Source organism: Diadema antillarum, unplaced genomic scaffold, assembly GCF_040938485.1.
Source record: "Diadema antillarum isolate AM-2024a unplaced genomic scaffold, OU_Dant_1.0 scf00000135, whole genome shotgun sequence".
In the NCBI taxonomy this organism is placed as follows: Eukaryota; Metazoa; Echinodermata; class Echinoidea; order Diadematoida; family Diadematidae; genus Diadema; species Diadema antillarum.
In genome coordinates, this window is record NW_027271024.1 from 40833 (window position 1) to 174453 (window position 133621).

Consider the following 133621-nt stretch of genomic DNA (forward strand, 5'->3'; position numbering starts at 1 on the left):
TAAATGTATGGAAGTTGAGGACTGGCGGGGATGGAAGGGGTATAGCCCCCTCCCACACGACGGAGCTTTTATATTTTTAGAATTGAAATACAATGTACAGCGATCCGATGCAAAATCTAGGTGGAATATCCTGGAATTTGTATCAGACAAGTGTAGTAAGTAATCTTTGGAGGGAGACCAAGCTGGGGAAGGAAATGGGAGGATGTATCCCCCTCCTACATGAGAGAGCTTTTGCATCTTTATGATTGTGATTCAAAGAATGATGTGGAATTTCTGGCGCACACTTTTGATTTAATATGTAATGTAATGTAATGTAATGTAATGTAATGTAATGTAATGTAGTAGCCATAATCAATGCAAGGGGTGGAGGCTAATACAGCAAGGGGGGAGGGTTTGGGAAGGGGGTGCCCCCTAACCCCTCCCATTCGAGAGAGCGTTTGTATCTTAAGGATTGAAATGAAAATCATATTGTCTAGAGCTACACAATACATAATAGTCATTTAAGATGGAGTATTTGAAAAAAAAAATCAAACAAAGAAGCATAAGCCTACTAAATGTTGTAGGGGAATAAAGGTAAACTGAAAGAGAATATCCCCTTCCCACATTATGGAACTTTTGGATATGTTTGAATTGAAGTAACAGTTATCTGGTGGGCACTTTTTGATGAAATATTCAGAGAGCGTCAATCTCAAAAGTCTACTAAGTGTACGGAAGTTGGCCTAACGGGGGAGGATGTGAGAGGGAGTATCCCTCCCACACTATAAGGGCATTTTCCAATTTCAAAATAGAAATTAAACGATCTTGTGCACTTTTGGTGAAATATCTGGACAGTTTCTATAAAAAAGCAAGAAAATTGTCTGCATCGTGAGGATATTTTTTCTTTTTTTTTTGGGGGGGGGGATAGGGAGGGTGGGGGCAAAGTGATGTGTTTGTATAGCTCCCACCCAATATCTTTTATTCCAGGATTGATGCTATTTAATACGAGGACAGTGGCATTTTTAGAATCCAATTGACATTATCTCGCAAACACATTTTGGTGGAATTTGGGAAATTATCAATCAAAGACGTGTACTACTACTACGTCTATGGAGGTTAACTAAGCGGGGAAATGGTTAGGGCCTAAATGAAAGGAGTATATTATATTCCCACATGAGGGAACTTCTGCATTTTTAAACTGAAATGACAGATCATTTTAATGAAAGAATCATTCGGAGATATGTCAATCTTATGGGAAAGAACCAAAGGGGGAGGATGTGGAAGGGGGTATAAACCCAATACATTACCCATACATACAGAATTGAACTCAAAAAAGCAAGAAAATCTCCGACATCCCAAAAATCATAGGGAGGGGGTAATATCACGGCAACTGCCCCGCACCCCGGCCTGCATACGAGGAAGCTTTTGCATTATACTCTCTTAAAAAAATCGAGCGAAAATATTCACTCTTAACGGAGTGAATACAAAAAAAGATTGAAATTGGAATGAAATTGGAGTGAATTTTGAGCGAAAATTTTCATTTTTACTCGTTTTAGAGTGACGTCAGGGATCACTCCAAAATCTTCGAGTGATCCTTGAGGTCACTCCAAAATGAGTGAAAATGAACATTTTCACTCGAAATTCATTCCAATTACACTCTAATTTCACTCTTTTTTGTATTTGATACACTCCTTTAAGAGTCAATATTTTCTCTCGATTTTCTTTAGAGAGTAGAATAGAAAGGAAAATATCGTGAGAGGGGGTATTTCCCTCCAATACGAGGGAGATTTTGCATTTCAGAATTGACTGGTGCACATTATATTTGTGTGAAATATTGGGATAGTGTCGAATAAAAAAAAAATCCACATCTTGGAAATTACGGGGGGGGGGGGGAGCAAAATGATATGCTGCCCCTCCATCGATGCTCTCCTGAAGGGGGTACCCTCCCCCTAAATGAGGGAAGTTCTGCATTTTCAGAATTGAAATTCAGCAATCTATGAGTCCTTCAGGTAGTATATAAAAAAAAATCAATATAGAAAAGTAGGAAAAGTAAAATATCCTGGGACTATGGGAATGCTTTAATAGTGCCCTCTGCACTTGTAAGCTTGTTCTGTGTCGGAGGGGGATACCCCTCCCACGCTTTGGAGATTTCACATTTTCAGAAGTGAAATTCAGCAATTTGATGCACATTTTGCGTGGGATATTTGAACAATTTTCTATTTTGAAAAAAACAATTTTCCCTGTAAACAGATAAAATATGGGGGTGCAGAAGCACCCCAACTTTTATTTTTCACAGGGGTGCTATGCCCCCCTGCTCAAAAAGTCAGGGGTGCTGCAGCACCCCCGGCTCCCAGGGGCTTGTATCTGACAATATCAATGGAAAGAGATTGTTACATTCAATGCAAAATAATGAAATGGATGCTTTCCAAAATGCCAATGGAAGGATAATTCTAGTCACCTGTTCTACGCAAGTTCATCCTTTGTTTGAACATGACTGATGAATTCCATAAATTGTTACATTGGGCAAGCTTATATCTTCTGTCGCCTTGAAAACTAGTGGAGTGCCTAATGAACTGATAAAGAAGAAAGGTCATTTGTACCCATGTGCCCATTAGCTAACCCCGAACTGGCTAATAGCCAGGGTTTTAATACTTTATTATTTATTCACGATGAATTTAACTATCACAGCTAGTTTTTATTCATCCTTAAATGTAGTGTAGGATGCAAGCGTATGGAAACAGGTGCTTGTTCGTGTGCATGCATTTTACCCTTTACCATGAATACATACTAGCAGTGCCTAGGGCAATACATCATGAATCATTCATAATTATGTACTGTACTACTACTTACTACTACTTATTCAAGGGCATGTACTTGTTTCAGCCGATGCCAACTCGGGTTCCATAAACAAAGTTGCGCCTCCAAACCTCTCTATCTAACATGACTGTCCGTAGGTCATTAATGCTATCTAGGCCTGCATCCTTCTTCAGGACACTGATTAAAGTGGCCTTACGTCTTCCTCGTTTTGCAGTTCCCTGTTTAGGTTCCCAGAGTACGAGGGAATTCGCAGATAGTTCAGGGTGTCGCGCACAGTGTCCCGCTAATCGCATCCTTCTCTCACGCACTTTGTCCGACACCTTTGGCAATGTACTATACAAGTCATCATTTCTAACGTAGTCAACGTATGTACTGTACTGTACATACTTGTACTGCATAATTCTACTGTACTGTATAATTGAGCTTATGATGGATTTTCTGATTTACCTTGTATTATGTTTTGTTGGGAGAAAAAATGAGAATGAAGTAAATGAATAGAATTGAATTGAATGAATCATTAAGCATTCATGTGCGTTGGAGCAAGAGACCAGAAGTCTAGTCAGCAGAGCTCTGAAAAAGGAATATTCACGTCCATTGTTCAGAGTCATCATAAGAACACATTCACATACACATCATAAATGTTCTTGTGTAAAGTTTAAGTTTTGTACAGAGGGTTAGAATTTGACCGAAATCTGGAACCTAACTTTAAAAGTAACCTTGAATTTAATGAAACTGATTTATGCTTTCATCATCTCCAAATAAATTGTACACTATTCAGCTATAACTCATATCAATGATAATGTTATCTGATACAACAATATGTAATCACTTGTCGAACTAGTGAGGATCAAACACAGAGCTACCAAGTCTCACGCATTCTGAGTGAGACTCAAGCATTTAGGGGTCGTCTCACGATCTCACGCATGGCACCCATTTTTCTCACGCATCGGGCAAAGTCTGAAATTTGGGCTACTAATAATGAGCATATAGCTCAAATTGAAGGTATTTTTTCCTTTTGTCTTTCAAAATAAGTAAAAAATATTCACTTAAGTACATTGTATGCACCTGACCGCACCATCAAGAGCTAAAAATCGAAAAATTTCCCTACCGTGGGAGGCCAAGGGGGGGGGGGGGGTGGAACCCTCCCACACCCTCGCTTGCGTGCACATTCGCTCGTTGAGATGCCGAGTCATGAAAATCTCACTCATAAAATCTTTTTGAACTTGGCATCCCTGCAAACATGTTAAAAATGGGAAATGTTACCTGGAGTCAAAATACCAATGTTCATTTCTTCTACACGCAGGCCTACAATATATCGTATTACAACCAAATAAATTTTCAATGACCCACGTACCTCTTCGTCTCCTTCAACAGGTTCAACTCAACGGCATCTAAAGACAAAAGAAACTGAAGTAGTTTTGTTTTTTTTTTCAACAAACTACTAGTAACTGAACTCTGAAGCAGCAGCCGTTGGTTTCATGACACTTGCTTTCCATTGGGTGCAGCTGTGTGTCTAGAGCTAGTGCAACATGAATGCGTACAGCACATTCACACAAAGTCCACGCATACATTGTACTATCGGCTGTGGAATGTGGAGGTACTTTTCAATGGTTCAAAAGTTGTCTGACGGGCTGGCGGTCGGCACAGAAACATTGAGGGCTAGCAGCGCACTAACAGTAGGCATACTCATAGCGATGTTTTGGCCGCACAGCCGACTATCACTATCAGCGCTGCTAGCCTAACATGTCAAGGCAGCACAGAACGAGTGATGTTATAACATTAATGAATGCTCACTAACAGTGTCAGGGGCACCAATCGTGACAATGTTCTTGAAAAATTTATCACATATAGAGAACTTATGGTTGTGAATGACCAAAAGTTTTTCTTATTTCCTTTATTATTCATACAGTGGCGGAATCAGGTGGGGGTGCACCGGCGCCCCCGTCACCCCCACCCCCCCCCCTTCAATTTTGCTCCCTCTCTATAGGCCCTAAGGAATTCCTGGATCCGCCCTTGCGATGTTATAAAGGCATCAAACAATAGATATCATGGACAAAAAAAAATCAACATTTTTTTAAAGATTTCCATTTCATGTTGTGTCATTTTGAGTATTTACCCAAGTTTGTGGAATGTGATTACTAATAGCCCCTCGATGTACCTATTCCCAAACAATACATAAGGTCCCATAATATTTTCTATACACTGTAATGAATACCACCCTCATGTGGTGACCTTGACATTTTTTCCATGAAAAACAATGACTTTTGACATATTTTGGTTTTAGGCGAATATATCAAAAATGATGACATATTGAATCCATTATGCTCGAGATAAATAATTTCATTGTGAAATAAAAATCATGCAATAAGCATAATTATTTCCAAGGTATTTCTTTATAGCTTTGTAAATAGTGCCCTTAATTGGGCTTTATAGAGTTTAAGGTATGAATGTTTGACGTAATGATTTGGAGAAACGAAACAGAAATTTAAGTGTCTGTGCAACTGCCTGAATCTTACTAATTCTGCTGAAAAGCTAATAAGCTTGTATGTAATAGGTCCCTAGGGAGAATTAAAATGAAAACAACAACAACAGACTGATAAAACATGAAAGCTGAACACAAAAACATACAGACGCACCTACATAGGAATACATGCATGGACACAAAACATTCCAAAAAAACAAACTATATATTTCTATGTGTGAAAAGATATTTCAGAGTCAACGACAGAATCATCAATCCTATGTGCACGCATGCATACATTATGCTCATTTACTTGTAAAAATCATAACAAAAGCATGTTGTACTCATTTTGTGTGTATAATGGCGGCGTTGAGAAGAATGGAAAAGAAAATGAATGCTGACTGAACCAATGCGGAACGACCACTGTTAAGCGGTAATGTGTCGTGAAGACGCATGTAACTGGAGGTGCATGTGTCACGGGGTGATTCCACGAGCTCTACATCCACGAGTCATACAAGCGACGAGATAGGTATTACAAAGAGTTCACGAGTCAAACAGCCCACGAGATAAACACTCAAGCTACGTTCCGACGTAGCCGAGTTGCGGTCTCGAGTCACGGCAAGCTTGTGCAAGCTTTCATAAGTAACACGTCCTTATTTAAGATGAAAAATAACTTGTATGACAATTTGGATAGTTTCTTAAAGGGCAAAGCATTTTAAACTCAATATATCTTGTAAACATAATTGTGTTTTTTAACGAAAACTTCTCGGGTATGTCGAAGGTGACTATAACCACTCTGCCGAATGAGACACGTATGAGGCAACTGGCTTCTTTTGAACACGCATTGTGTTGTACCATTGTTGTTGGTGATCCATTCGCAGGCGAATGATGTGAAAATTCCAACGTTAAAAGCATCATGACGGAAAATGCAAACAGTCGTTCCAATGCTTCAATATTTCCTAGCTGATATAAAACGTATACTAATTTCTTGCTGCGAAAAAAAGAGAGTTTTGCTTCATCGCTTCATGGAAAAAATGGTGACAATGGGGAGGGAAGATCTTGTTTTGTATCACAATGGATGTGTGAGATAGAGAAAGGTGGGAGGTACAAAGATTAAGCTCCAATGAGCAGACAAACACATTTTCTTTTATTCTCTTCTTCATGCATTCGAGATATGTGAAAAGCAACTTAATTGGTTTTCATCAGTCAACCGTGCATTCGGTAGTTGGCCGTCTGGTACCCTTGGTACATAGTCACTACCACGGACTGTCGATATGAATATCACAACATATATAGGGGTAGAATGTACCCGACCACCATCACGATCAATATATTCTATCATATCATTCCTCGGTCCTACTTGTACTTTGCTCAGTACAAGATGGCAGAGGTCATCTTACGAAAGTCTGATAAAGCCGCACTTCATTTTCTTTTCTTTCTATTTTTTTTTTCATTCATACGTGAATGTTATCAGAACGAAGGTAAAAAAAAAAGCAAAATCCGCAACATTGACCCACTTAACACGCACACATTGAAACGATGTGGAACCGACGCAACCTTGATAAAATGTCAGACTATTGTTATATCATCACATTGAATGTTCCGTTGGCCCAACGTTGATCCAAAGACACGCTACTATGATGGCACAACGTCAGAATCATGACGGTGGACCAACGTCATTTTAGCCGGCGTCGGGCTGGCAACATTGGCTCAACAGTGAAAGTTTGACGTTAGTTCGACGTTGCTGCAATATTTACCAAATGTCGAAAACATGAAATTGTCCCAGTACAATTTTGGCCGATATCAGGGTAACATTTGGCCAAGAGTGAAAGCTTGACGCTGGGCCGACAATGGTCCAATGTCAGATCAACTTCATTATAAGTCATTTTCCCCCTTTGATAAAGACGTATTTTGATATTTCTATTTTTGTCGTGCCATAACCATGTGGAATAGCTGTTGGTATATCAGCATAAAACGTCATGAACATTCATAAGACAAGAACCTACAATTCAGAAATGTGAAGTATTTAAGAGACGTTTATTTTAAAAGTATATATGTTGGTAACATATTAATGTATTAACTGTAAATGTGTGTTAGAAATTGTCATTACATTATTGTTGTGTCGTTCACAATGTCCAGCTGTGTTAGAAGCAATGATTTTTATATGAATAAGCCTAAGTGCGATAAACGTGTTATCCAGTTAGTAACCAAGTCTCGAAGCATTATCACCATGTCGTTATAAATAAAGAAGATGACATACTATTATTTCAGATACAAAATAAAACTAGGAATAGGTATAGGTTAATGGTGCAGAAACTTGGGAAAAGGGTAGGTTGCAGGAATATAAGCCCAGAAAGCAAAGCAATGGTCCGACGTCAGAAGCATGACGTTGGCCCCCAAACTCTTTTGGCCATCGGGCCAACGCTGGCTCAACAGTGGCAGAGTGACCTTGGACCAACGTTGGTACAGCGATGACACAATTAAGTGATCGATGACACAAGGGATTGCTAACACGTTGGTCCAACGTTGGGAAATTGTCATAACAAGGTCAGTGGTGATTTTTGTAACGTTGGTCTGACGTTGGGATAACGTCATTCCATGGTGAAAAAGTGGTTTTTTTATCAGTTTGTGCTGTGCTTATAGAATTTTACTTTTTTCAGACTAATCTTTATGTGGTTCGTCATTCCAATTCGACTGATAAAACAATAACTGATCTATACTGTAGAAACAAACCTTTTGTGATTCATCTCAGTTTCTCTCTTCTTGGCAGTTGTTATGAGATATTATATACCTCATAAGTGAGATTCGTATCACTGAATGGTCAAAAGTATATCACGTGACAAGGTGTAGTTCCGTCTATCTTGCCTTAGGGTTTTCATGTAAGTGATAGAAAGGCAAAACCCTCGTGATAGAATTCGTAAACCCTCCGCGACTTTTGTACACATAACAAGTACACTAGACTTCGCGCGCGCGCGCACGCGCGGTGTCCGCAACCCCTCCAATAAGGACGTTCACTAGCACTACGCGCATCGTATAACACACATGCACCCTCAATCATCGCACTATACTAGCGCACAGCTACATGGCATGGTGATCGAGCGCTCCTCCGTTTATGATTTGAAGTGAGTTGAATCAAAGATCGTACAGTTTGTCATTGGGATTTTTTAGGATCCCGTAGCAGAGATAAATCTCAGCATGTTAGAAATATCGAATTAAAACACGTGCGACGGGAAACCTGGATGTATACTGTAATCTTCTGCCAAGATTTTATGCAGGAGCTCGCCGAAGGCCGTGTGACTTACCGTGAGTATCGTGCGTACTGGGTAGTCTACGAAATGCGCGAAAACCATGCAAGCGAGCGCTGTGGCCTTATTTTAGGGCTAGACCTAACAGTTACAATTTACTTCGTATTTGCCTAGCCCTAGATCGTGGTTAAGTCTTAAACGATGAGGTATATAAAACAAATATTAACTGCTCTGTATTCGGATGGTGGTGGAAAATATCACTCCCTCGGTGCTGTTCATACCGACCCTTCCATCACCCCTCGGCTAACGCCTCGGGGTGATAGAAGGGTCGGTATGATAAGCACCTTGCTTGGGAATGATAATTTCCACCATCATCCTCATTAGCAGTCAATATTTGTATACATTAATTTCTCTCAGGCCAAACGAATTTAAGTAGGACCTAACAAGTTCCTTCTAATCTCCAATAAAATATGCAGTGGAATTCAGTAATGCGTACATAATGAAAGATTTTTTTTCTAAGAACTTCCTAAGATGGTTGATGGGTTTGTTAGCCTGAGCCGAGAGCATTAGATATTAGAACAGTTTAACACAGTGTACTAAACACAAGGAAATCACGGAGGTGAACATTTCTGCACAATCATTAAATACTCTTCAAAGTTAGCGCGGCAATCATCACGTGAGATGTTGTCACGCCAGAACCCCATCACCTAACGCTCTTTGACGGAAGTAGCTGATTATTGTGAAGAAATCTAAAATCTTGTTTCCGAAGTCGGAGGCCGTGTCAAAGAGCTCAGTGACGTCCATCGTCAGCTGCAGCAGTATCTTTGTGACGTCACATCCTCGTCTCTTTGCCTCTCTGGTAACGTCCTCGTTGGTAAAGACAATAATAAATATCTTCTCGATCAAGACTTGCGAATGCCTTCCTCAGCTTGTTAAATGCACTTTGCGCTGCGTCCTGGAGAAACGTTAAATGAGGCAAACTGGTGATGTTCTGGCAAAGTGCATTAATTCCTCTCTCCTTTCTTCTATCCTATCTCTGTGCAAGTCATCTCTCCCTCCTAGTTTTTCATCTGTTATGTTTTATGTACGAGGGCTGCATGCAAATCAAGCAATGCTTAAGCTGTAGCCCTTCTATGTTATTTATTACATGGCTGATATATGTTTTCATGTACATTGTAAAGGCAATGAAGAAACTTCCTTTGTCAACAATAAATGTGTATGTATATGTGTATGGCGCCAACAATGTATATAATGTGTATGTATCTGCATGAGCAATGATATAATGCAGGAACCAATAAATCAAATCAAATCAAATCAAATTCACAAGCATACTTTTTTTTTAGAATTCTTTATTCGAATTTCGTTGAATTTCATATCACAAAATACAAGTTCATAGAAAAAAAAATTATGCCAAAACAAACTGCATTATAATCTAACATTGTACACAGTAGTGTCAATCTTACATTATATGAAGACAAAATGCAGTATACAAAAAACACTGCGCAAAATAATGTCAATCTTACATTATGACTCTTTTTTTTTTTACCAAAGAAACGAAATCCGTAAACATGGAAGGATATACATCGATACACACACACACACACACACACACACATATATATATATATATATATATGGGTTTATTATACTACATGTACATAAGAGACATGCATGTGGTCAGACAAATATTCTATCAACGTCAAAATCACCAATCAATTTGACCGATGTGAATTAATAAAAATACCCTCTTTATGGACACCGAGAGTCGTTTCTGATTTTTGTCGAAAGTTTGAAATATGGCAATCGACTAAAAGTCGAGAAACAACATCATACATTCTCGTAGTCAGTACTGTTATTGGAAGATTCTACCAAAGTATCGCCCCCAGGTTAATGTTGTGGCTCATGGACTTTAGATCACGAGATGTCTGGTTCGATTTTTCAAGACTAGTGGACGAGTCCCTTGATTGAGTTGAACCTACTTTCGATCCAGTAGTTGCTAGCTTAAAAGCTCTCATACCACGTCAAACAAATAATGAGTCAACGGTACAGGAGACAAAATAGCCGTATAAATTTATGAATAGGTGTCAAACGTTCTTTGTAATCTGTACATGAGCCATGGAACCTTTTGGTTTGTTTGTATTTGTGTGTGTGTGGTTTTTTTTTCTTCTATTGTATTGGTGTGTGTGTTGGGGGCTGCTTTTGGTTGGGTCAAGGGTCAATGATACTCATAACCCATGTGATGCGACAACTTTTGGTTTTGGTTTTGTTGTTGTTTTTTCCGGTTTCTTGTTTGTTTGTTTGTTTATTTGTTGTTGTTTCTTTACTTTCAACATCATTTTCGGCAAACATTGTGGAGAGCAGAAGAAAGCCCAATATGACAGCGAGAGTTATAACTTTTAGCGAATATCAAGTTTCGCCTGATAAACATAGGCGTCTGTCAAAGTATTGACGAAAAGTACCGTTGACGTACTTTACATCAACAGTTAGGAGGATTGAATTCGGCTATCTGGCATGTCTGGAGATTCTCTTTGTACATCTGGAGAAGATTCACATCCGGCTCTACTGCGATGCTTGATATCATCTTGTAAAACGGCTGAAGACTTTTCATAAAGGACATTTCATGTTCCCCTGAAAAAAAAATTACAACAACAAAGATTTAAAGGGTAGTGAGTGGTGAGATGAGAGATGGGGGGGGGGTCGAGAGACTGATCACATTGAACGTTCAACTGCGGTGCTAAAATGAAAACATAATGCAAAAAAAAAAAACTTTCATCTGTGGTACAGGTAACGGAACTTGTGATTTTCAAACAGGACTTACACTCCTGCGTGATGCTGAAATTCTTGGCGAAAATGCGTTAGATGCATTGAAGCTTGTCGTCAATATACAGGAAGACTGGGGGTCCTTCCTGGCAATCTCAGAGGGGATGATGATAGTGACATCGTCCTCTGAGATAGAACTGAAAGAGTTAGGACCTGTTTACAGATAATACCTACTTTTCATTTTCAGCATTTATACGTTATAGCTTTGTTCTTCGAGAATCTTATCAATGGTATTATTAAGCGTGGTTTGAAATCTCACAGATTTTAAGAAATACATTTGAAATACTGCAGTGGCATCAGCCCCTCCGAAAATGAACATGCAGTTGAATTCCCATCGTCGTATATTCAGCAGAATACTGCATGGGGTTGTACTCTGTTGCATGTTTTGTCATGTTTCATTTTGTTTTACTTAAAACACTAACGACCAAAGTAACCTTGAAAATGTCTTTTAACAATCAAACGACGCATTCAATGCATTTCATGATTTGCGTGGGAGAGCTAGTATCGCAATGTTTTCAATGTGTATTCCGTTACACTTTTGACCTAAAGTACGAATGACATGCTGAGCTTATTCCTGATTCTGTTCCCTTTTGTGTGCACTACTTGCATGAGATCCGAGATGGTATGCAAGTGATTGTCTATAGTCAAAATTCCTGCATGAATTCGCTGCCATTGCCAGCATATAATCTTGGTAGATGTGTATATAGTAATGAGTAATTCTCTAAGTTCTCCAAGTTAAATACATGTATACATGAAGAGATCCTTTCCAAATGTTGCTAAATCCATTTTCATTCTGTGTAACAGATATAGGTATATATGATTTATAGTAACATATAGTAGGGTCGTCAAACAATGTCATAGTATTGGAATTCTTGTGATAAATTGAATAGATTAGGCAGTGAAGAAAGAGTTTTGTTCCAATCCAAAGTTGCTAAATCCTCTGTTTTGTTCCAAAAGGTGCTAACTCCTCTAGGATCCAAGCAGGAACCAATGTGCATACTCGACCGTACTGTGATCCCTGGGTAAGCTCAGGCTGTCTAGCTTTTTGCCTGTGTATAGCTTTCCAAATGACGCTCTTATCAAAATGATGGTATGCTGTGACATGTTTCATTTTCATGCTATTTTCTTAAGAGATGGATAAAACAAGAGGAAATTTTGTACAGATAGAGGAAAAAACAGAAAAATACAAAATATCACAGAAAGCAGTCACTGAAACAAGTCACAGAAATTAGTCACTTACATGACTTAAAACACAATTTATATGTGAGATGCATCACCGTTTTGGGAACATAAAGCTGTTTCATTAAAATCGTACTTAAAGCATGGGAAACAAATGTCCAAATTTTTCTTCTATATTATCAAAAGTGGATTTAGTCCCTTCTGGAAAGAAAGGTTTTCATGTCTTTATTTGTATGTTGATACCGTGGTATGATGCATGAAAAAATACCACAACGAGTAATTAAAGGGTGTGTACAGTTCTGGTCGAGGTGAGGATTTAGCTTTTAACATTTTGCGAGATATTCAGAAACCACTCTATGAGCTGTCAAAGAGCATGCAATTCTAAGGGGTATCAAAAGTTTATTTGATGAAAATCGGTTTTGAAGTGGCCGAGATATCCAAAACAAGGTGAAACAAAGAGATCCTAATTAAAGTTGTGGCCTGTCGCCTTTTATTATCACTTTTTTGGATATCTCAGCCATTTGAAACCAATTTTCATCAACACTAATAAACATTGAATCCTTCTTAAGATCACATGCTCTTTCATATTTCATAAAAGGTTTGTCATTATCTCACTTAGGAATGTAAAAAACATGAATCCCCACCTCATACTGTACAGCCCCTTTAAATTTCGATTGCTTATATCACCTGACTTGACTTTTTACACGTTGTTGGTTTTAAATGAAAAACGCATTTTCGACACACGCTTCATCCTCCGCCGAATTCTTAAGCAATTCAACTCGAACGAAACCGTTAAAAGGAAAAGGAATGCTTGTGCTGAATTCATATTCTTCTCTAGATATTTTCCAACGTGGCAAATACTTCTATACAGTCTATGCTAACATCCTAACTGCATTACAGAGCGCTGACACTTTGTCTGGAAGATTAAAATCCGGTGAGTTGAATGAACATTCTCTCTGTAAAGTGTACAGTCTTAGGTTTGGAGCTCTAAGGAATCAAACATTGGTTTATGTAGTTAAAAGAAAATAAAAGTCAATATTTGTTAAGAAGATAAATAAGAAACTTTATGTTATGAAAGAATTCAAATAATGCCAGCGTTATACTGGATAATGTCTTTCCTAATTTACTTGCATGTGTCTTCCAGGACATATTTAAACCTCCTATTCATTGACTTTTTATCAGGTCAATTTTGTTATGAATAAAAACAAAAAAATTATACTGAATACGAATTTAATGTTTTGTCGGTTTTTTTTAGTCTAACATAAAAAAAAAATGTTCTAGAAAGTCTGCTCAATGTGTCGATTTCGCTCACACACGGTCTCGGAATTCTTCTAGAATTTAGCAACTCACTTGATGACGTCATCATTTGAACGACGCATTCCGCTGGCGTAAATGCGCCAGCCGTGGCATATGAATTTGCGTGCATTTTCAGTCACGGCGAATGAAGTTCAAGCAATCTGATAGTGATACTTTTATAGACGCAAAATGGTCTAAGACAATCTCGACCTCAGGTTTGAAGTTGATGATAATGAAGAAACCAGGGCCCTGTTGCATAAAGCCTTAACCAGAGTTATTTTCATGGTTAAATCCAGAAACTCTGGTTAGGAACTTTTAACCAGAGTTTTTCTATTGCATAAAGCTTAACCATAGTTTTTTCTCAGGTTAATGTTCAAGAAACTCAGGTTATTTAACCTTAGCTCTCTGACCAAAGGTTAAATGTAAATTTCTCTGGTTAGGGGCCCCACTTAGGCTCAGAGCTACCAAGGCTGCCATTCTGGCAAACAATTCAGCTGGGAATTGGACTAGGAGAACTACTGCGCACTGTTTGTTCATTCATTTCTGGGAAGATTTTGGTGCAGCTAGAGTCGGAAACGCAGTAGAACAGCTAACTATGGTAGGTGTTCAACCCACCGACCGGGTCCATAACGACCGACCGCGCATTATAATGGCATTGCGCGTACAGAAAGAAAATGTACGCATGGGACTACGCGCAACGGTGTTCGATTCTTCACTGGGCTACGCTACCGAGTAAAATGTGGCGAAAACAACTATAAGTATTCCCTCTAAATTACCGAAATTTAGCAAAATCGAATAAGGTTTATCGTGTAACTACATATAACTAGGCCTACCTTTGCTGACCCGTTGTTAGATGTAGAGTATCCTTCCGTAATAAATTTGACGATTTTGACCGCAAAATTGTCACCGCCGCTTGTACGATCGTGCACACACGTTACACATACACATGACATAAACATTTTGTCGCCCGCTACGACCGTACGAGTTGATGCAGAAACGAGAAATGAATGTGAAAAAACAAACCGACTCATCTGATTTATTTCAATTACGATGAAAAGTTTCCTAATGAAAATCAAGTCAAATTCATCAAACAGTCCTTCAAAAGTAATATCGAAGGATTCAAAATATATTCAAATATTATTGGGGAAAAAAATTACGACTAGAAAAAAAACAGCAGCTTGTCGAAAAAACGCGTTTAAGTACGCTTTATACGTATTGTCAAAAGAGGGCGGGGTGGTCGGTCGATATGAGCCCGGCAACTGAGTGCGGAAAAAATGACACCCCACGCGTTCGAAGCCGCCATCTAGAGCGCGTACCTCAGATCGCATTTTCAGTGCGCGCTTGTGAATCCGGAGTATTTTCTCCACACGTGGGTAAAATTTCAGGCAAATTATGAGATTTTTCACGTTTCTATTGATAGAAAAACGTTAGGTGTCCGATATTATGAACACCCAACCATACTAACACTAGCAGATCTAGTGGAGTTGGGTCTACACACAGTTATTGTACTTACTGTGCCTGTAGATGTGTAGGGCGTTTGCACTTTCGTATCCATGTCGATATCTCAGCTTCCATAATGCCGTATTGCACCAGAATCACAGATAAATCCCTATAACTCATAACTTATTTCCGAAAACTTATTAGAACCAGATTGGCTATCGGGAAGCTTGTAGCAGCCTCGCTAGCGGACATACAGCTACTCGTATTACGTATGTTTGTGTGGCAGCGACAGCATGCAGCGCGATACTGTCATGTATATGTATACAGTACATTGTACATTCAGACAGCGCGTAGCGGTGATCGCTAGCTGCGCGCGGAGCGTAAAACTGAGAAAATCACTAGCACTTCCGCATTCTATCCTCGTCCAAGTTTATTTGAATAAAAGAAAGCCAAAATACCGTAACCTTAGTTTTTTTAACCAGAGAAATTGACTAACCATGAAACTCAGGTAGGCACCTGCCTCTAACCCGAGTTTTTCTCAGGTTATTTATGCAACAGGGCCCAGGAGTGATGACAGCGATAAATATGATGGAGATTTGGGGGAGTGAGGGGATGCAGAAAACGGCTTACAATCGGCAGAAGTAGGTGGTGGTGCCGCAGCCTGTTGTATCAGCATTAGCCTGCTCCCCGGCAGGCCGGGGGTTGAGGCCCACAATCGTCCAATCTCCATCAGATGGGACAGCTGGACAAGCGGGCGCTTATGCACTTTCGTATCCATGTACATATCTCAAAATTCATGGAACAAAATTACACCAAAATCACAGGATATCAAATTACTCACATGACTTTGAATGAAATCGGTTGAGGGGAAGCGCCGCTCAATACACAAATTCGATCTTTGCGACACATCGGTGGCATACGACGCTGCCTTCACAATCTAGAACTGACGTTTGCCAGTAGCTGTCTAATATATCGAACGAGAATTTACAGCGGGAGCTAACATTTATTGTGCAACGATTGTAAAAAGCTAAAATTAAGTCGGTTATTGAGAAATGTGAGTTTGTGTGTGTGTGTGTGCGTGTGTATGTGTGTGTGTGTGTCTGTCTGTCTGTCTTGTACGATCTAAGAACTGCATTTCTTATCCGACTTTATTCAACTGGCGATTTGTTTTTCCAATGAAGTTCCAATGAAGTTCACCCATGCCCGTTGGTACGGCGGCGTGAACCTGTCTGTCCCGACTGGCATCTTTGTTTCGCATTTCGCCGCCTGGCTGTCAGTACTACTGTACTTCGTTCAAACACTGGTGTCATCCAAAAGAGTTTTGAGAGCCGAAATTGTAACTGTCTCTCGCTCAGGAAAGAAAAAAAAATACAGCTTTTTGATTCCGTCTGATTATATCACAGTTAGCTTTCGGGTATCTAAACTGCTTGACATTGTTCGTGTACTTTTGATGTATGATTTGCAGTATTTCAGAAATTTCAACAGGTAGTCGGTTTAATCGTAGACTTACAATGATTAATCCAAGAAACTTGATTAACTCAACCAAAGTAGTTCTAGCCCATACTCAGGCAAAGCTCAAAGCATTTGCAAAAAAAAAAATAAAATAAATCTACTCGAAGAAATATAATAATGACAATATCAAACCGTATTTGTATAGCGCATATCACAAAATATTTACTGTCTCTATGCACATTGAAGGAAGGAACTAATAGATATTGATAATAAAATAGACATGAGAGAGAGAGAGAGGAGGCAAAACAAGATGAAAAGTGACAGAGCTGTGACAAACATTGTATTGTGTTAAACCTAGTCCACGGACATGTCAAAAAATGCCTTTTCAACAAACGCTTAAAATCATCTGTTCCTATTATACATCAATGATTTACCTAGCTCATCGAACTATTTTCAGTTCAGACTATTCGCTGACGATTCAAACATTTTTCATACATTTCCCAAAGGTACAAAAGAAATTGATATGAATGACGTAAATAGTACAGGAATGGTGTATTGTAAATAAATTAACTATTTACTTGAAGAAAACAAATTATATGATTATTAAAGGACCAAGGCAACCAATTGCAATTAAAGGTGTGTTAACAGTCTCTGAAACGGTCATAGAAAGAGTACATGTAGCATCTTTTGTAGGAATCCAAATTGATGAGACCTTGATGTGGATGGATCTGATTTAATGTATCAACAAATGCATTAGGCGCAAAATTGCATTAGGCGCAAAAAATTAAGATACTTTGTTCCAAGGCATGTTCTCATGCTTTTATATAAATTCTTTATATAATCACATATACTTTATGGAATTGAAGTATGGGAAAGTACATACAGAAGCCACTTAAATTGCATATTTTTAGCACAAAAAATGGCCGTGAGCGCAATCACATTTCCCCCCTTAAGAACAAGTTCTAAGCCATTATCATGATTATTCACCAGTCTAGGAGTGTTAGATGTTTTTGACCTGCATAAGCTTGCAGTGTCAACCTTTGTATATGATCTACACAAGGGACATCTACCACATTCTGTAACGCAACATTATGAGCCAATGAATCATGCATACAGGACTAGAGGCAAAGATCATTCCATGCTTAGACTCCCGAAATGTAAAACGACACATGGTACATTTTCTATATCTTTTGTCTGGTCAAAGTTTTGGAATAGTTTGCCCAAAATGTTCAAGAGGAAAGAACAAGATCTTCATTTCGAAGAAACCTAAAAAATCACTTGTTAAATGAAGTTTAGTAATGAAAAGAATATTCAGTGTTTAGTTTAATGTACTTTTATAGTACAGTTACTTTAAAAGAGTAGACCTTGTAATAAGCAGCTTAAATATACATGTAGCTGTAATGGGAGAACCATTCTCGACTAGCACTTGTGCTAACTTTTGGTTCCCCCTTTAACAACATTATCTTCTGTTTTTCTATTTTTTCTATTTTTTCAGAACTTTGTCTATGCGTATGTTTACATTGCATACTTATTCATACTTTTTGCCTTTTCAGTGATAAATGTATCACAACGAAACTAAATCTATTATACCACATGTATTCTTATGTTGTAAAATACTTGTTATGCTTGCATAGCTGTAAAAACCTTGTACAAAATCATTGTATTCTCATAAAAAATGTTCATGTTATTGTATCTTACCCATGGAATTTCATGTTATCATGTCATCATATTCATATGTATGTTGTTAATAAACTCAACTCAACTCAACTCATCTACTGAGTCGGTTTGCTTGAGATACGTGGGTAATTTGTTCCATAACTCTGCTGCTGCCAGTTGAAATGATCATGCGCCGTAAACTATGTAGATAAATAGCGCCTTGTTTTTTCAAAACACATAAATACCATGATTAAGATTTTGAAGTCAATCCGTTGCTTTCACTGGCAGCCAGTGCAGTTGTCTTAAGATTGAACTTATATGTTCATTGAGTCGAGCACGTGTAATCAACCTAGCGGCAGAGTTTTGTATTCTCTGCGACTTCTGTTCGGTAAACCATGCAAATGCCGTTGCACAAATCAAGACGAAACATTATGTGGGCATGAACAAGTTTCTCTGTCGACATTTTAGAAAGGAAAGGACGAATTGTTCCAATCTTGCGCAAAGCAAACGAGGCAGTTTTGCAAATTTGATTTACACGAGTTGACAATGGCATATGTTTGTCAGTTTTACACCTAGGTTCCTGGCAGAGTCAACTGTCTGTATACAAGTGCTATCGAATGAGATGCTAGCAATCCTACAATGTATTGCCTGAATTTGCTTGTGATATGCAGAACTTCAGTCTTATCCTCATTGAGTTTAAGACCATTGTGAACCAACCAATTCTTTTATGTCGACCATACAGGCTTGGAGTTGCAAAATTGCTTCAGACTGATTACCCCTCTTTCCCAAAATATATACTTGTGTGTCATCAGCATAAATCATACTATTCAGCTTGTGCGCACAGATAATGTCATACAGTGGGGCAATACAGAGCAGGGGCGTCACCAGCTTTGTTTCAAGGGGGGTTCGTTTTGACACTAAATGTACCTGTGAGATTCTTTTTTTCTTTATTTGATTTATTGGTGCCTGTTTCATCATGTACATTTACATGATACACTGTACACATGCATATATACAAAAATGTACATGCATTGTTAGTGGCACGTATACGTAAGCATAAGTTAAACATAGTGGAAAAATAACTGTAAAGGACTATGATTATAACATACGGGGGTAGTGACGGTGTGAGGTCCTCGGCGAGGGAGCGAAGCGACCGAACGGGGAGATTGTGGGAGTGGGATACCCCCTACCACGGTAGCTATACTTTTTGTAAAAACAGTATAAAAGTCGCGTTTGTAGGGCATTTTAAATCAACATTCTAGGGAATTAAATATCACTGTGAGGGACTATAATTATAACATGCGGGGGTACATTATGTGACGGTGTGAGATCCTCGGCGAGGGAGCGAAGCGAGCGAGCTTGAAAATTTTGACATTTTACGGTCCCAAAACTGCCGTTTGTAGCTATATTTTTTCGCTTTGGAAATCAAAGGGGAGGGGGACACCAGGCGCAACTGCTGGTAATTACAGGCAGTAACATCAGGAGAATGGCATTGCGATTAAATGCGAGAGAGCGAGCTTGAAAATTTTGATATTTTACAGTCCCCAAACTTCCATTTGTATATAGCTATATATTTTCGCTTTGGAAATTAAGGGGGCGCACCGGGCGCAACTGCTGGCAATTATTGGCAGCACCATCAGGAGAATGCCATAGCGATTAAATGCGAGCGAGCGAAGCGAGCGAGCTTGAAAATTGTGATATTTTACAGTCCAAAAAATGCCGTTTGTAGTTATATTTTCTTCGCTTTGGAAATTAAGAGGGGGGGGGGGCGCCCGGTGCGTCCCCCCGGATCCGCCACTGGTAGTCAAGGGTGTCTGTTTATGTTCATGATTGGAAGAGGTATGACCAGCGAGGGGGCGTCAAAGTGACCAAGTGGGGGAAAGATGCGAGAGAGCGAGCTTAAGAATTTTGACATTTTATAATTAGTCCAAAAACTGCCGTTTGTAGCTATATCTTTTCGCTTTGGAAATTAAGGGGAGGGGCGCACCGGGCGCAACTGCTGGCAATTACTGGCAGTAACATCAGGAGAATGGCATGACGATTAAATGCGAGAGAGCTAAGCGTAGCGAGCGAGCTTGAAAATTTTGACATTTTACAGTCCAAAAACTGCCGTATAGCTATACTTTTTCGCTTTGGCATCAACGTCAGGAGGATGGCATAGCGATTAAATGCGAGAGAGCGAAGCAAGCGAGCTTGAAAATTTTGACATTTTGTAGTCCCCAAACTGCCGTTTGAAGCTATATTTCTTCGCTTTGGAAATTAAGGGGGGGCGCACCGGGCGCAAGTGCTGGCAATTACTGGCATCAACGTCAGGAGAATGGTATAACAATTAAATGCGAGAGAGCGAAGCGAGCGAACTTGAAATTTTGACATTTTACAGTCCAAAAACTGCCGTTTGTAGCCATATTCTTTCGCTTTGAAAATTAAGGGGGGCGCACCGGGCGCAACTGCTGGCAATTATTGGCAGCACCACCAGGAGAATGCCATAGCGATTAAATGCGAGCGAGCGAAGCGGGCGAGCTTGAAAATTTTGATATTTTGCAGTCCAAAAATTGCCGTTTGTACTTATATTTTCTTCGCTTTGGAAATTAAGAGGGGGGTCGCCCGGTGCGTCCCCCCCCCCCCGTATCCGCCACTGATAGTCAAGGGTGTCTGTTTATGTTCATGATTGGGAGAGGTATGACCAGCGAGGGGGCGTCGAAGTGACCAAGCGGGGTGAAGATGTCCAAAATCTGCACTTTAGAGCATCCCCTAATTGTTTGTTTGTGTGTGTGTGTGTGTGTGTGTGTGTGTTTTATATACGTGGAAAATTTAGGAAATAGACCAGGTCAAGTATTATCATTAGCAATGCAAGGCAAGACTTGTCTGTATTAAAGCAAACTGCAAAATCAATGATCTATAGCTTTAACGAAGCGCTACGTATAAAGGTGTACATTCTATACATCACATTGCGCAACATTGCACAAGACTCTTTTTGCCGTTTATGTTCTGAGTACACTGCACACATCCTGCTTATATTCAGAATGCCAACCAGGAATCACGCTGAATCACAATCCTTTGTCGGCTACGGGCTTTTTGAACAATGTTACACTTATACCTCTTTAATGATGGTTAAAAAAATCTAAGAAAAATATCTTATTTCTTGATCATCCTTTCATGTCGATTTCAAAAGCAGTTTACTAAACCTTAAATTGCCATTTTGGTAAAGTTTCTTTTTTCCTTTTTTTTTTCAGCGGATGGGGGGGGGGGGCATATGCCCCCCCCCCCCCCCCCGTGTAGTTACGCCACCGGGATGAGGGAAAATATTTGAAATCAAGTGACAGATATATTATCAAACATGTTTTTTTTTATGAGTTATTCTGAAATTTGTCAGTCCCCCAAGTTTTCTAAGTGTATGTGGAGGAGGGTGTGTGAGGGGTAGCCCCTCCAACACGACAGAGATTTTGCATTTTCAGAATTGAAATTCAACAATCCGTTGCAGAATGAAATATTTGGACAGATTTCTATTAAAAAAAGGAAAAGAAATTCCTCATTTCGAGGATTTGATAAGGTGACGTTTGCCCCTTTGTCCTCCAGGGTTGATGATCCTGCATACTATACGAGAAAGCTGTTGCACGCAAACGTGAACGTGCTCCGTACCGTACGATTATGTACTGTACGGTCGATAAATAGTGAAAACTGCAAAATTAAATCAGTGCTGTCAGAGCCCGGGTGCGATTTTTTCTTCCTTGTCTTCCTGGTGCAAAATAAAAAGAAAATGATAAAAAGAAATTTAAAAAAAAGAAAAGAAAAAGAAAATCATTTAGCGTCCGGCGTTGAGGTCGCTCGCAGACAGTTTTTTTTTTTTTTTTTTTTTTGGTCTGAAGGGGGGTGCGTTCGCACCCAACGCACCCCCCTGGTGACGCCCATGCAGAGGCTGAACGCAACTATTCTTGCGGAACCCCGACAGAGGAGAACTTAAAGGGAAGATAAACCCAAAGAGCAATGTGGATTGAGTGAAAGCAGCAGCATTAGTAGAACACATCAGTGAACGTTTGAGGAAAATCGGACAATCGATGCAAAAGTTATGAATTTTTAAAGTTTTGATGTTGGAACCGCTGGATGAGGAGACTACTAGAGGTTATGACGTATGAGTGGACAACAATACCAAGAAAATCTAAAGAAAATTCTACAAGAATTCATTTTTCATGAAAATTACAAATTCCATCAACTTGATATTGACATATGTTAAGGGTCGCAATTATTCCCCCTGCTTTCTGAAAGCGGTTTGTCCATTCCTCTTTCATAATTCTAGAAAAGTGAATTTTTGTTGAATTTCCTTTATATTTTCTTTGTATTGTTGTCCACTCATACGTCATATCCTCTAGTAGTCTCCTCATCCAGCGGTTCCAACACCAAAACTTTAAAAATTCATAACTTTTGCATCGATTGTCCGATTTTCCTCAAACTTTCACTGATGTGTTCTACTAATGTTGCTGCTTTCACTCAATCCACATTGTTCTTTGGGTTTACCTTCCCTTTAACCCTAACCAGGCCGGGCTGTTTAGGTAGTTGACAGAGCCGGGGGGGGGGGGGGGGGGGGGGGGGCTCCCAGGCCCCCCCCCCCCCAGTAGTTATAGTAGTCTGTATAGACAGGGAGAATTAATTAACACCTACTAATTAGCGCTAATTGGGAGTTCCGGTGATGAGTGAAAGTGACTTCCGTTAGTAATTAGTCACTTTCCTGTTTATGACGATATGACTGAAACTCGTTTCCGGAGGGGGAAGCGTGTTGTTTACGAAATGAAATCATGAATATGCATCGGCATACTTTGTTGGTGATATATTGCTGCACTAATTGTGTAGTGCAGTTTTGCTTGATGAAAAAATGCAGTATAATGTTCAATGGTCACTTACAGGATGTGTCCAGCCGTGATAAGTGGTAATGCACAGCGATCAAAAGTGTATCCAGGCACAAGCTTGCAGTTCCAATGTACATTCCACACATGAGCAGAATGGAAGTGTACATCATTCAGGGTGGTATAAAGAGAGTTCAAATTCATAGCGATATAGCATCAACCAAAAAGCTATGTTAGTAATGAAGAGACCACACGATGAAGATATCAGCAGCGAGAGACTATCCCTCTATAATGTAAGACTGTAGAATAGCATACACAATGTATGCCTTGGGATGATGAAGCAGTGATGATGTTGAAGGAAATAGTTGTTATCCAGGTATTTCCTCTTTGATCAAAATGGTTGGCTCAGAAAATTCAAGACAGGATGGTGTGGCCTGACACAAACAACAGAGTATGGCTCAGGAGGAAATTGGTAGACAATGGAAGGGAAGGGACATGGTCAAGTCCATTCATACGGTAACGGTGCACCTATTTTTTGCGTGTTGGGATGAGTATTGCTGCACTGATTGTGAAGTGCAGTATTGCTTGATGAGGAATGCAGAATAATGGTCAATGGTCACTTACACGATGTGTCCAGCCACGATAAATGGTAATGCACATCGATCAAAAGTGTATCCAGGCACAAGCTTGAAATTTCGGATCATGTATATTCCGCACAATGAGCAGGATGGAAGTGTACATCATTCAGGATGGTATAAAGAGAGATCAAGTTCACATAGCGATAGCCTCAACCAAAAAAAGCTATGAAAGAAATGAAGAAACCACATGATGAAGATATCAGCAGCGAGTGACTATCTCTTTGTAGTGTAAGACTGTAAAATAGCATATTATACCATACCTGGATGATGATGCATGGTGATGATGCCTGAAAGAGAGGGAAATAGTTCTTATCCATGTATTTTCTCCTTGATCAAAATGGTTGGCTCAGACAATTCCAGGCAGGGTGATGAGGAATACAGTATAATGCAGTATAATGGTCAATGGTCACTTAAACGATATGTCCAGCAACGATAAATGGTAATGCACGATGGGTATCCGAACAGCGATCAAAAGTGTATCCAGGCACAAGCTTGCAATGGGCTCAATGAACAGAATGCAGTGTACATCATTCAGGATAGTATAAAGAGAATCAAGTTCATATAACGATAATCTACCAGAGAATGTTGAGGAGATCAGAAGTTCTTTGTGAGAGTTTAAAACAGGAGTCCAAGACAGGAAGGCCTTGTCAGAGAGAGAGAAAGAGAGATGATGAAGGTGTGGGTGAAGGGACAAAAGGCTATGCCTAATTTCAATGACCAGTAACGCGGCGGAAATGACGATTATGTTTGGTTGGTCGGAAGTATCACCAAGAGCTGACCAATTGGAACGAATAAAAGGTCTACTCCAACATACCCGTTACAAGATGCCACGATGTTATTGGTCAAAGGATGAGATAGTGGTCAGCCCTCTGAGGATCTCGGTGAGTTGTGATTCAAATAAATTATTATTAAATTCAATTCAATTCAAATGAGTTTATTGGGAATTATCTGCATAGAACATAGTACAAATGAAATACAGCCATTTCTTTTTGTTTTCAAGACGATAAAGCATACAGTGTGTACCTCCGAACATAACTGAGATATACATATACAGATTAAAGAAAAGAAAAGAAAAAATAAGAGAACACGTCAATTGGGAACCACCCGGGATAACGTGGATCAAATGATCTGACTGAATTATGGTGCATGCATTGGGAGTGTGAAAGCAGAAGACTGTCGTCAAAAAAGCATATAGCTTGAAGATATAGTACGACAGCCTTGAAACAGAAGGGAAAAAAGATAAAATGGGCAAAAGAAGACGGAAAAAATGTGAGTAAATATATAGCGGGCAATACAAACTTGTGGAGAAGATTGCTTTGGTTAAGGAACCTGATATACAGAGCGTATATACATGTGACAAGAGGAAGATAAAAACATCTTCAGCATTATTTCATACGATCGCTGAAGTATTGGCTCTGAGAGACGAACTCTTTGTATACGAAGAATTTCCACAATCACCCGAGTGCAGGTACGTTTACATTGTTTATTCTATCTTTTTGTAGGGTCGTTATTTTAGTTTTTTTTATTTCACGTGTATGCATATACCAAATTGTGTAGGACTGCCAAACAGTGAGTACAGGGTTGCAACACGCGAATGGCGTGTATGGTAGATGCGACTTTTCTCTTCGAAGTGAGTAAGTCATAGTGTTGATGCTAACACATGGTTGTAACATATTCCATTTCATATAAAACCTTAGTTGGGGGAATATCGAGCCTGGTCCGAGTATACGAGTCATGTTGGAGGAACGCGAGCAACTGGGAGCAGCAACGATGCCTAAAGAAGCCTCAAACATCGGGAGATGGAGGGAGTTACGTCATCCATCCCAGTCAGGAAGCGGTAAGCCGAAGAACTACGAAGCCAACTGCCAAATTTGGTTTGTATGTGAGAAAGGTCATTCAAAGACATTGTAAGAAGTATAATGCCACCATGACTGATTATATATCTTTTGTTTTTGTTTTGTTTTTTAATCCGGTCGGGAGAAACGGTCCCATGAGTGCTATGCTGCCTCGTGTGAATGGGCTATTCGACAATAAAAAATTGTAGATGACGTGGTTGAGGGTGCTCAGGACAGAGATTTCGTAAGAGTCGTCTTAAATACTTCTGAACTGCATGGATAAGCTAATCAGCATGTCTTTCGTTAGGGAGAATCATTAGGAGACGCGATGCAATCAGTACCCAATTGCAGTCAACGCTCAAATCACAAGATGAACAACTATCACTCGATGAAATTTGGACGTTTAACGTCACACAAATATCATTTTGCCCTGCCTGAGGGAAAGAAATCAAATCAATGGGTTCTTAACCTCAATTAAGAATTGCCGAAAATGCGTAGCATCATCCAAATAAAAAATCGGGGTGTGGATGAGAAGACTTGCACTAGAGCGATAGTAATGGAAATCGCTCGCATACAAAAAGAAATGACCCAGACTGGTATTCAATAAGGCAAAGTTATGGACACCAAGCGGACATCGCGAGAGATTTGCATAGAGAAGTAAATGTCCCGTATGGGAAATGCTGTCCAAAGGAGAACCAGTCTTTTGAAAACACTCCCAAAACGAGAAACTATATACAGAGTAATTGTCATTTCGAAAGCCAATTTGAGCATTATTGTATATTCTAAAGACCGAGATCGTGCCATATACTATTATTGGCATAACGAACACTTCGACTTGGTTACCTCCCTCAGTGCATTTTTTTTTCGCAGATCTTACTTCTGTTAGAAGTGTCTGAAGGGATACGATGTAAAGTTTGAGCACAAAATAATGTTAGAATGTTTGCAACTTTTGCCACGGTAAACAGTGTTTCGCACTATCGTAAGACGCAACATTGCGACATTGCAATAGGAACAGCTGAAATTTAGAGAACGATCATTGTTTTCGCACCCCAAAAGAAGTGAGAGTCTGTTAGAAATATTACGAATTTCCACTTTGTCACAGTATTATTCCGTAATTTCAATCTGCTGAGGAAATACAAAATGGTTCACGGGTGTGGTCGGATTTTGTGTATGGTTTGTAAAAAATTTGTATATCGGGGGAACAGGTGTTATATGCAGTCCTTTGACACTATACGTGGAAGTTAGATAATCTCAAGTCCGAGGAAATACAGTGTATTTTGGGAGAGGAGAAAACCGCACGTACACAGATGAGGTCGATGATGTTGGAGTTGTGAGCCATGAAATGGACCAGACTCATATACAGCACAGCAAGGAAAAGAAAATGAAAAGCATAAAGAAAAAAGAAAAGAAAGAAAAGCTGCTTCAAAAAGAAAGGTGCTTCCAAGTTTGTATTATTTGACTTTGAATGCACGGAAGAGTGTGGAATGCACATCCTAAATTACTGTGTTGCAGAGAAAGCGTGCTCCGAATTGTCTCTCCGGAGTCCTTACCCCTTGGAACGCTGTGCAACACTTGCTGAACCAAAGAAGAAGAAGGGGAAAAAAAAGAGGTATTCGCGGGAGAAGACACTGGCAACGAATTTTGCCAGTCGGTAGTGGCTGTTCGGCAAAGAAGAAAATAAAGGCAGTACAGTCCTCGCGCACAACTTCGAGGGTGTGATGGAGTTTGCATACAACGATAATTGTACGATACGACAACTGTATTGATAGGAAGTTTGTCAAACTATGTCCCGTACCTCCAAACCCCTGTGAAGCTGACTATTAGGATGTACAAACACAAAATCTGTTAGTTATTACGAGTGTGAACTTAGGAAGGTGGGAAAATGTGGTACATTGATTTTACATCAGTGTACCGTAGCATGGATTTCCACAGTTGTGTATGACGGATAATGATAAAACCTGCCACGACAGGGATTATCACAGTAATAAGGGAATTGATCCGGAACGTGAGAAAATTGTTAAAACAAAGGCATTGAATGTCCCTTCGAAAACTTTCATATTGAAAATGAATTCATTTCTAGAGCATTTAGGGATAAGGAATAATCTCCCCCAGTGTTCAGGTCATAAAGATATAGCCCAAAAGATTTGACTACAACGTTAATAGTGACAGCTTTGAATTTCCATTAATGATGAGATAGGTGTGGACTGTAATGTCCATCACGTAAGAGAAGTTTGACATCATGGAGAAATTTGTATAACACACAAAGCTCGTGTTTCGATGCATTGGGTATTAGACAGTTACTTGTTCAACGATTCTTTGGTATCTTCATGTCAGCGAACATTGCACTTTGTGCCATTCAACGGTTGTAGTTCATTTTAGCTTACCTACACATGTATGTAACTGTGTTGAATCAGTTTGTTTGATATGCTTGTTCGAAATTAAATGATGAGATGTTGGAATAATTTTATGGATGAAAAAAAAACAACAACAACAACACTCCATTAAGAATTATACTGGAAACCTTATAAAGTGTGCAGTTGATGTTTTTTTTTTCTCGAAAATCTTTTGCATTGGTTCGTACTAAAAGTCAATATCACAACCGAGAGAGAACGTGTCATGCAGTCTTTACTTACGTGTCTACTTTATTCTGAGATTTTGAGCGCAATAGCCTGTTACATCAGGAAATATCACTGTAATAAAGGAATTGAACTGGAACGTGAGGAATTTTGTGAAAACAAAGGGATTGAATGTCTCTCTGAAAACTTTCGTATTGAATTTATTTCTGGAGCGTTCAGGAATGAGGAATAATCTCCCCCCAGTGTTCAGGTCATAATAATATAGTCCAAAAGATTTGCATACAACGTCAATAGTGAAAGCTTTGAAATTTTTTATGAGATATGAGATTTATGAGATTTTTGATGAGATAGCTGAGGACTGTAATTTCCATCACGTAATAGGAGTCTGCATGACACCATGGAGAAATTAGTATAAAACACAAAGCTTGTGTTTCGATGCATTAGCTGTTAGATAGTTACTAACTTGTTCAACGATTCTTTGGTATCTTCATGTCAGCAAACATTGCACTTTGCTGCTGTTCAACGGTTGTAATCCACTTCAGCTTACTGTACATATGCATGTATGATAGTGTTGAATCCGTTTGTTTGACGACGAAATAAAATGAAGAGATGTTGAAATGATTTCATTACCGGGTGCAAGATGAAAACAAAAACACTCCAGTAAGAATGATACTGGAAACTGTATAAAGTATGACAGTTGATTTTTTTTTTTGTTCGAAAATCTTTTGCAAATGGTTTGTAATAAAAGTCAATATCACAAACAAGAGAGAAAATTTGAGCAGTCTTTGCTTACGTGTCTACTTTAATCTCAGATTGTTAGCACTATAGAGAAGAGAAAGAGAGAGATGTAGAGCGCGACGTTTGTTGTTGTTGTCTTTTATTAGAAAGGTAAGGGTGGCGCCTTTACAAGCTATGAGAGAATTATGTGGAGCGCTACGTTTGTTATCTTGGTATAGGAAGGTGAGGGTGGAGCCTTTGCATGCGCTATGACTATGAGATGGGGAGCGCTACATTTGTCGTTGTTGCTGTCGGGTTGTTGTTTTTTTCAGAAAGGGTGAGCATTGTGTGGAGCTTTGTGCACGAATATACATGTCTGTAGCGATGATTTTTTTTTTCGTGAAATTGTATCCCAACATTCCACGAAGCTGTTGCACGGAGCCTCGTATGATGTATCGTGCACCAAAGTGATCTTCATTATCGCTCGTTCATATTGTAGAATGAATAGGAAGACAATGCATATACATGAGATACATGAGAAACTATTGTATTTGCTGCAATAGTTTCACACGCATAAGATAAAAAAAAAAAACATGTTGGTCGGTAAATACAGCTATCACAAGCTCAAACTTGCTAAAGATTTATCGAAGGAAAAACCAATACTTAACAGAAAAAAAAGTGACAAAGAAAACCTCTCAGATTATTTATCGCAACACACACATCCACGTATCGCAACTAAAATTTGCTTGTGCATAAAATACAAATGAATGCGAGAAATACATGTACACTCTCATTCACAACAAGATCATTCTTAATGATATTGTGTACGGTGTAAACGTCTGCAAAATTAAATGAAGAAAACGGTCTATTGTCGAACGTGTTAAGAAGAAATATTCTTTTTTTCGTTTTCGGCGAAGTATATTACACCGACCAAACTACAAAAACACAAAACGAAATAGCCACCTCTTAACCCAAATCTTGAAAACGATTAAATGCGTCAATCCCGTGCTTTATCTGGAAATGATAACGAGAATTATCTACCTAATATCATATCTTTTTTTTTGTCCACTCCAAAGTTGATAATAACGGACGTGCATGTTCATCTGTACTGCTTATTCAGTTTGGAATGATACAATGATAAATTCCCTCAATCTCTACTCTCTTTTTTTTTCGTATTCAAGTTCAAAGGCGAATTAAATTACATATTCGCAGTAAGAATTGCTCGCTCTGAATATCTGTGGGTAATGCAAGCGATATGCTCCACAAACACAAAAGGCCGAATGAACCTGAACTCGAGTAAAGGAAGTTTAGATTTCCCGCCCCCCCCCCCCCCACTTCATGGAAGAAAGTCATTTCCTACAGGTTACGTAATACCATCGACTTTTTTCTGGCCACTGTAAAAAGATACCACTGCGTTACGCACAGGCACTTTCAAACCTTCGCCTCCATGGTTGCCAAGCTTGCACAACCAAAGTTTGATCAAAACACGCATCATTATCAGAAACTACTGGTAGTCTAGTTCACGTATGGTGTTCACATTCAATTTAGTTATGCGATTGTCATGAATAATCAAGTGAAATACTCGACAAAGTCATGGATTGACATTCAACAGCATAATATACGAACTATGGTCGAAGTAGTCTAAGATTCAAGTGATGCGTTGATGACAGTTTCATTTGAGTTGCTCAAAGAGTAAACTGTTTTTTTTTTTTTTTTGCTTCACAAACCAAATCGTATCATGAGAAAAACTGGGTCCGTTTGTAGATACTTGGTATGGCTATACACGTTTATCGCATACGTATGAATCAGTTGGTGCTGTTATTCTTTCTTTCTTCATGTACGCAGGAAAAATATAACTCAGTAGATTCGAGTCAATTAAAAATTCTGAGTATTTCGTTATTTGTTTAGGCTACATCATGATCCGTTACGCCCTCATAAATATCTCATGTATATGCATTGTCTTCCTATTCATTCTACAATATGAACGAGCGATAATGAAGATCACTTTGGTGCACGATACATCATACGAGGCTCCGTGCAACAGCTTCGTGGAATGTTGGGATACAATTTCACAAAAAAAAAAAAAATCATCGCTACAGACATGTATATTCGTGCACAAAGCTCCACACAATGCTCACCCTTTCTGAAAAAAAAACAACAACCCGACAGCAACAACGACAAATGTAGCGCTCCCCATCTCATAGTCATAGCGCATGCAAAGGCTCCACCCTCACCTTCCTATACCAAGATAACAAACGTAGCGCTCCACATAATTCTCTCATAGCTTGTAAAGGCGCCACCCTTACCTTTCTAATAAAAGACAACAACAACAAACGTCGCGCTCTACATCTCTCTCTTTCTCTTCTCTATAGTGCTAACAATCTGAGATTAAAGTAGACACGTAAGCAAAGACTGCTCAAATTTTCTCTCTTGTTTGTGATATTGACTTTTATTACAAACCATTTGCAAAAGATTTTCGAACAAAAAAAAACAATCAACTGTCATACTTTATACAGTTTCCAGTATCATTCTTACTGGAGTGTTTTTGTTTTCATCTTGCACCCGGTAATGAAATCATTTCAACATCTCTTCATTTTATTTCGTCGTCAAACAAACGGATTCAACACTATCATACATGCATATGTACAGTAAGCTGAAGTGGATTACAACCGTTGAACAGCAGCAAAGTGCAATGTTTGCTGACATGAAGATACCAAAGAATCGTTGAACAAGTTAGTAACTGTCTAACAGCTAATGCATCGAAACACAAGCTTTGTGTTTTATACTAATTTCTCCATGGTGTCATGCAGACTCCTATTACGTGATGGAAATTACAGTCCTCAGCTATCTCATCAAAAATCTCATAAATCTCATATCTCATAAAAAATTTCAAAGCTTTCACTATTGACGTTGTGTGCAAATCTTTTGGACTATATCATTATGACCTGAACACTGGGGGAGATTGTTCCTCATCCCTGAACGCTCCAGAAATAAATTCAATACGAAAGTTTTCAGAGAGACATTCAATCCCTTTGTTTTCACAAAATTCCTCACGTTCCAGTTCAATTCCTTTATTACTGTGATATTCCCTGATGTAACAGGCTATAGTGCTCAAAATCTCAGAATAAAGTAGACACGTAAGTAAAGACTGCATGACACGTTATCTCTCAGTTGTGATATTGACTTTTAGTACGAACCAATGCAAAAGATTTTCGAGAAAAAAAAACATCAACTGCACACTTTATAAGGTTTCCAGTATAATTCTTAATGGAGTGTTGTTGTTGTTGTTGTTTTTTCATCCATAAAATTATTCCAACATCTCATCATTTAATTTCGAACAAGCATATCAAACAAACTGATTCAACACAGTTACATACATGTGTAGGTAAGCTAAAATGAACTACAACCGTTGAATGGCACAAAGTGCAGTGTTTGCTGACATGAAGATACCAAAGAATCGTTGAACAAGTAACTGTCTAATAGCCAATGCATCGAAACACGAGCTTTGTGTGTTATACAAATTTCTCCATGATGTCAAACTTCTCTTACGTGATGGACATTACAGTCCTCAGCTATCTCATCATTAATGGAAATTCAAAGCTGTCACTATTAACGTTGTAGTCAAATCTTTTGGGCTATATCTTTATGACCTGAACACTGGGGGAGATTATTCCTTATCCCTAAATGCTCTAGAAATGAATTCATTTTCAATATGAAAGTTTTCGAAGGGACATTCAATGCCTTTGTTTTAACAATTTTCTCACGTTCCGGATCAATTCCCTTATTACTGTGATAATCCCTGTCGTGGCAGGTTTTATCATTATCCGTCATACACAACTGTGGAAATCCATGCTACGGTACACTGATGTAAAATCAATGTACCACATTTTCCCACCTTCCTAAGTTCACACTCGTAATATAAACTAACAGATTTTGTGTTTGTACATCCTAATAGTCAGCTTCACAGGGGTTTGGAGGTACGGGACATAGTTTGACAAACTTCCTATCAATACAGTTGTCGTATCGTACAATTATCGTTGTATGCAAACTCCATCACACCCTCGAAGTTGTGCGCGAGGACTGTACTGCCTTTCTTTTCTTCTTTGCCGAACAGCCACTACCGACTGGCAAAATTCGTTGCCAGTGTCTTCTCCCGCGAATACCTCTTTTTTTTTCCCCTTCTTCTTCTTTGGCTCAGCAAGTGTTGCACAGCGTTCCAAGGGGTAAGGACTCCAGAGAGACAATTCGGAGCACGCTTTCTCTGCAACACAGTAATTTAGGATGTGCATTCCACACTCTTCCGTGCATTCAAAGTCAAATAATACAAACTTGGAAGCACCTTTCTTTTTGAAGCAGCTTTTCTTTCTTTTCTTTTTTCTTTATGCTTTTCATTTTCTTTTCCTTGCTGTGCTGTATATATGAGTCTGGTCCATTTCATGGCTCACAACTCCAACATCATCGACCTCATCTGTGTACGTGCGGTTTTCTCCTCTCCCAAAATACACTGTATTTCCTCGGACTTGAGATTATCTAACTTCCACGTATAGTGTCAAAGGACTGCATATAACACCTGTTCCCCCGATATACATTTTTTTTTACAAACCATACACAAAATCCGACCACACCCGTGAACCATTTTCTATTTCCTCAGCAGATTGAAATTACGGAATAATACTGTGACAAAGTGGAAATTCGTAATATTTCTAACAGACTCTCACTTCTTTTGGGGTGCGAAAACAATGATCGTTCTCTAAATTTCAGCTGTTCCTATTGCAATGTCGCAATGTTGCGTCTTACGATAGTGCGGAACACTGTTTACCGTGGCAAAAGTTGCAAACATTCTAACATTATTTTGTGCTCAAACTTTACATCGTATCCCTTCAGACACTTCTAACAGAAGTAAGATCTGCGAAAAAAAAAATGCACTGAGGGAGGTAACCAAGTCGAAGTGTTCGTTATGCCAATAATAGTATATGGCACGATCTCGGTCTTTTAGAATATACAATAATGCTCAAATTGGCTTTCGAAATGACAATTACTCTGTATATAGTTTCTCGTTTTGGGAGTGTTTTCAAAAGACTGGTTCTCCTTTGGACAGCATTTCCCATACGGGACATTTACTTCTCTATGCAAATCTCTCGCGATGTCCGCTTGGTGTCCATAACTTTGCCTTATTGAATACCAGTCTGGGTCATTTCTTTTTGTATGCGAGCGATTTCCATTACTATCGCTCTAGTGCAAGTCTTCTCATCCACACCCCGATTTTTTATTTGGATGATGCTACGCATTTTCGGCAATTCTTAATTGAGGTTCAGAACCCATTGACTTGATTTCTTTCCCTCAGGCAGGGCAAAATGATATTTGTGTGACGTTAAACGTCCAAATTTCATCGAGTGATAGTTGTTCATCTTGTGATTTGAGCGTTGACTGCAATTGGGTACTGATTGCATCGCGCCTCCTAATGATTCTCCCTAACGAAAGACATGCTGATTAGCTTATCCATACAGTTCAGAAGTATTTAAGACGACTCTTACGAAATCTCTGTCCTGAGCACCCTCAACCACGTCATCTACAATTTTTTATTGTCGAATAGCCCATTCACACGACGCAGCATAGCACTCATGGGACCGTTTCTCCCGACCGGATTAAAAAAACAAACAAACAAACAAACAAAAAAAAAAGATATATAATCAGTCATGGTGGCATTATACTTCTTACAATGTCTTTGAATGACCATTCTCACATATATGCAAATTTGGCAGTTGGCTTCGTAGTTCTTCGGCTTACCGCTTCCTGACTGGGATGGATGACGTAACTCCCTCCATCTCCCGATGTTTGAGGCTTCTTTAGGCATCGTTACTGCTCCCAGTTGCTCGCGTTCCTCCAACATGACTCGTATACTCGGACCAGGCTCGATATTCCCCCAACTAAGGTTTTATATGAAATGGAATATGTTACAACCATGTGTTAGCATCAACACTATGACTTACTCACTTCGAAGAGAAAAGTCGCATCTACCATACACGCCATTTGCGTGTTGCAACCCTGTACTCACTTTTTGACAGTCCTACACAATTTGGTATATGCATACACGTGAAATAAAAAACTAAAATAACGACCCTACAAAAAGATAGAATAAACAATGTAAACGTACCTGCACTCGGGTGATTGTGGAAATTCTTCGTAGAGTTCGTCTCTCAGAGCCAATACTTCAGCGATCGTATGAAATAATGCTGAAGATGTTTTTATCTTCCTCTTGTCACATGTATATACGCTCTGTATATCAGGTTCCTTAACCAAAGCAATCTTCTCCACAAGTTTGTATTGCCCGCCATATAATATTTACTCACATTTTTTCCGTCTTCTTTTGCCCATTTTATTTTTTTCCCTTCTGTTTCAAGGCTGTCGTACTATATCTTCAAGCTATATGCTTTTTTGACGACAGTCTTCTGCTTTCACACTCCCAATACATGCACCATAATTCAGTCAGATCATTTGATCCACGTTATCCCGGGTGGTTCCCAATTGACGTGTTCTCTTATTTTTTCTTTTCTTTTCTTTAATCTGTATATGTATATCTCAGTTATGTTCGGCGGTACACACTGTATGCTTTGTCGTCTTGAAAACAAAAAGAAATGGCTGTATTTCATTTGTACTATGTTCTATGCAGATAATTCCCAATAAACTCATTTGAATTGAATTGAATTGAATAATAATTTATTTGAATCACAACTCACCGAGATCCTCAGAGGGCTGACCACTATCGCATCCTTTGACCAATAACATCGTGGCATCTTGTAACGGGTATGTTGGAGTAGACCTTTTATTCGTTCCAATTGGTCAGCTCTTGGTGATACTTCCGACCAACCAAACATAATCGTCATTTCCGCCGCGTTACTGGTCATTGAAATTAAGCATAGCCTTTGGTCCCTTCACCCACACCTTCATCATCTCTCTTTCTCTCTCTCTGACAAGGCCTTCCTGTCTTGGACTCCTGTTTTAAACTCTCACAAAGAACTTCTGATCTCCTCAACATTCTCTGGTAGATTATCGTTATATGAACTTGATTCTCTTTATACTATCCTGAATGATGTACACTGCATTCTGTTCATTGTGCCCATTGCAAGCTTGTGCCTGGATACACTTTTGATCGCTGTTCGGATACCCATCGTGCATTACCATTTATCGTTGCTGGACATATCGTTTAAGTGACCATTGACCATTATACTGCATTATACTGTATTCCTCATCACCCTGCCTGGAATTGTCTGAGCCAACCATTTTGATCAAGGAGAAAATACATGGATAAGAACTATTTCCCTCTCTTTTAGGCATCATCACCATGCATCATCATCCAGGTACATTGTATAATATGCTATTTTACAGTCTTACACTACAAAGAGATAGTCACTCGCTGCTGATATCTTCATCATGTGGTTTCTTCATTTCTTTCATAGCTTTTTTTTTTTGGTTGAGGCTATCGCTATGTGAACTTGATCTCTCTTTATACCATCCTGATTGATGTACACTTCCATCCTGCTCATTGTGCGGAATATACATGATCCGAAATTTCAAGCTTGTGCCTGGATACACTTTTGATCGATGTGCATTACCATTTATCGTGGCTGGACACATCGTGTAAGTGACCATTGACCATTATTCTGCATTCCTCATCAAGCAATACTGCACTTCACAATTAGTGCAGCATTACTCATCCCAACACGCAAAAAATAGGTGCACCGTTACCGTATGAATGGACTTGACCATGTCCCTTCCCTTCCATTGTCTACCAATTTCCTCCTGAGCCATACTCTGTTGTTTGTGTCAGGCCACACCATCCTGTCTTGAATTTTCTGAGCCAACCATTTTGATCAAAGAGGAAATACCTGGATAACAACTATTTCCTTCAACATCATCACTGCTTCATCATCCCAAGGCATACATTGTGTATGCTATTCTACAGTCTTACATTATAGAGGGATAGTCTCTCGCTGCTGATATCTTCATCGTGTGGTCTCTTCATTACTGACATAGCTTTTTGGTTGATGCTATATCGCTATGAATTTGAACTCTCTTTATACCACCCTGAATGATGTACACTTCCATTCTGCTCATGTGTGGAATGTACATTGGAACTGCAAGCTTGTGCCTGGATACACTTTTGATCGCTGTGCATTACCACTTATCACGGCTGGACACATCCTGTAAGTGACCATTGAACATTATACTGCATTTTTTCATCAAGCAAAACTGCACTACACAATTAGTGCAGCAATATATCACCAACAAAGTATGCCGATGCATATTCATGATTTCATTTCGTAAACAACACGCTTCCCCCTCCGGAAACGAGTTTCAGTCATATCGTCATAAACAGGAAAGTGACTAATTACTAACGGAAGTCACTTTCACTCATCACCGGAACTCCCAATTAGCGCTAATTAGTAGGTGTTAATTAATTCTCCCTGTCTATACAGACTACTATAACTACTCCACCCCCCCCCCCCCCCGATCTCGGCCGTCGACCGCGCGATCGCGACGAAAATTGGCACACACATTGCCTATGATGTAATCCAAAATACCATGAAGTTCATTTTTCAAAAAAAAATCATTTATGCTAAATTATGCTAATTTATGCATAATGATGCATGAAATCAAACTATTTGGTATAAATCACAAAATAAAACTCAAAACAGGCACATTTTTTGTGCGAATATCCTTTTTAGTGTCCTTAGCAAATGTAAAAAAAAATCGTGATATCAGAAAAAAGTATTTTATTGGTTTTTTTTTTATTTGTTATGCATTTCTTTGTTTTTTCGACTTTATGTTTTTCATTGTTTTTTCGATGAAATTTGTCCGCGACATCGCTCCGAACGAGAAAATATGTTATTCATTGATTTTAATCAATAAAACACCAAAATAATCATGCTTTTATGAAATTTGCCTGCAAGCACAGTTTGCATTGAAATTGTACACAAATTCACGTTTTTGAGCAATTTCGGGTCCGACATGCATGTACATATTGATCCGTAACTTCAGAACTGCGCACCCGGGCGCCGAAAATTTGGTGTCAAAAGATGCGGGAGACTCGAAAGAAAAAGTCATGAAACGTCGCGGCGATAGCTTTTTGCGATTGCAATACATCGCGCGGAACGTCGAGGGGGGGGTTGGGGCCTCGGAGCCCCCCCCCCCCCCCCGGCCTAGGTAGGGTTAACATCCAATTTACAGTTGTCAGTTATAACCACTCTATGTGTCCTGTTTTCAAAATATGACGCTAGAGTTCAAAAGCCATACCACCAATACCATATCTCTCACGCAAACGAGATAGCAACGTTTCATGTACAATCGTGTCAAATGTTGCCTTATAATCAAGTAGGAGCAACTGGGTACGAGTAAAATTGCCTCTTCACCTTTGTCGAGGCACTGAAGGATATCATTGACAACTCTAATCAATGCAGTTTCACAACTATATGGTACTGTCTATACGCAGCTTGAGTATTAACATACAAATTGTTTTTCTCAAGATAACCGTTCAATTGCTGGACCATGATTCTTAAAATCGTCTTGCCAAGGAATTTTAGATGAGCAATTGGCCTGTAGTTTTTCAAGTCCTCCGGATCCAATCCAGCTCCCTTGATGATAGGTGAGATATGAGCCTTCTTTAATGAATCCGGGAAACGACCACTTGCCAGAACCAAATTAACTACATATCCTTGTGATTATAGGAGCTTGCTCATCAATGCACCTGTTAAGCAAGTCTGTTGGGATTGGATCCAATTCACACGTGGTAGATTTTGAGCGAGAAACAGCTGTTTTCACCTGCAGCGGAGATACAGCTTGAAATTCATCAAACTTCATGTTAGTTTTATGAAACATAACATCACCAACCCCAGGACAAGATGGAGGATCAAGGGATGGAACAATCCGTTTTGTCAGCAAAGAATATACAAAACCGGTCCGCCAGAGAAGGGTCATCAACGTTATCCTTTGGCAGTGTTTTATCGGTCAGTTTCATACTTTTGTCATTCGAATTTATCAATGTGCATTCAAATTCACACAGCGTACGAAAGCGAAAATATTCGGTCACTAAGATTCAGAATCCGAGCGATCAATTTCATTTTAATGGGAGATCTATTTCGTTTTCGTCAAATCAAATTCACGTTCATTTCTATATAATATATATACAATGTATATATGTATATATATATATATATATATATATATATATATTAATATGTATATATATATATCAGTTGGGTATAGTCCCTTGGTTATAATTTGTTGAGTATTGATGAAAAGTGATCGATGATGTAAAGCAGAGCACTGTAGGCTCTCTGCCTTTCTGCCTTGATGAGAAGGTCATAATCATCTGCAACAAAAACGCGCTCAACAAGAGGTCCAAACTCATTTAAAAACCCAGACACCGGAACAAGTACGCCTATATGAGATTAAAGCCTAAGATGGCATTAAAACGCTTTAACCTGGCGAGGTTATAATCCCATTATATAAATATATACTTGTATAGGCCTACCATGGACCTACAACGTATAAACATATACACATATCGAACTTACAGTGGACAAGACTTTCAAAACATTTTATCAATCTATACTAGATGCGATATGCAGGCCCTACATGAAGAACTTTTCATTTTTATCACTTCCTATTGCTTCCTTTCATATATGATATTCGTTCTTGAAAAAAAAGAAAATGTATGTATGATCCAAACGTAACGAATATTAGCTCTGTAAATGACTATGTAAGTATTTTGTTGATTTGCTGATTTGTATTGATTTTGAGGGGATGCAGAAATAAAAACTGAACTGAACTGAACTGAACTGAACTTGAAGGTTGGGTGATCCATGGTTATTGCTATTGTGCTGTAAACAGCCTGTAAACATTTGTTTATTTGTTTGTTTATTTGCAAGGTGTCAAAAATTGATGTATACAAAATAAACTTGCTGTTGTACAACATGACAAGTTTTCGTAGTAATTTCTTCGTTGTCAAGCTCTTGCTCTTGTTTGGCCAACACGGGGAATATAAAATCCTGCACATCGACGAGTTTGTCATGAAATGGCAAATTTCTCAATATTTGGCAAAATTTAGAGTATTGCATAAAGCTTACATTACACTGTACATAGAGTCTTCTCTTTGTCGTGTTAACCCTATAAAGCTCAAGGGTTGGGGAACATTGTGCCCCCTACCAGATTTTCGTTTGCCACTCCTTCGTCCTTAATCCGATTTCAACCAAATTTGGTGACTTTTCCTAAAATCTAATTGCGAACATTTAGATATATAATTTATTTATATTTGATGTTGCTGGTTGCCATGGCAACCATAAACTGACAACCATGTCAGTCAGATTTTGCATCTTTTTTCTGTTCCCATTTCATTTAACAGCATTACAGTGTATGAAATAGGTGTTTCTTGGCTAAAATTTGTTGAAGAAGCAAAATTTGAAGTAATTATGGTGCTGGAAAGTTTTTCTTATTATTTACTTTGATTTATGTGACAAAGGCATAAAACTATAGATATAATAGAGATAACTGAAAAAAAATATTTTTTTTTCTACAGATTGCCCTTATATTTTGAGTTATTTTGATTCCTTCACCAAGTTATGACTCTAATATCATTAGTTTATCATATTATCAATTTGCAATCTCAAAATTCCACTATTATGCGAATATTTTTTTTTCTATTTTCCTCATCCGAGGTACTTTATTTTTCCACATATCTTCGCATATTTACAATCACATTATCTGCAAGTATCCAAAAGGCATTCAACATAATCATTATGACAGGAAAAAAATAATTAAAGGGTACATCAATGGTACCAACCAAAATAATTGCGTATTCTTCTTAATCCAATATCATCGAATCTCGTTTGGTTGCACTTCAAACTGATATAAAATCTTAATTCCGCTTTCAAATCTTCTACTAAATGGTGTACATTGAACAAACATTTGTTTCTTTCATTGCGTTCTCTGACATAAATCCTGTAGACAATGAATTGGGCATAATTCAAAAAAAGTTTACTAATTTCATCTTTTTGTTACCTATATCATATCCGAGAATAATGACTTTTTCATTGATATCTATTACAAGATCGAAAATATTTCGAATTAAAACCGAAACCACTTTCCAATACATTTTGATTTTTTTTTTTGCATTTCAGCAAAAAATGACAAGTGGTTTCTTTACAATTACATACAGTACACAAATTATCATTCAAAATTTCCCATTTAAACAAATTGTCTTTACTGGGCAGTATTCGATGAAAAAGCTTAAAATTAAATTGCTTTATTCTGTAATCATTAATCTGATGAAGCTTATATTGCAACACCTTTTTCCAATCAAAATCACAGGGTAAATTCAAATAACCTTGCCAGAGGTATAAACATGAAGGTTCTTGTTTTTTCTTATGCAAATTTAATCTATGATAATGTTTAGCTGACGTTTTCTGTACACTGATTTTATCACCTGTTGACAACTCAATAGCATCAAATTCTTCTGTGTGCAGCAGTCTGTATATCATTACGTAACTTGTCTAACCAAAACCTGGGGAATGCTTTTTTTTTTTTTAATTAGACAATTCAAATGAGACGAGCAGCTGCCTGTCTCGGAAGGTTTCATTTATGGATGTAACGTCTTTTCATTCCCCCATCTTCTATAAACTGTTTCACTGTGATAACATTTTCCTTTATCCAACTCTGGGAACAAAACATTTCATTGTCATATCTAATATGACTGCTATTCCAAACAACTTCTTTCCTTATATTATTAACATTAAACATATCTATTATGTAAATATGAAATGTCATAACTATACACGTGCCCATCCCAAATATTTCATCAGGTCTCATAATGTATCACTATGTTGATATGAATAGCGCCCCCATGTGGTGATCTTGAGCAATTTCAAACATAACAAATAATAAAATTCCACTTGCTTATCATTTGTGGCAAATATGAAAATGATTGGTCTGTAATAAGACATATATAATGGGGATAAAGAAATCATACCGAAAAATCACGTTTTTAGCATATTTCCTATGTATATCTTTACACTTTTGTAAATAGCGCCCTCCATGGGTGACCTTGTGAAAATTCAAATGTGCGGTCATGTAGAGTATGACTTACTCTACCTACGTGCCAAATATGACGATGATAAATGAAATAATAAAAAAAAAGTTATATGGGGGGCACAATGTACTCCCCCCCCCCCTTGGGCCTGCGAGGGGTCAAAATAGCTTGGGCTTAAAGTTTCGAAGCAAAATGCAAACAAATATGAACGAACCCATAATTCATTAACATATATTTTTTTAAATTCCAGCTGTCTTTTTTTTTCAAGAATTATGACAAAATCTTTATCATGAATCTTTCTAAGTCAAATTGGTCACTTCGCAGTAAAAACAAATTGAGGATTATCATCCAGCGACAAGCCGGGCTCCAATGCAGTACAGGTGCACGGGTCCGCAGAGCCCACACGATAAACTATACGAACAAGGAACGCTCGCGTCGCGTATTTTGATAATGACTGGATTCATGAAGTTGGGGCAAGTTTTGCCAAACCTCATGTTGTATTCAATCAATGTAACAAATACATGAATACGTACTTTTTTGAAGTTTCTGCAAGATTACAAGAAGTAGAATTCTGTCAAACGTTGTGTGGTTATAGTACCGTGCATTTCCATAAAGGTTCACTGGAATTTAATCACATTCAAATTTCACATTTCTGGGTAAATAGCGCGGGGGGGGGGGGGGGGGGATTCATAATGTTAGCTAGTGCCAGACACTCGTGATCTCTCGGACTACATGCGGAGTGTTGCAGCCTTAGAAGAAGTAAGTGATTCATTACACGGGACGTGTTACAAGTGAACTGTCGCAAAACCACACACACAAACAAGCTCACACAAGACACGCGCATCACGAATACACATAAATATCATTATTCTTGTTTCATTTGCACATTAGAAATTCTTAGCGGACAGGATGTAAGAGCAACACTATTTCTGAAGACACATTGGATGTTAGTGGTAATCGGTTTGATTTCGTCACTGAATTTCAATGTTTGGTAATACTTAATTCTCATTTATTTTGTTCATGATAGTTTTTCCTAACGTATCTCTTTTTCATGTGTCCTTTATTCGCTTTTCAGCGTCAATGTAATCACCATCGCCTATACTATAACAACAGGAATTAAAAACGGAGAAGGCTGAAGCAGGTCAATCATGGAATTATCGTCACTGGTGGAAAATCCAGCCCGTTACGAGGACGTTTACCTGACGGGATTTTCGAGAATTGCCGAGAAGGATGCGGTATTCCATCATGTCACATATCACTTCAAAAATACTGTTCTGGCAACATTAAAAAAAGATTTTGCTCCTGACGGACAATTCAACATGATGAGCGTCGGAGTTGGAATAGGTTTGTCTGCTTTTCTTTTCAATCTATCTTCTTCGCCATATATCAAACAATCTGAAAACGGCAGTCATTATACTTTGGATTACAATGCATGCCAAACCGCAACAGTTTCACTTTACCGTCCTGTAAAAGCAGATAAGAAACATTAATTTCAAAGTACATGTATGTGAATTACCTTGCTATTTCCTCCCCGTTTTTATGTAGTGACAACATAACTAAGCATGTCTCCTCTCTCTGTTTCCTTTTCTCCCTTTCCCTCAACCTCTCTGACAGGGAAACACGAAATAGCACTCGTAAAGACTCTAAGGGAATTTTACAAGAAGCTATCAAGCACCGCTATAGAGCCCAATGCGAATCTACTTCGAGCTTACAAGGAGAATGTACAGAGTGCAGAAATCACTCCACCTGTTGATGTTAAGTACTTTCATGGTACTTTTCGTCAATACTTAGACGACGGTGTAGAAGAGGACGGGAAATTTAACCTCATCAGCGGCATTCATAGCCTGTATTACCTGGGTCAAATTAGAGAGTCAATGGACCAACTCCTGGTCACTTTGAAGGAAAACGGGATTCTTCTGCTGCAGATCAACTCCAGTAAGTCTCATCCAGATCTCTAATCGAGGGATTGCGAAGTTCTTGAGAGGTGCAGATGAATGTGTTGTTAGAGTGTTTTTTTTTTTATTTGATTTGGTTTGATTTATTCACAAAGGCAGATACATATACTGTACACAAATTATAATACTTTTTAAACAGATTTTACATGAAATAATTATGTCATATGCACATACAGTGTCTCAAAGTGTACCAATGCCCTGGAAATCAAGTTTGTCTACAGCTAGAATACACAAAAAACCCCTCTTTTTTTACCTCCGATAGTCTATGAGGCTATACATATTTCGATAATCGGATCATATCTCTATCACAAATTTGGCACTTGTACACCCATTAAGCCGGTTCTAATGTGTGAGCGTTTTAGCTGTACGGCTACGATTTTACGAATAAATCGAGATTTCATTTCCTTCGGGTTTTTTTTTTTTTATATCGCTATCGTTCAAGACGTATTTGGAATAAAATCAATAGCATATAGATTTTTCGACTGTAAGAATCGGGTGAACGACTAGTCTATTTCAAGTTGTTTTTTTTTTTGTACCCTGTTAAGTTTACATTTAAATCCCAAAAAGTAAAAACGGGAGAGACAAAAAAAAAATCTATTAATTTGCAGAGGGCATGTCTCAACTATATTGTAAAAATATAGAAAAAAAACATATTACTCTGAATACTGGAAGAGAATTTGAACGATAAAGTCAATTCGATACAGCAGTTGATATTGCTCGAGGCTATTTGTCCAGCAAAAAGTATTCAGCTGTCCGGCATGATAGTATACGATTCTCTGAAACAGAAGAGGGAGGGGGAAGAAGCAGGAATATAATGTTCATTCGTATACATACGTATATATACACGTAATATACATCATTCATTTATCATAATTACACATATACATATAAATAAACACGTATATATTAGGTGTAATAGTTTAACACTATAGGATCTAGGGCAATAAGCCAGTTCGGAGTTAGCTCACGGGCACATTGGTACGAATGACCTTTTTTTTTCTCAGTTAGTTAGGGGCGCTTCACTCGTTTTCAGAGCGACATAATGCATAAGCTTTACGTAACAATTTATGGGATTCTTCAATCCCGTTCAAACAAAGAATAAACTTGCGTAGACCAGATGAGCAGAATGATCTGTCAATTCACACTTGAGAAAGCATCCATTATTTTGTATTGGATGTATTGACAATCTCTTTCTATTGATATTGCCAAATACCACTTTTGCTGTCAGGTGGATGTGCTGGCAAGCGGCATTTATAAGGATTACATGAATAATCATTACATGACAGATGCTTATCCCAGTAAATTTAAAAACCAACATGCCTGTTGGTCCGAATGACCTTGTTTCTGCTCATGCGCAAAGTGGAACTCCGAACTCGCTTATTACCCCCTGGTTAATTACCCCGGATCCTTCCCGAGGCCCTAATCTTAACCCTTACCCAAACTCCTAACCCTAAACCTAACCCTAACCCTAATCTTTACTCTAACATTACCACTTACCAGTATTTAGCCCGGGGGTAATTGCCCTCTGGGGGTAATTGCCCGGATACGCAAAAACTATACATCAGATAACACTGACATTGATGTAAGCAATAGCTGAAGAGTGTACAATCTAATTGGAGGTTTCATTTAATTCAAGATTTGTTTTTAAGTTAGGTTTCAGATTTTGCTCTTTTCCCAACCCTCTGTACGAAACTTAAAGCGACATTCCAGACGATTTTCATAATTTTACATCATGTAGTACATAAATCGACAACTCCATGTACAGATTTGTGGAATTCATTGTGGTTATTTAGCAGAGAAACAATACTTTGAAAAACCTTAAACAAATTATACTGAACAAGGATGGTGACAAAGGAGGTTCACATATTTCAGATATGTAGTAGTGTAATTCCATTACAATACCGCTTGCTTGCGAGTTCACCTGTGCATAATCTATGCATGCCTTCTTCTTTTGTTCTGTTTCCTTGAGCCCCAACTCATGCATTCTTATGGTGACTTTGCCATGTCATCATCCTTGTTCATTGCAATGTGTTCTTAATTTTGAAAATATTCTTATTCTTAATCCAAATTATCAGAAATTTTGAAACTCTGTCCTCATTATAACTAATAGTTGTTCAAATGAAAAAAAAAAAAATCTGAAAATCATCCGGAAGTCTCCTTTAAACTTTGCACAGGAGTCAAATGTGTGTATGGCAGTGTGTGGTTGGAACCCAGACAATGGTCCTGAACAATGGCCAGGGTTTGAATGCTCTATCATATTCATGAGAAATTCCACAACTACAGCTAGTCTTTATTAAATCCTGAAATGTAGTGAATGCAAGCGCCAGAAAATATGTGATTATTTTTTTTTAATGTGCGTGTATTTTACCCTTTACCATGAATTCAGACTAGCATTGCCCAGGGCAATCCATCATGAATTATTAATAAAGCATGCATGTGTCTTGGAGCGAGAGGCCGGAAGCCTAGTCAGCAGGGCTTTGAAAATGTGGTATTCGCGGTATTCATGTCTATTGTTCAGGGTCATTGCTAGCACACACTCTCACACACATCATTGGTTCCTGCGTAGAGTTCAATTTTGTACAGAGGGTTAAAATTTGATCAGAATCTGGAACCTGATTTTAAGATTAATCATGGATTTAATGAAACTGATTCATGTTTTCATATTCAAATCACGTCCAACTAAATTGTACACTATTCAGCTATTATAACAGTGTCATGACCTGTGATATAGAGTTTTCGAACTATTAAGGATTATTAGTGGGGAATGTTTTTTTGGAAGCCCTAGTATGTATGTGTAAATATAAATCATATGTTGGTGAGTGCGTGTTGATTTATTCTTACATGCATATCCATACAAACACACACACACACACACACACACTTCGAGTACATACATGTGTATGATATAGGCCTTCATGTATATAATGAGTTTGAATCCTAATTCAGCTAAACGCCATTTTCATTTTTTTTAGCAGTAATATCAACATACAGAATGTAATATCTTTACAATGCTTATACACTGTTTTGTTACATAACAAGAAATAACTTAACATATTCTAAGATTATCACATATGTTTTAATTATTGTCTTTCTTGTTCAGTAGCTTTTATTCTCACCTATCTTCCACACTATTTTGGCGGTTAAACTGTTCATGATATTATGTTAATGGAGAGCTTCTTCGCAAAATGGACTAAGAGTCATTTCGAAAATTGTGAAGTAGGGCCATCAGAGCGGAATAAACCCTTTCTAGTGTCACACGTACAACACTCCTTCCACAACAATGATTATTCTTGAAGTTTTGATTAAGAATAACTCACATTTAATTGTCAAATTATCTGTTAGCGGCTTTAATCCCATATACCTAAAATTAACTAAAATGGAATTATATCGTTTGGTGATCAAACTCTTCATTTTACTATGTAAGAATGTATAGATACATGTATGATTATGACCTATGTATTTTATTTGATCCGCGTATTGCCCGTAGGCCCTTTTATGGTAGAGGGAATGACACGATAGGAAAATGCATTACACACTGTAATTGCCATTTGGTATTTATCGAAACTCAAATTTTTGCCTTCCCCCTTTCACCAGGGATGAAAATGCTCAATTATCTTCATAGCGATATTAATGATGGTATTAGCATCCTATATACGGTATAATTGAATGTGTGACGGGTTGAAAAGTTGGTTCAACCGTTAGAATTTTTAGGAAAATAAGAATCTCCACCTTTTACCTCTTGTGTACTGGAAATATATCCATCCATGCATTCATATGCATACTTCTCCAAGAATGGAAATATTTATTCCTTTGTGTATGTGCGTGTGAATTGATGTAGTAATACAGCAATCCTAAATTTGATCTCACTTTGATTGTTTAAACCAAGAACACAGTGCGTTTGTCAAGCTAGGGAAGGCAGTACCAAGTCTTAATCGGCAGGATGTCAATATCACCTTTACGGGGGAGGATGTCACACGAGAGGCCGAGAGACGAGGGTGTGACGTCACAAAGATACCGCTGCAGCTAACGTTGGACGTCACCGAAATCTTTGACGAGACGTCCGACTTCGGAAACAAGATTTTAGATTTCTTCACGATGACCAGCTACTTCCGTCAAACAGCTCCCAAGGCGCTGGTTGAAGAGGTGATGGAGTTTTGGCGTGACAACAGCTCAAGGGATGAATCGGGTCGCTACAGCGCTAACTTTGAAGAGTATTTGATGATTGTACAGAAATATTCTCAATTGTAATTGTTCGAAATGATTTTATGATAACGTATATCACAATTATCGTATTTTTTTTTTTTTTTTTGGCTAAGGGAAAACCTTTTTTTTTTCCTCATAATCAAGACCAGGAAAACATTGCGTGTGGGTTTCGAAATTAATGGCAAATATGAGGCTGACAAAAATATTTCAAAAAATTCTTGAGACATCATTCTAAATGAGATCAATGTCAAAATCTCCCATTATAACAATACTTTTATTAACAAAAAGGTGACTTTTAAAGAATTTCTAATACAATTTTGAAGCTTTGGGATCTATAAACAATACCAATCCTTGTATAATGATTTACTTTGCGGAATGGGAGTTTCCAAGAAGACTCTGCAATATCATTCATAGTTCGTCACAAACAAACTCAAATTCATGAGTGTTCAGGAATGACACAGCGGTGAACTGTAGGAATTAAGAGGGTGAAGGGTATCAGAAGTAGATAAATGTGAAAGCGCTCACAAAGATTGTGATATTGACTTACATACAATAAAGGACAATTAACATATCAGATTATCTAAGACAACATCGAAACAATTTTATAATTTGTTATGTGAGAGTAAGAAAAGTGATCTAACTATATTGTTATATGGAAAGAGAGGTTTGATTTGAATACTGATTTTAATTGGAATACTGTTTTGAAACAAAAGTTTCGAAAACTAAGGAACAAAAAAGTTAAGCAATGCTACTTCAAGATATTACATTGTATTTTACCTAATAGATATAATCTTTTCAAATGGAAAATTGTAAGTGATGATTTATGTATAACATTTTGTTCTGAAAAAGAAACCTTTAGTCATGTTCTGGAGTGTGCCAAACGGTCTATGTTTTGGAAAAAGATCTCTGATTTTATTCAGTTCGCTTTAAAAAAAAAAACAATTTTATTTAACGAGAAATTATTGATTATTGGAGTTGACTTAAAGAGTCCAAATGTAACGATTATAAATAAAACATTGATTAATGCTTATATGCAATTTATAAACAATACATTTATGCATTTATTTAAAGGACATTCATACAATAGTTTGAAAATATGGATTACTTTTAGAAATGAAATACTGTTAGATAATGGTTCTGAGATTGTATCAAACATGCTGCGATCATTTACTTAGTAACCGAGAAGAATCTGTATTCTTTTTAGTATGTGCCCATTCAATTGTTTTGGAAATGAATGAATAAAGTACCTCTGTAGAGGGAAAAAGATCCCGCCAAATTAAGCCATTAAATGTGAACAAATCTTTACCAGACTTTTCCTTTTTAAATGCTGTAAAATAATTAGCCAGACTGTCTTCTTTTCATTCGAATATTTTGTACTTGGACTAATTAGGCAATAATAATTTTTCAACCGGAAGACTTATACACCGTTAAATTTTGTAACATTTGTTAAATTGATTTCATAACATTGATAGAAAAAGAAAAGTTGACGCAGGTATAGCAGTTGACATTTATCAGCTGAAATATATTTCTAACGTGATTTTGACTTCTATCAATATTTGGACACGATGTCAAATTACCAATATTGAAAGAGTAGAATGAATAATTCCAAAATGTCCATTTCAAGTTCTTGTTCTTGTAAGGTACATTTGAACTTCTGACTGTGTCTTATTGCATCTTATAGTTTGCATTTACCTCGATGCGTTGACAGCAAACATATATCATTTATATTGACGCGCTTTTAAGGGTTTGGGAACAGATTTTTGCTTGTTTAATTTATTTTGTAGAATATAAGTTAGATTAGGTAATGACTCTCCTGTACAACGCCTTTTGAATCTTCTTTAGTTTTAAAAACGTATGGAGGAAAGTGGGGCAATAATTCAATTCAATTCTTCAATTCACTGTTTTATTTCATTTTTGATAAGAACATAATTATACACATCACTTTTTTGTAATCGTAATTTTTTTAATTGCTATATTGTTTGAAACAGGTGGTAGACCCATTTTCTGGGTTGGCATGCACTGGTAGTGGAACCTAGAATTTTGGAAGATAACAAGACTTTTGATTTAGTAGTTTTGTTCTTTATTATAGTTTATAGTAGTTAAGATCTCAATAGTTTTGAACTATAGAGTGAATTGTTTTTATTGTACTATAACATGTAAATATGTGGGGTTAATTGGAAACTATTTTTGTAGGGTTAGAAATGTAAAGGTAGAGCGATTGCTTCAGAAGTCTGCAGTAACCTGTGAACGGGTGAGGTAGGTGGTCGGAAGCTCTGTCGCATCAGCTTGGGAGTGCCCGTACTGTTGCAACCATTGGCCTGGGCCTGCCCTTTGGCGCCATCAGTTTCCATTGAGCCTAAGGCGTGTAGAATCTGTAAAAGACGGCTGTTGAGCCCGGGACTCTTTTCCCTGCTGAATGAATAAATGAGCAACAATAACTCACCCATAATCCCTCTCTGAAGACTCCGTTTGTACCACCCACGACACAAGAAATTCTGAGAAGCATAGCTAGGAAGAGATCATGGCCTACAATCTATTCTGATATTTATGACATTGAAGAAATGATCAGCCATAGGAAGTAATGAGATGTAAATATTGTCTTTGAAAAGAATGAAGAACAATTAAATGTGCGATATTGATACCAGCCCATAAAGGGAGCATTTTTTTGTTCTAGCAGTGCCCTGGATCAGTCGTAATCACTTGCAAGCACTCATGACTTTTTGCAGTCTGGCGTCAATGGGTGCAAGTTGTAACGTGCTCTCACGAATACTGCGCTTGTATAAGTTAGGAAACCCGGAGGTAACTAGCGAATACTAGCGTTTTCTGATTTGATAAAAATGATGATGATCTGTTTGTATAGCGCATGGTACATTAGTGTCTCTATGCATTTTACAATTATTCCAGTAATCACAATGTAGTCAAACACACCAAAAATGCTACAAATGTGAAAACACCAAGAGAAGAAACACTGCAAAAGTATTGTTGAAATAGATGATTGTTGTTGGCTATTGTGCAATAAAACATGAAAATGTGATAACAGTTAGTCCCTGTTGGGACTTAATATGTTTTCTATACCCACAGGGGTTCCCACAGGGCCCCTCATAGGACTTCAAGGGCACATATCATGAATATTCATGCTATTTATGAATATTCATATGAGAAATCTAAAATTTGAAAACTAGTGGAACTAGATTCAATCAATTCAATTCAATTCAATTCAATTCAATTCAATTCAATTTATTGATTTCATAAAAGCAATACAGCCAATATTTGTACAATAATCAAACGTCGAGGAAAACTACGAAAAAGCCAGTGGCTTGAAGATTGTGATTCCCTATACAGAAGTACATTAAAAAACAGATTGGCATGAAAATACAAAATACAAAATGTTACATAATAACACTAGATCCTAGATACTCAATGATAGACACACAAAATACACATCAAAACAAACAGTACATAAATACAACCCAAAACAAAACGTCATGAATGTATAATGTTCCAATACCTTGATAAAACGTAATTAATCATAAGATTCAAAAAGATATTGTTTCAATTTCAACTTAAAATGATTTAAACTCACAATGCACTTAAGATTATATTCCAGTGAATTCCATATTTTTGCACCTTTATATTGCACCGAGTTCCTACATTTCATCTTAGATCGGCATAATGGCAAGATAAAATTTTGTTTATAACGTGTATCAAAATTATGACTCATAGAATGCGTTTTAAAATAATCATCAAAAATACACGGCAATACCAAATGTACATATTTAAACATAAAAATACTCGTTCTATAAAAGATCCTATCTTTAAGGGATAAGCAGCCTACGTCTTTGAAAAGAGGAGGAGTGTGAGCGAGATAATGAGAGTTTGTACACAATCGAATAGCTTTTTTCTGAAGAACGGTAAGACGATCTAAGTCACGCTCAGTGGCTCCAGACCAAACCAAATTACAGTAATCTACGTAAGGCAAGACAAGGGCGTTGTGTAACATTAAAAGGGTTTTCCTTGGTAATGTCACGCGTAGCTTATAAATCATTAAAATGGATACACTGATCTTGCCATGGATGTGATTGATGTGATTTTTCCAGGATAATCTCTCATCTATAATAACCCCAAGAAAATTAATTGAGTCAACTCTGGAAATAGCATTACCATCTGCGTGTATCATTATATCATCATGTGACAGCTTCATTCCGGAGGACTGAAATATCATATATTTTGTTTTACTTGCATTCATTTGTAATCTGTTAGCTTTAAACCAATCACAGACTTTTTGCAGTTCATCGTTCGTCATTTTGTTCAATATTGTTTTGTCAGAATGAGAAGCCAAAATGTTTACGTCGTCCGCATACAGTACAAAACGAAGTAGATTGGATGCATTGATGATGTCATTCACGTACACCAAAAACAAAAGTGGTCCCAATATGCTCCCTTGTGGTACTCCACATTTTATGGGTAGAATGTCTGAGTTGGTGCCCTTAAAACTAGTTTATTGACTTCGACAACTGAGATAGCTTTCGAACCAGCGAAGGATTACGCCACGAATGCCGTAGTGTTCTAATTTGTGTAGCAGAATACCATGGTCTAATGAGTCGAATGCTTTGGACAAGTCGACGTAAATGGCCAAAGGAATTTCTTTTCTCTCTAGAGCAGCTGTAATCTGCTCAACGACATGTAAAAGGGCTGTTTCAGTAGAGCAAGATGGTCGGAATCCAAACTGTTCTTTAGTCAATACGTTCTTTTCTGACAGGTACTTGTGCAATCTTTTGTGCATAATACGCTCGAGGATTCTAGAGAGAGTAGGGAGGAGTGAGATTGGTCTATAATTTTCTATGAGATGTTTTTCGTTCTTTTTAAAAAACCGGAATAACTTTAGCTAGCTTAAGGGAGTCTGGAACTATGCCTGAGTAAAGTGAAAGGTTGAAAACATGGCACAATGGCTGAGCAATGAAGTGAATAATTCTCTTAATGAATGTAGAACTTAATCCATCATGTCCACAGGAAGCTGAACTTTTCAGATTTTTTGTAATCTCAATTATTTCTGACTCGTCAGTAGGCATGAAAAAAGCAAATTCAGAAATTTTAGAGTTCAAAAAACCAGTGAAACATTTTTTTACCAGTGTCAACATTGTTACCAACAGAAACACCAATATCAGAGAAATACTTATTGAACTCATTAGCAATTTCTTTGTCATCTTCAATCTTTTTTCCGAGCACTTCAACAGAATTTGGGAGCTTGGATATATTACATCTCCCCAAAATTTCATTAACAATCTTCCAAGTCTTACACAGGTTGGTTTTATTTCTCATGATTAAGTTTGTGAAATATGTTTGCTTTAAAGCACGTTTTATACTATTTGACTTATTTCTATACCGCTGATATATCAGCTTGTTTTTACTAGAAGGCGTGTTAATATATGCACGAAATAATCTCTGTTTCCTGTTTATGGATTTCAGAATGCCTTTCGTTACCCAAGGTTTTCTTGCAATCGTTTTCTTACCTTTAACAATAAAAAAAAACGCATTAAAATCTTAAGTAATTGATATGCCGGGTTCAAGCTTTCTGTGCTAAAAATAATATTGTACATTATTTTTCGGTTATTCACAATTTGAAATTGTGTTTCGAAGATGTATTTTCATGTTTTGATTTAAGGATTTGGGTGATCTAATTTTAGTAGTCATGTCTTCACGCATTACGCTTTTTTTTTTTCAGGTATAAAAACCGTGACACAGACTGATCAGTTAGTAAATAGGAAGTAGGAGGTAGGCCGAAAGGGGTAGGATATTGGGATTAGGTTAGGGTAGGATTAGTATTACAGCATAATCCCACAGTGAGCACACACTCTCGTATAAATAGTATGCCCAAATCAATCCATACTATTCCCAAAGTGAGCTAATCTGGGCTCTACTGGATCATACATGGGTACTTCATGGCCTTTACATGGACCCCATTGCAACCAGAAAGGATTAACTATGAGGGTAAACGTATACTACCCATAAATGCCCACCAGCGTCACATCAGGCAAGCCCACGTAGGGCCATTACAGCCCCCGCGGCCAAACCATGAAAAGCCCTAATTGGGGCCAATGAAGTAGCCCAGTATTATTGGCCACATGGACCCAGTTGCTGTCAGCCCCGTTGCGGTCAGCCCACTTCAACCGGTATTTTACCCAAATTGACTCTTTCACTACGCGTTACGAGCTATTTTTACGTCCGCACAATTTGCGACGTAGGGAGCGAACTTCATACACCGATCATGCGGGGGCGCCATACGTTGCGTCTGGTTGCGTCCAAGCGTAATCTAAAGCTATACTAGTATATTTTTTCAGTACGACGCAGGGGAGAGGAGAACTACCAGCTCAGGCGCACAGTGCAGTGCTCAGGCGTCGTCTCAAGCGTCGGCGCAACAAATCTAAAGCTCCCTACTCTTGCTGGCATGACGTGTCAGTGGTACAGAAGGGTTGTGGAGATGAGTGTGAAATTTGTTTTTGTGGTATCGGTCATTTCCGGCCGTATACAATCATACTCACATAGGGAGAGCTGGGTCTATTTTCACCGTGATCCTCTTTGCAAACTGAAAGCAAACAATTTCCAATTACTGTACTTTAATGACTAGGTAAGAAAGTTGACTGCACTTTGTGCTTTACAGTGCCCATAGAGATGTATACTAAGAACACTAGAGGGCAGACTCCGTAAAATCCCTGTGACCGATAGAAGGAGGCGTTCGCCATTTTGGTCCGGGCAAATTTCGACTAGCGACCGTACCGATAACGTGTAGCGCTACGGAGCATGCAGGGAGATCGACGACGGGATGCAACGGCAGTAGGCTGGCATCTATGCCAAGGTCTCCATCGGAGTTTGGAAATCGAAAAATGTTCTTAAATTCGCAAATTCTACTTCAAGTAGCATAGATCTATGTTGCAAAATGCCTGGTTCATGTGCTGCTTTTGGATGTAGAAACAGGAGAAAAGAAGGGGAGCGGAGATTACTTTCACAAGTAACTAAAATTACATTTATAGTGTGTGTTAAACAGATTGATTCAAGGCAAAAAAAAGAAGGAAAAAGAAAAGAAAAGGTCTTGCAAAATTCGTCAGGGGCACTCCGCCCTCCCTCAGCTATTCTCGATCTATTGCTACTATAATATAGATAGCTAATACAGTACATAACTATATGCAAGGTCGGCGGAACGGGGGAGGGGACATTTGCCCCATTAAAAAAAAACAAAAACAAAAACTCCCCTTTTTAAGTTAAAAAAGTGCTCATATCTAAGTGCCCTATTTGGCCCTTGAGCCCCCCCCCCCCCCAAAAAAAAAAAAAAAAAAATCGTTCCTCCACCCTTTGCTATACCAGCAGTTAATTTCAAAGCTCAGAATACGTAATATATGCCTGGTGACAGGACATAATATGCTCCGGCATTGATATCTTTCTGAAAGTAGAATTACCATCATGGGTCTGATTGGGCTTTTGGTTCTTGTAAGAAAGGCAGGGTGAGGATTAGGATTAGGGTCACCGTGGGTGTTATGATTTGGGTTAGGGTTTATGTAAGCTTCAACATTAGCATTTCGAGCTTGAACATCAATATGTCATGGAACCAATATGCCTACACGTACTTATAAAAATGATTTATTTCATTTCCACCACCACCAGAAAAAAAAAAGAAATACAATGAAACACTCGTATACACAGATAGGACTATAGAATGCAGTCCCCTCATACAGAAAAAAAAAATATAACTGCAAAAAAAAAAAAAAAAAAAAAATTGACGCAGTATACTGTATCACAAGGGGCATCCGGCAGTCTAGAGACCAAGAGAACCCTTTGTATTGCATGGACCATGGTCGTGTTGGTCGGCTTGAAAGTATTACCTCGTTGAGAATAAAGTGATTTTTTTTTTCATTTTCTTTACCACTCATAATAAGAGATTGCTAGCAACTTAATTTTTGAGTTGTTTCCTTCTCTCATCTCCGACCCCCTCATCTTTTTGCTGAAAGGCAATACGTGTTTGAGCGCTTGTTGTATACGTGTTCACGTGTCCACCACTACTACGCTGCCCGGACCGATGCTTGTTTTTGCCCGGACAAAGATGGCGCGCGGCCTCTTCATCTCGGCACACGAGCACTGCGTACGCGCCACACGCAGTCCGCGCTCTAGTATATTATTAGTATACATCTCTATGACAGTGCCTTATATCATACAGCGCCCTCTATGGCAAAACGTCCTGGACAATACCTCATGATCACACCCTCCCCCGCCTTCCTCGTACGTAACGCCATTTTTTCGTGCCATCTCTATCTAAGACTCTATATGAAGAGTAGATGTGATCCGAGGTTGTATATTTGTTGTCCTCATCTTCCGCAAAAATTCTTTGTACAGGGCGATGTCCAGAATATGTATACGTCTACTGTGGATTTTCACCTCGCTGAGTGAGTATTGGGAGAATGACTGCGTAATGTGTGTTTTGATGTGTATTCAAAATCAAAATCAAAGCAATCAAAATTGTTCATGGTATTACGCGTTTACTAAAAAGAATAAGATTAATTTTGTCCATAATTGCCGAATTAATCATCAACACATATCTGTACAGCTCCATATATTCAACTGTTTCTGTATTTTTCAGATGCTATTATTGAATTCTCAAGCGGGCTAGCGGGACTTGCGAAATGGGGTAGGGGATTGAAGGTCAGGTTGAATAATTTAAAAAGAAGAAGTAAAGGCAAAGGGAAACGTGTCACATTGTCGGGTTGAAGAGTTGTCAATAGTTTTGATTAATCAATAGTTGCTAATATATATATATATATATATATATGTATATATATTGAAACAAGGAAGGAAAAACTGACCAGAAACAATTGTAATAATGATTAGGGAAAACTTTGAGCAAAGAAAATGGGTTTTCATCCCATTCTTTGCTCAAAGTTTTCGCTTTATATATATATATATATATATATATTATATATATATATATATATATATATTATATATATATATTTTTTTTTAGTCACAATAACATCACATCCAAGTGTCATGAATACCAGATAAATAGACTACTCCTGATGGCGGGAAAGCCTGCCCGGCATAGCCAGAGCATGCAAGGCGTGTTTTAAAAGAGCATTCCAGACGAGTTTCATAATTTCATATGATGTAGTGCATTAATAGACAGCTCCATATATAGATTTGTGGACTTTATTGTGGTCTTTGAGCAGAGAAACCTTTACTCTGAAAAATCTAAAAGAAATTGCACTGAACAGTGTTGATGACATGGAGCCTCAGAAATGTATAGCGGTTTAATTCCATTACAATACCTCTTGCTTAACAAGTTCACCTGTGTGAAATCTATGCATGCCTTCTTCTTTTGGTCGACTTCCTTGGGCCCCAACTCATGCATTCTTATGGTGAGGCTGCCATGTCACCATCCTCGTTCAGTGCCATTTGTTACAAATTTTGAAAACATTTTTTTTCCTCACCCCAGTCGTTATAAATTCGGAAACTCTGTACTTAGTTTAACTGATTAATACTGTAGTTGTTCAAATGTAAAAGTCTGAAAATCATCCGGAGGTCTCCTTTAAGTGTTTGGGTGTACTAATAAGCCAGTTAGTAATTAGCTCAAGAACACATTGATACGAATTACCTTTCCTTTTCTCAGTTGGTTCGGCACTTCACTCGTTTTTAAAGTGGCGTAATGCATGAGCTTGCCCGACGTAATATGGAACTCATTCTCAAACAAAGAATGAACTTGTGTTTATACCAGATAACCAGAATAGTCCATCAGTTGATATTTTAGCAGGCATGCATCCATTTCATGGTTTTTTTTTTTCTATTTTAATATTGCGAAATACCATTCTTGTTGTCAGGTGGATGCCATGGCAATCATCATTTCGATAAAGATCACGTGAATAATCATCGCAGACGCTTATCTATAGTGAATTAAAAAAAAAAAATGCCTGTTGGTACAAATGATCTTTTTCTGCTCATGCGCAAAGTGGAATTACGAACTGGGGGTGTTTCATAAAGCTGTTCGTAAAGTTACGAACGACTTACGAGCGACTGGTAATCAGTTCTTGTGCTGAATTATTGAAATTCTGATAAGTATAGCACTTCAGAACTGATCACCAGTCGCTCGTAAGTTGTTCGTAACTTTACGAACAGCTTTATGAAACAGGGCCCTGGTCTACTTTGGAACCTGAACATGAAAGTGCACGTCAATAGGTCCCCTTGAAAAGAAAAAAAAATTAATTTGAAACTGTCCCATCCCGGCAAAAGGAAGCAAAATAATAATGTCATATTGCTTGTATGAACAGATTGTGCTGTGGATTCCAGTGATCTCATTATACAAACGCCACAATTCTAATGTCCTCACACTATAGGCATGGTCACATTCATTGTCGCTGGCCATATTTTGTGGTTCACGAATCCACATGAGGAAAGTCACTGGAGTGCCTGGTTGGACATTCGCCAGTTCACACCGCCGGGAAATATAATTCGGGAAAAACAGCATCAACTTGCATCGACCACACAGTTCTTACTGTGCACGAAATCAGGTTTGCAAGACTAGTGTGTGACCTATTCTACAGTATATTATGGTCTTGATGGAAGACATGTCCGATGAGTTAGATCATAATAGCGAGTTCATCTGCACATTTGTACAATTAATTTTTTTTCCTCAGTTGGTTAGGCACTTTACTCACCTTTAAAACATAAAACATAATGCAGAAGCTTCTACAGTGAAACTATTTAGGGAACTAATCAATGATGTTCATTCCATCAAAGAACTTGCGTGGACCAGGAGCCCAAAATGTTTCGTCACAAAAGATTTGGGGGAAGCATCCGCTTGTATATTTTGAAAGAAATGTGTCAAGAAACGTTTGGTATGAATGTTGTCAAATTTGCTGGACGTTCTGGCAAGCGCCATTTACAAGGATTATATACATGAATAATCAGTATGTCACGGATGCTTATTTTAGTGAATTAAACACCCAAATTGCCTGTGGGTACAAAAGGTCCTTTCTATTTATTTCTTTTTTTTTTTTTTTTTTTGCTAAAGCGCAAACATCGTAGTTCTACGTTGTGCTTAAGCAAAAAAAAAAAGTCATTTGTACTGTCACTGGTGTCATTGAGTCATTTCCTATTGAAACCTATTATGGTCGTAAAGGTCAATGGGGTAAAACGACATGCTTTTTCGGTGTCATTTTTTCCCCACCATGATGGATTACTTGTCACTGCATAGGACCTGCAGCCTGTTCATACCGAGGAGATATTTCCGAACAGTTCCACCAACCCTCGTGTAACTGTACATGGCCATACACTGGATCAACATGTCAATGTAAGTCTTTGTATGAAGTCACACTGTGACAAATAATATTAAAAACAAATACATATGTGAATATATTGTATTATATATATATATATATATATATATATATATATATTTATATAATTATATATACATGTATATATATGCAATAAAAACAAGTATACATAACGTGATTCATCATCATAGATACAAAGCAAATAAAAACTACATAAAACTACACAAATCCATTAACATAATATCGTAGGCAAGACACAAAACAGGCAAGACTATCAAATTACAAAATAAAATAACATTTCATTACAATCATAAATATCTTAAAATAATTAAATAATTACTTGATCAATAAAACAATAGAATAAAATAAAACACAAAATTACCGAAATAATATCTAACACACACGAAAAACACACTCAAAACTATTGATAACAGATTGCTGTAAAACGAACACTGCACATCCCCTATAACTACCCTAACCTACGCGTACACATACACACACACACACGCACACACACAACTGCAACCCACCCGCTCCTGCATATATATTCAAAACAAACTCTTTAATAGAATAAAACATATAATCACAAATATTATCTGAACACTAAAAATTCCTTTGCTCTAGCTAAAACACTTTCATCCTCATTTACTCGCCTTTTAAACTCACCCCAATTTGCTACCTTAATATCATCTCTCAAATTATTCCACAGTTTTGTCCCATAATAAGAAATACTCCTTCGTTTCAACTCCGTGCGAATCGGCGGTAATATAAAATTCTTTATCGTTTGTCTTAGACTGTAATTATAACTTTTAAAAACAAAATGCCTATGTCGTTCAATAAATACGTCTTTCCATGCTGTATCAAATGCTGTATCCGATTTGCAATCAATCCATATCATGTTACTGAAGATAAAGAATGTATATATATGATGTGTTTTTTTTTTTGTTGTTGTTGTTGACAAAATGAGTAGAAACGGTACAATGAATTAGGTTATAATTTCTTTTTCTCACAAGATCTTCAGGAACAACTGTCGAAGGGAAGAGAACATTTAGTTCCGATGTCGAACGGAACAAGGTTTGAAGTTCTGGCCCGAGGGACTCAGTGCGTGATTAGTTTCAGAGAAGCACTCTGTCAGCAAATCGTAACATTCTGTAAGTTGTAAAGCAGGTACGGTACGGTACGATAAATGGACAGACAATTTTGACCATGATTCAGTAACAATCGCCTTTACTTAAATGTTTGTTCTTTTCCTAAGCCCCATTGAGGGGAATGGACCTCTAAACGTGTAAGTGGCTTCGGAGAAAGACTAGTAAATAATAGAAAAAATGGTGTGCGGAAATTTTGAGAAGCTGTTTGATGTTATTCATCTTTAAAGACTTTATTAAATCCATGTGTCGTCTTACATTTTCTGAGTAGCATGCAGCATGCGCAACTTAATGTCATCGTAAAGACGGTTTCTGAATTTCCAGATCAAACCTTTCAAATTACGTCAGGGTTGTTGTTTTTTTTCGCGTGACTAATCCTATACAACCAAAGAAGCAAACCAAATTAACTTAGACATTGACATCGTAATGTGAAAATTTAATGAAGGTGATAAGTGAAAATAAATGTTAAGAAATGTTATAAAGATTTCGATAAGTAAGCAATGAACAGATTGTTGAACCATGTTTTGAGCGCTTTCTTTAAGGGTAGACGAGTGTTTCGACACAATGATTTTAACGCATAATAATGCACACGGTATATCATGCTTGTCTGATTATCGGATGGTTAGCGTGCAATCCTAAGCCATGATTATATCTACTTTAAAAAAAAAGTCAAGTGAATAGCAGAGTTAAGGTGTCATCAGTGTCGAACCGGAAATAGTGAAGCAAAAAGCGTTCAGTTTTTGTTTTCTTTTTAATGAAACAATGACGTTATTCGCAGGTACATTATGCAAACAAAAAGTGGTGAATGACTTTTTCATCAAGTAGTAAAATAGTATAGTATCAACTTGATAACTGATACTTGATACTATTCTACCACTGTCACTGTAAATAAGCGAGTCCTTTTGTCCTTCCATGATTTTGTTTTGTTATATTTCAGGGTTTGGGCTTTACGCGAGGGATGCCTACAGCGCTATCATCTACTCGCAGTCATCATGCACCTTTGGTCGCATAGTGACGAGGAACTCTCGACGGGTCTGCACACCACACAAGTACACTCCCATCTGGGTAACGTACGCCAACGGGGAGTTTATAGTTGGGGTCGTTGGCGAATCCGAAGTGGTTCTGCGGTGGAAGAAACCTGTTCCCTTTGAAGTCCACGAAATCAAGGTGTTCTCGTTTGCTCCCTCCGAGTGGCTCATCAAAGTACCCTGAATACTACTGAAACGCATTTGACGTCAGCTAACTTCTACTTTAGGCTTTTCTCTCTCAGCGTGACTTTGGAAGTGGCCTCGGTTGTATAGCGAACATGCCACAATAAATAGTTGAAAATCTGTAAAGAGAATATACCCATCAATCATGTCAATGTTAGTCTATAATATCTACTTCCACACTTGTCTATATCTTTTGCAATCTTAATCACATAATGCATACACGGATAGGTTGATTTTCACGACTTCGATGCCGGAACCGATTGAGAAATGTTAAGTGTTCTATTAGTACCTTTTTATGAGAATTATATTTGCCCATAAAATCGAATGACACTGCATAACACCTGATTGTACAGGATCGAACGATCGACTTGAAATGACGCACTTTCAACGTCATACATCTCTTGAGACTGACATCTTAAACACACACACACACACACACACACACACACAAACGAACAACGACAACAACAACGACAAAAATACCCAATATTCATGCCGGCAATGAGTGTAAAACTTACAACTATTTAATAGTGGTTTATATTTGGGCAGCAGAAAAAGAGGTCAGTTTTTTCCTTATTTTTCTTTTTAATCAAAATTCACTTATTTCGTTCGCGACGAAAGCTTTTTAGAAGAAGAAAATGAGGCTGTGATTATATACAAATACAATATGTATGTGTATATATTTATCATGCATTCGCCCAAGGAGTCTTTCTGTGGGAAATAGAGAGAGAGAGAGAGAGAGAGAGAGAGAGAGAAAGCTATATAAAACGATGATTAGTATAGATTGTAAAAACATGAATAATCTTTATGAGGAGCGGATTAGCACCAAGGTTTCTGTGTTATATCTAAATGCAGGCTCCTATCTTGTATAAGAAACAAATCTGTTTAGGCATACACATGCATAGATCAGGTACGACAAGTAGGCTTATTTTATATATATATATATATATATATATATATATATATATATATATATATGTATGTATATAAACTAACAACATCAATGATTTATGAAAATATAAGTATGGTAGCAGAAAAACTCGCACTCACAAGTCATTTACACCTTGTCCACGGCAGTTTCACAATAAGTCTTACACTAAATTGAAATAGGTTTACGGGATAATTGTCGTCTATGGAGAGGCAGCCATCCTTTTCATATCTGACGTAATCCATATATAAGGCGTCATAAACCAGGACGTTGGTTTCATATCAACAAAGATAAAAGAGTTATGAAATTTCAGAGCAACACGCTGCAGAAATGAATGGACGGCGAACAAGAACACTTTGCTTGAGCGAAGAGAAGTGGTAATCGCTTTACAGTAATTTCAAGTTGAAACCATTCGAGTCCATGCAGATAGATATTACCTTATCGATGTTTATGTCCCTATCGAAGCAGGACATCAACTTTCCAATCAACGGTTCGAATACAGCCTCTTAAACCTAAATTACAAGTTATAAATTTGTTTACTAAAGCTCACTTGCCGGGCGATAATAAGGAAGAAAAGGTCATAACTCCTGACTTTATGGGTCGAGAAATTACACGTGTGAGCAACAAAAAAAAAAAGAGAAACAAAAACAAACAAATAAACAAACAAGCAAGCAAAAACAAAAAAACGAGCAAAACGGCTAACTTTAAACTGAAAGTTTCCCCTTCCTAATCAACATCACGATATAAATGTAGTATCAAATAACTTAAATGTGTGAGTATTTATCACGCAATAAAAAGGTTTGCCTTTTCTCTCTCTCTCTCTCTCTCTCTCTCTCTCTCTCTTTCTGTCTATTAAACTCAAAATAAAAGTATTCTTTCATTTTTAAGTGTATTAAGTATTTCTTGTCATGAAAGATGCAAATATAATAAAATTGGCATTGTTAGATTAAGACAACAAGCTTTCGAAAGCATGCGGGGAAACAGATCTAGCGAAAACACAAATGCGACGCACATTTATTTTAGAAACAATCTAAGGTTTTTGAATGACATACGACAAAACAAAATCTGTATAAACTCCCGACTTATGTGGAGTGCATAATGTAATCTAATGTAAGTTCAAACGTCTTTTTTTAAGACGTCTGACAAATCTTTGGTGTGAAATCAAGGATTTGTATAAACGTTACCCATCCCCAACCCCTCAAAAAAGAAATAGACAAACATGAAAATGATAATAAGAATGTTGTATAAGCTTAAAGGGACGGTATAGTATAGGTGGAGATGAAGATTGAGCTTTTAACGTTTTGCGGTATACAAAGAAACCACCTATGAAATAGTACAGAGCATACCATTCTAAGATGAATTCAAAGTCTATTTGATGACAATCGGTTTTGGAATGGGTGAGACATCCAAAAACAAAGTGAAACAAAGCGATCCCGATAAAAGGTGGATCCCGCCTTTCATTACCATCTCTCTGTCATGTCTGTTGTGAATATCTTAGCCGTTTCAAAACCAATCTTTATCAAATAAACACTGAATTCCTCGAGGAATTACGTGCTCTTTTACATTTCATAAGTTTTCTCATTATATCACCCAAAACTGTTAAACTATAAGATCCCTTTACTGGGGGGGGGGGGGGGGGCGCTGTGGTATAGTGGATAAGTCTCCTGACTTCCGATCGGAGGACCAGAGTTCGATTCCCGCCCAGTGCTTTCGTCCTTGGACAAGATGTTTTCACCCACTGTGTCCCTCTCGACCCAGGTGTATAAGTGGTGTATCAGTCATACAGCCTAAGAGTCATACAGCACAAGAGTCATATAGCCCAAAAGTCGTACAACACAAGAGTCGTACAGCCCTCGAGTAGTAGAGACCTCGAGTCACACAGCCCAAGAGTCATACAGCTCAAAAGTCATACAGCCTAAGAATCATACAGTCCAAGACTCATACAGCCCGAGAGTCATACAGTCCACGAGTCATACAACCCTGGAGTTGTATAGCCCTCTAGTCAAACAGTCAAGTGTCGGTGCATTACGAACTCATCGTCACTGACAGTGAGGCTCGTAAGCATTGAAAAAAAGCCCATGCGGTATTTGGCTGTTTGACTTAAGGGCAGTAGGGCCTTTTAAGAATTGAACAATTCAGTCTCTCAAGGCGATGCAAACCTATTGCCAAGCGATACGCCACCATCTCGGTAGACGAATAGATGCCGACGACGAGGATAGTTGACGAGTAAAGATTTAAAACATCTAACTGGACACAGAGACATCATCACGTCTTTTTTCTTTTAATCTAGAAGGGATAGACGGATAATTCGACCAATATGATATCTTGAAATATATATGAAGGCCTACCTCAACAACACGCTTACCGCTATTAGCAGTAACAGCAAATTTTACAAGCAGGATACAAACTGAAAGTACAAACACATATTATACCACACACATAATGGAATCAAATGAGTGATATTTTAAAGCACAGCATACTGTTCAAATTGGGTCAAAAGTAAATCGGAATACTGATTGAATACATGGTGAAACTGCCCCACACATATCACGAAACCCACTTAAAACACGCCTGCTTCATTTTGTTTAAAGAGACAGTCCGTTTTCAAAGAAAATAGTCCCGTTTTACCACAATCGGGTGTTGATGTCCTGAATAAGAAAATACGGAGCTTTAGATTTTAGACGCGCGGACGTTCAAAGGGAAAAAAACATTGTCTGAGCGTGCGCAGTAGCGCACGTCAAGTTACTGCGCACGCTCAGCTGGACCATGTTTTTTTTTTCCCCTTTGAACGTCTGCGCGTCTAAAATCTAAAGCTCCCTAATATCGAAAAGATAAACATTCATCAGATGGCATATACGCAAAAAGTATTGACGACTATATTTTTGTGTTTGACTGCCAACAAAAATAAATGCATGGAAATACAAATGTTTATGTCATTGGACTTTACGCATGAAAATAGCAATACTTTGTGTTATCAAATCTTTTGCTTGAACCCGTATGCATAGTGATAATTGTTTAAGTAATTGCGCACTATAAGTAATTGTGCACTATATAATGTTGAAGTATTTGCCTTTGAAAACGTGCGGAAAACATAAATTTTGATTGTTCTTGCTAAAGCATTGCTTACTCTTTTTTTCATATGTCACACCAGCGTAAGCTTTTACTCAATTGGAACGTTTTTAAGCATCATGTAAACTGTCGTAAAAGAAAATCTAAAGTTGTGCAGGAGTGGAATGAACTGAGTAGAAATTGCTCCTGGGAAGTGTCGGAAACTAATCCGCCGTTTCAACAAGGAGAACGCTCATCGTTTAGTAAGAATGGTGATGAGAAACGGGAAAGATTGTCTGACATTCGTGGGGAGCATGGAGGCCACACTTACAACCCGGCGGCGGGTCCAGCCTACCAAGCAGCAGATGGGGAAAGGATAGGAATCATAACGGTATGTAATTGTGTGTGTGTGTGTGTGTGTGTGTGTGTGTGTTTTTGTTTGTTTGTTTGTTTGTGTGTGTATGTGTGCGTGTATGTGTGTGCGCGGGCATTTATAAGTGCCATTTCGTAGTGTTTGTCAATAAATTGTTCTGCTTTGTCAGAAAAAGTTTCCCGCAGACACACATCCCCTTACAATTACCATACCAAACCCTTTTTTGTTTGTTTAAAGTGTTCACACAGGCATGACGTTGCTTTTGTTGAAACCGTGATTAATTGCTAGTTGAGGGCAAGCTAGCAAACGGTTTGAGCTCCAGGAAAATGGTATGCACATGGATTTATGCGCTTGGCAGAGCTCGATCTTTTGCTTGACAGGCTTGAGTTTCTGTTTTCTGCATAAATGGTCCACTCTGTCATCCCGATCTCTCAACGGAGTTCTCCTGTTTGGTCTATACTGGAATCTTTGCAAGCTATAGTAAACAACAGAAGGTAGGCCGTACGATGATATATCCTTTGTGCTTGAATGCGCTTTTAAATTGTTTTGAATAAGGCCCACTTTGGAAATGAACAGAACACACCATGAATGTTGAAAACATACGCATTTCATTTAACATCATTAGCGCATAATATGTTTTGAAGACGAGTTAAATTACGGTCACAGCGTTCGTACGAATGTCACTGTTCGTACGAATTTTGTGGAGTTCGTTGAGATTCGTAGATGGGGCACAGATTCTTACACGGCCTTCTTACAAATTTCGTACCAACGCTGTTTAATTTGGAAGACCAACTTAAGACCTTTTAGAGAATCGAAATGATTTATGGCCCTAGAATTCGTACGTTTTTCGTAAGAATACCTTGAGTTCTTCTTTCGCCAGACTTACGGCCATCTTACGATCTTTTTTTTTTGTCGTAACGTGGTCGTACGTGCAACTCACGGTACTCTCAAGTCATTCGTAAGAAGATTTACGATTTTTTTTTTTTTGGTATATTTTGCCGGGTTGTTAAAAAGACGCTGCCGTGTCCTGTCGAAAATTCTTTAACAGTTGAAAGTTTTATACTTCAAGATGGCAGTAGTGCCAAGGAGACTACAACTGCAGCTGCATCTACAAGAAGAGGAGGAGGAGGTTGTTGCTCCAACTCTCCCCTTCTCGCTCCTTCCTCCTCATCTCCCTCTTTTCTTTTCTTCCCCTTCCCTCTTTTCCATTTGATTGCCTTCCCTTTTGGTCCCATCTTTAATACAAATGCTTTCTAGTAGAACACCTAGAACAAAGTGAGGATCTGAACTTCGCACGTTTGGTTTTATACCCCTAAAACTAAACAGTTGCACAAATATTGTGTACCTACGCCTTACGAGTCCCTTACGAACGCCGTACGAACTCGAAGAGTTGTTCGTGTTCGTAAGAACGCCGTACGAATCTCCGTTCGTAAGGTATTCTTACGAAATACGTAAGAGCCCTCTATGAACGACTTAAGGCGTTCTTACAATCATCGTAAGAATTTAAGGCTTCTAGAATTGTCTCTCGACGCTGCAAATTCTTGCGTAGTTCTTACGATGTTACGATCTTACGAGGGTTTCGTACGAAGTTAAAAAAAAAAATCTTGGACAAGACCATCGAATAGGCTACGACCTTGCGAATGGTCTACGAACGGTCTACGAACGCTGGTTTCGTACGGCCTTCTTAAGAAGATCTTACGAAATTGTCTAAAAATTGTTCGTACGGCGTTCGTAGCAGTTCGTAAAGGCATTTGTGACCGAGCCTTCAAGGACAGTGTGTATGTAACGAGAGTTGTTTGTTGTTTTTACACTTCAACATAAGGGTAAATGCAATTGGCTATTATACATTAAGGGCGGTGAGTTGGCTCAGTCGGTAGCGCGTGTGCCTCACAATCTTATAAGGACCCGGGTTCGAACCCGAGTCTGGACTGAGCAATGTTGTGTGTAATCATACTGTCCACTCTAGCAAGATGCAAAACACTCTGTCCCTCGGATAGGACATAAAAAGAAGGCCCTGTGTTCATACACAACTCACAACTCACATCTCATGCACGTAAAAGATCCCGCTTCATTCATTCATCGCAAAGAGCAGGGTGTTTTACCCGGTGAAGTGGTTCTACCTCACATCTAACTGTACCTCATGGAAGACCAGCTAAGCGTAGCTGAATCCAGCCGTCTTCCCAGGTAGAAATGAACAAACAAACAAACATTTCACAATTCGAATCGTACCATCTGAAGCGCTTTCAACAAAAGGCGCTAAATCCTTTGATAATGATGGATTTAGTGCCTTTTGGAAGCAAGCTCTTCATATTAAGTGACGGACACTTCAATGTCCAGAGTATCCACGTACCATTCATCTTTGAATAATGATTCAATTCCAGTCCGTCGTGAAACTACAAATAATCATTGTTTGAGAGTATTCGCCCCGCCAGTGTGTCTCCTTTGTATATTATGTATGTTGTCGTGTGGATAAAGTGCGTGCTTTTAAAAACTTGTATGAAGAAACATCTGCGAAACTTTGGCGATTGACGTGATATCATGGTTCTTTGGCAAAGGCATGTTGATCTGCGAAACTTTGGCGATTGACGTGATATCATGGTTCTTTGACAAAGGCATGTTATCATTGTCAGGGTTACACTTGGTGAGATCTTTACTTCCTTATTATTGATTGCATAGGACCATGTGCCCCTTTGCTTTCCTAGCAGTGATCACCATCCGTTTTTGGTCCTCCTTGAGCTTCATGTTCATCCTCTTTCCGGGGAACGCCCATCACTGCCCATGTCACTTTCAATTCGATTTTGTTGGGCCGGGAATTGTACTAACGCCGGGATTTGTAGAAACGCCGCCGGGGAAATGTAAAAATCTCAAAAATTGCATCAACGGAAAATGTAAAAACGTCTCACCGGGAAATGTAAAAAAGTTCAGTGTTGCCGGGAAATGTTGAAATCATGTATTTCAACGGTTTTACGTAAAGACGGTATACAAATTTAGATGAACTCGATGTCTTAACACAAAAAGGAGAAAGGTTCATGAGCAGATGTGTTAGGCATCGAGTTCATCTGAATTTATATACCGTCGGTACGTAATACCGTTGAAATACGTGATTTAGAACATTTCTCGGTAAAATTGAACTTTTTTACCATTTCCCATTGATGACATTTTCGAGATTTTTACACATTTCCCGGCGAGACGTTTGTACAAATCCCGGCGCTGTTACAAATCCCGACGTCACTAAAAATCCCGGCACCACAGATCTTTCCAGCCTGAGGGTTGGTGGGAGTCCTGCATGGGCCCCATCTCGTAAAAAGGTTGATATGATAGCAACTCTTGCTAAAAACAAACTTGTGTAATATATGTCATGATCATAATTATACATATACTTTGCGATACTTTGATAAATGATACTTTCATACACTGATTGTATTGTCATCTTTATCCACATCGAATATGTGCCTCATAAACCTAAGCTGCCCAAATTCTTCTATAGCTTCATCTAAGAGTATATGCCATATCCCTAGGGTTCTCACCTTCTATACTTCTATAAGCTAAAGATTACACTAGAAGCATAGATTAATCAGAAATCGCTCTTGAGACGTATTGGAAACTAAACTTATTTCGTTTCCAATAGGAGTATACTAAGTGGTTACAGCTCGTTATTTCGAAGGCTCGTTATTCCGAAGGCTCTTTATTCCTAAGATTCGTTATTCCGAAGGTTCATTGTTCCGAATTTCATTTTCGGATTAACCAATCTTCGGAATAACGAGCCTTCGAAATAACACCACAAATTTTCGGATTAACGAACCCTTTTTCATTTTGGGATTAACGAACCTCTAGGTATAGGGAATTTGCGTGTTTAGGATTAACGACCCTTCGGAATAACGAACCTTCGGAATAGCGAACCTTCGGAATAACGAACAGCACCCCTAAGGGTTTAGCACCACAACCCAGATATTTGTATATGAATTGTACTCTGACATCAGTGGAGACCAGAAAGGACAAACTCCACGACCTGATGGCAGATTCGGGCTGAGTGTGTGTGTGTGTGTGTGTGTGTGTGTGTGTGTGTGTGTGTTATATTAATCTGTCTAAATTCTTCCTTGGAGGCGATGTGGCATAGTGGATAAGACTCCCGACTCCCGATCGGAGGACCCGAGTTCGAGTCCCGCTCAGCGCTTACGTCCTTGGACAAGATTTATTTGTACTCACAATGTCCCCCTCGACCCAGGTGTATAAATGGGTACCTGGCAACGCTAGGGTAATAATAATGGCAGGGTCCTCTGGTAGAGCAGTGATAACACTGAAGAGGCTACCCTGGATAAATAAGACCTTATTATTGATTGACATACAGATGTCTGTGATGAAGACTCTTCAGTGAGTGGAAAAATACGTGCCATCTTTGGTGTGTATTGTTTCTTCGTGAATATGCATACTTGTGATCTCCTCAAACCAAATTGGAATATAGGTTACCGAAGGTGTGTAAATGTGTTTATTTGGTAAACTGGCACCTCGTCTACAACCACACTGTCCACTGTTCACCTAGTCTAATGCCATCTCGTCTAAACTCGCTTCGTCTACTACCAACTCGTCTACCAACCATTTTGTCTATATGCCAATTAGTCTAATTGCCATTTCGTCTACTAACCATTTAATCTAATCTCTAATTTGTCTAAGTCACATTTCGTCTAATACCCATTATGTCTATTGACCATTTCGTCTATTGATCATTAGGTCTATGAATAAAATAGTCTACAGCTCAGTTTGTCTAATAGCCAATTGGTCTACATCCACCTTGTCTAATACTCAATTAGTCTAATAACCAGTTAGTCTACACCCAATTCGTCTACTCCCAACTGGTCTACTCCCAACTGGTCTACTCCCAACTGGTCTACTCCCAACTGGTCTACACCCAACTGGTCTACACCCAACTGGTCTACACCCAACTGGTCTACTCCAACTGGTCTACTCCCAACTGGTCTACTCCCAACTGGTCCACTCCCAACTCGTCTACACCCAACTGGTCTACTCCCAATTCGTCTACTCCCAACTGGTCTACTAGTTACATAGTTTTTTTTCTGTCTACCCTAAACTCCTTACTTAAGTCTACTTCATCCAGTTTCCTTTCCCATTGAAATAGGTTGAACACTCTTGGTGCCCCATTTGGTTTGAAATTTTTTGTTCTAATTATGACAATTTTATTACTTTTCATTAAAAAAAAATAATGTCACAGTGTGAAAAACTTGCTGTGTTACATTTCTGCTGGATGTGTAATTTATATCAGAAGCAATCACGCAGCATTTTAATATATGTCCAAACTTCAACACTCCATCCAAATTCACCTTTGATACACAATCATAAGTATGGTAAAAATACGGCCAGGATGTTGACTGGATAGTCGTGTCTCTAATATGTCTTTATATTCAGCATGTGCGGAATAATTAACACCTTTAGAGAAAAGACTATTATTGATTTTTGTACCCTGGCAGGGTTATGAATAGTTCGTGATAGTGAGACGGACTGGACACTAGACAAAGTGGTATACATGTATTCATTATTAGCATGACCAGATAGGAATGATCACTTTGGGTAAATTGTTGAGAGTATACCAGTTGGGAGTAGACCAATATTGGGTATAGACGAGTTGGGAGTAGACGAGTTGGGAGTAGACCAATTGGGTATAGACCAGTTGGGTGTAGACCAGTTGGGTGTAGACCAAATGGATATAGACCAGTTGGGTGTAGACCAGTTGGGAGTAGACCAGTTGGGTGTAGACCAGTTGGGTGTAGACTAGATGGGTATAGACCATATTGGGTATAGACCATATTGGGTATAGACGAACTAAGAGTTGGACGATATGATAACTAGACAAAGTGAATGTAGACGAGATGACTTGTAGACGAGGTGGGAGTAGACAAAGTGGCAGTAGGCGAAATTAATATTAGACGACATGACAAGTAGACATTGTGAGTCTAGACGACTTGGCTATTAGATCAATTGCTCAGTAGACGAAATGCTCCTTAGACGAGTTGGGTATTAGACAGTACGGGTAATGGGCAAAGTGACTACTAGACAATATGTGTACTAAACAAAACAAGTTGTAAACCAAATGGGTATTAGACGAATCGGTAATAGACGATTTGCCAGTAGACCAATTGGAAAATAGACAGAGTGGCTGTAGACGAGGTCACTATAAACCGTTTATTTGTTCATGTTTGCATATTTATGAGTGCATCACACGATTTTCGGTTGCTATGTCATGGCCTGATTCCCTCACTTTATTTCCTTAGAAGTTCATCATACCAAGGAGGTACTAGCGCTTGCCTAGTACCTCCTTGATCATACGGAACGATGGTTTCTTCTGCGAATAGTGATTTGCACAGGCCTCTCCTCAATATTGTTGAAACTGTCGAGCAAAGACAAGCTAAAACTAACTCATACGGATTGGGCATTTTGCTTGACAAGATTGTGCTAGGGCGTGAGGAAATTGTTTGTGCTTGGGATTTGCTTGAATCGATAAACTTGAAAACATTTTATTCGATTTCATTTGATTTCATTTGATTTATTGATTCCTGTATTATCATTGTACATGGAATTGCATGTACATGTGTATATACATACATTGTTGGAGCCATACATGATTATACATAAACATCAGTTGTTAACAAAATATTTTTTTTCTTCATTGCTTTTACACAATGTACAGCAGAAACATATCAACAATACAACCGTACAACGAATAATACAGGACAGGGCTACGGCTTGATTCGAGTGCAGCCCTCGTAAATAATACATATAGAAAAGATAAGAGGATAAGAGGATAGAGATGGGATAGTAGAAAGGTGAAAGCGAAAGGAGAGGTCTCTCTGCTTCCACTAAAGGCTTACACAAAGTTAGTTCCCATGGATCACTGACCAGTAAGGCATGATAAAATATTTCTCAGCGAGGTACAGATGAACAGTAATGGTTGGGTACATGATTACCTAATAGATGAAATGCTGCGATATTTCTACGAAGGAATTTCGTGTATTATACACGAACAATGACAATGAAATTACTGACACTTGCACGAATTTGGGCTTGCGCGCTGCACCGCATTGTGACGTGCCAGTGCGTGCAATTCTAGCGGCACTAAAATACCCCTTTTATACTGGGCTTCTCGCTTCTGAAGCGAGCTAACTTTTAGCTCGGGCCAATTCGTTTTATGCTACCATTCTCGACCACCCAATAAGGTTACGTGCGAGACCATTAGCCTGCTGTCCTTCAAATTTCAGTGACAGTTTTCATGCTTACTTACGAGTATCAATTCAGTTCCGTTGTTATACGGTACGTTACTCGCGAAATTCAACCAGTCATCGGCATATAAATATTATACAGGGCTCGACACTAACGGTGGCCACCAAAAACGCACGTCGGGCCACCAAAATTTCAAAATTAAAAAAGTTGGATGTTTGCCTTCACTTTTGGAAATGAACAGCGTAACAATCGGCTCCGTAAGATGCTAAAATAAATGTCAGATGTTTGCTTTTAATTTTGGAAATGAATACCGGTAATATGCGACTCCGTATGATACTAAAATAAATGTCGGATGTTTGCTTATACTTTTGGAAATGAATAACGGTAAGATTAAGCTCCATACGGTGCTAAAATCAATGTCAGATATTTGATTTGCGTTCGGAAATGAATAAGGATAACATTCGGCTCCGGAAGATGCTGAAATAAATGTCGAATGTTTGCTTTGACGTTCGGAAATGGATAATAATATTATTCAACTCCGTGCGGTGATAAAATAAATGCCGGATGTTTGCTTTTACGTTCCAAAGTAATTAGCAATAACATTCAGCTCCGGGAGATGCTAAAGTAAATGTCGAATGATTCCTTCAACGTTCGAAAATGACTAACAATTCATGATATTCAACTCCGTACTATGATTAAAATAAATGTCGGATGTTTGCTTTTTACTTTCGAAAGTAAATAGCAGTAACATTCGGCTCCGGAAGATGCTAAAATAAATATCAGATGATTGCTTTTACGTTCGGAAGTGATAGCAGTAATATTGAGCGCATAGGGATATTATCACTTTGTGTTATGCGCTATATAAGCACTTTCAATTATTATCATTATTATTATTCTGCTCCATAAGATGGTAAAATAACTGTCGGATGTTTGCTTTTAAATTTCGAAATGAATAACAGTAACATTCAGCTGCGCTCGATGGTAAAATTAATGTTTGATGTTTGCTTTGACGTTCGGAAATGAATAACAATAATATTCAACTCCGTACGATGATGAAATAAATGTCTGATGTTTGCTTTTATGTTCGAAAGTAAATAGCAATGACATTCAGCTCCGGAAGATGCTGAAATAAATCTCAAATGTTTGCTTTGACGTTCGGAAATGAATAACAATAATATTCAACTCCGTACGATGAAAAAAGAATGTCTGATATTTGCTTTTATGTTCGAAAGTAAATAGCGATAACATTTAGCTCCGGAAGATGCTAAAATAAATGTCGAATGTTTGCTATGACGTTCGGATATGAATAACAATGGTATTCAACTCCGTATGATGATGAAATAAATGCCGGATGTTTGCTTTTACGTTCGAAAGTAAATAGCAATAACGTTCGGCTCCGGAAGATGCCAAAATAAATATCAGATGATTGCTTTTACGTTTGGAAGTGAATAGCAGTAACATTCTGCTCCATACGATGCTAAAATAAATGTCGGATATTTGCTATTACATTTTGACATGAATAACAGTAACATTCAGCTGCATTTGATGGTAAAATAAATGTCTGATGTCTGCCTTGACGTTCAAAAATGAAAAACAGTAACATTCGGCTCCGTACGATACTAAAATAATTGTCAGATGATTCATTTCACTTTCGGAAGTGGACAGCAGTAACATTCGGCTCTGTACGATAATAAAATAAATGTCGGATGTTTGCCTTTAAATTTGGAAATGAATAACGGTAATATTCTGCTCCGTGCAATGCTAAAATAAATAATAGATTTTACATAGGGGAATGATTAACGGTATCAATCGGCTCAGTTAGATGCTAAAATAATAGCGGATGTTTGCTTTCACGTTCGGAAATAAATAAGGATAACATTCAGCTCCGTAAAATGCTAAAATGAATGTCGGTTGCTTGCTTTTACATTTAAAAATGATTAACGGTAACATTCGGCTCCGTAAGGTGCTAAAATACTAGTAAATGTTGGATGATCGCTTTTACAATCAGAAATGAATAACGGTAACTTTCGGCTCTTTACAATGATAAAACAAATGTCGGATGTTTACAAATGTCTGCAAATGCTCCCACTTTCTCATTTCAAACGTAAGTTTTGACTGCCTAAATATAGGCATCATCTTTTATAATAATCTATAAGCCTATTTGCTAAATCTTAGAACTCAGAATAACGGTAAGATGATTGAATTTTATATTCATTTATTTTAGACATCCTGTATCACTTCAGTAATGCTTAATATTTATTTGTCTATATTTAGTAAGACCGATTTAGTTTTTCTTATGTTTTTCTTGATTTTTTTTTTTTTTTTTTTGGAGGGGGGGGGGGCACCAGATTTTACTTTCGGGCCACCAAAAATAAAAGTTAGTGTGGAGCCCTGTATATGTATATATATATATATATATATATATATATATATATATATAAAGTATATACGTACTGAGCTGGGGCCCGTTGCATAAAATTTATCATTGAATTTCAATGGTAACTACCGTCAAAATTAGGCGTCACAGCCAATCAGCATCAAGGATTGTAAAATTTACCGCTAATTTGAAGACTTACCGCTAGAAAGGAGCGGTAAGTCCAGCGGTAAGGGTTTTATGCAACAGGGCCCTGGTCTAGTTATTTTTCTTACGATTTAATCATACCGTTTGCTAGTTCAAAGACTTCATTGCATTGAGAGTTATGTACCGAACAGCGAACACACCAATGCGCTGCGTAATACACAGCGCGCCGATGGCAACAGTGTACAGCAGTAAAAACATACAATAAACATTGGCAATCCGGAAGTACCGTACACGCTTTCCGGTCACTTGTCAGTGAATTTAGCCGCGGCTAAACTCGCGAACCTTTTATACTGAAGTTAGCTCGGAACTGAAGCTGACCTGATCCACCCCCTAAAGCGGACTAACTTTAGCTCGGACTAACTATTTTTCGACCTTTTTGTACTGAGAGTTAGCTCGTTTCAGGTCCGCACCTGAAGCGAGCTAACGCCCAGTATAAAAGGGGTAAAAGCTGCCCTGACACTTGCATGAATTTGGGCTTGCGCAGTGCTCCGCATTTTGGCAGGCATGGCGTGCCAGTACGTGGTATTCAGTGGCGCGCAGGCCGAGTTTAGTCATTTCGAATTTACGAGTAGTTCAAGAAATGAGTGTTCTCAATGAAACTCAATAATACGTCATGTTTACGACATTTACGCATTTTTTTTTTGTCATTCTTTTAGATCATAAAACTTGCTACCTCATCCAAGAAAACATGCTTGATTGTATTTAATGATAGCAAGAAATTCAGCAACAAAGAGACGTTCAATACTCGTAAAGCTGTTTCAGAGCAAAGAAAGTGTTTATAATGTAGTGACTGTAGGGCTCATTGTTTTTGAGAAACACCAAATCTTAAAAGGAGCAAGAAGCCTGAGAAACAAAGGTGGGTAAAGTTGCGATGATGTTTGCCGGGATGTTTGTTGTTCCGAAGATAGGTTTAAGTCTACAAAATGAAATACCTTCGTTAGTCCGAAGGTTCGGTAGTCCTAACATGAAATAGTGTTCCATAAAATTGCATCAACTATTCCGAGTATTCCTCAAAGTCTCATTAATCCGACAATGAAAAAGGTTCGTTGATCCGAAGGTCATTTAATTATCTGTTAATAATCACTATTTCTGTCGAGTACATGTAGTTATATGCGGGTGGGAAGGGACTGGTCTATCATGACAAGGGTAACACGCAGGATCGTTTGAGTAACAAATATTTATATATAGATTTTTTTCTAAAGTAAATTCATTGCAATATGACTATTTCATTTTCTTTAAGTACCTCTTAATATACAAAATGCTTGGATTTTTAACATCTCTATCAACCTTTATTCAGAATCTTCAGTCAGCCATTTGGGAAATAAGTATTTTGTTTAAGTGTAAAAAATCGCATAAAAATCACGATATTTACACACGATTGGGATGATTTACAAGAGTGGGGTATTAAAAAAACAGAAGTAGACAGAGAAAGAGAGAGAAAATGAGCATGTAAGCAGTGAAGTCACCTAGGGGAGTAATTTTCAACGTGTTGCCAAGGAGAATATACGTTTTACATCCGGGTGCTGTTCGTTATTCCGAAGGTTCGTTAATCCGAAACACACAAATTTCCTATACCTAGAGGTTCGTTAATCCGAAAATGAAAAAAAGGTTCGTTAATCCGAACATTTGTGGCATTATTCCGAAGGTTCGTTTATCCGAAGGTTCGTTAACCCGAAAATGAAATAGGGTTCGCTATTCCGAAGGCTCGTTTATCCGAAAATGAAATAGGGTTCGTTTATCCGAAGGTTCGTTGATCCTAAGTGATATATAGTGTCCGTAACGAACCTTCGGAACAACGAGCTTTGTTTCATTTTCCGATTAACGAACCTTCGGAATAACGAACCTTATTTCATTTTCGGATTAATGAACCTTCGGAATAACAAACCCTATTTCATTTTCTGATTAACGATAAGGCGGACTTCACGCAGCTCTCATACCTCACCGACCAGACACTTTCCAAGTAATGCTTAATTATCAAGTGAGAAAATACAATGGAGACCCGATATGAATAAATCCGACATAGTAAAAAAAATACAGAAACAAACAATAAAATACCTATATTAATCACAAGAGTCCTCTGTATTACCTGGACCCCGTTTCATAAAACTTGTTATCAGTGACAAATTGTCATAATTGTTATAAGCTACAGAAATCCTTGCATCTGATTGGCTAAGAGCAAATTTGTCACAGAAATGTGGCAGTTGTCGCCGATAACAAGTTTTATGAAACGGGGCCCTGATCCACAATATACTAGGATGATAATGTGCCCCCGTGCCAAGAGTTCCCGCATGAAATAAACAAATATAACTGCATACAAGCTGGCCAGAACGACATTTTACCATGAGCAAAAAGAGGAAAATTAATCCAATTTTCATCAAATGGTGGCTTCATAAAATATGGCACATCAGTGTGTAAAATGTAACGCTACGGGCAGTAATAATGCTACAGGAAGCCATGTTCAAAATCATCTCCATTGACGAAAATGAATTGTAATCTTATTTTTCTTTTTTTTTTCTTTTTTGCTGTGCAATATTCAAGATCTTTATTTCTTTCAATATAAGCTTTACGAGCTTGGAAATTCGTGCTTTTAATTTGAAATTTCAAAGGTGAATATAATTTTTGAGCAAGTGAAATAAATATGTCAAAGAGCGTCTTGTTCAAAACGGAACATTTGATCAAACTTTGAGACGTTAAATACCTCATTACCTTCTGAAATAACGACCTCAACAGCTTCATACCATAGTGGTTTTACAACTGTAAAATCAATTAAAGAAATAGAAATATGTTTCAGGAGCAGCTTTACAAAAAGAACAGTTAGGGGAATGAATTCTTTTGATTTTATGGAGAAAATCATTCAGCGCCATTATGAAATAACTTAAATTAAAAAGAACGTATACGAGTGCTTATAGAGCACTTCAAATTATTGATATGAACTTTGTTCCAAGTTACAGGTTTCAGGTTCGAGTGGTCAATCTAAGAGGATACACGATTTTTGGGAATATACGTGTCAAAATGGCATTATGGACACATCAGCTTAGCTAGGAATATTGCGCTTTTAATAATTTGGTCTGTATAGTGTTAAATATTACATTATGATATAAATTGAAGTAAACATACTGCGACGGCGACTTGAATTTATCAAAAATGGGCAGAATATATTTCTTGAAAGAAAGATATTATTCAGAGGGGTGAAGGCTCAGATTGAGTTTCTGGTCAACTCAAATCTGAATATATCTTTTATTCTGTGCAAGTCCTTAAAAAAATAAAGTCCGGTTTTATGTTGAGGTTCATTTCCATAGGAGGTCGGGAGTCAGGGAGAACATTTCTGGGCTGGTTTGCTCTCCATCTCTTTCGTTGATTACTCTCTCTCTCACTCTTACAAATTGCAACACTATTTCAGCCTGATGTAACTTATTTTCGCGCCTCTTTGTATAATGTTATCCTTTTCCTTTCTTCATCAGCGTCGGCAAAATCACCGTTACTAACCACAAAAACATGGAGTGGTCATCCACGCAACTAATGCCACTGCTTGAAAATGAGACCCGTTACAAGGACGTGTACCTGACGGGATATTCAAGAATTGCCCAAAAGGATGCCGTATACCAACATATCACTTATAACTTTGAAGATACTGTCCTTGGAACCTTGAAGAAAGTCTTTGCACCTGACGAACAATTCAACATGATGGGTGTGGGAGTTGGGGCAGGTTTGTCTCGTTTTCTTTTTTTTTTTAATTGTATTTTCTTCGCTCTATCAACTCAAAGTCTTCATTCCCATATATGTCGGTTACAGCTCATTATTCCGAAGGTTCGCTTTTTCGAAGGCTCTTTAGTCCGAAGATTCGTTATTCCCAAGTTTCATTGTTCCGAATTTCATTTTCGGATTAACGAATCTTCGGAATAACGAACCTTCGGAATAACGCCACAAATGTTCGGATTAACGAACCCTTTTTCATTTTCGGATTAACGAACCTCCACGTATAGGGAATTTGTGTGTTTCGGATTAACGACCCTTCGGAATAACGAACCTTCAGAATAACGAACAGCACCCATTATTTCTTTCATGTCAAATTCGCCGTAGGCCTATATAGTTTTTCATCTTAAAATCCGGTAAAACGTGTATCATTTTGTTATTTTCCCAATATTTGCATTTAATTTTGATATACTCATAATGACAGTGTAAATTTATCCTCATCTGTTTGTTTCTTTTTTTTTCCCCTGTACCTTCAACTTCTCTGACAGGGAAAGATGAAATAGCATTCATGAAAAGTCTAAGGCCGTTTTACCAGAAGATATCCTGCACCGCAGTGGAACCAAATGCACGCCTACTCCAGACGTTCGAGCAAAATCTGAAGAGCGCCGACATCACTCCACCTGTTGATGTGAGGTGCTTTCATACGACTTTTCGTCAATACTTTGACGGACGTGGCGACGAGGATGAGAAATTCCACCTCATAAGCAGCATCAACAGTCTGTATTACCTTGGTGAAATCAAAGAATCAATGAATAAACTCTTGGCCACTTTGAAGGAAAATGGAATTCTTCTGCTGATGGTCAACTCTGGTAAATCTAAAATTTCTCTAATCTCGAGGGCTCCATTCCATTTACGGTGTCAATCTAGCGCATGCAACGTAATCTATGACAACATCGTTATCGTCTTTTATTGTTCGCAATGTGCTTTAAGAATAGGATTGATGAAGAACCTTTTTTGTTGGTCCTAACACTGGAATTTAAGTATGATGAAGAATATATGATGAAGAATATGCAGTGTTTGTTGTCTTACTTTTGATAATGGAAACGGAGTAACCAAAACAAACTTGGTAATATTTCATACAAGCATAAAGTGCATCTAAAAAGCCAAATTTTCTCAGACGTCATCCCGTAATCCTCTAGCGTTTATACACTAAATCCAAACGTGAGGAAGGATGCAAGGGACAGTCACAACCACATTTGATCTACTGGGTTACGTTAAAGTCAATTCGTGCAATAAACAATATTCATCTCAGCATGTTTGGAAGTATCTGATTCTCTGAAACGGAAGAAGGAAGAGGAGAAGGAAGACTATGTGTATATTTGTAGATCTGAAGAGTGTATCTGAGCGGTTTATAGTGACCTCGTCTACAGCCACTCTGTCTATTTTCCAATTGGTCTACTGGCAAATCGTCTATTACCGATTCGTCTAATACCCATTTGGTTTATAACTTGTTTTGTTTAGTACACATATTGTCTAGTAGTCACTTTGCCCATTACCCGTACTGTCTAATACCCAACTCGTCTAAGGAGCATTTCGTCTACTGAGCAATTGATCTAATGGCCAAGTCGTCTATACTCACAATGTCTACTTGTCATGTCGTCTAATATTCATTTCGCCTACTGCCACTTTGTCTACTCCCACCTCGTTTACAAGTCATCTCGTCTACATTCACTTTGTCTAGTTATCATATCGTCCAACTCTTAGTTCGTCTATACCCAATATGGTCTATACCCAATATGGCCTATACCCATCTAGTCTACACCCAACTGGTCTACACCCAACTGGTCTACTCCCAACTGGTCTACACCCAACTGGTCTATACCCAATTAGTCTACACCCAACTGGTCTACGCCCAACTGGTCTATACCCAATTGGTCTACTCCCAACTCGTCTACTCCCAACTCGTCTATACCCAATATTGGTCTACTCCCAACTGGTATACTCTCAACAATTTACCCAAAGTGATCATTCCTATCTGGTCATGCTAATAATGAATACATGTATACCACTTTGTCTAGTGTCCAGTCCGTCTCACTATCACGAACTATTCATAACCCTGCCAGGGTACAAAAATCAATAATAGTCTATTCTCTAAAGTTGTTAATTATTCCGCACATGCTGAATATAAAGACATATTAGAGACACGACTATCCAGTCAACATCCTGGCCGTATTTTTACCATACTTATGATTGTGTATCAAAGGTGAATTTGGATGGAGTGTTGAAGTTTGGACATATATTAAAATGCTGCGTGATTGCTTCTGATATAAATTACACATCCAGCAGAAATGTAACACAGCAAGTTTTTAACACTGTGACATTATTTTTTTTTAATAAAAAGTAATAAAATTGTCATAATTAGAACAAAAAATTTCAAACCAAATGGGGCACCAAGAGTGTTCAACCTATTTCAATGGGAAAGGAAACTGGATGAAGTAGACTTAAGTAAGGAGTTTTAGGGTAGACAAAAAAAAAAACTATGTAACTAGTAGACCAGTTGGGAGTAGACGAATTGGGAATAGACCAGTTGGGTGTAGACGAGTTGGGAGTGGACCAGTTGGGAGTAGACCATTTGGGAGTAGACCAGTTGGGAGTAGACCAGTTGGGTGTAGACCAGTTGGGTGTAGACCAGTTGGGAGTAGACCAGTTGGGAGTAGACGAGTTGGGTGTAGACTAACTGATTATTAGACTAATTGAGTATTAGACAAGGTGGATGTAGACCAATTGGCTATTAGACAAACTGAGCTGTAGACTATTTTATTCATAGACCTAATGATTAATAGACGAAATGGTCAATAGACATAATGGGTATTAGACGAAATGTGACTTAGACAAATTAGAGATTAGATTAAATGGTTAGTAGACGAAATGGCAATTAGACTAATTGGCATATAGACAAAATGGTTGGTAGACGAGTTGGCAGTAGACGAAGCGAGTTTAGACGAGATGGCATTAGACTAGGTGAACAGTGGACAGTGTGGGTGTAGACGAGGTGCCAGTTTACCATCTGAGCGTATTGACACATCCGCATCAGTGGCGGATCCAGGGGAGAGCGCTCCCGGCGGCTCCCCCGTCCCCCGTTTTTGTTTGTTTGAGTTTTTTTTTTTTTTTTTTTTTGCTAAAACAAAAGAAATAAGTCGAAAAAAAAGGGGGGCATGAGCCCCCGCTTTAATTTTGCAAAGCTGTCCCGTCTTTACGGAATTTCTGGATCCGTCCCTGACACATAGACACATGAATGTTATAAACGTAACTTTAGATGAATGAGGCATGTGTGTATGTGTGTGTGTGTGTGTGTGGTCGTGTGTGTGTATATATACTATATAGGGTGTTTTTTCCTTTTTGTCTCTATTTGCCGAGCTTTTGACAGCTTTACTGGTCTTCGTCAGTGCTTTGAAATGCATCATAAAAGAGAAAGAAAAAAAAACCCCAAAACAATCCCTACGAAATTTGAACAAAATTAACACAACAAACAGCAAGTAGTATAGGGCGCCAGGTGTCGCATGGTCCATTTCGTTACAAAATTAGTCATTTTGTCGACGAAATGAATTATTGGCCTGTTACGTAACGAAATGATAATTCAATCGACGAAATATTTATTTCGTTACGAAATGACTGCATTTCGTTGCGAAAGGGGTGTATTTAGTAACGAAATGTTTAAATGACCGTATTTTGTTAGAAAATGCTAATTTAATATACTCATTTCGTCGACGAAATGACCGATATTGTAACGAATAGACCGCTCGACACTTGCTGCCCCATAAATTAGTGAGGAGGAGGAGGAGGAGGAAGAAAAAAATCCCCGGAAAAAGAATCTCAATGGAGAAAAATCTCGGCAAAGCCGAATAATTGTGCATTGTGGGATAAAAGAACCAAACTTCGTACACAGGTTGGCAGTTCCATTCAGATTAAATTCGATACTGCATTTGCATGGCCATCGTACATTGCGCCCTTAACGGCAATATAACAGCCTTTTTGTTCAAAATGGCTGCCATAAATGTCATTGTCGTTAAAATCTGCTAATTTCAGAATGGAAAGTCAATAAGATTTTGCAAACCAACGGGAAATTACATTCAAAGTAAATTTTGATACTATGCCATCGTAAAGTGCATTTTTCGAAATAGCCACCATAAATGCCACCTTTTCGCTAGATTTGTTAATGTCAGAAGGAAAAGTCAATAAGAAGTAATTCACAAATGGGAAATTTTATTCAAAATAAATCTAGATATGAGGCCATTGGATATTGCGCCCTCAACGGCTAAGGCAAGCCATTTCTTTAGTGTCATTTTTTGTAAAGATTTGATAATTTCAGAATGGAAAGTCAGTAAGATTTTGCAAAGAAGTGGGAAATTCCGTTCAAAATAAATTTAGATACTAATGTTGCCCTCCATATAAGCTAATACAGCGAAAACCTGCAGGGATGCTGCAAACTTTTTTTAGTTGTTTTTGATTTTGTTTGTTTCTTTGTCTGGTTGTTGTTGCAAATAAGTCGTATATGTTTGCCTTTGCGCCCAAACGACCAAATTGGTCAAATTGTAGGTTTGTTGACTTGAAAGCTTATTTGAGTAAATGTCATTGTTTCAAGCGAAACTAATCAAAATTATATAAGGCCTTATAGTACGATTCATATGAAGAATTTTATATGAAGACAAATAAAGGCTATTTTCAGAGTTCTTTTAAGCCCCTGCTAAACTCCTGTTCCACTATGCCATTCTCGCTACGATTTGACAATTTTCTCAGATCGGGAAGAATCGGGTAAAACCTGAGCCGATCTGGACACGACTAACACGTGCTTGCTACGCTCTTAGGTATGATCGGGAATGAGGCATTACGATCTCTGCCGCTGCAGCTACGCTTTAGAACGATGTAGCTACGCTGTCAGTGCGATGTTGCCGATGTTATCCGATCGATGCACGCTGTATCTACGCTCTGACCGATCTATACGATCTTATCACGCTGTCACCTCGTTCAGAGAGCTGAAAAGTGCCCGATGTGCCCCGATGTACCCCGATTCGAATGTCGATTTGCAGTCAGTCAACTTATTAGCATGCAGAACCGAAGAAAAATACTGTGGACCTTGAAGAGGCTCCTCAACTCACGGTTCTTTTGCAGCAATGCATTGTTATAAACAAAGACGTGCTGATTTTTCCAAGGCTTTTTCTGGATGTCCTTGCTTTTATAGTCCGTCTTCCTCCAGTTGTAGATAATTTCATATTCTTCAAATTTCTGCTATATCCTCTTCCTCCTCTTTAAGCATCACGTGCAGTCTCTCTTTTTTCGCCTTTAAAGTAGCTGCTTTGCTGCTTTCTTCTCTTCTTTTCTTCATCTCTTCTCCTTCTTCGAAAATTTGAGCTCCTTCTTCTTCATGTTCTGCCCTGACAGGTGCAGCGACAATGCCCTCCTCCTCCTCAACAGTTCTGCCTCTCGATCTCCTTGATCTTCTTCTGGCAGACATTTTTGTGTAAGTTTTCATCCCGTTCTTGTGCTGATGTTACTACGCTCAGAAAAACATTGTTGCGCTCATCCCGCTGCTTTTACGCTGTCACTACGCTCTCCCCGCTGCGTTTACGCTGTCACTACGCTCTCCCCGCTTGCCGTACGATTGAAAATAGGTCAAGTTTGATCGGGGAGATTGGGAAGAAATTTTGAACAGGTTCAAAATTTCTTCCCGGTCTGAAAAAATGCCCACTCCAACCCCGACCTCCTCACGCTGCTGCTACGATGCTTCCGATCCCCGTACGCTTTTGCCGCTCTCTCCCGATCTGCTAGATCGGGACAGATCGGGGTCCAGGTCGTGATAGTGGAACGGGGGCTTTATCAAGCTGTCACCCCGTTCAGAGAGCTGAAAAGTGCCCGATGTGCCCCGATGTACTCCAATTCGACTGTCGATCTGCAGTCAGTCAACTTATTAGCATGCAGAAGCGAAGAAATATACTGTATACCTCGAAGAGGCTCCTCAACTTCTGGTTCTTTTGCAGCAATGTATTGTTATAAACAAAGACGTGCTGATTTTCCAAAGGCTTTTTCTTGATGTCCTAATTGCTTTTATAGTCCGTCTTCCTCCAGGTGTAGATGATTTCATATTCTTCAAAATTCTGCTATGTCCTCTTCCTCCTCTGTAAGCATCACGTGCAGTCTCTCTTTCTTCGCCTTTTAGTAAAAATTATGGGCCCAAGGTGATGTGAAAACCATAACTATGCCCGAAGCGAAGGTGAGGGCATAGTTCTGGTTTTCACATCACCGAGGACCTACACTTTATAACTGTGCCCCGAATATCAAGCTGTCATTATTTGTTTTATATACCGAAAATATAGATTCCGAAATATTGGTACCGTAGCATTCGTAATCAACGCTGATCGACAGCGCGGCGGTCGTATCATTGGTGCGTGTACGTAACATATGAGTGATCTATGTGTACGGGGTTGTTGCGACTGTCTCCAAATGTATTTGCAGGGCACAGTTAGTCAACTGTGCCCCGGGCCCAGTAAATCATGACGTCATTTTGATCAACAATCGGGCACAGTTATTTTCATGCCTCCCCTTTTAACCAATCAGATGAGAGGATTCTAGATATGAGGTATATAGTATTTCATAAAACCGGTCATTTGAGAATATATGTTTTATTGTCATTTATATTGGTAGTCCTAGTCCAGAAAAAAAAAAACTCTTATAACAACAGTTTTGTTTCTTTTTGCCTTGCGTCCGTATTCCAGCCGGACAAAATTCTTGGTTTACTTTGTCCCGGGTTTCCTTGCCGGAATAGTGTGTAGGGGTCTATGATGTATGAACCTTTGTGCGCATGTGTTTATAATGTATCATATAGTACCTATAACAAATCCAAATTTGTCCTCGCTATGATTGTTTTAACCCAGAGCACAGCGTGTCTGCCAAGCTGAGGAAGGCAATACCAATTCTTGATCGACAAGACGGTCATATCGTCTTTACAAACGAGGACGTCAGAAGAGAGGCCCAAGTGCGAGGATGTGACGTCACAGAGATACCGCTGCAGCTGACGATGAACGTCACCGAGCTTTTTGACGCTACATCCGACTTCGGAAACAAGATTTTAGATTTTTTCACAATGACCAGCTACTTTCGACAAACAGCTCCCAAGGTTTTGGTGGAAAAGGTGATGGAGTTTTGGTTTGACAATACCTCATGGGATGAATCGTGTCGCTGCCGCGTCCACTTCGAAGAGTATTTGATGATTGTACAGAAAAGCTCTCATTTGAAATTGTCATTTCACTCTTATGACTCTTTGAATCTTATGTAGATATATATGTGTTGATGAAACAAATATGTATATAATCAATATCATGGCTGGGCACTAACTGCTAAGATCTTTAAATTTGAAGTTTTACGTCCCTAAGAAGAAATGTATTGGTCCGGAATAAAGGGAAACATAACAATCAATTTTATATCTTAGCTGTCAAAATATAATCAACTTCTAGATTGTTATTCTACAGCTCTGAACAGGCGTAAATGTATGGTACCTCCGTTTTTCCAAAATACTGATTACTGTATCGTTTGTGCGATTTGAGTTAAATTGAAGTCTTTGCCGACAGTAATGAGTAATGCATATGTATGAAGAAAACATCATTAAGACATGACATTGGACCTACTCACTTAATAATGAGATTGAAGTAATGATGAACTATTTGAAGAAATCTGTAAATATGGTGTTTGAAAAGGGCTACTTTTATCAGCTTTTATTAGGTAATCTCATACGACAGTTTGCAATCCTGATTTAAGGGATGATTTGCAGACTTTCGTTGTTGAACATCTAAAAAAAATCTTAGACGTGGTACAGAGTAACAAAGTTTGTAGTCATTGGGATAAGGAATAAGAATATTTTCAGGATTCATAGCAAATCACAGTCAGCAAGGATGATGACATTGCAGTTTCACATAAGAATTGCATGATTGGATGTTCATGGCTAAAAGTCTTTCAGTATAACATTCTGTCTACGGCAATTAACAAATTTTGTCATATTGAATTATATATATGTATATATATATATATATATATATATATATATATATATAATGGGTTAATTGTTCTCGTGTTGGTGTAATGATATCATAAAAAATAAACCTGAAATCAAGTTCATGCTTTAATCACCAACAGTTTATTTTGGCACTCAAATTTTCGAGCGATTTGCTCGCTCTCAAGGTGGTGTTCTAGATGAATCAAGAACACTTGAGTTTGAGCTTGAGTTCTTGATTTATTTTGAACATAATTTATTTGGAATCAAAGAGTCATGCGTTGTTCACTAAAGAAGATGTGCTAAAAGCATCTCTGAACAATGTGCCGAGGTGTATTCAAAGAAATATCTAGGTGAAAGATCAACTGTAATAATCTCACGACGGAATGAGGAATTTGAAAGTAAGAAAACCTTTAAGTTTTCATCTGAAACATCTCCAAAAATAGAGGAGGAAAAATGAAACTAGCAAGAAAAAAAACACACATCTTACAAACATCATACCATCTGAAGACACCCTATCATACTTTCACGGAGTGTACTGCTCGAAGAACTATTCATTCTCTAGCGAATTAATAGGTTGTAGCCGTATAACACACAGATTTGTGATTGCAGCGAGCCGGGGCTGTCGTTCGACATTTCTGATACTTTATCACTCTTCCATGTCTGGTTCATTCTTTCATCTTCATCCTAGATACGAGCCAGAGTGTATATTCCCATATTTTAGTTTTATTCCTTTTTTATTAACAACGTTAATTCAAGGTAATAGTATATATCCGAAATGTAACGGTGTTAATGTAAGTATGTAAATTCTGCATTTCACAGTAAGTAAAATAAATGCACAGAAACTACTGAAAGATGATATCAAGTTTGAAGCATGACACTTTTTTTTATATCATTTATCATTTAAAAACGCGTCTGTCCTGACTTTTAGAATGCTAAACTGACTAGACAACAAAGACGACAGACAGAAACCAAACATGGGTTTCCTCCCAAATACTCGCCGTATTTATTGAACCTTTCTTCTCATTCGCCATGATGCAGCATTCCATGACCTCATACTGTAATCAAGTTCAGATGAATATACGATTATTGCGGCCTGAGGCGGTTGTTATGGCAATGGAGATTGCCTACTTAATCATCTCGTACATATCCAGCTTGGCTTTCGCCCCGATACCATCCACGTAGCGATCTTTGTAAAAACTGCTGACGAAGTCGCTGGTGGGGTAGCGGAGCTTGGGCTCTGGGGCGCCGAGGACCTCGCTGACTACCTTGGCGATGTCGTCTCCCGTCTGGAAGAAGGGGCTTAAGTGTTTTAACAAATGGTCGAAGGATTTCCCCATCAGCTGCAGAGTAAATATGGATATATGGGTACGTAAGAGTGACTGACATGATAGATACACAAACATGACCTAGCGGTGATTGGCATGTATGAAACAATTTTGGAAATTTTGACACCATGTCTGTACTCAGTTTGTGACAAAGACAATCTATGCGATGGTCGATGCAATAACAGAGGCATGATAGTAGTAAACATGCCTACTTGTTAACGTTGACGTTGGAGCGGAGATATACATGTATAGGATTTATTTTCCTATAACTGTGATCTACCATAAAAATTATGACAGAAATTATAAATAAGATTCTAACAATTATGGTTAGGACTACAGAAAAACAACGCATAGACTACACGAATATGTGGAATTCCGATGTCATTAACTTTCCAATGAAAAGAGTGGAAATAAAAACATTAACAACAATAAGAACTGGAGACTCTGGGGATCATATACCCTCCAGTACCGGGCAGCTCCAAAGGGTCAGCTGGGTGCTCTTTAGTTTCTAGACGGACCCGCAGTTTGATACCGTCTATTACAGCACCATCATGATCATCTCTGGTTGCTCTTAATGTCATTCTTGTTGCTGTTGTTGCTTTTTTTACTTTGTTACTTACAGATTTTATTTTATGCTCCTACGTTTGGAAGCAAAGACAATGATTCTTAAGGAGACTATATTATGATACTGACGATGATGATAATAGCAAGAAATAAAAAATGAAGCAGAAGCATCGTCGGAATTCAAAGAGCACCCACTACATGTAACTAACCCCTTCAAGAGCTCATAAGCTTAATAGCAAAACTTTCAATTAAGCACTTAATATTAATATTGTAACGATCAAAACGAATCAAACAGGTTCATGGGCAGCATGATAAGGCGATTATTCGCAACATGATTTTGTACATTCATATGAATTATACAATGTTATATGTGAGGGCCAACCCTGACCTTAGTCGATGGCGAATCTGTGTTGGCAGTTTGTGGAATTCCACCGGCGTTTTCTTGAAGCTTTGTGTGAACTGGACCAGGGCATACACTTGAGATCCTGTGAGAGAAAGAGAGAACGTGGGAGAAAGTGGATCGAGAGACAGGCAGACAGACAGGCAGACAGACAGACAGACAGACAGACAAAGAGAGAGACGAGACGCGAGCAAGACCGCAGTGTCGAGGAAGGAACGAAGCGCGTTTTACCAACCTCTCTCTGACTGTACAGTAGATATTTTAGCAGTCGTAACTGTTTCTTCGAAATAACATTGCTTGACAAAATTTCTACGATAAGCTATAGTGCCAGGCATTGCAATATAAGTGAGATATTGAATGCATTTTTTTTTCATCATATAAACAAATCCCGACCATAGTCTTTTAAAGCCTCGTTTTTATTTCCTGCACCTTCTGCTTGGAAGCACGCAATGGGATTTCACCGGCTTTCTTTACATTTAATCACTTATCTCAATCTTGCGATTATCATTTTATATTACGATCTTTGTTTTGATAAAATCACTTTTCCTTGTAGAAAAAAAAATCAAAGGTTGATAGTTCACCCACCAGACGTTGAAAGGTCGTAGTTCGGGATACAGACACTCTGTGAGTCCTTCCATGGCACACTTGGTCGCGGTGTATAGTGTGCAAAAAGGAAAGGCTGCATTTGGAGACAAGTTAGAACGAGGTTAAAAATATCATACGGTACGAATGCAGACATTTCTATAACCAAGGCTGAATCTTATACTGAAATGATATCCTGCTATACTATGCTATATATACTATACTATACTATACTATACTATACTATACTATACTATTAGGATGATACGAATCAATTAAGGCAAGAATTATAATTAAAATTGTACTTCAGCTCAAAACAAACAATAATGTTCTTATCAAACACATTATACATTTTATAGTAGATCCTTTACTGTTTCTATTCAACTTTTCGCTACAATGTGGTTAGATACCAACTCGCAAAGGTGACTCCATGTTCAAGAGAGGAGACAAAGTATATATTAAAGGGACTGTATAGTTTTGGTTGAGACCTAATTTCAGATTTCTAACATTTTTTGGTGAGGTAACGAGAAACCTCTTATGAAATATGAAAGAGCATGTAATTCTATAAGGAATTCAACGTTTATTTGATGAAAATAGGTTTTGAAATGGCTGAGATATCCAAAAAAGAGTGATTCTAATAAAGTGTGGGACCCACACTTTACTACAATTGCTTTGTTTTACTTTGTTTTTGGATTTTTCAGTCATTCCAAACCCGATTTTCATCAACTAAACTTTGATTTCCTCTTAAAATGGTATGCTCTGTACTTTATCATAAGTGATTTCTTGGTATCTTGCAAAAAGTTAAAAGCCCAATTCTCATCTCCACCAATACTGTACCATCCCTTTAACAATTGTTATCGCCCGATATCGTTGTTAATTTTGTTATCGAAAAATTGTTTATTCAAGGACGATTATCTTCCTTCAATATCACAATATCGTATCTGACTCCTAATTTGGCTTTATAGAAAAACATAGCACAACTCGAGTCATTCTAAGTTTAATCAATACCATATCAGCGTCAACTGAAAAATCCTGTCAGAGTATCGGTTTGTTCTTAGATTTCTCTAAAGCGTTCGATACTATAAATCTCGACATTCTTTTATACAAACTTGCGCACTATGGTATTAGAGGTAAGGCCCTAGAATGATTCGAGAGCTATCTTTCGGGAAGAAAGCAATTCGTAGCCAAAGGTGGATATAATTCGTCTACTGTTCCAATCACGTGTGGGGTACCCCAAGGAAGCCTTGTTGGACCATTGTTGTTCTATATCTATGTGATGACATTGACATTCAATGTTCTTCCAGTGTTTTTATTCTATCCTCTTTGCTGATGATTCAAATTTATTTTATGAAGATGTAGAGTAAATACACAGAGTACTTTTGTTACAGAAAAGAGCAATGCGATTGATATGCAATTGCACTTAGTGATTAAATACTGATGTCTCGTTTTAATAGAGAAAACCGCATTCTTAAGATTACTGATTTATATCGACTTCAGCTGGGTTGTTCAATGTACAATGTAGAAATTAACGTTCCCCCCGCTGTATTTGAGGAGATGTTCCAAAAGAATAAAGTTGTACACGATTACTGAACGAGACAAGCGAATGATTTCTTATCTTACTTAAATAGAAAATTGTACGTTTACTGGTCCTAAGCACTGGGATTTTTTCGATCATTCATTGAAACAAGCAATAAGCTTATAATATCTTTAGATATAAGCTCAAAATATGTTTTGCTAAGTATTAATAGTTATTAAATTCAACTCATTTCAATTCATTTATTTTCATTCTTTTTTTTTCAACAAAACATAACAGAATAAATCAGGAATTATATCATAAATATATACTTGATATACATTCGACATAAAGGATAAACGATACAGATAAAGATATGCATACTGGCAAAAAATACAAAGTTATGATTCAATTGAGAAAAAGAAAAGAATTGAGAGGTCCACTAACAAGCAATTACTTAATTTTAATGGAGTTAAATGTCTGTGTATTTCAACCAATGTTTTCTAGAAGTATTTTTAAACGGATACTTGGATGATAATCTTCTGTTTTATTCATCAGCTGTCAGTTATAGCATATAAATACACACGGGATTTAAAAGTACTTTGTATATAAACCTGTACAATGTAACCATACAATTACATTCATAACCAGGTGTCATAATTGTGTCATTGTGCATTCGTTGTAGCAGTTTGCCTTTCTTTGAAATTGTTAAACTACATACTAGTAATTTGTCTGTTTTCAGCAGGGGTCTAAAGTTTACATGCAATGCTTCTTAGTAGTCCCTTCACACTTGTAATTACAAGCAAACAATGATACGATATTTTGTATATATATTATGTGTATATATATATATATATACATATATAATGTATTCGTATCATACATTATGTCCACAACTATGTGAAATATGAATACATTTCATTCCATTTCATTTCATTTCATTTCATTCAAGTGTAAAAGTGTAACTATGATCACGAATGATTAATCCATTATTTCATAGGGCCTATACCGGTAGACCTATGCGATCATGAATAGTTTTTTTTTCCCTATTGAAATTATTTTCCACCTCTATCTCCTCTCCTCATCTTATGTACCTATGAGTACGACTTCCAAATATGAAACTGTAGTACTTTCATCCAGGGACAGTATTGTTAACAATGTGATATACGAGACCTCGAGCCTTTCATACACTGTAAAAACATCGGTGTTAGATTTAACACCACGGGTGTTAAATCTAACACCGATCAAACTTCAATAAAGGACCACACCCACAGGTGTTAAAAATGCACTGTGATGGTGTTGAAAAGTGTTCACCTGACACTTCGTGGTGTTAATTTGACACTGTACCTGGTGTTATTTTGACACTGTACTGGTGTTAATTCAAAAATGACACCACATGGTGTTGATTTGATATTTGTTGGTGTTAATATCAATGGTTTAACACCCGTCCAGCTTCAATAAGGGACCACACCAGCTGGTGTTACTTTGGTGTAAATTTATTTTCACATTTTTTCAAAAATCTAGTATTTTAATGTAAAATTCTTGATCGTCTTGTTTAAATTAAAAATCAACTAGAAGTGCAGTTACTAAGAAACTCTTCAAAAAACAGTTACAAATTCAACACCATAAATGAGCACCGAAAATTTAACACCAGCTTGGTGTTCACTATTTAACACCGGACTTTTTGCAGTGTATGAATAGTATATGTGCGTATGTGTATTAGTTTTCTTGTGATGGCATCGGCATGCGTTATAAGTATATTGTCGTTACTCACGAAGGGCAGAGACCATACTGCTGATGTTGATGATGCGGCCAGACTTTCGCTCTTTCATCCCGGGGATCACTTCTTGGATCAACCGAACCGTACCGATGACGTTGGTGTCAACCATGTTCCGTACAAGGTCAGAGGACATATCTTCGAAGAGACCCATGTATGTAAAAGCCGCGTTGTTAACTGGTGATATAGGGAATATAAGTCAAGTGGAAATTATTTACTATCTAATCATTACTATCATCGATAAATGTATTTCTGTCTTTATCATGTTTATTTGACATGATTTCCCTGGCTATCAGTCATCTCCCATGTAAGCACGTACAGGCGACACTTGCTATATAGAATTCCCCGGGAACGGTAGTTTATAACGGGAATATCGTTATTACCATGGTTTTTAGAACGGGATTTCGCTATTAGAAAATTATTTGAAAATGTATGTAGAGTTATTAGAATATTGTTATAACACTGTTATATAATTTCTTTCCGTCGTTTCTTAATTCATGGAATATAACTATGTATCAACATAATATGATATTAAACTTATCTTCAAATTTAATGTCCAAGTCAACTCAAACATAGATAGATAATTTCTTTCACATTTATATGTCCGAGTAAGACATTACAAATTACCAAAGGGCTTCACAAAGTCCATATTCAAACCTAAAAATCAAAGAAATCACCGAGGAGAAGGTCATACCACATTTTTTCTTCCTTCTTCTTCTTCTTTTTCTTCTTTGCACCAAATTGAATTTTGGGTTAAGGGGAGTATCAGTATCAATTTAAGATCATAAGTAATATAGGATTTAAGTCTCAACACAACTGCATCGAACTGAGTGAATGATAAGTAAAAGCAATTTACTCAAAATATCAAGGCGGCCATGCTTGTCCGTGATAGCCTTCAGTTCTCTCTGGATTTGGTCTTCCTTGGTGACGTCGAGCTCGTTGATGAAGAGAGACTTGTTGAGAAGACTTCCTGCCTCTTTCTCGAGGTCGCCCTTCTTCGCGAAGTTCCTCATCGACGCGTAGACCAGGTACTGGCTCGGGTTCTTGGCCAGGTGGACCGCAGTGGAGAGACCGATGCCGGACGAACAGCCGGTGATGAGGACGATTTGAGGTGCCATGGTTTCACTGGTAAAGTTCTTTAGACATTAGAAGATTGTCCGGAGACTATTAATTGAAACAAGAATCTCAAGAGTTCTAGTTACGACGGTTTTATTGAGAAGTTTATCTCAATTTAGCGAATTTTCCGTTCAAATTCGTACAAGTTGATTTGAATTGAACTGAATCTATTTCCACATGAGGTCTATACGAAAAAAAAAAGACATGCAAACAACGAGCGTGGATATGCTAATACAGGATTCACAAAAAGTACACAGTGGGGGTTTTTCCGTAATGATTGCCTTTTTGTGTGTTTTAAATGTGTAAAGTAACAATACCTTGATTTACAAAGAAATATCAATGTTGTTATGCCACATGTGTACAACTATATAAAGAATTTAAAAAGAAAATTCGGCATATCATCAGTTTCCTTGCATAATAAAAATGCACTTGACTTGCCTCGTTCAGAAAACAGGGGGAATCGCATTACCCTTACCATAGATCAGTAACAAGTCGAAGGAATGTGTACTGTGGCACTTGAATTTCAGATTTATAACTTTTGAACGGAGTGTCCGATTTTCTTCAAACTCTTATTGATTTGCTCTTCTAATATTGCTGCATCATCTCAATGCACACATGTATAAGATGAACCTGTCCCTTAAAACTTACGAAATACGCAGGGTAGACCCTATACAGGAAAAGGAAAACGACTTTTTTAATGTAGGTGACATAAATCACAATGAGTCCTCGAGATTATCAAACATTTTTTTTTTAACGAAGTCACTTTATTAAAGGACTTACTACACTTCACTGAATTTGACAATTTTACATTCCAAATGGTTGAATCTTAATGAAACATGGAAGCTTGTGACATCAGAGGATGACTGAGTGGAAAATAGATGTTTCCAGCATGTCAGGTATTGCATGGCCAGCGCTGCATATGAAACGTGGGGGGGGGGGGCAGTTTATACAGAGCGTATCAAAAAAAGAAAAAGAAAAAGGTAATCCAACTTTGGAGGGCTACCATTTCTTAATTGTCAGCTATGGGGAGCACAGTGTTAATTGTGAGGAAAGAGGAACTCTTCTTCTTTCTATTGGTACCTAATTATGTCGACAAATGTTATGCATGACTGAGCACATGAACTTTAAAGACAATAATGACAAATTGCCCTATTTCCAAGTTTGAGTGTCACATGAAAGGAACAATGCATGTCTCACTGAATGGATGAAATCTGACAATGAAAGTGTCCAAATAAACAAACCAGCCGGTACGAATGCACGTTTGTGTTAAGGTTTGTCTTCAGGGTTTCTTCTAACATTTCATGGTCCATATTAAACCTGCAACACGGTCACCTGTCCAATAACTTGGTCACTCCCACAAGGCCAAGCCACACAGTCCATTTTCTCTGTTCTTATTCAACGCATAGCTCGTAGCGACAAACCATGTTTTGAAAATGAAGGGAGAAAATGGATAATGGATTAACCTTTGTGGGAGTGACCAATTTATCAACAACGTGGCCATGTTGGAGGGTATGGACCATAAAAGGTTAGAAGAAACCGTAATTGCAAGCCTGCAGTCATGCAAGCTGGCCCGTTAATTTGACCACTTTCATTGACAGATCTCATCCATCCAGTGAGACATTTATTATTCCTTCATATGTCACTCAACTTGGAAAAAGGGCAGTTTGTCATTGTTGACTTTAAAGTTAATTTCCTCAGTCATGCATGACATTTGTCAACATAATTAGGTACCAGTGGAAAGAGGAAGAGTTCCTCTTTCCTCACAATTAACATTGAGCTCTCCATAGCGGACAATTATGAAATAGTTGGATTACCTTTTTTTAAACGCACTGTATTTCTGGTGCCCTGTATTGCCATGAACCAAACAAGTTGAAATAGAATACTCTTTAAATACTAAAGGTTGAACATGAATTGGTACGTAATTTACACATTCAACTAAGAAATCTCCAAAGATACCAATTCATCAATGAGAAATATTCTCAATCGATTTTAACAGAGGTGTGCTGCTGGACAAATCAATATGAGGATTGAGTTAATAGGCGAAAAGCACGTTTTCTACATTGTAAACACGTTTACAAAGCACATTACAATAATTAACATGGAAAGAAACAAGTTTTCTTTTAGAATATTTTGTTTAAGAGAATTTAAACATTATCAGATTTGATTTTACATAAATCACTAACAGAATTCCAAGATATTTGTTCATAAAAAACAACTCTAAACGTTAATTTGAAACAGTCTATCTAGTTTCGTTTTTTTCCATAGTATGAATTTAGTCTTGTATCGGTTATGATTCCAGTTTTATCAATATCAAGAGTTAGTTTGCTTGCTTTAATTCAGATGCTTATTTCATATACACGCAGTTTTATATATATATATATATATATATGTATATATATATACTCCTAGATGGGTCATTTGGAAGACATTTCCATTTGTTTTATATGCAAATTTTAAAACACATGTTCAATGGCAATTTACGCAATGGAGACACGAAAATTGTCTCCTTAATGACCAGTTGTCTCCCTAATGAAGACACTTCCCCCCAATATGTCTCCCTAAGGTGCCAACTAGGGATATATATATATATATATGTATATATGTTTATATATATATATATATGTATATATGTTTATATATATATATATATATATATATATATACACATATTGAGTAGGTTGTCCACATGTTGGCGTGTCGATACACTATACTCTTTATACCCTATATACTCTATATACTATACTCTACATACTCTTTCTCAAGTGTATCAACACTTGAGGAAGAGCGAGTCGCTCGAAAATTTGTGTGCAGAAATAAACCGTTGGTGAATACAGCATGAACTTTGTTCCAGTTTTGTTTTTTATCTTATATATATATATATATATATCATGTATATATATATATATATATATATATATATATATATATACCTGTATACTTGTACTAACCTACTACTGTGAGCTGTTTAGTATATCAAAAAGGGCATCGTTTAATATGAAACGGTCTATTTGAATATCGAATGCTTTATTCAATTCAACAAACACAATAAGGGCATTATACACCATCTATTGCTTGATTATTTTCTTCTTTATGAATTATCAATTTTATGAATAACCCCGTCTATTGTCCGAAGAGATATCTATGAACAAAATAATTTCTCTCTAAAAAGAGTGATTACTAGTAATCTTTTTCAAATACACTTTGCTGATATACATGTATTAGAAAATACTGTTTGATGTTAGATTGATTTATGATAATAAACATCATTGTGTCGGCCCTTTTAAAGATGGTTGTAATTCTGGCAATTTTCCTTTTTGTATAAGATATACTTCATGCTTAACAGCTGTCAAAAAAAATACCACTGAAGAAATACCTATTCAATAAATTACACGCTTCACTACCTTAATGTAGATATCATCAATTCAAGCATTATTTTGTATTATTTTTAATTTCATCAACAATAGTTATGATCTAAACAGATGTTGCCGGTTTTAGATAGATCATATTCTAATAAGGAGTATTAAAAAAATCGATATGAACGACCTGTGACATTTGTATTCAATGTTTTTAGCTTCAATGCTAATATCTACAAAAAACAATTGTGAAAAAGAATTACAATATTTTGCATATCAGTTGTATTTTCATTATCAATTTCAAGTGATTCTATTTTATTCTTTTTTATTCATTGAAAACTTTGTTTATCAATTTTCACATTGAGTTACTATCAAATTCATTAGATGTTCTGTTTAAAATATTCCCTTTCAGCTGTTTTAACTTAATTGCCACAAAATAGCGATATTCAGTATGATGCCAACTTCTTGCAAACCGAGAAAAACATTCTTTACACTGATTCTTCAATATTTGCGTATAATATAATATTTTTCATCAATACCGTCAATCAACACATAGTCATTCCCAAAACGTATTTAGTTGATTTAAAACAAATGCAAATTAGCATTAGAATCTCGAAATACTTGGCTCTCCCGGGATACCTATATATTTTTCTCCTGTGAAAAAGCTGAAAGAGGTAAATATTGCCAAATGATAACGAATATCAGTTAACAATATACCGGACTGAATAAAAGAGCTACCGTTAGTAAAGATGTTCAGCAAATAATCATTGACTGCGAGGGCGATGGTACAATCTAACATCGCCGTTGTGGTCAGCGAGGTGTTTATCAGGCCGAGGCGAAGGCGTGAATGCTGATAGAGGCCTCAAGGATCACCAAGGAGATGTGAGAAATAGAAGATGATTATTTGCTTTATATTCCACATCGATTAACAAACTTGAAATTTCATAAAAATGTATCCCACCAACCAAGCAGAATTTTATTTTCTAATTGTGCATGCTGAATATTACAACACAGGCGGTACAATCGCAGTCCGCGGCAGTCGAATGAACGAGACTAACATTAGATCTAAGACGATAACAAGCGATACTGATGTATCGATAATTATGCGATGTGCACGGGTGTGTGCCACTAAAACTTTCTTTGACTTGGCCGTGGCCGATAGATTCGAGCGATACCTATATCGATTGCAATCGCTGGTATGGTAAAAAGGGCTAATTAAAAAAGTATATCACAATGATATGTGATATTTTTACCAAGGCATGGATGTTGGGAGAAAACATCTCTCAGTTACGTGTTCCAATGCAAATAAAACCATTGGTCAAACATATTTATATTTCATATCCAATAAAGTAGCAAATGTTTTGTATGATTCTTGCACGACTGCCAATAAGAGGATGTTTGGTTGGTGTTGCGGGAGAAGAAAGTTTTGTCAGTGCCATACTATATGTTAACACGCTGCAGATTCCATTTTGGGTCTTGCTGTCAGGCTCTCCGAATTCATCATTAGCAATCCCACATTCTACTTCGTTTCCCTCTCTTCCTCTTTCCCTCTTCCTCTTTCTAACTTTCTATACAGAGCTTGACGGCAGGCACCAAATGGCTTAAGTAGCTGTACATGTTACTTTTTATGTCTTACTGATCATATCCTGGCGATAGTTTTAATGCAACAACAGTTTATAGTGTATATACCAAAGTAGGCTTTATGATTATGCAAATCATGTTGTACTCCTGAAACCAATGATAGCTCGGTCACAGTAATGGTTCACATTATAGTATTTTTTTTTTCTTATTTGGCACTATTACATCATCTGGTCTTATCTTCTATCCGTTCTCCGTTTCTTTTTCACAAACACTGATTACTCGGGGCTTACAGTCAAACAAGCTTGCTTTCATGTAGGTCCCGTCATACTTTTCTTTGATCAACCCCATCTCGATTTCGATTTTGACCAGTTATCATTACATATAATTACTGTGTTATCACCATGTATATTGTTTGTGTTTTGCACATTGTTTACAAGGTGAAAGAACTTGTTTGATTTCTGTTATAATGTCCATAATTGAGAAGTATGGAAATAAATGAATTAAATTGAATTGAATTGATATGGCTTCCAAATCGCGGCCCGCCATTCGCTATCGTCAGTCAGTTGAGAAATTGACCTATGTACTCACATTGTTTTCGTGTTTTCAGGGGATAGGTTATCTCTAGCAACCAGAGACCTCACCTCAGTCTTTCAGAACTTAAAGGAAACCCAAACAGTGAAAGTTTGAAGAAAATCGCACAATCGATGCAAAAGTTATGAATTTTTAAAGGTTTGTTGCTGGAACCGCTGGATGAGGAGACTACTAGAGGTTATGACGTCATTGTGGACAACAATATAAAGAAAATATAAAGGGAATTCCACAAAAATTCATTTTTCATGAAAATTACACATTCCATCAATTAGATACTGACATATGTTAAGGGTATTAATTATTCCCCCTGCTTTCTGAAAGCGGTTAGTGAAGTGCTCTTTCACTGTGCTAGAAAAGTGAAAGCATGTTGAATTTCCTTTATAATTGTTGTCCACACATTTGTCATAAACTTGAGTAGTCTCCTCATCCAGCGGTTCTAACACCAAACCTTTAAAAATTCACAATTTTTGCATCGATTGTCTGATTTTCCTCAAACTTTCACTAATGTGTTCTACTAATGTTCCTGCTTTCACTCAATCCACATTTCTCTTTGGGTTTAGGTTTCCTTTAACACAAATTAAATATGCAAGCTCGATTCCACTATTCAAAATCTATATGACAAAATCAAGTAAAGCTTCGTTTCAGTAAAGTTTAATCTCTCCGCTTGTGTAAAAGAAATTAGTATGATTAAAAAACCTCAAACAAATATGAACATAAAAACCAGAGTATTCATTACAAATATAATTATTTGAGTAAAACGTACATCATATTTCACGGTATATCTTAAAGTAAATAGGCGGAGAAGACTGCTATCGATAAGGAAATCGCTTGACTTGGATAACGGTCTCGAAACATTAAAATAATATGGCATGTTAGCATGTTCTCCCTTTTTGTGACTGAAGGAACAAAACACGTACACACAATCAATAACGTAAGTTTTCAAGTATTTACAATGTCATTTGACCACGGAGGACAACATAGGGGATAAAAGAAGACAGAAACGAAATTAGAGGACAAGAATAAGGGAGTGCCCGAATTGGAAAAGAAGAGAGAAGAAAAAAGAAGTTAAGAGACAGTATACAGCGATCACAGAAACACAAAACAATTCAGTATTATTTAAGGATTCATATTTGAAACAAGGAGACTTTACAGATAACCAATCACTATGATTTGGGGGGTAAAATAAATCGGAGAGCATAATTTCTCATTCGAGTAATACATTGCGAGAATTTTTTCAAGAATGATTTAAAGCATCGTAAAGAAGTACTGCGTCTAAGATCATCAGTCGATAATTTCCATGTATCTGGACCATGGTCTCTCATAGACTTTTGAGCTATGATAAGTTTAGAATTTTCCAAATGATAATCCGTTGCTTGATGGGTAGGATATAAATGAATGCTAAAGTTTTAAAATAATATACATATCTGTAACAAAAGCATTTTAGGGAGCTGAGTGTTAGTATATTAAATACTTGAATATTGCTGTTTGCCACGTATGTACATGAATAGCATAGATTCTAAGACTCTTAAAGTCATGAAACAAACTTTCAGTGCGTGCTAAGTAGTGAGAACTAGTGATATGTCTTATACGTCACGTTCGGGTATTTTTTCCATAATGGCAATTTAGAGTTAAATTGGTAATGCTATTTCCCCTGCAGACAATATTACCACTTCTGAAATAGAACAGAGCATACCATTTTTAGAGGAATTCAAATTTTATTAGATGAAAATCGGTTGTGGTATCGCTGAGACATCCAGAAAGACACTAAGAAAAGGTGGGTCCCACCTTTTATTAGGAATGTTCTGATTTGGATATCTTAGCCATTTTAGAACCGATTTTCAGCAAATAAACGTTGAATCCCTCTTGGAATTACATGCTCTTTCATATTTCATGACTATAGGGTTTCTCATTATCTCACCAAAAATATTAGAAACCTGAAGTTAGGTCTCAACCATAACTATACAATACGCTCACTTTAAATTGATTAATCAGGTTTAATGAGAAATCCGATTCTACATTTAATAAATATGTGACCACCAAGCTCAAACCCCAAATGAAATAGGCCAAAATGAATTTCCTCTTTTGTACATAAACTAAAAGACAAGGCTCATCCTCTACTCCAAATCAATGCAAATCCATAAGCGATTCCCATAGCGACATAGGTGTATGCAAAAGCTGGACCGCGCGAAGATATATTATCATCCCCTAATGCCCCGATAACACATTGTCCAAGACAATTAATTTGGCTCAGGGAATGACAGAGCTGCAAGGAGTCATTGGTATATAAATACAAATTCTTCTTGCATCTAATAAAAAAGAAATGTATGTGCAGTATCGCAGGGTTTTACTACCCTGTTGCATATGCAAAATATACCGGAGGAAATCTAAAAAAAAAAATCATACATGACTTACCTTGGATTGCACACACCTGTCAAAAGAATATGGGCAGGAAATTCAACTCTAGGACTGTTCAGTATAATTATCTATGTCGTTTCTATTTAAGGTCAGTTTATCGCGATATACAAGTTTGTTTGCCTATCATGCTACTTTTACGTTACTCAATACAATAGAGATTATGAGGTATTTATAGACGCCACTTCACCGTATTTGAAGCGAGTGTACCGAGTTCATGTACAGAGAGCACGGTCATTTTGGGCAAACAGCTGTGGATGTTGGACTCTTACTAGTATGGTAGCACAGTCATGGTGGTCACCAGGTTGGGGGTGGGGAGGGGTGCGCTGGGTGCAACCGCACCCCCCCCCCCTTAAACACACACACACACACACACACACACACACACACACACACACACACACTTCAGTCTGCGAGCGACCTCTACGCCGGACGCTAAAGAATTATGTTTTTTTTTCCTTTTTCTTTTTCTTTTTTGAACTAGGGCCGAAATATTCAAACAATTCAAACAATTCGCACCCCGGGCTCTGGCAGCACTGATTTTATACATATCTATTGTACAGTGTTTATTATTTATCGCCCGTACTGTACATCCGTACGGTACGGTACGGTACCTGTACGTGTGCTACAAGGATGTAGGGTCTATGTACAGCACTTTACTTCTGACCAATCCAAACTGAGAATGCGAGCCCAAGTGCGAGCCTTAGCCTCATACAATCTTTGAAGGGCAAGTATATCATTTTGCCCCCAATAATTCGCGAGACGAGAAGATTTTCTTGCTTTTTTGACCAAAAAAAAAAGTTGCCCCATGAAAAAACATTGGAGGGGCAAGCATATTATAATTTTGCCCCCCCCCCCCCGCCCCCATGATTAATAATTCCCGAGATGAATAGATTCTCTTGCTTTTTTTGGACAGAAATCTGTCCAAATATTTCACTCAAAGTGTGAGCTAGGTTGCTGAAATTCAATTCTAAAAATGCAAAGTCTCTCTCGTGTGATGGGAGGGAGGTACCCCTTCCCACACCCTCCCCCGTTTTGGTCTATTTTCCATGGACTTAATACACTTTTAGATTGACAGATTTACAAATGTTTCATCGAAAGTGTGCACCAGATCTGTCACTTCATTAAAAAATAATGCAAAAGTTCCGTCGTGTGGGAGGGGATGATTATCTCCTTTCAATTAACCCTTTCCACGCTTGGTTTTCCTTCATTTATTAGTACACTAAAAGTCTTGGGGGATTGAGAACTTCCAAAATTCAAAATGTCTTTTTGAGCTATTTTCATTTGAATTCTGAAGATGCGAAAGCTTCCTCGTATGAGGGACATCGATCCCGGAGGACAAGGGGGTAAACATATCACTTCGTCCCCCTATAATTCTCGAAATGAGGGAAAGTTTTCACTCATTGTGCAACGGAATGTTGAATTTCAATTCTGAAAATGCAAAATCTCCGTCGCGTGGGAGGATTATTCCCCTCCCACACCCTCCCCCGTTAGGCGTCCATCCACATACACTTAGCAAACTTGGGGGATTGACAAATTTCGGAATATTTCATCAAAAAGCATGTTTGATATCTGTTACTTAAATTCAAATATATTCAAAAGTTCCCTCATCTTCTTTAATCTATGTTTTTCCCGCTCTGTTCCTACCCACAGATTAAGACTCCACAGGGGACTGACAATTTTTCGGAGTATTTCACAGAAGTGTGCATCAGATTGTTCTATTTCAATTCAAAAATGTAAACGCTCCGCCGTGTAGGAAGGGGCTACCCCTTTTCACACCCTCCCCCTGTCAACTTCCATGTATCACTATGCCTACACATTGATGTTGCACACGTGGAAACAAGAGCTGATATGCCGCGAGTTAGTCAAGCAATTATCTCTTTTCTTTTTTATAGGAAAAAAAAAACTCAAATTCACCAGAATTGTGCACTAGAACGTTGATTTTCAGGTCTGAAAATGCAAAATCTCCCTGGCGTGGGAGGGGGCTATACCCCCACCCACATCCTCGCACATAATGCTATATTCCATCTTCAAGTTTTTGCCTCCCTCCCCCCTCCCCCCCCCCCCCCCCCCAAACATGAAAATGGATCGACGCCCCTGGAATGGATTAAGTAGAGAAAGTTATGTGCTAAAAATGTGTTAAAATAGATTTTAAAGAGCGATCCCTATTCACCAAAATCACGATACCAATTAGCAGCCTTATACTCTGTGTCTGGAGACATACCAACTAAAGTTCATTGAGACTTGCTTGAATTGGCTCATTTCTAAACGGCTTCTTGTGCTTCTGATCGACCGCAATACATTACATAATTTTTCTAATTAAAATGTGAAGACCTAATTAATTATGTCAATATAGGATAATATTAAATGGATTAGTCAAATACCGGTTAGTGATTGGCTAAACACAGTCACGTGATGGAGGCACATTCGTTATGCTCGCCCATGGGCAGAACATTTTTGTAATGTTCTTCCATGGGAAAACATTTTCACGTAACAAATGACAGATGGCCAGGCCTAGGACCACGCGCGCACAGTGAATTTGGCTCTGCGCGAGCGATCGAGTGCGTTGTGCTGGTGGTTGACGTTGACGTATTTAACGTATTTGACTTACCCATAACAGATAATGACTTTTGTTTTCGGGAACATGTACCAAACGTTTCGGGAAGCTATAAGTCCCTCGACTTCGTCTCTGGATTTGAAACCCTTCGGGTGGAACATTCGGTATGTTCCCTCCCCCGCCAGTCATCATCTATATAATGTGTTTTATATACATATCATATATCTATATGATTAATTACAATCTATTGATAATCAAAACAAATGAAAATGAATCAATAAAGTATTTCTGAGGAAAAACAAAACAGAACAGTAACTTTGATGGTGTTGTCCATTGAATTTGGTTAAGACGAATCAGAGGTGCAGTGATTTCAGGACTTTAGGATGATCAGTTTATATGTCATCTATATTAAAGGGATGGTACAGTATTGGTGGAGATGAGAATTGGGCTCTTAACTTTTTGCGAGACACCAAGAAAACACTTATGATATGGTACAGAGCATACCATTTTAAGAGGAATTCAAAGTTTATTTGATGAAAATCGGGTTTGGAATGACTGAAAAAATCCAAAATCAAAGTAAAACAAAGCGATTGTAATAAAGTGTGGGTCCCACTCTTTATTAGAATCGCTCTTGTTTTTTTTTTGGATATCTCAGCCATTATAATAACCAATTTTCATCAAATAAACGTTGAATTCCTCATAGAATTACATGCTCTTTCATATTTCATTAGAGGTTTCTCATTATCTCACCAAATAATGTTAGAAACCTGAAATTATAGGTCTCAACCAAAACTATACGATCCCTTTAAGTAATGTGTGTATGGACGTATGTATGGGGGATTTTAGGGACACACTGTTATATCATCAATAACTATATGATATTAATGTATATATATATATATATATATATATATATATATGATAAGATATTGCCTGTTAGTCAATCTATAAGGGCAGTACATGCATGATTCGATAGGGTGCCCTCTACATCAGAGTATTCTATCTTGTCCCCAGAACCTGTACGGTAAAAAAAAAAAAAAAAAAAAAAAAAAATCAGTACATGTATTGTTGTTTTGATTTGTTTCTTCGTTGTACGACATGATCGTTCAAAAATCAAATTCCCCTATAAAATATCCGTCCAGTATGTTTATGTGTGTATGTGTGTGGGCGTGTGTAAGGGCGTCGGAAGCGAGGGGGGGGGGGGGGCGCAGAGGGGGCACCTTTTTTTGAGGGGGGGGGGGTGGCAAAACGAGTTTTTGTCCCCACCCCCAAGTGCCCCCTGTAACAAATAATTAATCAATTATCATAAGACAAAAATGAACAATAACACGTTTTTCTTGTCTAAACGTTGTCAATTTCATAACTGAAAATGCAAAATTTTCGCCCCGGTAAACTAATGATATACATTATTACATCCATACACTAATATTTACTTATGAGTAAATTTAGTGTATAGATGGTAGCACCGCATCCTCCAGTGTGTCCCCTGAGACATTCCTTTAGTAAACCTTTCATTTTTCCTTTTCTTCTATGCTTTCTAGTAACATAAGAATAATTTTCATTACTCAAACAATGCGATCGAGTTTAAGCTTTTAATGAGTACATCTCAGACGAATGGCAAAGTGAAAGTGGCTCGCTCGATCTTCCCGTACTTATAGTAAACTGAATAGTTTTCATAAGTTATGATCATAGTCCTTCGCCACGATTTTTTTTTAAATCCCATAGATATTTGATTTAAAATGCTCTATCATATCTATAAACGCGACTTTTATACTCTGTTTTTACAAAAAGTCCTTACCGTGGGAGGGGGTATCCCCCTCACACACCCTCCCCCGCTCGGTCGCTTCGCTCCCTCGCCGAGGATCTCACACCGTCACATGTATCCCCGTAGTCATGATCATAGTTCTTCGCAGTGATTTTTTTAAAACTATGTTTAATTCCCTAGAAATTTGCTCTATAAACGCGACTGTTATACTCTGTTTTTACAAAAAGTCCCTAGCGTGGGAGGGGGTATCCCATACCCTCCCCTGCTCGGTTGCTTCGCTCCCTCGCCGAGGATTTCACATCGTCACATTAATGTGCCCCCGTCGAGATTTTGCCCCCCCCCCCAAAAAAAACAAAACAAAACAAAAAACAAAACAAAACAAAACAAAACAAAAAACGAAACAAAACAAAACAAAACAAAAACAAACAAACAAACAAACAAACAAACAACAAACAACAAACAAAAAACAAACAAAAACAAAAACAAAAACAGAAGTGTTCCTGCGCGCTTGGGTGTGTGTGTCACTTTGTGTGTTTAATCAAATAATGTCTCTAAGTATGATGTTTAAAATGATGTTCTATCAAGTGTGCACCAGATGGCACAATTCCACATCCCAAAATATGTGTACATTGCAAAGGCAACGTTCACAAATATTTTGAAAACAACTTATGCTTATGAATACGTGCCACCAGCAGTGTATGTATACACGTACAGTTATATGTGCATGCACATGATGATACAGGAACCAACAAATCGTATAAAAAAAAGATATATCACAGGTTACTATTAGCGTCAAAACGCACCCCCCCCCCCCCCCTTGAAAAAAAGCTGGTGACGCCCCTGCACAGAGTGGTGATGTTAGTACTCCCGTAGTTTTTGTTGTTGTTGCTGCTGCTGCTGCTGTTGTTGTTGTTGTTCTTGTTGTTGTTGTTGTTGTTTTGGTGTTGTTGTTCTTAAAGACGACAACACCAATGTTAATTTGTCAAAGACGGGAGACACTCAAGCTGAAATGTGTACTCCGGTAATCTCTGGTTTCTGGCTATTGGGATGATATCGACATATAGGATTATGTATGAGAATAAATGGATGAATATTATGTATATTTTCTTATATATATATATATATATATATATATATATATATGTATATATATATACATATATATATGTATATACATGTATAATAAATTGTGTGTGTGTGTGCGTGCGTGCGTCGTTAAATCTTGTGTTGTAAGATTGTTGTATACCTGCAGTTGTAGGCATTTGTACAAGTCTTTTTGTATATTTGTAAGTATCATCATAAACTGATTATAATGTTTGTATTCGTTTCATCGTGAATATACGATGTTTTAACGAAATTCGAATGAAGAATAATATTGAAAAGCCTAGGGGGAAAAAAGCGTGTTTGCGCGTGTATGTATCCGTGTTGTTGGTATGTTAAAGTTCCACTCAATGAACAATATGATCAAGACTTAATGTAGCAGTATATAGTCATTTTCTTATGGTTATATAATTACGACGAATATTGTGCATCTGCAATCACGTGACTACGGTGGACTTTAAAGAGGACCTCCGGATGATTTTCAGACTTTTACGTTTGAACAACCATAGATTAGTTAATCAGAGTACAGAGTTTCAGAATGTATAGTGATTAGGATGAGGAATGACAATGTTTTCAAAATTTATGATAAATTGCAATGAACAAGGATGATGACATGGCAGCCTCATCATAAGAGTGCATGAGTTGGGCTCAAGGAAGCAGAACAAAAGAAGAAGGCATGAATACATTCTTCACAGGTGAACTTGTTGAGCAAGCGGTATTGTAATGGAATTACACTGCTACATTTCTGAAATATGTAAGCCTCCTATGCCATCAACACTGTTCAGTGTAATTTGATTTTTAGTTTATTGGTTTCTCTGCTCAAGGACCACAATCGATTCCACGAATCTGTACATGGAGCTGTCGAATTACGTACTACATGATGTAAAATTATGAAAATCGTCTGGAATGCCCCTTTAAGTTGCCTCCTTCGTCCCACCTTCTTAATATGCATGCTTCAGAGTTACGTCATTTTCTTTCACTTTAGTTTGTAATTTTATGTTACCTTATGTTTTAAAGTGCTATTTTTGCATTCTATCGTACCGCATAGTGACCTGAAATTATCTAGAAGGTAAGACCTATTATTCTTGTAACATTTTTGTCCTCTCCTGTTCACTTACTCACCGTGACGTTTGAAAGCACCACTATGAAATAATAACTTGAACAGTCATACATACATACATACATACATATACATTATACACTACAGTCTTGTTAATAATATGAGTATATAAAAATATACTATTGGTTAAAATACACACAATATCAAGTCATTATATTCATCATATCAAAGTTCAGCAAAATAAGACTTGAATTTTGTTTATCTAGGGATGAAAAGAGAAAAATAAACACGAACAGAAAAACGCATACACATATTTTTGGCTGTAAAAAAAAGGTATAAAAAAACACAAAATAAAGCATGATTTTGAAGTCTCAAAGTCGTTCATGCCCCCCCCCCCCCCACACACACACATACATAAGCACATAAACTGAAAGAAAGAGTTCTGGTGTTCCTGTATGTTGCCTGATGTAATCTTATGCGTCTGAAGATATCAATTCATACGTAATCCGAATTGTATAAAGACTAACTGTTTTGGTAAACTTACATTTTATTGCTTACTACTGTCGAAACAACGTGTGACGTAACGTTTTATTCTTTTAATGATGATTTAGTTTCCATGCCACTATCTCCTATGAAAGAGACGAACTGGTTTAAGAGCAGAAAAGAACATCAGTACTCGGTAATCAAATAAGCAGCCATTTCTAATCACTTTTTCATACATATTCCAACACTAAAAGAAGAGAGAGAAACAAACGAAGAACAAACGTAATTCTTATCTAAACAATCGAGTGCGACGATGATATTTATTAGCGTCAATCTTTTCAATAGACATTCCAAGCTTTATACATCTTGTCTGTGCTTTAGCGTTAATACAGTCATAACTTTTAACAAGAAATACTAGTACATACTTCGTTATTGTTTCTAAAGTATAGAAGTAATTTGTGTCGAAGGAGATATTGCATCTTATGCGTCTGAGTTTGAGTTCTGGATATATTTCGAACATAATTCATGTGGAATCAAAGAGTCATGTGTTGTTCACGAAAGAAGATGTCCTAAAAACACCTGTGAACAATGTGTCGAGGTGTATCCAAAGAAATGTTTACATGAAAGATCAGCTGTAATAATCTTACGGCGGAATGAAGACGTTGAAAGTAAGAAAGTTTTAAAAGGGAAATCCAGTCCAAAAAAAAAAATAAGTTAGTCTGATAAAAAAAAAGAATAAAATCATACGAGTTTAGATATAAATAATTGACTGAAATCGGATGAAAAATAATGCAGTTATGAAATTTTGAAGTTTTGCTAATTTCTGTGAAACAGTTCTTTTACAGAGGATATGAATATGTAAATAAGTGAGCTGACCATGTCATAACCTCACAATTTTCCATTGATCGTGTACAAAAAAAAATGACGAAAATTCAATGTTTCTGTCATTGAAGTCTGAAAAATAATGTTATTACTGGTTGAATAACTTCAGAATAGTGATCAGTTAGATATATCAGGAGTTGAGCCTCAGGCATAATTGCGTTTGAATGAAAAAAATGAAAATTTTAATCAATGTAAGTAAATTCTGCATTTCACAGGAAGTATAATAAATGCACAGAAACTATTGAAAGATGATATCAAGTTTGAAGCATGACACTTTTTTATATCATTTCCATCATTTAAAAACGCGTCTGTCCTGACTTTTAGAATGCTAAACTGACTAGACAACAAAGACGACAGACAGAAACCAAACATGGGTTTCCTCCCAAATATTCGCCGTATTCATTGAACCTTTCTTCTCATTCGCCATGATGCAGCATTCCGTGACCTCATTCTATAATCAAGTTCAGATGAATATAAGAATATTGAGGCCTGAGACGGTTGTCATGGAAATGGAGAATGCCTACTTAAGAATCTCGTACATATCCATCGTGGCTTTCGCCCCGATACCGTCCGTGTAGCGGTCTTTGTAAAAACTGCTGACGAAGTCGCTGGTGGGGTAGCGGAGCTTGGGCTCTGGGGTGCTAAGGACCTCGCTGACCACCTTGGCGATGTCGTCTCCCGTCTGGAAGTAGGGGCCGAAGTCCTTAAACAACTTCTCCATGAATTTTCCCATCAGCTGCAGAGAAAATGTGGATACATACATGGATGTCACTCTGACAACAGACAAACTAACATGAGGTGAACGAAGACCGGCATGTTTGAAACGATAATTGTAAACAACTATGGCACTATATCTGGATTGAATTTGTGATGATAACAATCCGGGTGATGATTAACATATTAGTTAGGGCAGTATCGAGTTGTATAGTTCTTTACAATGAGGTAGAATTTATGATATTAGATTTCATTTACAAGTGATCTATCAAGCAATCATGATAGAAATAAGTACGTTTCTCACAACCGTAATTAAGACTACGGAAAAACAAAGTTAATGTGATGACAGTCTGTTCTAGAGTCTCCAAAACTGCGGCAATAATGCAGTGTATTTTTTTTTCTGCGTTATTAATTTGAATTTGTGGGGTTTTTTTTAAGGAAAAAAGATATTAGTATACATATTAGTAGGTATTAGGCGTGAATATTCACAACTGAATGACACACACCTTAAGATTAAAATAACAAATACAACATAAGACCACTTGACAATGTGGAATTCTGATGTCATCAAAAAATTGAATTTGCTGAAATAACAACCTCAAGACAACAACATTAACATCTGTATAATTTTCGGAGGACGTATTCCCTGGAGCACCCCGTCATTCAGTAGGACAGGTGCTGGATTAATCGTTACTTGACAGACTATCGCACAACCGCATCTTTCGCTGTTCAATTTGTCGTTGTTGTTGTTGTTTGCATTTATTCTGCTTCTTAAGCCAAACCAAAACACGATTACATTTTTTTTTTAGAGAATTAGACCCTAAATGACAAGGAAGGAAATCAAAAGTACAATCTCATATAACACTATAGCATAATCATTGTAAAATATTTATGGTTTTATAAAGTCCGGATAGGCAGGACTTTCGATTCAAAAAGGAAGCAGGAGACAGTTATTACAGTTCAGTTACATCCTTAGAGAACGTATCCTCTGGTGTTAATTTGTGACATATGTAAACATACAACATGGATGCCTGGAGATTATATGATTATTTTGATGATGATATAACGGGAAAAAGAGAAAAGGAAGAGAAAGGCTAGTGATATAGTTGGAATTCCTAGAAGGCCAGTAGCTGCAAATCACATTGACGAACTCATAATTGCCACATATATAATGTGATGCTTATTGGTCAAAATTACAAATACGCACTAAATCTACGTATATTAATAAGTAAAACAAATGAAACATATTCTTAGGGGCACCTTTATGCAATTAGCGACAGGAAAATTAGGACATTATGCAAATGCTTCGGATAAATAAATGCAAGGCAAGGGCGGATCCAGGAATTCCGTGAAGGGGGTGGGGGGGGGGGGGGGGTGGCGTAAAAAATACTTCTGCTACTTCCTGGTTTCATCTCATTTTTTTCTTTTTATTTCTTTTGTTTTAACAAAAGATAAAGAAGGGGCGCCCTCTGGATCCTCCACTGCAAGGTCAACCCTTCACCTTAGCCGATGGTGACTCGGCCTTGGCTGTCTCGGGAACTCCGCCGGCGTTTTCCGTAAATTTCGTGTCGACTGGACCAGGGCACACACTTGTGATCCTATGAGAGGACGTGAGAGAGAAAGAGAAAACGTGGAAGAGACAAGAAGATAGAAAGGCGGGAGGAGTTACAGACTTGATCTTATCAAATAGCATCATTCATGGCTCTGCTAAATCCATGAAAATGATTTAAGTTGTCGAATATCTTTCAAGGCAAACTGTCAAGCATTTATGACTGGACTGCGTATGCTACGAACCCGTATAGTATCTAACATCACAATGAAATCAATTACTAGTACATCAACTACGCCAGGCATGATTGTGATGATACCGTTCAAAACACATTTTTAGGGTCCTTCACAAGAAACATGATCGATTTTTCTCTTTCTTTATTTTCTTTATTTTTGCTATTTTATTCTTCATTTTCTTCTTTCCACTGTTGCTTATCAAGTCCGCGAGTCTGCCTATCACAAGCGAATTTTCTCCTTGCCTGATATTGACCGATTCGGGTTCGTTGAGGGCAGCAGACAATTTGTGGCACTGGGCGCAGCCATAAGCGCATTTTGAGGTGTCTTAGCCGACCCCCCTCCTCTCCCCCACCCCACGGGCAACATGTTTATCGCGCACTTGTAACAAAGGTTCGCGCACTCAGTACGAGACGCCCATTGGCTAAAACAACCATGCATCACTTTTCATTCCGTGCTCGTGGGGGGGGGGGGGGGGGGGGGAGTGGGAGGGGGTCGGCTAAGACACCGCGTAATGGCGCTGCCATGCCAAAAATACACATAGCGCGTCACAGAATCGGTCGATACATGTAACGATCATGTAACATTTTCTTCTAAAATTGTGTGGGTAACCAGAAATTAAAATAAACAACATAACACTCGGATTATTGTAAGTTTTGTTCTCACGTATCTCCTTCTTGAACGGGAAAAAGAGAAGTTTACTCATTTCTCTATATACACTCAATCATTTCTATCAATATCTGCAATTATTCGGACTTGATCTGTCAAAACATCGAAAATTCACGAAAAATGAACATATCATCACATATTTGTTGTTGTGTTTTAAGTGAAATCTAACTCCGAAACAAATCTTGAATCAGAACGCAGTCCGTGATTGAGATATAACAGCCCCTTCCAGTGGAAATTGTTATAATTTTTTAAGTATTAAGTAATTTTGTTTTTAGTATCTCTATAAAAGCATATTTTCCCGCTAAAAGTCTTAACATAATAATTCACCCACCAGACGTTGAAAGGTCGTAATTCGGGGTACAAGGATTCCGTGATTCCGTCAACGGCAGCCTTTGTCCCGGCGTAGAGAGAGTTAAACGGAATCGCTGTATTTAAAGACGATTTTGGACAAAGTTTTGAGAATGATGTTATTTGGAAAGGATCCTGGCACTTCTCAAACTACGACTAGGCCGTTGCACACTCTACGACTTTCGACTGACAGATTTTGGATCCGAAATAAATCACATTACATTCAGAATAAACACACTCGTTTATTTCAGATCCAAAATTGCTTAGTCGTGTAAAGTGGTGGAGTAACATACCCACTTTACTGTATAGATATAAAGTACTGGAAGAAAGCTGGAATATAGTAGCTTTCATACCAAGACATGTAGTATAAGTTTATGGAGCAACTTGCCCATTTTAGTGTACATACAGTTTGTAGAACCAGAAAGCTGGAATCTATTTATTACCAAGATACAATAGCTGCTTGGTACACAGTGTATTATATAGTGCCACCACGCAACCTAAAGGCTGAATGAGTTTATGAAACAAAAGAGGTACTGCCACCCTACTTGAATAGTGGATTTAGTGGCAATGACTGGACAGTGGCAATGACTGGACAGTGACTTAGAGATAGAAAACCACATAAAAGTGGCTGGTATTGTTCTATGTTACTTTGAAGTTTGCCACCTTGTGATGCTGTACAAAGAACCAGAGTACAGCATACATGTATAGAATACTTTGTATTAAGTCTCTTTTTCAATCTCCCTCTCTCTCTCTCCCTATCTCTCCCTCTGCCTCTTTGTCTCTCTCTCTCTCTCTCTCTCTCTCTCTCTCCCCCTTACCATTCATGGTCAGTTTTTGTATAAAGTTTTTGTATAAAGTTTCTTTGAGAAGGGTTAGTCAGGAAAGCTTGGGTATGATACAAGAGATGAGTATTATGGGATAGTAGGAGCAGGAGAGTGTACTTAGTATATATTGGAGTTGATACTTCTGTTCGGGGTCTCTCTCCCCAAGCCCTGCGAAGTGGAAGGACGTGTTCCAATTTCTCCGAGATCAAGCTGCATGTTATACCTAAATGTTTTAGTGGAGAAACTCAACCTTTTGCATCTATACACGAAGTTCCGCCCTGACATAGCTAAGTCATGTCCACTGTACGTCAGTTCAAAGTTGATGAGATGTTTTGAATTATATTTTATGGACGCTTTGCTGTACATTCGAAACGGTCTGTTATATGTTGGTCGGTCTAAGGAGAAGTCAAATGACTACTTAGTGCTTTGTGGACCAGACATGCAGCTTCAAGAATTTGCAGCAAGCCCGAAGTTACCTTCATTTGGACAAGGACCCCCCCCCCCCCCCCCAACTGTGCGAGTCAGCTCAACGCAGAGATGTCTTCAAGTCATTATTCGCGGCCCCTCTCATGGACTGAGCGCTCCAACGAGATTCGCCATCAGTTAGCATGTTAATTCGACCGTGAGGACTGTATTTGTGAGCATTTTGCGCGAATATTGAATGATAGTGCATGACCCAATCCCCTTCATTGAATATCAGAGTGGACTTATATGTGAGTACATTCTTATCTCTGTCATTTGTATATGTATAATAACTCTTTATATTTTTCATGGTTAAAAGAGATCAAACTGGTTGCTCTGATGCGTGACTTTGAATAAATTTCAACACCAACAAGGTGATTAATGTAATCCAATGTGTACCACATTGTCTTTGTCACTGCTTTGACGCCCACATATTTGGTTTGTTTAATGTTTCTGTGTGATATATCCATTTGGATGAAATTATGTATTCGGGGTGAGAATAAGCCATCCTGACAAGTGACTTTATTCGACATACACTCTAAACACCCCCTTACAGTCGTACGACCGAGAGTCGTATATAGTGTGCCATGTGTGCGGCGGCCTTTAAATGAACAAAATCTGAACAAAATCGAAATGCAGCATTTTGGTGTGTTTTTTCAAATAATAGATTTAGCAATCTTATGTGATTACTTTGTATCATTATACGTCATATCGTGGGTGTCGGTCTGGATTAGTGGGATGACCCCGTTCATTTGCCTGTAGTAATGACATCAACATGCGTAGGTCTCTTGATACTCACGATAGGCAGAGATAACGCTGCTGATGTTGATGATGCGGCCAGACTTTCGCTCCTTCATCCCGGGCATCACTTCTTGGATCAACCGAACCGTGCCGATGACATTGGTGTCAATCATGCTGCGTACATGATCCAGGGTCATGTCTTGGAAGAGCCCCAGGAATCCATAAGCAGCGTTGTTAACTGGTGTTTCGAAATAGAAGTCAGATTGACATGTTTTACCCTCTTATCATAACTAGTAATAAAGGGGCATTCCTGACGATTTTCATAATTTCACATTATGCATAGTACAACAGCTCCATCTATAGGTTTGAGAAATTTATTGTAGTCCTTGATTAGAGAAATCAATATTCTGAAAACCCTAAAACAAATTACACTGAACAGGGATGATGACATACTTTCAGAAATGTAGCAATTTAATACGATTACAATACCACGTGCTAGACAAGTCCAACTACAATTTTGTTCGGCTTCCTCGAGTCCCTACTCATGCGTTAAACTGTCCCTAATCACGTATTCTTACAGTGAGGCTGCCATGGGGATTGTCATCATCCTTGTTCATTAAGATTTGTTAGAAATTTAGAAAACATTCTAATGCCCCATCCCAATCACAATAAATTTTGAAACTCTGTACCCAGTACACATTGCAGTATAACCAATTTAGTTGTTCATATGTAAAAATCTGAAAATCATTCCGAGGTCTTCTTTAATATCTTTATTTCTGCATGTTCTTATTGGTCTGAGTTAATGATCAATCATCATCATCAACCGTGTGAGCTGATTAATAAGATTCATTCCAGAATTCTACATCATCGCTAAAGTAAATAAGTATCTCTCATGTAAGCATGTATACACATTGCTTAAAGTGTCCTTTGCTCAAGTAACATCCTCATAGTTAACCAGAGAGGCAGGTAGAGTTGACGTAACTGCTTTCCGTCGTCTCTAATTATGTAATATAAACACAATTTTTCGCAGAATGGTATAAGATTATTATCCATCATATTGACTTTTAAGTCCGGGTGTTGCGACATAAATTGTCGCCCCGTCAAAAAAAAAATTGTAGCCTCCTGATACAGGTGACAATTTGTGACCGAGTTGGTGGCTTAAATTGTCGCCCCGTCACAAATTGTTGTCTGGCGGCAATTTTTGACGGGGCGACTAATGTCGCAACATCCGGGTAAACGTAAGTAGTTTTTTTTTTCTTAACTTCAAGCAATGTGTCAAGTATAGGACATTGCAGATGACAAGTTCAAGTCACAGGAAGTATTTTTCTTTTAATTCCTAATCAGAGTTAACAAATTGAAAACATCAATCAAGAGAATGTCAGCTCTACATGTATTTCAACGAAGTGAATCCTTAGTTATGGGAATGTACAGGGTGAGTAGAAGAAAAACGTTTCAACTGATAAAATTGGCTTTTATTGAAAAAAAAAATCATGAAGGAAAGGGTATCAAACATGTGTTGAACAAGTGTTTCATCTTGGGGTGCATTTATCAACTCTTTTTCTCGGCAGAAACAGGTTTTCCAAACGGCTGTCAAGGATTTTTTACGAGATGATAAACGCAAAGCTGTTTTGAAAGCCTTTTCGGGAAGCCTTTTCGAAAGTCACAAATTTGCGCTTTCCGAAACAGGTTTCCTAAACAGGTTTCCAGAAACGTGTTTCTAGAAGCCTTTTGAAGCGAGGTGTTTTGAAACGGCTTTGTACTGCAGTTACGAACTATGCATGCCTAATGACGTCTTCTCTTCGGGTCGAATTGCGCAATGCAGCTGTGCAGTGACAGGCAAGTGGTTTTCTTATCGTGTTCGCGAAGAGTTGACAAACGCAACTATTTTGGAAACCTTTTCCAAAGGGCTTTGGAAATGGCTTTGGAAAGGGCTTTGGAAACGGCTTTTGAAAGCCGTTTGAACAGGGGAAAGATGATAAACGCAGCCTTGGAAGCCGTTTCTGATAAGGTGAACTTGTTACGCAAGTGGTATTGTAATGGAATTACCCTGCTACATTTCTGAAATATGTAAGGCTCCTATGCCATCAACACTATTCAGTGTAATGCATTTAAGATTTTTCAGAGTATTGTTTCTCTGCTCAAGAACCACAATAAATACCACAAATCTATACATGGAGCTGTTGATTTATGTACTAATAATGATGTGAAATTATGAAAATCGTCTGGAGTGCCCCTTTACCTCACGACAGCGATCCTTCTTGACAAAAAAATGTAGATTTCAAAACAATGCGACAGAGGCCTTTGCAGACGCTTCCAATGCTGTTTAACAAACATCTTGTCCTTATAGGCAAACTGGGTAAACAATTAAAAGACATCCAGGCTGTCGAAGATTAGCTGGGTTTGTGTGTGTGTGTGTGTGTTTATCTGACTGACTGAGTGTGACTGTGTGTGTGTTTTGTTATTTGTGGCGTGATTTATTTTGTTAAGAATGTTATGTGGATCTGCATAGACTGAATTCATACCCAAATCCAGTTTTTCTATTCAAATATCGCACAAGTACTACCTCGGCACAAGTCGATTTTGCTCTCAAAGTTTGAGAGAGTTCAGTCCTGCGTTAAACATAAACCACAAAAGAATGATATTGGAAGATTCCGAATAAAATATCTTTGAAATCAGCGTTGAATACCTTCCTTTTATGGCTTTTTGCAAAAAAAAAAAAAAAAATGAAATTCGTAGTACCTTTTTTACACACCCGGTATAGTCTCAAATTGAAAGTTATGGCTTGTACTATAGCAATATGAGTATTGAAATCTTTATACAACTGAATGGAAGTGAAAGAATGATGAAAAAATAATACTTTACTCAAAATATCGAGGCGGCCATGCTTGTCGTGGATTGCCTTCATTTCTCTCTTGATCTGGTCTTCCTTGGTGACGTCGAGCTCGTTGATGAAGAGCGACTTGTTGAGAAGGTTTCCCGCCGCTTTCTCGAGTTCGCCCTTCTTCGCGAGGTTCCTCATCGACGCGTAGACCAGGTACTGGCTCGGGTTCTTGGCCAGGTGGACCGCAGTGGAGAGACCGATGCCGGACGAACAGCCGGTGATGAGAACGATTTGAGGTGCCATGGTTTATCTAGAAAACTGCTTTTGAAGAGGCGGTTATGGGGAAACAAGAAAAGTAAGATAGAAAAATATACTATTTGTAGCTACGACTTCTCTATACCTTGAATGAAAAATTCCCTTCGAACGAATGCACTGGTAAATCTTACATGCAAGAGCATTCTTCTGAATGGAATTCTTCATTCAAGGTCCTTCCACTCATTCCACAGTCATGACAGTACACTGTATTGTATCAATCTATATATGTATATATATATGTATATATATATATATATATATATGCATATATATATATATATATATATGCATATACATATATATATATATATATATATATATATATATATATTGAAAGTGAACTCGTACCATACGCGTTTGAACAACGTCTTGGAATGGAACCTCAAATATGTATTCAAGGATGACAATTTCAGCAAGTAAATTTAATCGATTTATGTTCTTCTTTCGATATGCAGCACTTATTACGCCATCAATATACTGCATATACAGCAGAAGACTTAAACATTTAGATCTAATCGACTTTACTATAATTTTCTTTCGATATACAGCACTCTGGTCTCCATGAATATTCTGTCATATAGCCGAGAACTTCTAATCCGTTTCAATTAATACAGTAATCACACAAAAAAGAGGAACCCAGATATCACAAATAACAACAGAAAACACTGGATACTGTTAAACAAGACGACTGGATGCTGGATTGACGCGTCGTATGTTCTGTAAGATTTCGCTCTGCACTCCTTTTGTCTGTGATTTTGTTTGTTATGTAATATGAATTCTGCAGATTGCAATGAGGCAATTTTTTATTAATTCATTTTTTTTTTTTTTTGGGGGGGGGGATATGCCCTAGCATTGCCAGGTGCAGGTTCGCACACACCTTGATCGAGCGGGAAAACACTGGTAACAAAAATGAACCTACCCCATGTAAATAGGACCACATTTCTATCATCATCATCACCATAATCATATATAGTCGTAATTGAAGTGTTATTATTGTGTAATGATGATTATTCATTTCTATATCATGTAGTAGAGCAGAACAGGGGCAACATTGGCAACCTTCGTGCTGGAATCCAACACACTTTCCTTTCAAAACACCCGAAAAAAAACAACAACTTGCTACTGAAATGCAATTGCTGAACCTTATTCATATAGTAGGAAAAATTACAAACAACATACATTTGACTGCTGCAATGCATTTAGGAGGCTAGGCTTCTTTGTAAGCACATTATCAAAACATGAAGGATTTTGCTTCCTGCAAATCGAGAATGGTAAAATGCCTTAAATGGCTGTGTGCAGAAAAATTTAAAATGCAAATGTCATCAAGCCATGAAAAAAGTATTACATTTTCCACTTACTAATAAGGCATGGTCCTCACACAGAGATCAATCAAATTGCTGTTCAATGTAAAACTGACTATACTGGTTCGCAATATGCAACATTAATGGAATTTTGAGACATGCTTTCCTTTAATCCTTCTTGTAAAGTTGTGCAGAGCTATATTCACATCGAATCTTTACAACACAGACCAATGCATGGTCTCAAGTTAAACTCTAGCATTTTCAACGTAAATTATAACGACATGCAGATAAAAATCCTTGAGCGCATGAAGGTATTACAATGTTATTAACGATCCTACTACCTCAGTAACTGTTCCACGACATGAACTTGGCTTGGTTATTTACAGGACAGAAGACCACTCTTTATACGAATTCCTCTTCCTTAATCGAAGCAACATAAATATATTTATAAGGACTAAAACATCGCCGACCATTTGCCGATATCTATAAAGCTTAATTCACCAGAAGAAATTAAACCAATGATAATAATATCATCATGCATGGCTTACCTTGGATTGCACAAACCGGTCAAGAAAGCTTATAGGCAGGAGAGTCGAGTCTGGGACTGCTCAAGATGTTGATGTCCCATCTATTTATAGCCAGACTAACCAAACGCGATACCAGTTTGTTTGCCTACTAAGCTGCGTGGTAGACGCCACTTCAGGAGAATGCCTAGTTCATGTAGAATACGCTGCAGAGCCCATGGGCAAAGTTCTCGGTAGAAACAACAGAACTTCGAAACAAAGTTCTTTTGGTAATGCATTTTATGTCAATAAAAAAACATTGTTTGATCATTACACCATCTGATTCGCATTATATGCTTGCTATATCACTATTTCCTCAATGCATGTGGAATTTGAAATTCCGTATCTCTCGGTCTTTATCTAGTTAACCCTGCAGTGAGTGCCGACTGACACAGAAAACTCCATAGCATTGTGCACACTGCCTGGAGTCCCTGGCACACAAAGGGTTAATCCTCTGCGATTCTCTTCATTTCATTTCACACAAATACTGTACACGTATCAGATCACACTTTTCATCTCAAGGACTATCTCGAACGAAATCTTGGAAAGGAATCATTTTGTCCGACACTCTTTTCCTATATATTTTACATCTCGCTGTATGTTACTCCGATATTGGATGAAGGTGCGAATTAAAGCAGAGATTCAGAATGGTGATCTTTGCCAGCAGTATCTGAAAAGACAAGTAAAAAGCCTTGCGACTAGAAATTTAGACTTCCGGACACGAGGTGTATGCAATAACCCACCATTATCGCTTTTCACATCCATAATAATCTAGTTGTCGTAAGGCAATATGAAATAGAAAACTCCAGGCAATTCATAATACAGCTGCAAGATTGATCACCCGCACAAAGAAGAATTCTCACATAACCCCCATTTTGAAACAGCTCCATTGGCTTCCTGTTCAGTCACGTATAGTTTTCAAGATACTGTTACTGACTTATCAGTGCCGCCATTCAATGGCACCAGAATATCTCAGTAAGTTCTTGGTCAGGTACGCTCCCTCTCGTAATTTAAGATCAACTCAGAAAAATTTTCTCCAATGTCCTATTATCACAACAAAGTTTTATGGTGAGCGATCTTTTGCCCATGCTGCTCCCACACTGTGGAACGCTGTTCCGTGTTATATAAAAGAAGCTCCCACAGTGTTAAAGTTTAAAACTGCTCTCAAGACATTTCTGTTCAAAAAGTATTATGAATGAGTTTGGTTCTGCATTTATGGTACACATATTGTACACTGCATTTCTTCTTTCTACTTCATCCCTCTCCTTAAAGCGCATAGAGACACCACGGTAGTGATATGCGCTATATAAGCACTGTGTTATATATATATATATAGAAAATACAAAATAATATCTAAACAAAACATACTCGAATACCCAAACAAGCATATACACTTGAGTGTACAACACAAACATGCACATACACGCAAACGCACACCCAAATGCACATACACACACACAAACACACACACACACACACACACACACACACACACACACACACACACACGTAACTGCTATGTGACAGCTACAGTAACTTCACATCCAAAGACTCAAGTTGGGAAGACACATTATTCTCAATATACATCTAACTCAAGTTTAACACTCAATGTATAATGTGCAACAGGCAATAATTGCCAGGCTCAAACATAGCATCGAAAGAGAGAGTTATAATCAGCAAATATAATGTGTGCATTTGATATATGGCACAGTTTTCCTGTACAATGCCCCTCCTGTTATATTGTTTGATCAAAAGAGTTGCTCGGGTTTGATCCAGACAGACATTGTACCATTCTTGGCGTGAAAGCATGCGCGTGGTCACGTTGTTACCTAGCTAAAACTTACACTGATATGAAGCTATCTGCCTATATCTGACAGTCTGGTGTGTGGTGTTATGAAAAGGCGGTCGATGCAAAGAAACATGCTGAGTAATCCTTGTACGGACCTGGGAACCAACGCAATACCACATTAGTCGGCTGTGAATTAGATAGCGTGTCTAAAGTTCATCATGTTGATATTTATAGTTATAGATTTAGTAGCGTTAAATCATAGTTTGACATCCGGTGTTGTTTAAGTGATTTTGTTACCTCGTTATCATACAATAACAATTTATCCACCAAGATCATGATAATAACTAGATATGGCTGGATTCGGTAACATCTAGAAACTTAATTACTGAGTCTGTGGTTATGGATTAAAAACTACTTCTTGATCTGGTTGTTATGTCTAATGCAGGTTAGCAGTGCATTAACCTTACACACGTTTTCTTGGGACCAAGCATCTGCATCCATGTAGGTTCCAATCGCACTCAATTTATTCCTTAACTTTACTACGTACTTAAGATTGATTTCGATAGATTTTGTGTCACGTGAATGTATTATAGTTTTTATATACATGTACCGAACTCACAATTTATGTGTTACTCTACATTGTCATGGATGTATGCTGCAACTACAACACTGTATAAGTTGTGTGGAAACTGAATGAATGAAATGAAATGAAATAAAATGTACTTGAGTCGCTGGTAGCTTATGCTGGTGAAGGAAATGTGGGCGATAGGTATGTTGTGTTGATAACTGGTTGTATTGTATGGACTACCGGTTGTCTTGTATGAATATAGGTGTGGGTAGCTTCGTCTTACTGTTGATTTGCTGTTACTTCTTCATCACACATTCATCGAGAATCCTACAACATGCAAGAACGTTTCTCTATCGAAAGCGAAAAGTATGTTGAACATGAAAATCGAGCTTTTATTTAGCACCAAGTGCGTGAGTGTGAAAAATATAGAATGAAATGAAAATGTAACTTCTCTGCCTATATATGACCACACTGACTCACTGACAGGAAACGGCCATGTTTTGATGACGTCACATATTTATAGTGTCTATAATCTATTTTGCTGTTAGAGCACACAGCCGGGGCTGATTCTCTGAACACATTGTTATCACGGCGTGTTTTTTTTTTTTTATTTGTTTGTTGTTGTTTTTTTAAGAAAACGAGACAATTCATGTGATTGCATTCCCGTGTAATGGAATTGGGTTCAAGGAATACCACTGCTACGCCAGTAAATTGATCAGCAATGGTTCCGTCCTATTTTCCCAGAGTTTCAAGACATTCATTGTCTACATAAAGCAAGATAATAATTATGACGACTCGTAAAGCTACATTGCACTGTGAGTTTTCATGGTAATGTTTCGATCTTTGGCCATTGAAATCAAGGCAAGGAAAAACATTTTGAAGGGATGGTATGATTTTGGTTCAGACGAGGATTCAGGTTTTTAACATTTTGCGAGATGATTGGAAACTACTTATACGAAATTAAGAAATATTAAAGACCATATACAACTCTAAGAGAAATTCAAAGTTTATTTGACGAAAATAAGTTTTAAAATTAATTTTAACTTAATAACATTTTAAAATGGCTGAGATATCACAATAAAAAACGTCTTACTGAAAGTGGCAATCCATCTTTTATTAGGACTACTTTGTTTTACTTTGTTTTATTATTTTCAGTTTTTGATATCTCCGCGATTTCGAACCAAGCTTCATCAAATAAGAGAGAAAAAAAAATCGTCGGCATCACATGCAGCTGGATTCTGTTGTCATTGACCTCGGACCAGTGAATTATTGTTCGATATTAAACGAAGATACTAAGAGCTAAGAGCGTCAGAGTAACATTGTACCAAACACACAGAGTAACAGCAATGACATATACAGCAGCCGTATGAGGAACGTATAAGCTCAGTGCGTTGTACACTCGAGCCCAGTACCAGCTAAGACTCTGTTTCCGTCAAAAGTAATGAAAAATATATACTAGCAGTATACACTTGAGGGCACAAAATAATGATCAGGCCTAAGACACGCCTACATGTGCAAATGTTTTATATTTATTTGCATAAAAAAAATAAGGAATGGTATTTGTGTGCATTGCACTGTGGAACTTTTTCCTTACCTTCTCTAGAATGTTCTTGTGTACACAGTCTACAGACAGCAGAGCAAATTTAGTATTGCTGTTTGCACAGAGAGCGACCAACACTCTGGTAATCGGTGTAAAGTTCAAGTATGCGATGACTCTTCATTTTTTTGTTTATTGACTTCTCAACATTTTATGCCATTATGGCTGTTGTTATGAACGATAATGTGCTATTTTTCGATGTCAGTGGTTTGAACTACGTGTATATCTATCTCTTAATTGATTTCGTTAAGATATCGTTGCTTTTTAACACTCTGAACAATTTGATCTTCAAAACAAATTTGCATGAGAAGAGTCTATCTCATCAATGATTCAACACATTTTTGTGTTGTTTGTGAAACTCAAATTATCTGCAGATATTGTGGTGACGAAGGTGTCTGGTAAATGAGTGTGTGGTGATTGACAATCGCTGTCGAGTATTCAGTAGCTTCAAATCATTCTAAAAGTTAATCAAATCACCCAAGCCTTAAAATAGCGCGTCTAGGACATGATAATGCTCCGTACTAGCGCTGAATTCGCATTCACTCTCATGTCTATGTTTCCTTTCCCATTTTCTACACATCCATCATCATTTCCGTTTCATACGTGTATTGTAATTACTTGAATTATTGCGAAACTTTTATTTTCGAGTCATTGAACCGTGATTCGGGGATGACTTCTAATTATGATTATGTAGAATATTTGTTTATCATATAACTTTAATTATTAGATCGTTTCAGTATTTATCGCTTTTTTATGAATGATTATCGTTCTTGTCATTATTGCCATCATCATTGCAGAGATGATGGTATTAAGGTCGTCATGGATCATCATTCTCACTTTGCTTATTGATAAGTTTTTTTTTAAGTTCCCTGACATAAATTTTGGTATCAAGAAGAGACTATTATAAATTAACGACCAGCAGAATAGGTTGCAGAAGTAATTAAAGAGTTCATAAATGCAGTAAAATCATGAAAGAAAGGCATCTGTCTATATCAGATCCTCAATGAACCAGTAACCGCATTAACGATCACGTTTCCTTTTTGTATTGAAAATCTACTCTGGGCCCTAATAAATACGATGTTAAATACGTACATTAATAATAGTTTGCTGAAGACAATATTGATCACTAAATCAAATATGATCTTCATGAAGTCCCAATGTCAATTAGGAACTATAGATCAGCAATTTATCAAGACCTGACAATCTGTAATTTCGATCTGTAATTGAGGCGATTGGCTACGCAATTTTTGACGATTTCATCAAAGCACAGGAATGCAAATCTGGTATCTTAAAGGCATAATTTACCATTTACAGATGAAACAAAAACCCACCATTAGTGCTTTAAAATAGTTCTAAAATGTGAGTTAGGGATAGAAACAACCACTGTAAAAAATTTGAATTGGTAAAATCGATGTTAAGTATTGTTAGATATACAAAATGTGAACAATAGTAATAATAAAAATGTTTCCACACTAAACCGTCTACAGTTACGGTTTATTACGAAAAATACAGATATCTCCTAATAATTTAGGCTTTATTTGAAAAATCTCATATGATTGGATGTTTTGTGGCACAACAGACCTACACATATGCATTAAATGTCATATCTTGAAAATTTTTAAAATCACTGTTCCCAAAGGTAAACAGGACCTTTAACGGACGATAAGCTACAGGTTTTTGCCCATACAAGATACATATTGCACAAAATCTCCCTTATTAGAAGCCTACGTTTTAGTTTCAACCATTATCAATTATGAATAAGTTAAGTGTTTTTAATTTTTTAAACCTCCATTCATGCAGGACTTGGAAGTGTCTTCATCGACGCATGCAATATTTGACGATTTCCTGGCATTTCGAACACTTCCGAACAAGCACAATTTATTATTATTATTATTATTCTTTTCGTCCCCGGCCTTTCGTCTAGCTGTGATAGCTCTTAAACTTGTTAAGAGTTCAAAAGAACTTTACCCTCTGTCGAATATATCAGAATTTGCAAGTGTTTACAGTCTGGCACGTCAGCGACCGGGGAGGGAGGGGGGAGGGGAGGGAGGGTTCGTATACCATGAGTCAGCTTTATGTCTTTTTCTTTTTTTCTTCTTTTTTTTCTTTCGAAGTCTGGCATGATGGGAAAGGAAAGTGTCAATACACGTATTGAGGTACAACTACCGAGTGAGGAAAAAGTTCTTCAACAGTCAAACAAACCGGTATAAATTCTGTTTGTATAATGACATTTGATTTTTTTTCGGGGGCCTAATTAATATGAGCTATACTTTGATTCACTCTCCCCCACTTTGGTTCTTATAAATCTAAGTATTGCAAGTGATGTTATTAGTTCATGTATCATTGTTTCGATTATTTTTGTACATAAGAATTTGCTAAATATTATTGTATGATAATAATTGCAATAATCATTGTATTTTGCATACTGTATAATTAATTCTAGTCACTTGAGTTATATGATAGTGTATAATTATTATAAGGTGGTACAATCATTGTATATACATTCTTTCATGTTATACTTTACGCACCTTAATTTCTGTTATCAAAAAAGTGATGTTCATATCTTTTTTTTTGTCGAAAAATGAAATAAAACAGTGAATTGAATTTAATTGAATTGTAACTTAGTTATGTTTGTTTCATACTTTGGTGAACACGAAGTGATAATAAATGCAAATCAAATCAAATCAAACAAGGATAGTATTTTGTAACCATAATTGGTCTTTCTTAATACGTCAACGTCATCAATCACGTTGTGTTGTTTATCGATAGCTGGTCGTAAAATATCGCTTTGTCACTGGATCCACACAGAGTGTTGTTTTCTTTTTTCTTTCTTTGTGTTTGAGACAGTGACGGCTGGCGGGCTGTTACCTGATTTGAGGATGCATGTCGCCATAATTCTGATACGTGTAAACATGTTTGCCTAGGCAAATCTGGAATTATGAAACGGTTTGTATTTCCATAATAGACTTAGAATGCATATTGATACATTTGTACTTATATCTATCTACATGATATATAGCTGTCTGTTTATCTCTCCTATTTCTGCAGCTATCAGATAGATGCGAATGGCTGTACATGATTTTGAATGTGTGTACTGTTCAAAGGGCATTTATCCACATTTCCAAACATTGCTTGTCGGTAAGAGGAAAGAACTCCTCTCAGACAAACATTGGCTTTTAAAGATGACAATGACGTATCATAGTAATATTCCTGTCGTAATTGTGCTAAGTCACTTTTACCAATCAAAATTAACGCTCATATCACTTTGGTAAATAAATGCAATTAAAAAAATAAGGGAACTCCAAGAGCAGTTAAATAAATCGCGAACAAATTGTTTTTTTTTCTTTCGTACTCTTGGCCCAAAACCACTATTTCGGCACAATTGGACAATCGCAAAACGCGAAAATTAAAGTTTTTAGAATAGGTTTCATTTTCATACCAATCCATGACACAAATATTCAAGTTTGTAGTTGAAAAATATGAACACACAATCTTGCTTTATTTTTGTGGTGTGATAATTTCTTTCATAGGGCGTAGATTTCATCATGTAACATACGTTACCAATGTCATTCTATTTCAAATGCTTTAAGATTGGTGACTACAGTCTATGATTGAGATAATTATGCGTCAGATGTGAAGTATACCATCGGCTGCCATGTTTGTAAATGCTGCCTGCAGATGGGAAGGATGGCAAATGACCTGTATGCTATACTGAACACAGCATGTCCTATTGTGTTAAATCTTATTTCATGTAATGTTTATTTGTTTTCTCGATAATTTGATGTCAGACTTTCTTCAGAAAATATTTTCAACATTTATCAGTCCCAAATTGCCAGCCAATTCTTGAGTATCATCGATGAAACATGTGAATCTATGTGCGCAAAAATATATTCGTCAGATTCCACGTAACGTATGTTTCACGTTAATGTAACGTAAGTTACAAAGATAATACTACTACATGTGCAACTGATTTTGGTACTTTTTCTTTTTGGTTTTGGTATATGTTCTTACATTAATTTCTCGTCAACTCTAAGTGAACGTATATTATAACAAGACTTTGCAATATCATGGTGATACAATTCTCAAAAATTACAATTGAAATAGTTGTAAACTGCAAGACTTTATAACATGTCCGCGTATAAACTCTGGAGTAGAACATTAATCCGTTACTGCTGATATTTTGAAGACAATTGGCTTCATACTTATGAATTTATGGCATTGAAATGATAAGAGTTGGGAACATGCTTTCACGTGCCTTCACGGACGAAAATATTGTCATGATGTACGTGTAATATGAAACGAGTGGTGGGTAACGTAGGTTTCACTTCAATTTTATCATAATGGAAGTTTTTGTATGCTTGACGTCTTGTAACGTGTTATCTTCATATTGATGTCTTGTAACTTGTTATCTTCAGCTGTCACTTCATGCTGTTGAAAGATATGTTTCGAATCCATAACTTTACAGACTCCATAACTTTGCTGTCGCAACATTTATTCTATGCAGGAACAGTTTGAAAATAGCAGTTGCAATACAATAGTATTCACAAAATTTTTAACACTTGTATGAAACAAGAAACGGCAGAAACGAGATGGTTACTCTATTAAAGTGCTTCATAATGAACAATAACGCCGAATTGCTTGTATTTGAAATTTCTGAACTCGGTAAACAAGAGATATGGACAGGAGGAACCAAGAAATGTTCTTTGTTAATTAAATAAATGACCACTTTACTAAGTTGACTATGGCAAATGAGGTCGATGAAATAACGTCAAATTACATAGTTGCATTAGCACAATACTGGGTAGGATGAATGAAATTGTCATTAGTGAAATGATGTACTCGATTGTCCTTGTTATGTATGCATAAGACAGTATAATCCACAACGATAACAAGAATAACAAGTCTTGCATTAATAATTCTGGCCGTATCTGGAAATTGTCTCCTACATGGAAAAATGTTTTTGAATCTTTCAAAAGAAAAGTGAAAGGACAAGTTGCTATACATGCACAACAAAGGTACTGATAATGATTACAGGCAGGCCCGTAAGTAGGATTTTCATGGGGTGGGGGATGGGGTCAGAGTTAGAAAAAGTCGACTACTTCCAGTTTTAATCACCTGACAGGGAGAAAAATAAAAGCTCCCGTGCCATTTTTTCTTTTGTTTCATTTCTTTTACCGGGTTTCATCGACTGACAAGCAAGAAAAAAAAAAAGAAAGAAAAGAAAATTGAAGAAATATAAAGAAAGGCTTCAGCTTATGCTGCCAGTACAAGCCTAATTTCATGTTTTTTTATTTGTTTATTTCAAACTGGGGAGGAGGATTCTGCGATTCATTTTTTTAATTTCCTTTTGTTTATATTTTGACTGCTGGCAAAGGGGCGGGGGACCTCGAACCCCCTCCCCTATAGTTACCCTGGTAGGGTAAATAAAAAAAAAGATGCGTGACTTTGCTTCTTTTTTTTTTTGTCAACTACGCGACGGGTACACGTTTTTTTTTTTCTTGAATCTTTGCTTAGAGATATGATTTTTCGCCAATCTGATTGCAGCTTATACGTTCCCTATATATGGGGTTTTAATCTCATCACTGCTCTTCCCCATTGCAACTGCATTAACTTCAACGAGAAGGAAGAACAAAAAATGTTGATGTCTTAAACATATATCTTACTGAAACATACATCACTATAATTATTATTAGCATTATTATTATCATGTAGGCCTGATCTATGATGGTATACTCAGTAATAATTAAAATTACAGTTCTTCAATGCACATGTATTTTTGTTACCTGTTCTTCATTCAAAGTGTGTTTTTCTTCACTTTGAGATCATCAACGATATAACGACACAAATTTGAGTTAATTTTCTCCGTTAAAAATAGTCAGGTAGTAGTAAGTCACCATATTGATTTATGATGACCGAAGATAAATATAATTGAAAAGACTTATTTCCCTATGGAATTCCTTCAACTATAGTTCTAGAACAATTAAATGTTATTTTTATCCACGCACATTCTCTAAAATATCCCTTTTCAATGACATGAATTGATGAAACTTACGTTACCAAAACTAGAAACTTACGTTACTATATTAATGCAGGGACCTGATCCAATAGTTTTGAAGTAGAGATCTGCGTAATCCCTAAGTTTATTAGCTATTCATTGAATTTACTTAAAACAATGTTAAATTCATTGTTTATACCTGGAATATGACATCATTAAAGCCAAGTTGAACATCAACGCCCACCAAACGATTTTTTTTCAAAGATACTATGATTATGTCCCCTTTTACTGCATCCTCCTAACAAACAAGAACATACAGCTGTAAATGAATTTGATATGTTTTGACGGAGAAACTCATCAACATCATAACTGCAGCAATTAAATTGTCTCAAATTAAATGGGTTTTTCTGTGGATTGTCTGTTATCAACATGAAAACATCTTGAAACTTACGTTACCAAAATTTGAAACATACGTTACGTAATAAATTGAGTGATTTATTTCAAAAGAATAAATCTGTACAGCAAAGCAATAACTGGATTTTTACAGTGGAATCTACTGACTTAATAAAGACACAATAAACAGAAGTAAAGCATGATTCTATGAAAAACAACAACACATTTCCAACAATCAAATACTTACTCAGTTTTTCAACACATCATGTAAAGGTACTTTGCGCGCTGCCAATGCTCAAGATGCCATTGAAAGAAGTTGCTGAGCTATCCCATGACCTCAAATCGACGGCACAGATTCGAGAAATGTACATTTAGGTGGTAATTAATGGTGTAATTAAGCTTTCTGTCATTTGGTGGTAACGTAAGTTACATCACGTATGTTACACTTGTGGATTAAATCGTATAAGTTAGCAACATAATAATGAATCTTTTGCCACCCATGGGTATGACGACAATCTACTCCATTAGTCTCAACTCTAGAACAATCATTCAGAGCCATGCACCTTCATACTTTTTACAAAGATGGTAACGTATGTTACTTCTCTTAAATCTACCTTTTTAAAATCTATACTTGCGAGATTAGCAGTCGCATGTCTTTTGAAGCTGAGTGATGAAATATCTTTTAACATAAACTTACACCCCTTTTGGTCAGAAAAACAATACAATTGTGTAGTACTCACTGTAATAGCATAACCAAGTTGGCAGTACAAAGATGGTAACGTATGTTTCAGCGGATCTGGCGACACATTTCCATCAGTTATTTTGTTGATAAAGAATGGTTAGTTTAAAAAGTTGTGCTAGGTTTTCATAGAACCTTAAGCCACTTTTCTGAAACCGTGAGTAAGCTTCCTCTTTATGCTCATATTTTCCCACAAAGTTGAGAAAACATTAAAAATCATCGTTGGCGACATGCACTTTTAAGCCTGTTGGCCGAACTTAACCCTCCACCAATGGCTTAGTGGTATAATTTCGCCTTCGAAATGATTTCAGTTTTTGTTTATATGTCCCTTGGCATCACATGAAATTACAGGGGCATTTTGAAAGAGCTTTTTATCTCTCCTAGGTGAGTAGGAACATAAGCGACACGATTTTTGACCAATTGCGCCGAAATAGTGGTTTTGGGCCTCTTGTCTTTCGAGCAGAAATTACATTCTATTACATTCGGCAATGAAAATATAACCACATCAAATCAGGTCGTCTTATTCAAAAGGTCATTGATAATGATGTGACTAATAGCGTGACGAAAATAATACGTTTGTTTGTTTATTCATTTACCGTAAAATCACAGAGCAATGATACTACAATATGATTGGAATAGAAAACTGCATGAAGTTTTGGATTGCCCTGCTCAGCTCGGCCTTCACGGTCGTGCTGCTCTTCCGAGGGGTTCAACTTCACAATACAATGAAATCAACGAATCTAAGCTGAAAAACCTGAGGATATATTGTATGTATCACAGGTATTTTTTCTTCTTCTCTTGTTACTGTTATTTTGGTCTGGCAATGTCATAAATGCTATTGTGTTTTCTAGTTTTCGTGTATGAATAGCACCAGTGCACTTAGAATCACCAGTAGGTGCCTATGAAGCACCATATAAATGCATCTATTATTATTATTATTATTATTATTATTATTATTATTATTATTATTATCATTATTATTATTATTATTATTATTATCATTATCATTATTACTATTACTACTACTAATTCTACTACTACTACTACTACTACTACTACTATTACTATTACTATTATTATTAGTAGTAGTAGTAGTAGTATCATGATTAGTATTATACTGTTTTAAACATTACATAACTTTTCCGCGACTGAGCGAGCAATCTAAAGTTTTCAGACATCCTT

The 133621-nt window shown here is 37.6% G+C and overlaps 4 protein-coding genes and 1 long non-coding RNA gene across 6 annotated transcripts; 3 read left to right on the forward strand and 2 right to left on the reverse strand.

Moving 5' to 3' along the window:
• Window positions 1-43178: 43178 nt before the first annotated feature.
• LOC139720924 (histamine N-methyltransferase B-like) lies at window positions 43179-48233 on the forward strand. The gene is made up of 3 exons (XM_071632253.1): window positions 43179-43374; window positions 43645-43965; window positions 47872-48233. Exons 1-3 carry the CDS (start codon window positions 43179-43181, stop codon window positions 48231-48233), a joined length of 879 nt encoding a protein of 292 aa, XP_071488354.1.
• An 11208-nt stretch (window positions 48234-59441) lies between these two features.
• On the forward strand, window positions 59442-61698 carry LOC139720949 (uncharacterized). Its single transcript, XR_011710197.1, has 3 exons — window positions 59442-59517; window positions 60517-60654; window positions 61586-61698. It is a non-coding gene; the product is annotated as an uncharacterized lncRNA (long non-coding RNA).
• Window positions 61699-79514: 17816 nt separating this feature from the next.
• LOC139720925 (histamine N-methyltransferase B-like) lies at window positions 79515-88804 on the forward strand. Its single transcript, XM_071632254.1, has 4 exons — window positions 79515-79725; window positions 80261-80581; window positions 86642-86912; window positions 88795-88804. Exons 1-4 carry the CDS (start codon window positions 79515-79517, stop codon window positions 88802-88804), a joined length of 813 nt encoding a protein of 270 aa, XP_071488355.1.
• Window positions 88805-88880: 76 nt separating this feature from the next.
• LOC139720926 (retinol dehydrogenase 8-like) lies at window positions 88881-95035 on the reverse strand. The gene is made up of 5 exons (XM_071632255.1): window positions 94774-95035; window positions 93915-94094; window positions 90631-90724; window positions 90034-90130; window positions 88881-89096 (listed from the first exon to the last, which is right to left on the reverse strand). The coding sequence occupies exons 1-5, from the start codon at window positions 95033-95035 to the stop codon at window positions 88881-88883; spliced, it is 849 nt and encodes a 282-aa protein (XP_071488356.1).
• A 15187-nt stretch (window positions 95036-110222) lies between these two features.
• Window positions 110223-121422, reverse strand: LOC139720950 (retinol dehydrogenase 8-like). 2 transcript variants are annotated; one of them, XM_071632281.1, is made up of 6 exons: window positions 121344-121422; window positions 119221-119500; window positions 116417-116596; window positions 114315-114408; window positions 113034-113130; window positions 110223-111554 (listed from the first exon to the last, which is right to left on the reverse strand). In XM_071632281.1, exons 2-6 carry the CDS (start codon window positions 119480-119482, stop codon window positions 111339-111341), a joined length of 849 nt encoding a protein of 282 aa, XP_071488382.1. In that variant the 5' UTR covers window positions 119483-119500; window positions 121344-121422; the 3' UTR covers window positions 110223-111338. The 2 variants fall into 2 exon arrangements, with proteins under 2 accessions (XP_071488382.1, XP_071488381.1); XM_071632280.1 differs by having other exon boundaries at window positions 119221-119497; window positions 121344-121415.
• Between the last annotated feature and the right edge of the window lie 12199 nt (window positions 121423-133621).

Bases quoted from the DNA above. Each gene is read 5' to 3' on its own strand.
- LOC139720924 (XM_071632253.1), top strand. From the start codon at position 43,179: ATGGAATTATCGTCACTGGTGGAAAATCCAGCCCGTTACGAGGACGTT. The intron at 43,375-43,644 runs GTTTGTCTGCTT...CCTCTCTGACAG, and splicing joins GAGCGTCGGAGTTGGAATAG to GGAAACACGAAATAGCACTC. The intron at 43,966-47,871 runs GTAAGTCTCATC...GTTTAAACCAAG, and splicing joins TCTGCTGCAGATCAACTCCA to AACACAGTGCGTTTGTCAAG.
- LOC139720925 (XM_071632254.1), top strand. From the start codon at position 79,515: ATGGAGTGGTCATCCACGCAACTAATGCCACTGCTTGAAAATGAGACC. The intron at 79,726-80,260 runs GTTTGTCTCGTT...CTTCTCTGACAG, and splicing joins GGGTGTGGGAGTTGGGGCAG to GGAAAGATGAAATAGCATTC. The intron at 80,582-86,641 runs GTAAATCTAAAA...GTTTTAACCCAG, and splicing joins TCTGCTGATGGTCAACTCTG to AGCACAGCGTGTCTGCCAAG.
- LOC139720926 (XM_071632255.1), bottom strand. From the start codon at position 95,035: ATGGCACCTCAAATCGTCCTCATCACCGGCTGTTCGTCCGGCATCGGT. The intron at 94,095-94,773 runs GTAAATTGCTTT...CTATATCACCAG, and splicing joins TGGCCGCCTTGATATTTTGA to TTAACAACGCGGCTTTTACA. The intron at 89,097-90,033 runs GTCAGGGTTGGC...TTTACTCTGCAG, and splicing joins CAGATTCGCCATCGACTAAG to CTGATGGGGAAATCCTTCGA.
- LOC139720950 (XM_071632281.1), bottom strand. From the start codon at position 119,482: ATGGCACCTCAAATCGTTCTCATCACCGGCTGTTCGTCCGGCATCGGT. The intron at 113,131-114,314 runs GTGGGTGAATTA...GTCCTCTCATAG, and splicing joins TTACGACCTTTCAACGTCTG to GATCACAAGTGTGTGCCCTG. The intron at 111,555-113,033 runs GTGAAGGGTTGA...TTTTCTCTGCAG, and splicing joins CCGAGTCACCATCGGCTAAG to CTGATGGGAAAATTCATGGA.